A 103,651-nucleotide genomic window follows, 5' to 3' on the forward strand; every position below is an offset into this window, starting at 1 on the left:
CAAGCTAGAATCCAGATTGCCAGAAGAAATACCAATAACCTCAGATATGCAGATGACACCACCCTTATGGCAGAAAGTGAAGAGGAGCTAAAAAGCCACTTGATGAAAGTGAAAGAGGAGAGTGAAAAAGTTGGCTTAAAGCTCAACATTCAGAAAATGAAGATCATGGCATCCAGTCCCATCACTTCATGGGAAATAGATGGGGAAACAGTGGAAACAGTGTCAGACTTTATTTTTGGGGGCTCCAAAATCACTGCAGATGGTGACTGCAGCCATGAAATTAAAAGACGCTTACTCCTTGGAAGCAAAGTTATGACCAATCTAGATAGCATATTCACAAGCAGAGACATTACTTTACCAACAAAGGTCCATCTAGTCAAGGCTATGGTTTTTCATGTGGTCATGTATTGATGTGAGAGTTGGACTGTGAAGAAAGCTGAGTGCCGAAGAATTGATGCTTTTGAACTGTGGTGTTGGAGAAGATTCTTGAGAGTCCCTTGGACTGCAAGGAGATCCAACCAGTCCATTCTGAAGGAGATCAGCCCTGGGATTTCTTTGGAAGGAATGATGCTGAAGCTGAAACTCCAGTACTTTGGCCACTTCATGCAAAGAGTTGACTCATTGGAAAAGACTCTGATGCTGGGAGGGATTGGGGGCAGAAGGAGAAGGGGATGACTAAGGATGAGATGGCTGGATGGCATCACAGACTCAATGGACGTGAGTCTGAGTGAACTCCGGGAGTTGGTGATATACAGGGAGGCCCGGCATGCTGCGATTCAGTGTGTTGCAAAGAGTTGGACACGACTGAGCAACTAACTGAACTGAACTGATGGAGGGTGATACCTTGAGGTGTTTCACTGTGAATTTATGAATTTTATTAATTTTCTTACAACACTTTTATGCATCACAATGTTTTCTCCATTTAGGAATTAAAGACATATTTATCTATATTTCTCTTGTTCAAAGTAATTTTATTCTAAATATGCAACTCTTAGATACACATAGTATTACTTTAGTGAGTTATATAGGTACAAATATTTCTCTCCATCCAAATAGTTAAATAATTAGACTATTAGATGATCAATCTACCTTTGAAACTTAACTCCTTAGTATAAACTTTGTGAATTGGTAAATCATTAAATAGATGAATCTGCTTCTCAGATGCATGTGATTTCTTTATTTACTCATTAGTCACATTGATTCAAAGCCAAATTATCAAATTTCAATTCAAAAATTATAGATAAATAATGAGTGCCTGCTATGGAAAACACTCTCAAACTATTCATGTTGCATGCTTTCTTTCTTTCACTTTATCATATAGGCTAACACTGCAGATTATCCAAATCATTATAATTGGTGAAATGTCAAAGTTTCATTAAAGGCATGGAATTGAATCTAAGCACAGTTTACTGATTTTGTCAATTAATAAAGTTTTATAATTAACATTTGTATGAGAAGCACAAATTAATGTATATATTAAAATATGCTTTCCAGTTGTTAGATTTTTACAGTATTATTATATTTTCCACTGATTCTACTCCTCATCTATTTCCCAGATGAACTTCAAGGGAAACTCTTTCATCTTCCTTTGGAATACTCTGTCAAATCGCTCATTTTGCTCCACGGTCAAGTGATGTTTCCAGTCTCCAACGGTACCTGGTGGAATAAACACACAGATAGCCCTGGGTGAGGAGGTAGCACTGTTGGGCAAAAGCTTCCTTCCAACCACTTTGTTATCTACTTAAGCAGATGACTATCTATTTGTTTTCCATGGAATTTGATGCCTCACTTTCTCTTATACATGGCTGAGCTAAAAACACACTTAGGACGTGATAACACAGAAAACAGAGTGATAATCCACTTCCTTATCTTTAATTTTCATTATCCACTACCATTAATATAGAACTTTCTTAAGAAGGAAAAATAAAGCTAAATATTCAAAGAGATTAGAATATTTAAATATATCTTACAAAGTTCCATACACCATACTTGGCAAACCACATCTATTATTTCACATAATATAGTTCTTAATGATATCCTTCAAAGTAAGTATTTTATTCATCTTTAAAATTGCAAAAAAAAAAAAAAAAGAGAGAGAGAGAGAGAGAATGACCCAAAGATTTTTAAGAGGAAGTGAGATCAAGATGGTGAGCAAAAGGAGTTGAACTTCAACTCTCCCCAAGAACATATCAAAAATACACCTTCGTGTGGAAGAATTCTCATTGAAACTTTGCTTCTAACTGATTCTTTCTCACTGAAAGAATTCTATCTAGAAACAGGCAGTGAGACTCCTGGAAAACCAGGACTATCAGAAAGATACAAGATAGCACACGTATGAAGGGAAAAAGGGCGATCGCGCCAGGACGTCTGACCCTTGGGAGAGACTCAGAGGAAAAGGGAGATCATGTGAGACAACACTGGGGAATGAACAGACTGCCAGATGCCATGAGCTGGGCATATCAGACTTTGGCTGATTGGAAAACCACTGGGACAGTTAGAAAAGCTGGAGAACCCTGGGCTCCAGGATTCCAATATAAAGTATATGAACAACAAGGATACATTGTATAGCACAGGGAATTATAACAATTACCTTGCAATAATCTATAATGGAGTATAATATGCAAAAATAGTGAATCACTATGCTGTACATGCATGATGGAGTAGCCATCATAGTAAAAAAAAAAGTCTGAAATGCAGTACTTGGATGCAATATCAAATATGGCAGAAAGATCTGTTTATTGCCAAGGCAAACCATTCAATATCACGGTAATCCAAGACTATGCCTTGACCAGTAATTCTGAAGAACCTGAAGTTGAACACTTCTATGAAGACCTACAAGACCTTCTAGAACTAACACCCCCCCCAAAAAAACGTCCTTTGCATTATAGGGGACTGGAATGCAAGAGTAGGAAATCAAGAAATAGCTGGAGTAAAAGGCAAATTTGGCCTTGGAGTACAGAATGAAGCAGAGCAAAGACTAATAGAGTTTTGCCAAGAGAATGCACTGGTCATAGCAAACACCCTCTTCCAACAGCACAAGAGAAGACTCTACACATGGACATCACCAGATGGTCAATACCGAATCAGACTGATTATATTCTTTGCAGCCAAAGATGGAGGAGCTCTATATGGTCAGCAAAATCAAGACCAGGAGCTGACTGTGGATCAGATCATGAACTCCTTATTGCCATATTCAAATTTAAATTGAATAAAGTAGGGAAAACCACAAGACCATTCAGGTATGACTTAAATCAAATCCCTTATGATTATACAGTGGAAGGGACAAATAGATTCAGGGGATTAGATCTGATAGACAGAGTGCCTGAAGTATGGATGGAGATTCTTGACATTGTACAGGAGGCAGTGATCAAGACCATCTCCAAGAAAAAGAAATGCAAAAAGGCAAAATGGCTGTCTGAGGAGGCCTTAAAAATAGCCATGAAAAGAGACGTAAAAGGCAAAGGAGAAAAGGGCAGATATACCCATTTGAATGCAGAGTTTCAAAGAATAGCAAGGAGATATAAGAAAGCCTTCTCCCTCAGTGATCAATACAGAGAAATAGAGGAAAACAATAGAATGGGAAAGACTAAAGATCTCTGCAAGAAAATTAGAGATATCAAGGGAATATTTCATGCAAAGATGGGCACAATAAAGGACAGAAATGGTATGGACCTAACAGAAGTGGAAGATATTAAGAAGAGGTGGCAAGAATACACAGAAGAACTATAAAAAAAAATCTTCATAACCCAGATAATCATGATGGTGTGATCACTCATCTAGAGCCAGACATTCTGGAATGTGAAGTCAAGTGGGCCTTAGGAAACGTCACTACGAACAAAGTTAGTGGAGGTGATGGGATTCCAGTTGAGCTACTTCAAATCCTAAAAGATGATGCTGTGAAAGTGCTGCATTCAGTATGCCAGCAAATGTGGAAAACGCAACAGTGGCCACAGGACTGGAAAATGTCAGTTGTCATTCCAATCCCAAAGAAAGGCAATGCCAAAGAATGCTCAAACCACTGCACAATTGCACTCATCTCACATGCTAGTAAAGCAATGCTCAAAATTCTCCAAGCTACACTTCAACAGTATGTGAACTATGAACTTCCAAATGTTCAAGCTGAATTAAGAAAAGGCAGAGGAACCAGAGATCAAATTGCCAACATCTGTTGGATCATCGAAAAAGCAAGAGAATTGCAGAAAAACACCTACTTCTATTTTATTGACTATGCCAAAGCCTTTGACTGTGTGGATCACAACAAACTGGAAAATCTTAGAGATGGGAATACCAGACCAACTGACCTGCCTCTTGAGAAATCTGTATGCAGGTCAGGAAGCAACAGTTAGAACTGGACATGGAACAACAGACTGGTTCCAAATTGGGAAAGGAGTATGCCAAGGCTGTATATTGTCATTCTGCTTATTTAACTTCTATGCAGAGTACATCATGCAAAATGCTGGGCTGGAGGAAGCACAAGCTGGAATCAAGATTGCCAGGAGAAATATCAATAACCTCAGATATGCAGATGATACCATCCTTACGGCAGAAAGTGAAGAAGAACTAAAGAGCCTCTTGATGAAAGTGAAAGAGGAGAGTGAAAAAATTGGCTTAAAACTCAACATTCAGACAACTAAGATCATGGCACCTGGTGCCATCACTTCATGGCAAATAGATGGGGAAACAGTGGAAAGTGACAGACTTTATTTTGGGGGGCTCCAAAATCACTGCAGGTTGTGAGTGCAGCCATGAAATTAAAAGATGCTTACTCCTTGGAAGAAAAGTTATGACCAGCCTAGACAGCATGTTAAAAAGCAGAGACATTGCTTTGCCAAAAGATCCATCTAGTTGGACTATAAAGAAAGCTGAGAGCCAAAGCATTGACGCTTTGTTGTTGTTTTTTTTTTAATCTTTTTTTTTTTAGTTTTTTATTTTTTTAATTTTAAAATCTTTAATTCTTACATGCGTTCCCAAACATGAACCCCCCTCCCACCTCCCTCCCCATAACATCTCTCTGGGTCATCCCCATGCACCAGCCCCAAGCATGACTGTGGTGTTGGAGAAGACCCTTAAGAGTCCCTTGGATGGCACAGAGGTCTATCCAGTCCATGCACCAGAATTCAGTCCTTAATATTCATTGGAAGGACTGATGTTGAATCTGAAACTCCAATACTTTGGCCACCTGATGTGAAGAACTGACTCATTAGAAAAGACCCAGATGCTGGGAAAGATGAAGGTGGGAGGAGAAGGGGATGGCAGAGGATGAGATGGTTGGATGGCATTGCTGACTCAATGAACATGGGGTCTCAGTAAACTCCGGGACTTGGTGATGGACAGGGAGGTCTGGCATGCTGCAGTCCATGGGGTCACAAAGAGTCAGATACAACTGAGCAACTGAACTGAACTGAACTATGCTGTACAACTAAAACTAATATGATATTGTAAATAAACTGTATCCCGCCTGCCAGTTTAGGAGACACAAGAGACTTGGGTTTGATCTGGGTCAGGAAGATCCCCTGGAGGAGGGCATGGCAAGTTACTCTAGTATTCTTGCCTGGAGCATCCCATGGAAAGAGGAACCATTACTAATAGATTTTCATGTAATAAATTCAAGGAACAGAGGGTGCCAAGGGCTGCCATTAATACAAAAGTTTCACTTGATGGAAGTTTGAAACCAACATTAATTCAATTATGTAATAAAGATGAATAAATTGGCATCTTTGGCTATCAGAATTTATTTTGTTTATATTACGGTCATTTGGCAGTAAGTTACATGGGCATGAGAAATGCTTTATATCTGATTAGTTGAGCAATGAGAAGTGAAAACTGATAATAAATGGGACAAAGAGGAAGCAATGACTTTTTAAAATATTGGTATCCACAGTAATTTTAATAAGATCTTTATATAATTAAAATTTAATCAGTGTCTATTGTCATAGTGCTGTTATGAATATATTAGGATGAAATATGAGTCTAGTGATATAGATAAGTGCAAATTATGTTTTAGAATAATGTATATTAAAAAGATTAAATGAAAAAATTGAAATTAAGGAGTATCAGGAGAAAATATATTTATTCTTAGCAACCCCTGGCAACTTAATGGAGCATAATAAAAATTTATTCATGTTATTGGATGATTGAACTCATAGCACATTGGGTTAATGAGGTAGCAATCGACTTTTTACAATGAAGAAATATCAACTTGAAAGGAAAGAAATGATATAAAAATCCTTCTCAAAACAAAATACATATTAACCTTCCATCTAGAATATTCTGAAGAGCAATAAGGTAAACCAAGAATTGGAGCTCTCTTGGACACGTATCTTTTGCCTTTTGGTAAGACTTTTTAAGAAATTTTAAAGTAGGGTCACATGGTTAAGAAAGAAGGAATCTAATATTTATTAGTCAGATACTGAAGTTCTGTTCTGTTTCCTGGGATAATTTTCAGGTTCATTTTAGTTAGGATCATTGATTCTCTGTTTAAACAGTGATTCTTGGAGAGACATGTTGCAGGCCACATTTAACTTAATCTAGCAGCCAAGGAGGAGAAGGCAATGGCACCCCACTCCAGCACTCTTGCCTGGAGAATCCCAGGGACGGGGGAGCCTGCAGGCTGCAGTCCATGGGGTCGCCAAGAATTGGACACGACTGAGAGACTTCACTTTCACTTTTCACTTTTATGCACTGGAGAAGGAAATGGCACCCCACTCCAGTGTTCTTGCCTGGAAAATCCCATGGACGGAGGAGCCTGGTAGACTGCAGTCCATGGGGTCGCTCAGAGTCAGACACGACTGAGCGACTTCATTTTCACTTTTCACTTTCACGCATTGGAGAAGGAAATGGCAACCCACTCCAGCGTTCTTGCCTGGAGAATCCCAGGGACGGGGGAGCCTGGTGGGCTGCCATCTATGGGGTCGCACAGAGTCAGACAGGACTGAAGCGACTTAGCAGCAGCAGCAGCAGCAGCAGCAGCCAAGGACTCAAGACAAGTCTCAACACATTTGCTTCTATTACCCACTTAACATCACCTTTGCGCAGGAATTGTCCGTTGTTTGTTCTCATCCCGATTTCATTTTTCAGAATGGCATCATAATTAGCTTGAGGATCAACTTTCATATTCTGAAATGCAGCCTGATTCACAATAGCATCCAGATCCTCTTCACTCAGTTCTTTCTCAAGAAAACTGCTGATTTTAAGCACAGAACTTCTGAGATCCTGAAAGAATTGTATGAGAAAATGTTCATTCTATAAGGAACACCTGAGTTATAGCCCAACATCTTTACCACATTTTAGAAAACGGACCATGCTTTGGCTTTTTCTAAGTCCAAAGTTTGGCTGAGATCTGTAACATTCATTCTGTTAAACTGAGTGATGTTGTCAGCTTTGTTAGAGTTTCCTATCATTTGATTTTACAAGGAGAGCTCAACTTCAGTCACCCATTCAAGCAACACTTTTAGACTTATTATATACATTTCAGAGGGTTTCCCAGGTGACACTAGTGGTAAAGAACCTGCCTGCCAGTGCAGGAGACATGTGAGACATGGGTTCGATCCCTGTGTCGGGAAGATCCCCTGGAAGAGGGCATGGCAACCCACTCAGGCATTCTTGTCTGGAGAATCCCATAGACAGAGGAGCCTGGTGGGCTGTAGTCCACAGGGTTGCAAAGAGTCCGACATGACTGAAGTGACAGCATGCACACTGGCATACCTTTCAGAAACTACTAAGTTCTGCAGTATGTTGACTGGTCGATAATACTCTCTCTGTGTTTGTTGTGTGTGTGCTCAGCCTCTCAGTCATGTCCAGCTTGTTGCAGCCCCGTGGATTGTAACCCACCAGGTTCCTCTGTTCACGGGATTTTCCAGACAAGAATACCAGAGTGGGTTGCCATTTGCTACTCTTGGGATCTTCCTGATGCGGGGATCAAAATCACATATCTTGCATCTCTTGCATTGCCAGGCAGATTCTTTATTGCTGTCACCATCTGGGAAGCCCCCAGAGACCATAATTCATAAGAGAATGAATAAAGCAACTAACTGAATACAAAGACAAACCCAAGTCTTGATGGCTTTCCTGGTGATTTCTACCAAACATTTAAATAAGTAATAACACCGATTCTCTTCATGTTCTTCAAAAAACTTGAAGAGTATGAAAGATTTCCAAAATCATTCAGTTAAGTAAGAATTACTTTGGTATCAATGCCAGAAAAATGGTGTAAGGAAAAGCTAAAGACCGATATCACTTATGAAACATAAGGTGCAAAATTCCTCTACAAATTAATAGTAAATTCAACAACATATTGAAAAGATTATAAACCATAATAAAGTTGGATTTACTTCTGGCATGCAAGATGGTGCAAACTATGAAAATTAATTAGTGTAATATCACAGAAACAGAATGAAGAGAAAGACCACATGATCACATTATTTAATGCAGAAAAAGCATTTGACAATATCCAACATGTTTTCATGATTCAAGAACAATCAACAAATGAAGAATTAAAGGAAACTATCTCAACATTAAAAAAGCTATATATAAAGTACCTGCTGCTAACATCACACTTAATGGTGAAAGACTCAAAAGATTTTCTACTAAAATCAGGAACAAGTTAAAGATGCTTGTTCTGTCCACTTCAACACTTCTCCCCACTTTTCAACATAGTACTGGAAGTCCTAGCCAGAACAGTTAGGAAAAATAAACAAGTATTAATAAAAGGCATCTAAATCAGAAAGGAAAAGTGTTCACAGGCAACATGATTTCAGACATAGAAAAATCCTAAAGATTCTACACACACACACAATCTTGTAAGAACTAATAGACAATTGAGCAAAGTTGCATGATACAAAGCCGACATGCAAAACTCATATTTCTATTCACTAACAATGAACAATTCAAAGGCTAAAAGTGAAAGTGAAAGTGAAGTCGCTCAGTCGCCCGACTCTTTGGAACCCCATGGACTGTAGCCTACCAGGCTCCACCGTCCATGAGATTTTCCAGGCAATAATACTGGAGTGGGTTGCCATTTCCTTCTCCGAAAGGCTAACTTATAGCAAAATAATTCCAATTTCAATTGTTTCAAAACTGATGAAATACTTAGGAATAAACTTAATCAATGTGGTAAAATATTGTGTTCTGGAAAACATTTTAGAAAGTTGACTAGAACAACATCCATGGTCGTGAACTGGAAAATTTAATATTGCCAAGATGTTAATACCACCCAAAGTAATTCAAAGATTCAGTGCAATCCCTATCAATATCCCAATGATATTTTTACACTTTGAAAAATTCATTGTAAAATTCAAAAGGAATCTCAAGGGGGCATTAGACATCCAAAAGAGTTTTGAATGAGAATATCACATATAGACGCATTAGACCTCTTCTTTCAAAGTTTACTACTCTTTCAAAGTCCTCAAAAAATTAAAGTTCATATCCAACAAGTCCACTTGTGGGCATACATGCAAAACAAATGAAGATGAGGATCAGATATGTGTACACTCATGGTAATAGCAGCATTATTTACAATTGCCACGAAGTGGAAGTCATTCATGTGTCCATCAGTGGATGAATGCATAAACAAAATATATAGATGCAATGAAATGTCATTCACCCTTCAAAAGAAAGGCAATTCTGATATATTTTACAATCTGAATAAATTAGTAGAGCAGACTTACAAGAAATCCCAATTCATGAATAGAAATGAAGACCTTGGTGAATAAGTTTACTCACATATTAGAGTCAGAAGAATAGAGTGACAATGATATGGGAGTAGGGGAAGAAAAGAAGTAGTTATATAAATAAGGATAGCATTTACTGCCCCCAAATAACCACTATCCTTGTTTATATACCTACTTCTTTGATTTTACTTATAGTTTTATCATTTATTATCAATCTCCAAACAACATAGCTACTTCTGCCTTCATTTAAACTACATACTTCGATACACTTGACACAAGTAGCTAGAAAATGCTTCAACATAGACACTATATAATTAAGAATATCACCTTCAGCTCTGTGCTGTTGCTGCTGCTAAGTCACTTCAGTCCTGTCCGACTCTGTGCGACCCCATAGACGGCAGCCCACTAGGCTCCTCTGTCTCTGGGGTTCTCAGCTCTGAGAAATCATCAAAGTGCTTTGTAATAATCTATATGGGCTTGTTAATTCCAATTAAAGAATAGACATAAATTGTATTACCTCAAATTATCAAGAAATATTCAAGGGAAGTAGTAGACAAAGAAGACCTTAAAATCTGCATCAGTATTGATGGTACGTAATTGCTTGACCTAAATAGGGATCCCAGTTTAGAAAGGGCTTTAAAGCAGAAACTTGAGTTGACCAAATTCTTTTTTCTTGGAGAGAGAAAGTTAATAGCTTTTCCCCAAGATATGGTGAAAAAAATATCTGTTTGAAAAACTGATGAAAAACCTAAAACAAAAAAAAATCAACAATGGGCAACTTGGTGGAAGGTAAGTTAAAATTGATACCTGCTGATAGTATACTGATGACAGAACAGACAAATACTCCAGGACTTTGCATAGTTTACTCAGTGCCTTCTATATCCACATTTCCAGCAAAATCTGCTGTTTATGAATATATTTTTGTGCTCACATTCTTATGGAACAGCTCAAATATAAAAATAAGGAAGGGAACACATTTGCATTTTAAGATGATAACACGGGTTGAAGAATAGAGAATAAATGGAGATGGACTGAGATTAGCAAGTAGGCAAATCAGTTAGATAAGTTGCTTTAGAAACTAAGCATAAGATAATGATGATCTGGACCATGGAAGGGGCAATATAGATTGGTATGTCTGCAACTTCCACAATGGAATCAGAGACAGAATTCAGACTTTTACTAACTAGTGAAATTAAGAGACAAGGGTGAAGGAGATATCAAGCATGAAGGCTAGTTTCTGACTTAGATCATGAGATATAGTACATTTTATGGGAGAACAGGCAGCTTTTGTTGGGAGATGATAATTCTACTGGGGCCAGGATTTTTTTGAAGTCCAAATATTAGCTATAAAAATAGGGATAGAGAAGACAGTTGCAATATATTAATCCATGTGTCTGTGCCAGTGTTATATATCTAGGATTCATCAATTTCACCCCAACCCCTCCAATCCAGTTTACTCTACTGCACACTATACTTCATGTAATTAGATTTGATGGATATTTTAAACTTTCATTTTTACTTCTCAACACTGAGAGGTTAAAAAGTCTTAAAAAGGTTTCTTGACACACCTGCCTAGCTTCTGTCAGCACACGCTTTTTTTCTCCCTACCTCTCGGATAGTTCCTTTTCAGTGTTCTTCTTGGGCTCACCCTCTCTACCCAAACATTATATTTTAAATTCTCTCAGTATTCCTCCTCTTTTTCTGTCCTTTTCCTCCTCACTCTCAATTTTAAGCATAACCATGGTTTCAACTATAGTCTATACAGTGATAATGTCCAAATTAATATCATTGATAATTTTAGAGCAAATCTCTTTGAAATGTAGGCCTGTATGTTCCCCCAATTTTCAAATACCTTCATTTGAATACTTCTAAATCATCTTAAACTCCATATGTCAAAACCAATCTCATAATCTCTCTTTTCTCATAATCTCTCTCTGCTAACAATCTGTCTTTGCAGCTTTACCCTGCTTCAGTGTTCCCTAAGCACTAAATGAATGACATCATTATCAACACAGGTATATGAGCCAGAATATAGAAAACATTTTAATATTTCTCCCTTTTTCATTTTTCCTGTATATAATCCCTTTCCTTTTGACCTTAAACATATGTGGTAAAGCTCTGCAGTTTCTCCAGTCTCAGAGTGACCATTTTAACCCAAAGCATCGTTGGTGTTCAGTGGGTTATCACACTAGCATCTAACGAATTTGCCTTTATTCACTAACATCATTTTCAATCCACAAAAAGAAATGATATTCTAAAAATATTAATTGTATTACAATTAATACCTCTCCTTCTTGTGATTCTTAAAAGACTTTTTACTGCCTTCAAGGTGAAAGAAATCAGCATCATTTATTACAGTCTTTGAGCAGCTTGACTCTTATTGACCACTCAACCTTTTAATACTTTCACTTTGCCTGTTCTTCTTCCTTCATTTTTCATCCACTTTAATGTATCAGGAAATTTGCATGTTCTCTTTCCCTGGCTTCCTTTTTTCCCCATCTCTTTTTTGTTAATATGTATTTATTAGCTTGGCTGACAGAATGTGGTCCACTGGAGAAGGGAATGGCAAAGCCACTTCAGTATTCTTGCCTTGAGAACCCCATGAACAGTATGAAAGGCAAAATGATAGGATACTGAAAGAGGAACTCCCCAGGTCAGTAGGTGCCCAATATGCTACTGGAGATCAGTGGAGAAATAATTCCATAAAGAAGGAAGGGATGGAGCCAAAGCAAAAACAATACCCAGCTATGGATGTGACTGGTGATAGAAGCAAGGTCCAATGCTGTAAAGAGCAGTATTGCATAGGAACCTGGAATGTCAGGTCCATGAATCAAGGCAAATTGGAAGTGGCCAAACAGGAGATGGCAAGAGTGAACGTCAACGTTCTAGGAATCAGTGAAATGGACTGGAATAGGTGAATTTAACTCAGATGACCATTATATCTACTACTGTGGTCAGGAAGCCCTCAGAAGAAATGGAGTAGCCATCATAGTCAACAAAAGAGTCCAAAATGCAGTACTTGGATGCAACCTCCAAAACGACAGAATGATCTTTGTTCGTTTCCAAGGCAAACCATTCAATATCATGGTAATACAAGCCTATGCCCCAACCAGTAACGCTGAAGAAGCTGAAGTTGAATGGTTCTATGAAGACTTACAAGACCTTTAAGGACTAACACCCAAAAAAGATGTCCTTCTCATTCTAGGGGACTGGAATGCAAAAGTACGAAGTCAAGAAACACCTGGGGTAACAGGCAAATTTGGCCTTGGAATACAGAATGAAGCAGGGCAAAGGCTAACAGAATTCTGCCAAGAGAACGCACTGGTCATAGCAAACACCCTCTTCCAACAACAAAAGAGAAGACTCTACACATGGACATCACCAGATGGTCAACACTGAATCAGACTGATTATATTCTTTGCAGCTAAAAATGGAGAAGCTCTATACAGTCAACAAAAACAAGACCAGGAAATGACTGTGGCTCAGATCATGAACTCCTTATTGCCAGATTCAGACTTAAAATGAAGAAAGTAGGGAAAACCACTAGCCTATTCAGGTATGACCTAAATCAAATCCCTTATGATTATACAGTGGAAGTGAGAAATAGATTTAAGGGACTAGATCTGATAGAGTGACTGATGAACTATAGACAGACGTTTGTGACATTGTACAGGAGACAGGGATCAAGACCATCCCCATGGAAAAGAAATGCAAAAAACCAAAATGGCTGTCTGGGGAGACCTTACAAATAGCTGTGAAAAAAAGAGAAGCGAAAAGCAAAGGAGAAAAGGAAAGATATAAGCATCTGAATGCAGAGTTCCAGAGAACAGCAAGGAGAGACAAGAAAGCCTTCCTCAGTGATCAATGCAAAGAAATAGAGGAAAACAACAAAATGGGAATGACTCGAGATCTCTTCAAGAAAATTAGAGACACCAAGGGAACATTTCATGCAAAGATGGGCTCAATACAGGACAGAAATGGTATGGACCCAACAGAAGCATAAAATATTAAGAAGAGGTGGCAAGAATATACAGAAGAACTGTGCAAAAAAGATCTTCATGACCCAGATAATTACAATGGTGTGATCACTCACCTAGAGCCAGACATCCTGGAATGTGAAGTCAAGTGGGCCTTAGAAAGTATCACTACGAACAAAGCTAGTGGAGGTGATGGAATTCCAGTTGAGCTATTTCAAATCCTGAAAGATGATGCTGTGAAAGTGCTGCACTCAATATGCCAGCAAATTTGGAAAACTCAGCAGTGGCCACAGGACTGGACAAGGTCAGTTTTCATTCCAATCCCAAAGAAAGGCAATGCCAAAGAATGCTCAAACTACCGCACAATCTCATTCATCTCACATGTTAGTAAAGTAATGTTCAAAAATCTCTAAGCCAGGCCTCAGCAATATGTGAACCATGAACTTCCTGATGTTCAGGCTGGTTTAGAAAAGGCAGAGGAACCAGAGATCCAATTGCCAACATCCGCTGGATCATTGAAAAAGCAAGAGAGTTCCAAAAAACATCTATTTCTGCTTTATTGACTATGCCAAAGCCTTTGACTGTGTGGATCACAAGAGTCTGTGGAAAATTCTGAAAGAGATGGGAATACCAGACCACCTGACCTGCCTCTTGAGAAACCTGTATCCAGGTGAGGAAGCAACAGTTAGAACTGAACATGGAACAACAGACTGGTCTCAAATAGGAAAAGGAGTATGTCAAGGCTGCATGTTGTCACTCTGCTTATTTAACTTATATGCAAACTACATCATGAGAAACGCTGGGCTGGAAGAAGCACAAGCTGGAATCAAGATTGCCGGGAGAAATATCAATATCCTCAGATATGCAGATGACACCACCCTTATGGCAGAAAGTGAAGAGGAACTAAAGAGCCTCTTGATGAAAGTGAAAGAGGAGAGTGAAAAATTTGGCCTAAAGCTCAACATTCAGAAAACTAAGATCATGGCATCTGGTCCCTTCACTTCATGTCAAATAGGTGGGGAAACAGTGGAAACAGTGTCAGACTTTGTTTTGGGGGGCTCCAAAATCACTGCAGATGGTGATTGCAGCCATAAAATTAAAAGACACTTACTTCTTGGAAGGAAAGTTATGACCAACCTAGATAGCATATTAAAAAGCAGAGACATAACTTTGTCAACAGAGGTCCGTCTAGTCAAGTCTGTGGTTTTTCATGTGGTCATGTATGGATGTGAGAGTTGGACTGTGCAGTAAGCTGAGTGCCAAAGGATTGACTCTTTTGAACTGTGGTGTTGGAGAAGACTCTTGAGAGTCCCTTGGACTGCAAAGAGATCCAACCAGTCCATTCTAAAGGGGATCAGCCTGGGATTTCTTTGGAAGGAATGATGCTAAAGCTGAAACTCCAATACTTTGGCCACCTCATGGGAAGTGTTGACTCATTTGAAAAGACTCTGATGCTGGGAGGAATTGAGGGCAGGAGGAGAAGAGGAAGACAGAGGATGAGATGGCTGGATGGCATCACTGACTCAAAGGACATGAGTTTAAGTGAACTCTGGAAGTTGGTGTTGGATAGGGAGGCCTGGCTTGCTGCCATTCATGCAAAGAGTCAGACATGACTGAGTGACTGAACTGAACTGATTTATTAGCTTGCAGTTTTCAGGTTACTCTTTTTCAGAAAACACTGCCTATCACCTTTGATGATACCAGATCCTCTTTTTCTATATACTTATATGAAATCTGCAGGGTTTTTAAATATTACTTATCGTAGTTTTAAATTATTTATACTTGTTTGGGAATACTTGTCTTTCCTGTTAGATGATAAGCTGTGTGAATAAAAGGTTCACTTCTCTTTTTCTCATAATTTACTGTCTGTCACATATTAGGCATTCAATAATTTCTGATGAAATGAGTGAAAAAAATGATATCTTATGAATGAACATATCAATCACAGGTTACAAAATAGTGAACTGAAACGTGTTCTCTTGGGTTTATCAATATTTTAAGACAGCTTTAATTGAATGACAAAGAATAAACATTATGAGATTATGCAGGAAAGCTGGTTTCAACAGTTGCTTCAAAAAAAAACAAAAAACAAAAAACAAGAGCTCCATCACAGAGCACACAGTCACCTCAATTAATTAGCCATATTTTAGTAGCTCTTCACCTCAGTGGTGCCTAGTGCTCTTTCTCTATTTTGAAATGAGTGCTCTACACAGTTGAATATGTCTTTATTGTGACAAATGGTTATATGAAGAGAAATCAAAAATGATGAGTGGGTACAGTGAGAAGAGAGCATTGAAGACCAGTAATGAGCTACAGAAAATTAAACCCCTCCCCTCGAAGAAAAAAATAACCCTGAAAAGTAGTTAGATACTGTCAACTACAAATTGGCACTTGCCGTCTACTTCTACACGATTAAATCATGTGCTGCTGCAGCTGCCAACCTTCAACACCCCCTGAAAGAAGTTCAGCTGGAAAGCAGAAATGAGGCACTCTGCGCTCAGGGAAAAACTGGCAGGATAGGTCTTCAGAGAGTGAGATATGGTCAGGAGCTGATTTTATGAGCCCAGTTCTTGTATCTCCTCATGTCTAGAAAAGCACTAAAATCCTGCATGACAACAACTGTTCCCGTGGATAGAGAAACTCCACAAGACTAGAAGAAACCTTCTGGGAAAACATGTGCTCGATTGCATGTATCCTCCTTCACCAAAATCGCATATATACTGACTTCAGCCCTGCATCTTTGGAGCAGTTTCTCAGAACTATCTGAGGTGCTGTCTCCTGGGCTGCAGTGCTCATTTTGCCCCAAATAAAACATAACTCACAGCTTTTCAGTTCAGTTCGGTCGCTCAGTCATGTCCGACTCTTTGCAACCTCATAAACTATAGCGCACCAGGCCCCCCTGTCCATCACCGACTCTCAGTCCACAAAAACCCATGTCCATTGAGTCAGTGATGCCATCCAACCATCTCATCCTCTGTCATCCCCTTCTCCTCCTGCCTTCAATCTTTCCCTGCATCAGGGTCTTTTAAATGAGTCAGCTGTTCGCATCAGGTGGCAAAAGTATTGGAGTTTCAGCTTCAGCATCAGTCCTTCCAATGAACATTCAGGACTGATCTCCTTTAGGATTTACTGGTTGGATCTCCTTGCAGTCCAAGGGACTCTCAAGAGTCTTCAACACCACAGTACAAAAGCATCAATTCTTCGGTGCTCAGCTTCCTTTAGAGTCCAACTCTCACATCCATATATGACTACTGGAAAAACCATAGCCTTGACTAGATGGACCTTTGTTGACAAAGTAATGTCTCTGCTTTTTAATATGCTATCTAGGTTGGTCATAACTTTCCTTCCAAGGAGTAAGTGTCTTTTAATTTCATGGCTGCAATCACCATCTGTAGTGATTTGGGAGCCCTCCCAAATAAAGTCTGACACTGTTTCCGCAGTTTCCCCATCTATTTGTCATGAAGTGAAGGGACCAGATGCCATGATCTTAGTTTTCTGAATGTTGAGCTTTAGGCCAACCTTTTCACTCTCTTCTTTCAGTTTCATCAAGAGGCTCTTTAGTTCTTTGCTTTCTGCCATAAGGGTGGTGTCTTCTGCATATCTGAGGTTATTGATATTTCTCCCGGCAATCTTGATTCCAGCCTGTGCTTCTTTCAGCCCAGCGATTCTCATGATGTACTCTGCATATAAGTTAAATAAGCAGAGTGACAATATACAGCCTTGATGTACCCCTTTCCTGATTTGAGACCAGTCTGTTGTTCCATATCCAGTTCTAACTGTTGTTTCCTCACCTGCATACAGATTTCTCAAGAGGCAGGTCAGTGGTCTGGTATGCCCATCTCTTTCAGAATTTTCCACAGTTTCTTGTGATCCACACAGTCAAAGGCTTTGGCATAGTCAATAAAGCAGAAATAGATGTGTTTCTGGAACTCTCTTGCTTTTTCCATGATCCAGCGGGTATTGGCAATTTGATATCTGGTTCCTCTGCCTTTTCTAAAACCAGCTTGAACATCTGGAAGTTCACAGTTCATGTATTGCTGAAGCCTGGCTTGGAGAATATTAAGCATCACTTTACTAGTGTGTGAGATGAGTGCAATTGTGCGGTAGTTTGAGCATTCTTTGGCATTGCCTTTCTTTGGGATTGGAATGAAAACTGACCTTGTCCAGTCTTGTGGCCACTGCTGAGTTTTCCAAATTTGCTGGCATATTGAGTGCAGCACTTTCACAGCATCATCTTTTAGGATTTGAAGTAGCTCAACTGGAATTCCATCACTTCCACCTGCTTTGTTTGTAGTGATGCTTCATAAGGGCCACTTGACCTCACATTCCAGGACGTCTGGCTCTAGTGATCACACCATCATGATTATCTGGGTCATGAAGATCTTTTTTGTACAGTTCTTCTGTGTATTCTTGCCACCTCTTCTTAATATCTTCTGCTTCTGTCAGGTCCATACCATTTCTGTCCCTTGTTGAGCCCATCTTTGCATGAAACGTCTCCTTGGTATCTGTAATTTTCTTGAAGAGATCTTTAGTCTTTCTCATTGTATTGTTTTCCTCTATTTCTTTGCATTGATCACTGAGGAAAGCTTTCTTATCTCTTTGTTTTTCTTTGGAACTCTGCATTCAGATGCTTTTATTTTTCCTTTTCTCCTTTGTTTTTCTTTTCCCTTCTTTTCACAGCCATTTGTAAGGCTTCCTCAGACAGCCATTTAGCTTTTTTGCATTTCTTTTTCTTGTGGATGGTCTTGATTCCTGTCTCCTGTATAGTGTCACAAACTTCCGTCCATAGTTCATCAGGCACTCTGTCTATCAGGTCTAGTCCCTTAAGTCTATTTCTCACTTCCACTGTATAGTCATAAGGGATTTGATTTAGGTCATACCTGAATGGTCTAGTGGTTTTCTCCACTTTCTTCAATTTCAGTCTGAATCTGGCAATAAGGAGTTCATTATCTGAGCCAGAGTCAGCTCCCAATCTTGATTTTGCTGACTGTATAGAGCTTCCATCTTTGGCTGCAAAGAATATAATCAATCTGATTTTGGTGTTGACCATCTGGTGATGTTCATGTGTAGAGTCTTCTCTTGTGTTGTTGGAAGAGGGTGTTTGCTATGACCAGTGTGTTCTCTTGGCAGAACTCTATTAGCATTTGCCCTGGTTCATTCTGTACTCTAAGGCCATATTTGCCTGTTACTCTAGGTGTTTCTTGACTTCCTACTTTTGCATTCCAGTCCTCTATAATGCAAAGGACATTTTTTGGGGGGTGTTAGTTCTAGAAGGTCTTGTAGGTCTTCATAGAACTGTTCAACTTCAGCTTTTTCAGTGTTTCTGGTCAGGGCATAGACTTGGATTACTGTGATATTGAATGGTTTGCCTTGGAAACGAACACAGATCATTCTGTCATTTTTGAGGTTACATCCAAATTCTGCATTTCAGACTCTCTTATTGACCGTGATGCTGCTCCATTTCTTCTAAGGGATTCCTGCCCACAGTAGTAAATATAGTGGTCATCTGAGTTAAATTCACCCATTCCAGTCCATCTTAGTTTGTTGATCCCTAGAATGTCGAGGTTCAGTCTAGTCATCATGGCTTTTACATAGTGCATTTTTAAAGTCAAGCATACAAAGATAAGTAAGCGAATGTGGTTCACTGAAATCGTAAGAATTCCCAATAAAGAATTTAAAAATAACTTTCTTCTCTTACCTTCTTCATCTCCTCATACATCATGAACAGGATATTGAAGTCATGTCTATGCTCATACCAGCCTCTGATGTGATCAAACCAAAGGCTTCCTGTCACTGTGGGAAAATTAATGAGTTAGCAGGTAAAGATGTCACACTTATTATATAACAAGCTATAGTCTGTCTTTTCTGTTCAAGAATCCTCAAAAGGCACACCAAGCTCCAAACCATTGGACATCTATGCTATCTTTTAAAAAGTGGAGTTGTGGGAAACAATTGCACCATTTTAATAGAAAACTTCGTTTATAAGTTATTCTATTTTGTAGGAAAGCAGCAATGCAGAGAAAAGAATCCTGAAGAACTAAATTCTTAGGTAAGAGCTAACATTAGTTAAGAACTAAGATTTTGCTAAGATCACTCCCTTTCTTCTTCTGCTTCCTTCACCTGAAAACATACATCTTTATTTCTCCTATTATTGTCTATTTAACGATCATGTATAACAACTTTATTTACTGACAAACCAGCACATGAATATAAACTTCTAAGTGATAAAGCTCAGATCCCACATTCCAGAAATCGCTTGCATCAGTCTATCTTTCTCATTGCTGGAATGAGAATCCCACAGCTGCCATATAAGGTCTACCGCAGGACCACGACAGAGCATAAAAAGACACCTACATTAGCTACTCTGGATGAGCTTTGGATCTAGACATTTTCTGGTTCTATTATTCCCTGGATAAAGTTTCTCTTATACACTGTGCAGGCTTGACAATTCTCAGAATAGGTGGTCCTAGTTTAAAAAAAAAAAGAGCTATAGGAAGGAGAGTAGATAGCCAATACCAACCACTTGTGTATATTGAACATATTATAATTAGCCTTCTCTTCTCTCTAAATATGTTCCCTTGATTTGAGAATTTGGCTAAATGACAACGTGTCCTCATAAACATGTTGCTTGATAAATAAATTCATAGTTACCTTTTCCATCTAGAAATCTTTCCATGAAATCTCCTATGTTATTTGAAGCTTCTAATGTAATCAACAAATTAGAAAAATGAAAATATGAGGTCAAAACATCCTTGGGGTTTCTGTAGACGTAAATTACCTGCAGAGGGAATAATGAACAATTTGAACAATTCTGTTTTATCTTTACAGATTTTTTAATACCTACTTATTATTTCAGAGCTTGGTGGGCTACAGTCCATGGGTCACAAAGAGTCAGACACGACTGAGCGACTTCACTAGTATTTCATTATATGAATGCAAAGTAATTTATTTTATCCAGGCTACTACTGACAGAAACTAACTTGTTCCCAGGGTTTTTTCTATTAAAAGAATCATTGCAATAAAATCTTTATTCTTATTAATTTTCACTTGTGTGAGCATAAAGGGCTAATTTCTAAAACTGAAATTATTTATTGTAAGGTTGATTAAGTTTGCAAATTACCTTCCATAAAAGATGTTCCATTTACCCTCTGTGAGCATTAATGATATTTGATATACAGACAAGGTAGCATTGGAGATCAGTGAGAAAAGGAAAATCTACTTAACAGATGATGTTGGGTAAATAATAATCCATGTTTAAAAAATGGATTTCTACTTCACACAATGTATAGAAACATATTTACAAAAGGATAAAGGATTTAACTTTGAAGGCAAATTTTTAGAATCTAAAAAGATTTTTTTAAAAGTATTACTGACCTTGTATAAAGAAACTATTTTTCAAACAGGAAAATATTTCCCATATAGAAATACATAAAAATGGATCAATCAGACTCCATTAAAATAAGAATGCTGTTCATCAAAATGTACCAAAGCTTTACAAAAAGCAAGAAAATATAAGTGCAGCAGTGCTGCTGCTGCTAAGTCACTTCAGTCGTGTCCAACTGTGCAACCCCATAGATGGCAGCCCACCAGGCTCCCCTGTCCCTGGGATTCTCCAGGTAAGAACACTGGAGTGGGTTGCCATTTCCTTCTCCAATGCATGAAAGTGAAGTCGCTCAGTCATGTCCAACTCTTCGCGACCCCATGGACTATAGCCTACCAGGCTCCTCCATCCATGGGATTTTCCAGGAAAGAGTACTGGAGTGGGTTGCCATTTCCTTCTCCAAGTGCAGCACAGATACCAATAATACATTAGTATCTAGAATTATGTTCAAACTACCATACAATTGCATTCATTTCACATGCTACCAAGGTAATGCTCAAAATCATGCAATTAGGCTTCAGCAGTATGTGAACCAAGAACTTCCAGATGTACAAGCTGGATTTAGAAAAGGCAGAGAACCAAACATGGAACAATGGATTCTTCAAAATTGAAAAGGAGTACATCAAGGCTGTGTGTTGTCACCCTGCTTATTTAACTTATATGCAGAGTGCTTGTGTGCTAAGTTGCTTCAGTCATGTCTGTCTCACTGCAACCCATGGACTGTAGCCCACCAGCCTCCTGTTCATGGGATTCTCCAGGCAAGACTATTGGAGTGGGTTGTGAGCCCTCCTCCAGGGGATCTTCCTGACTTGGAGATCGAATCCACGTCTCTTACATCTCCTGCATTGGCATGCATGTGCTTTACCCACCTGGGAAGCCCTCTATGCAGAGTTCATCATACAAAATGCTAGGCTGGATGAATCACAATCTGGAATCAAGATTGCTGGGAGAAATATCAACAACATCAAATATGCAGATGATACCACTGTAATGGCAGAAAGCAAAGAGGAACTAAAGAGCCTTCTTGATGAGGGTGAAAGAGGAGAGTGAAAATGCTAGCTTAAAACCCAACATTCAAAAATGAAAATCATGACATCTTGTCCCATCACTTCACAGCAAATAGAGGGGAAAAAGTGGAAACAGTGTTAGGTTTTATTTTCTTGGGCTCCAGAATCACTGCAGATGGCAACTGCAGTCATGAAATTAAAAGATGCTTACTCCTTGGAAGGAAAGCTATGACAAACCTAGACACTGTAGAAAGCAGAGAGTTCACTTTGCTGACAAAGGTCCATATAGTCAAAGCTGTGTTTTTCCCAGTAGTCATGTACGGATGTGAGAGTTGAACCATAAAGAAGGCTGAGCACCAAAGAATTGATGCTTTCCAGTTGTGGTGCTGGAGAAGAGCCTTGAGCATCCATTGGACTGTAAGGAGATCAAGCCAATCAATTCTAAAGGAAATCAACTCTGAATTCATCAGAAGGACTGATGCTGAAGCTCCAATACGTTGGCCACTTGATGCCAAGATCCTACTCATTGTAAAAGACCCCAATACTGAGAAAGATTGAAGGCAAAAGGAGAAGGGGGTGACAGAGGATGAGATGATTGGACAGCATCACCAACTCAATGGATATGAGTTTGAGTAACCTCCAGGAGATAGTGCAGGACAGAGAAGCCTGGCATGCTGTAGTCCATGGGGTCCCACAGAGTCGGACATGACTTAGAGATTCAACAACAACAAAATAAAACAGAAGATACATATACAAATCTCTATGAAATAGGTAACATTAAAAAACTGACAAAAGTTATTATAATTTAACTGAATAAGAAATAACTGTGGGCAATAAGGTTTTCAAAATCTGCTTAATTTCGTTATTGATTAAATAAATGGAAATTAAGATCAATTTTAGATAGCATCTTATAATCACCAAATTGATAAAATTAGGCAATCTGATAGAAAAAAAATACTATAAGAAAAATAAAACTCATATTTTATAGTTTTCACTGTTTATGCTGCAACAACTTTGTTTGAAAAAAAAATAGCGCCATTTTATGAAGTTGAATATTTTTGTACTCTGTGGCTTTGCAGTTCTATTCTATTCTTAGGGAAGCTCATGTGATGTTCACCACGGGACATGCTCAAGAATGTAATGTAACAGGGCATGTTCTAATAACAAAATAATGGAAGAAGCTAAGTATTCAATGAAGGAAAAGTGTGGGTCTCATAGAAGTACTTACATAACGTATAAAATTATACAACAGTCAAAAATAACATTGAAAATAAAGAACAAGACAAGCCACATGTCAAAACCTCAGGGAAAGGGAAAACAGCTGATAATATATAGCTAAGTAGAATTGAAAGCCAAATATTTTAATAGGACAATTAAAAAAATTGGTTCTAATGACCAACAGAATAGGAATCTGTATACTGCATTAACAGAAAAATGTGAATAGCACAATGTCTAGAAACTCTGGAAAGATTTCAATTTAGTTACAATCATGAAAATTTACACACTTATCTTCAGACATAAGCATAAAAGGATTAACATAATAAATTTATAATGTTATTTAGCAAAATTTATTTTATATGTTTGTGTTAGTGTCCCAAGGTGGCTCAGATGGTAAAGAATCTGCCTGCAAGTCAAGAGATCTGGGTTTGATCCCTAGGCCAGGAAGATCCCCTAGACAAGGAATGGCTACCCGTTCTAGTATTCGTGCCTAGAGAATTCCACGAACAGAGGAAACTGGCAAGCTACAGTCCATGAGGCCACAAAGAGTTGGACACAACTGAATGACTAACACTTTCAATTTCTGGTGCCCCAAGCAGAGAATACACATTATTTTCTCATGTAGTCATGGAATGTATTGAAAAATTGATCTACATGTAAATGGCCATAAAACTTCTTAATGTATTTCAAAACTTAGAATTCTTATTATACCATTATCTGATTCCATAATTATTACTCCTTAATATTAATTATCAACACTGAAAAACAATTTTAGTTTTATAAATATTTATAAACATTTTATTTGAAAATAAAAATTCTTCAGAATAATTTGGACCAATGAGAAAATTAAAAATAAAAAGATAGGTTACTTTGATGCTAACAATGTTATACCCATGGCAATGCTGAAATGGATATTCATTTTAAAATATCAATATTTAACAAATAAATATTGGATACCACATGACAAATATATATTCAAACAAAATATGAGAAAAAGTTAAAATCAAAGCAGAAATCAATGAAGTGGAAAATATTAAATTATGTTTAAAAATTTTAGTTCTTTGTAGCAAAAAAAAAAACCAATATAATAAGAAAACGCCCATAGTCTGAAAAATGTACAAAGAAAAGAACAAAGAATGTACAAAGAAAAAATTTTCAGTTAGTAATGAATGATAAGATGTAATCATAGAATTAGATAAATATTCATTAGTTCATGAAAGTATATGTTGCAGTTTTTTTTAAGTTTTGAAATATAGATGAAAGGGTGATAATTTACTTTGAAAATTAAATTATACTAATGATTTAGGGAAAGGTAGCTAAATAAAATAAACTGAAAAAGGGAAAATGTTTTAGAACTATAGAGCTATCAGTATGAGACATATTGTAGTGGAATTTAATTATATCTTCAAAATATTCTTCTTATTTGCAATTTTAAAATACTTGAAAAACTTACCAAATTTTAAAAGCTTCAAAATTTGTCTTACAAAAGTGACTTACAATGATATTAAAATCAAATATCTTTCAATATCATAGAAAATTGTCTATTTCAAAAATAATTACAGATAAAATTTCCTGAAAAAAAATAAAACTTTTCCAGCAGAATGTTAATAAAATACAATAATATAAAAATGTAAGATTTATCTCAGAAATAAAGCCTTAGTAAATATCTAATCAATTTCTTTTTGCTTTGAAGGTGAGAAGGAGGGAACACTGTACCTATAGGGTGCCAAAAAAGGACTTTTAAGTGATTAGAACTTTTCTGAAGAACAAAATTCAAATTTCAAGAAAAGTGAGAAAGGGCAAAAAAGTATTTCTCAGAATTGTATACCTCAAAATCATTGCAACATAAAACAAAATCAAGGAAAGTATACTAAAAAATGTCAGTCAAGAACATAATATTTCTCATCACCTCAATATTCTATTTCTTTTCTACAGATTTTTAAGTCCTAAAACAGAAAAGAAGGAAGTGCAAATATTGAAAAGCACAGAAATATAGAATATATTATTATTTTAAAATAAAATATATTTCAGAGAACATAGGGAAAATTAATAAAACAAATGAAGAGATTTGTGGAGCCAAATATAATAGTGTAACAAGATCAGTATCATTTACTTTATAATGATAATAGCTAAATAGAGAAGGCAATAATGAAAACCAATTAATTACATGTGTAAAATTTAAACCAAAAATTGGCAATCCAGGGGAAAAAAAAATGTAGGAAGCATACAAAGGGCATCACAATGCTCGTGGTGTACACAAATGTTCTTTTTGTTTAGTTGCTGAACCATGTCCGCCACTTTTGTGACCCGAGTGACTGCAGCCCGCCAGGCTTCTCTGTCCATGGGGATTCTACAGACAAGTATACTGGAGAGGTTTCTCATTTCCTTCTCCAGGGGCTCTTCCCAACCCAGGTTTATAATCCTCATCTGCTGCTTCAGAGGCAGATTCTCTACCACTGAGCCACCTGGGAAGCCCAGACATGAATGTATATCTGATAAAAAAAAAAAGAGCAATAGAATATTGCTGGATGAAATGTTGGAAAAGAGCTATGATACTGATTTTCTCAGACTTAATCTTATTTTATTAATGCTAATCATCATTTAATATTATTGGGAAATTAACATATTAAAGAATAAACTTCCTCGGATTTTCCTTATCCGTTATAACATTCAAAACAGTGAAGAATGGGCACATATTAAATATATCTATTAATTTTGGGAATGAAGAATGAATAATCAGAGGAAGGAAATAATGGAAACAGTATATCAAAATGTAGACTTGCAAACAGTAGGGAAAGACTAAATGCTGAAATCATATTGGATCAATTGGCCAATCCCACTGGCAATTATTATGCAATAGTCATATTTCATATCACCTGTGATATCTGATATAATTTATAATTAAATGTAAAAAATAAAAGCAGAGAGGAAAACTGGAAAGTATTTGCACAATCTTTCTGGCTGAGAAGTGTTTATTAACAAAATTCGACAGCAAGATACTATGAAGGAAAGATTGTTAAGTTGGTTACGTGAAATTAAATGCATTCAACAAGTTTTAAAGGTAAACTGTTAAGTAGAACAATTTTTACCCCATATAAATGCTTCAAGCAAACAATAAATAAAGGCAAATTTTAAGAAAGATAGGCAAAGGATATGAAGGATATTTCAAGGCCTGGAAATACACAGAAAGGGGCTCAAGTTTATTAAAACTAAAAGGACTACACTTACTCATGAATAAGATAGTTCTTACCTAACGCATTAGCAAAGATTTATAATTTCATTCTTTGGTGAGTGCGTAAGGAAAAACACATTCTTATATGCTATTTGATGAAGTGTCAGTGATAGGTTTTATAAAGCAAGTAGATAATACCTACCAACATTTAAAAATTTGGACATCTAAAGCTGAAATTTTCACTTTTAGGGAAACACTTCACCAGAACAAAATAAGTGTGAAGATCTATAAGACTGCTTGTTGCAATATGGTACAGACATTTTCTAAAACTTAACCTGTTCATCAATTCACAATCATATATATTGTATATATAGTCATAGAATAAAATCCTACTAAATTGTTAAAGGCTTCCTTGGTGGCTCAGAGGGTAAAGCGTCTGCCTACAATGCAGGAGACCTGGGTTCAATCCCTGGGTCAGGAAGATCCCCTGGAGAAGGGAATGGACCCACTCCGGTACTCTTGCCTGAAAAATCCCATGGACTGAGAAACCTGGTAGGCTATAGTCCATGGGGTCGCAAAGAGTCAGACATGTCTGAGCTACTTCACTTTCACTTTCAAATTGTTAAAGAAAATAGAATTTTATGTGATGGAAAATAATTTTTGCTATATGTTTTATAATTACATGGAAAACAATGTTTTTGAGATCCCAATCCATGTATATAGTTACAATTGCATATACAGGTTTAATGTGTAAGGTAATATTTTTAGTTGGTGGGGTATAGCAGGTACCAGGCTTCCCTCGTAGCTCAGGTGGTAAAGAATCCACCTGCAGTGCAGGAGACCCTGGTTTGATTCCTGGGTCAGAAAGGTCCCCTGGAGAAGGGATAGGATTCTCCAGCATTCATGGGCTTCCCTGTTGGTTTAGACTCTAAAGAATCCACCTGCAACATGGGAGACCCGAGTTCAATCTCTGGGTTGAGAAGATCCCCTGGAGGAGAGCATGGCAACCCACTCACTCCAGTATTCTTGCCTGGAGAATCCCCATGGACAGAAGAGCCTGATGGGCTACAGTCCATGGGGTTGTGAAGAGTCGGACAGGACTGAGAGACTAAGAACAATCAGAAAGATTATAATAATCATGTTAGAAGGAATGTGAATGAGTGGGTTTGGGAGGACATTATCTAAAGAAACTATTTTTGTTTGTTCAAAAGGTTCATGAGCTATTTGTGTGACATACTTTAGCTTTTTTGTTCTTGAGACCTTTTGGTGCTAAATAGTATGGGATGTGGGAAGCAAAGAGGCGAGGGGATGGTCTCTTCTCATAGTCTATTTTGCGCAGATTGTATTCCAGGAAGGGGCTTCTGTCAACTGTTTCCACAAGTTCAGTTCTGTTACGATGTCCCTCATAGTAAATCAAGCTTACTATCTGCTGAGTCCAGATGGTACCTGTAAAAATACATATTTTGTTTTCAACCTTGAATTAATTTTTAACAATAAATGTCAATAATAACGCCATCCATCTCAAAATTATTTGAAGCAGTTTCTTTCTTTTAACCACCCTAAAGACATCAGTGAATTCGTCCAAGTTTTCTGTTGGTTTGTGTTTTACATTAAAATTATTAGAGATGATACCAAGGGCTTCTACTTCCTTTTTCACTCTGAAGACCTGTGGGGTTTCTGATTCCATAATAGTAGTGAATCAGATCCATGCTTCAGCTCTTTCTGTTTCCTCTACTTCAAGTAAAGTCTGTTTCCAAAATTTTCTCTAACTCTGTTTCCCTTTCCTTAGTCTCCTTTCTTTTTTAAAAAAATTAATATATTTATTTTAATTGGAGGCTAATTACTTTACAGTATTATAGTGGGTTTTGCCATACATTGGCATGAGTCAGCCATGGGTGTACACGTGTCCCCCATCCTGAGCCCCCTCTCCCACCTCCCTCCCCATCCCATCCCTCAGGGTTGTCCCAGTGCAACCAATTTGAGTGTGCTGTTTCATGCATTGAACTTGGACTGGTAATCTATATCACATATGATAATATACATGTTTCAATGCTATTTTCTCAAATCGTCCCACACTTGCCTTCTCCCACAGAGTCAGAGTCTGTTCTTTTTATCTGTGTCTCTTTTGCTGTCTTGCATATAGAAGCTTTGTCGTTTAAAAGAATAGACAAATTAAGAGCTCAAGACCTCTTTCACTTTTTTTTCTTACTTATTATTTCTTGATAAAATACTTGGGCAAAATTAAGGATAAAGGAAAAACTAGATATGGACTTCAGTGTTAGAACTAAAACTAGGCACATTGAGATGCCACTGACAACTAAGGGGGGAAAAATAATCACCAAATCAGAGGTGTTAATAAGTTGTGCAGAGTGGGAGAATCCAGGGGTAAAGGGATGTATTACTATTTCAGGGAAGTAAACAAGGTCATGAATTTCAAAGTAGATGGTAAAGGGAAGAGTTGGAGTATTTTCGTAAAAATCAGGAATGTTTTTATTTCCATTGACTTAGATTCCAGTATGTCTTTGAGAACATTATTCACTTCATACAACATTGCTTCAGTGGCCCCAGTCATCTTATGTTCTAAACAGTGTAATATAAAAAATTGTCTGATATGAAAAATTGTGTCTGACTCTTTAGGACCCCATGGACTGTAGCCCTCTAGGCTCCTCTGTCTATGGAATTCTCCAGGCAAGAATACTGGAGTGGGTAGTTGCTCCTTTCTCCAGAGGATCTTGCCACCCCAGGAATCAAACCCGGGTCTCCTACACTGCAGGCAGATTCATTACCATCTAAGCCATTAGGGAAGCCCAATTTTACAAAAAAAACAAGTTGTAAAAATTTCATGTTGAGGACAATTTGTCCTAGAGAAATTTATTTTCTTATTATTTGGAAAGTGTTAGTTGCTCAACTGTGTCCAACTCTTTGTGACCCTCTGAACTGTAGCCTGCCTGGCTCCTCTGTTGATGGAATTCTCCAAGCAAGAATACTGGAGTAGGTTGCCGTTTCCTTCTCCAAGGAATCTTCCCAACCCAGGGACTGAACCCAGGTATCCTGCATTGCAAGCAGATGCTTTACTGTCTGAGCTGCTGGGGTTTCTTATTATATGGAAATACAAAGCAATTAGAGAACTTTGAAATCATGAATTAGTTCTGGCTGAGATATGCTCCTAACAAAAATCCTGCTTTTTTTTTTTTTTTTAATGTCTTTTCTTCATTCTCAGACCAAGGGCAGCATTTAATAAGTACCTCCTCTTGGCTTCCTATTTGGTTTCTTCATAGGTGCTAACAGAGATGACAATATAAGCATTTCAAATGACCTTGTAAGATAGACTCATGAGAATTTGTTTAACTCTTCTTCTGATCCTGAATAGTTACCTAATTGTTGGCTGGGCTACTGTCAAAGTCTGGATAAGAGTACATCTGTCCACATGTATTACCAAACCAAAGTAAAGAATGAAACAGGTGGCCACTCCTCAGACTTACCAGATTTGGGGTATGTAATGATGAAGACATCATCATCTCTAATTTCAAAGTTATCTAGATTTTCTAGAAAGTCAATATCAACCAAAGAACGTTCAAAATTATACCCTTTAAATTTCAATAAATATTTGTCTTCATCACCCATAATTATCACCTACAAGTAAAAACAGATAAAATACAATTCAAGTTCTTAGCATTTACAATAACAACTAAGACTTCCTGAATTTTCAATATGGATCAACTTGTTTACCAGAGAAACCAGCTTACATATAGTATGTCATTTAATCTTCACAGGAACCCTTTTTTGCTAGAGATATTGTTATTACCACTGTGTTAAAGATGAGGAAAGGAAGATATTAAGTTAAAGTGCTTGCCTTGAAGGCAATATTTTCATGATTTCAAACATACAGGTGAGTAAATCAGCAAACTGCTCAAGGTGGCCCAGTTACCAAAGCTGCAAGATTTTGAGAGGAGGACAGGCAGAAAGGCCAGGGTATTGAAATGGAAGAAACAGGCTGCAAGTGTCAGACATTTTTTATCTCTCTCTTAAGCAGCAGGAGGAAACAAACTGCAAGTGTTAGATATTTCCCCTTCTCTATAGAAATTTTAAAAGGGGTTTCTTTTAAAAAGAGATTTCTTTTGAAATTCTGTGTTGACATAAGGAGGACACCTGCTTCCACCAGAACTTAACTTTTCTCAAACCTTGAGCTAACCAATGCATTTTTCTTATGGAAGTGTTTATCTTAAGCTATGTTAATGAACTATGTATTTATCCTAGACTCTGTCTTCAAGTCAGTTCTTGCCTAAGACTCAGAACTGACTTTGACAAACCAGTATGTTTTACTCAAGTAAATGTTCTCTTAAGCTATGTTAATGAGACTGTATTTGCTTGGATACCTGCCTTTCTTCAAGATTCATGTCAGTCTTTTTATGGTCCAGGACAACTCACACTGTGCCAATGTTATCTCAAAATGCATGTTGTGGGTGAGGGGCCTGGTGCCATTCATGAGTTTTGAGACATATCCTTTTTTTAATTAGCTGACTGCTAGTAGCTATATAACATCCTGCTAAAGACTAGCAGGGGGCACTCTTTCTGCCCCCTTCTGATGGCTGTGTTAGAAGCTTTCTCTATCTCTTTTATACTTTAATAAAACATTATTACACAAAAGCTCCGAGCAATCAAACTTTGTCGCTGGCCCGGATTGAATTCTTCTCCTCTGGAGGCCAAGAATCCCAGTGTCTTTCATGGCTCAGCAACAACCTTTCAGTTGATGCCAGACAATTTGGCAACAGAGTCCATGCTCTTAAACATTTTACCATACAGTTTCCTATGATCTTATATGTTTACACATTACATGCTCTTCATTGTTTTAGAAGTAGACATTTCTTTAATGAATGTACTTTTAACTTCTCTTCTTCTTCTGGAACATGAAGAATCTGCTATGTCTGAAAGAAGCTTTTGAGGTTCTTGGATCTGATATGCTCTATCAGATGAATTGCGGTATATGTTCTGTGGGAGAAACACCAATTGGATTTACATCGGAAATATTCTTTCATATAGTTGTAAGATCCTATTTGGTAATTATTATATTTTCCAATAGAAGTTTTGTGTTTTTTAAAATCAGAATTCTGAAATAAGTCTAAAAAAGAAAATGAAAGCAAAAATTGAAAGCAGTCTAAAGATACATCTTCAAAAATCATGCCTGCCAAACATTTCTTCATTAGCTCTGGCAGAGAAATCTATTCTATTTTTAAATATATATCTAAGACTTTACTATTAATATTCTTTTTTGTCAGGAAGTAAGATTTGCTGATGGGTCTGAGTGAGGAAAGGACAGGGCCCTTGTCCAGGGGCCCTTTATTAGAGAGAAATCTATTTCTAATTGTTAAATAGATGAGGGAATCCAAGAAGTTCTAATGATATTATATTTAGAGCCAGCATATATTTTAGTTATGTACTTTTAAAAAATTTCTGTGCACACTAGAAAATGAATTTGTTAAGAATTTTGCAAATATAGCTTAATCAACAAAGCTATATTTAATACAAAACAACATTTAATCCTTTCAGACAATCTAACTCATTTGATCACTGCTGTTGTTGTTTAGTCACTAAGTGGTATCTGATTCTTTTGTGACCCAATGGGCTATAGCCTGCCAGGCTTCTCTGTCTATCCTTTCAGGCAAGGATACTGGAGTGTGTAGCCGTTTTCTTCTTCAAGGGATTGAACCCGCATCTCCTGCATTGCATGCAGATTCTTTACACTGAACCCCCTGGGAAAGACCACCTTATCATTAAAGGGAGATAAAAGTTGGGCTTAGTTTGCTAAGGAAGAGAAAAAAAATCACCTGTATTAGAATCACCTGGGAGTCTGGACAAGCTTTCCTATTGTAGGCCCTATTTCAGACTGGCAGAATCAGAATTTCTGGGGAGTGTAACTTGGAAATCTGCATTTTAACAACCTAGCCTTTCCAAAGATGAGAATCAAAATAATATTAATTCACTATTTTTTGTTTCAATTGATGTTTTATCTCAACTTTCAGAGAAGCCTTTGGGGCATGCTGCTTTGCAATACAGGAGATGTGGGTTCAATCCCTGGGTGGAAAAGATCACCTGGAGAAGAAATGGCAACCCACTCCAGAATTCTTGCCTGGGAAATCCCACAGATAGAGAAGCCTAATGCGTTATAGTCCATGGGGTCACAAAAGAGTGGGACAAGACTTGGTGAATAAACAACAACAATTTGCCTCTAAATTGAAGATTCAGTTAGAGTTTTACCAACCACCTAGTAGTATCTCACTCAAGTTGCAGTCCACAGAACCTCAACTATTGAGGACTGAGAACAGACTAGACTGATAACCTGCAAAGAATGGTTTTAACATCTGTAGAGCTATTTTGACATTGGCATCACAAAGATGCCATGAAAAACCATGACAAATTCATATTGTGAAGTGTGTTGTGGCAGCATTTTTACTGTTTAACATAGACAAATGCAGTTCATAAATAGAAAATATAGTTGAAGTGCAAGCAAAGATGAAAATGAGCCAGTGTCACAAACCACTTGACACCTCACAATGCCCCAAACAACCGCCTAGAAAACACAAATTCCAGACACTGAATGTTAAGAAAAGTTGAAAGTGTATCAGGCAGTCCACACAAACATTCTGAACACCACTTCTTTGCTATTAATAGTTCAGTCTGTCTTGCACAGCTTTAAGAGAAAATCATGAGTTGTTTGTCACAGATGCAAGAGAAGAGTTGGTTATGGGGTGGATTCATACAGGATCTCAGCATCGGCAAGACTTGTATATATCTTCATGATGAATATAGGAGAAAGTGACAGTAGAGAGAAAGGACATCTTGTTTCTCCTTATTCTTGCACTGAAGTCTAAAATAAAAGGAGAAGGGGGAAAAAACCCCCAGGAAACCGAGGAGAAAAAATTAAATGTGTTTGTGTGCTGAAGAGAGGGTAAGACTTGAAAGAGGCTAAGTCTACCCTGTTACTACTCACTGTTAGAGGTGAACTGATGAAGCAGGATTCACTCTGATACAACCTTAGGGATGTTAGGGATTGACGTGTTGCTGAGGAAGAAATACTCTTTGCAGAGTTTGATTTAACCAATGAGTAGTGTTCTAGAATGTCAGCTGGTAGCCCAGTGTGGATAAACAAATTGAATAAGATTCTGTTGACATTAGGGAAAGGATATCAGGTTGCTCAGAAAAGTAGTCAAAACGGTCAGAGATACTAATGAGAAATGTAGGTAGCCAGTAAGTCATAGTTACTTAACTTTGAGAACTGTACAACACACAAAAGGATGTATAATATTCGAAAGCTATAGAAACAACTTTGTTGGGCCTGAAGGGAGGTTAGTAAAATCTTTTAGATATATCTCAGAGGGCAAGTGTGCATTCTTCACTTCTTTATATCACCCCATGTAAAACTGCCTATGGAAATATCCCAAAGCCTTATTAACTCACTGACTATTTAAATCAGTTTTTCAAAACACCCAGACTTGTCCATCACTTAAATGATGCCTTTCATTGCTCTTTATTCATTAGATGTTACAGAAGATTCAGCCCATCTTTTTTATATTCTACATAATTAACATTTGTCTCAGATCTGTGCAAACATCTCTTTGGAGTTTTCACTCATTATTCTGTTGGCTAACCTGCATAAGCTGCTCTTCAATAATGATTCTCAGGTTTCCACGAAACCCAGTATTTGATCCTACAGGAAATTTTTAATCCTTTCAATGTACAAATCTTCACTGGTATGAGCTAGTGTTTAATCTGAGGGTGAGTTAAGCTTCTAAATGTTCCATCTGTCTGGTTTCTTACAATGTTTGCAAATTAAACATTAATCCTTTTTGTGAGAATAGCATAGCCTTAAAGATAAAAACCAAGGATAAAAGAATTGTTATTAAAATTAATATCTCAGACAAGAATTTCTGAATGTACCACATGAATTTTCATTAAACTAAATACTTGAGGGGTCTTTTGAGATGCTCTGAGCTCTTTCCCCCATTATTTCTAGATTAGTCTGCAGTAACACAAGTTTAAAAAAAAAATAGTGCTGCATCAGTGATCAAAAGCATTGTTTTATTTGTCTCATTTATATACTGAACAATGATATGGTTCATGTAGCAAGTAAGAATATTAGTAATCTTTTTTTCCATGGAACTTTCCAAGGCTTACTGAAACCTTAGCTTTCTAAGGTTTTGGATGACACTGTAATTGTCTGTTCAAAATATTAACTAAAGGTAAAATGGAAGAAAGAATTTAGAAAGTCCTATATAGTTGTGATGTAGTAAGTGGTTTCTCTTCCTCACTTCAAATAATCACTTCATCTTTTTTCTATGTCCTTTGAGGTAAGTGGGAGCACATTATTTCATATCATCTCAGACTGTACCCTTTTATATTTCCTATGTCTGTCTGCTAGGGGACATAAAAGCTATGAAAAATCAGAGCAGGGAGTACAAATAAAACCAAGGTCTTGGTTTCTCAATACCAATCTCTATTTTCAGAAATCAGGAGAAATGACTAATTACAGAGATGAGGCAAAGAAAATGCAAATGAGTTTGGATCATCTTATTATACCAGAAAGAAAAGAGGTATACAAACAATCTTGGAGACATGTCAAAAGGACACAAGAACCAGCCTTGAAACTGGTCAGATGTTCCAGAATCTGACCAATTCTGGAACAATTTGAATCTTAAACCCTTTCTTCCATTTTGCCTTTAGTTAACATTTTGAACAGACACATAAGTCACAATGGTAAGAGATAATACCTTATTTCTAAAACTGGAAATAAGTTTATAGACTTAGTTATAATTATAGAATTACCAACTTTTGTATCTTATACTAAAATAATAAATGACAGCCTAATATTGCATATTACTATTTTTATCCCAACTTCTTGGCATGCCCCCAGACTCCTGTGTTCTTTCTCATTGATATGAATTCAGGGTGCAGGTGAGAGGTCCAGTTTCTCACTTGGGAGTGTGGACTGTAATGTATGAGGTGTAATACTTGGACAATAGTCCTGATTATTGATAATGTTACTGGTCCTCTGAGTACACAAGCTTGTTATTTTCCATTGGTCAGACTGCACGTATCTGACTAGTTTCCCACTTTTCATTTAAGTACTTCTTTTTGTGTGTTCTTTATTGCAAAGAAATCCTTCACTGAGTCCATGTTAAAGAATCCCTAAAGGGGACTCCTCTGGCCATCCAGTGGTTAAGACTGTGCTTCTGCTTCAAGGGGCACAGATCTGATCCCTGGTTGGGGAACTAAGATACAACATGCATGCCATGTAGCCTGGACAGAAAAGAAAGTCACTAAGGTCCATCTTAAAGGAGGACATGCCATTTTTAGTTGCAAGGTTCCCCCTTTCTGGAAATTGTCCTTATGGTGGTCCTACTTTTTCCATACAGCATTTACTGCCTTCATAGATGCCATTACTCCAAGGTTTTTAAAAGGAGAAAAAGACAGTTTGCTTAAGAAGGGGATTGCCTCCATTTCCTTCTCTAACCATCCCATTAAAAGGCAGAGGGCAAGTGAACAAAGGGGTAGCTTAGTATTTCTACCATCCTCATAGAAAGTGATGAGCTCTTGCTATGGGGCTTAAGTCAAATCAACATTCTAGGATAGGCAGAGGTACGAATCTTCTCCCAAGAAGTTCCCCCATTCTACACAACCATGCATGTGTTTGCCTTCCAAGGCAAAAAAGGACTTTGCAGATATAATTAAGGTTACTAATTCAGTTCAGTTCAGTTCAGTTGCTCAGTCATGTCTGACTCTTTGTGACCCCATGAATCGCAGCATGCCAAGCCTCCCTGTCCATCACCATCTCCCAGAGTTCACTCAAACATCCATCGAGTTGGTGATACCATCCAGCCATCTCATCCTCTGTCGTCCCCTTCTCCTCCTGCCCCTAATCCCTCCCAGAGCCTTTTCCAATGAGTCAACTCTTCGCCATGAGGTGGTCAAAGTACTGGATTCAGCTTTAGCATCATTCCTTCCAAAGAAATCCCAGGACTGATCTCCTTCAGAATGGACTGGTTGGATCTCCTTGCAGTCCAAGGGACTCTCAAGAGTCTTCTCCAACACCACAGTTCAAAAGCATCAATTCTTCGGTGCTCAGCTTTCTTCACAGTCCAACTCTCACATCCATACATGACCACAGGAAAAGCCATAGCCTTGACTAGACTGTCATAACTTTTCTTCCAAGGAGTAAGCGTCTTTTAAATTCATGGCTGCAGTCCCATCTGCAGTGATTTGCTGACGTTAATTAAAGTTGGGAAACTATCCTGGCTTATCCATTTGGGCTCAATGTGATCCAGTGAACCTGTGGGGAGAACAGGAAGGCGAAAGGAAAGTCAGCAAGATTTGAAGCACAGGAGGGATTCAAGAGGCCATGGCTTGTTAGAAGATGAAGGGGCCACCTGTCAAGTAAACAGTTTTGCAACCACAACTAACTAAGTTCTTCTAACAACCTGAATGCACTTAGTAGTGAGTTCCCCCCTGCCCGCAGAGTATTCAAAAAGAAATAAAATTTGGCCAACTCTTTGATTTTAGCCTTGGTGATTTTAAGCAAAGAACCTAGCCATCATGCTGGAGCTTTTGTCCACAGAACTCTGAGATAATAAATGGGTGATATTTTAAACCATAGGCTTGTTATGTAGTAATATAAAACTAAAGCTCACTATATTTATTATTCAACACACTTCAGTGATTTAGTTATTGTCAATGTCAGCATTAAAAGTGGAGTGTCCAGAAACTAACTATCAGTCAGACAACCGATACAAGGCTGAGCTGTGAATGTTTAGGACCTGGGATTATGTAGAATTAATAGATAAGAACTACTTAGGCTTCATTTGAAAAGGAGCCCTGGTGTCTAATTGCATTTCTAAGAATTACTAATTGTATGTCAAGTTATTTAATCTAAGTTTCAGTTTCCACAGTTGTAAAACATTGGGAATTAAAATATAGTGTAAGGCCAGATACAGCATTCTAGGATTTCCCTGGTGTCTCAGATGGTAAAGCATCCTCCTGCAGTGTAGGAGACCTGGGTTCGATCCCTGGGTTGGGAAGATCCCCTGGAGGAGGAAATGGCAACTCACTCCAGTAGATTTGCCTGGGTAATCCCATGGACAGAGGAGACTGGAAGGCTCCTGTTCACGGGGTTGCAAAGAGTTGGATACAGTTGAAGCACTTTCACTTTCACACTATTCTAAAGCAAGCATACTTGGGAATCAATTCTAAGCACAACTGCAAAATTGTGTGTCCAAATTTTATTACCCCCCAAAATTGGGATGTCATAATTTGATACCTTGTTTATCACTTAACTTTCCCATTTGTTCACATTCTTTCATTTATCTATAGTCATTTTAATGACTGCATAATACTTTTAGGTGTAAAGGCTTCAATTTCCTTGAAGACAGAGACCAGTTTTTTGTTTCCATGTGACCTCAGGGTCTAGAGCAGAGTGAGCAGCCAGTAAATACTTATTCAATGGAAATAAATAGTTCAATTGTTCTTATCATATCCTAATAAGATCACAGGATTGCCAATGTATAAAACAATTACCCACAAAGATTCTATATCACTGTACTTAAAAAGTTTTTTATTAGCATATAGTTGATTTACAATGCTATATATTTGTTTCACATATACAGCAAAGTGAAATACATATTCATTGGATTAGGTTAAGTCACTCAGTCGTGTCCAACTCTTTGTGACCCTAGGGACTGTAACTTACCAGTCTCCTCTGTCTATGGGATTTTCCAGGCAAGAGTACTGGAGTGGGTTGCCATTTCCTTCTCCAGGGGATCTTCTTGACCCAGGGATCGAACCCGGGTGTCCAGCATTGCAGGCAGACGCTCTACCATCTGAGCCACCAGGGAAGCCTTACATATACATGTAACCACTCTTTTTTGTAGGATTCTGTTCTCATGTAGGTAATTAGAGAATATTGAGTAGAGTTCCCTGTGCTATATAAGATCACTGCGCTTTTCCTGAAAATGATTACAGTTACTGTAATTCACCACATATTATTCTCTCTTGCTGGCATGTTCTGTATTGCTGACCAGTATGAATGTTATTCTTAAAGAGATAGGAAAACCAGACCACCTTACCTGCCTCCTGAGAAATCTGTATGCAGGTCAAGAAGCAACAGTTAGAACTAGACATGGAACAACAGACTGGTTCCAAATTAGGAAAGGAGTACATCAAGTGTGTATATTGTCACCCTGCCTATTTAACTTATATGCAGAGTACATCATGCGAAATGCTGGGGTGGATAAAGCACAAGTTGGAATCAAGATTGCCAGGAGAAATATCAGTAATCTCAGATATGCAGATGACACCACCCTTATGGCAGAAAGCAAAGAACTAAAGAGGCTCTTAATGAAAATGAAAGAGGAGAGTGGAAAAGTTTGCTTAAAACTCAATATTCAGAACACTAAGATCATGGCATCTGGTTTCATCTAGAAATTTACATGCCCTGGAGAATTCCATGGACTATATAGTCCATGGGGTCACAAAGAATCAGACATGACTGAATGCCTTTCACTTTACTTCACTTCATAAGGGCTTCCTAGGTGGCACTAAGTGGTAATGAACCTGCCTGCCAGTGCCGGAGGCATGCGACTCAGGTTCGATCCCTGGGTTGGAAAGATCCCCTGAGGAGGAAATGGCAAACCATCCCCAGTATTCTTGCCTGGAGAATCCCCATGGACAGAGGAGCCTGGTGGGCCAAGGTCCATAGGGTCACAAGGAGTCAAACGGGACTGAAGTGACATAATACCCAGTTGTCAGTCCAGCTTGCTGAGTTTCATTCATCTTTAGAGAGGAGCTTACAGAGTCTCCAGGATTCACTATAAATTTTATCAAATCAATCATCTATAGAAATCAGTAGAGTAGTGACACTCCAAGACTGTTAACATCTCATATCCTTTTAGATTACTGATGCTATTTTGGTGAAAATAGATGCAAAAGTCCTAAAACCATTGTAAGCAAAACCAGTGCAGCAATGTTAAAAAAAAAAATACACTATGACGAAGGTGGGCTTATTTCAATAGTCAAGGTTGGTTTGAAAAGTTTCATTCATATTGCTGGAGTATAAGAGAAAGCCTGTATTATCAATTCCAGAGTTGCAGAACAAGCATTCAGTAAAATTCAGCAGCCATTCATGCAGGAAACTGTTAGCAAACTAGGGAGGAAAGGGAACCCTTCTAACCTGAAAAAGAGAATCTACAAAAACTGCCACAAACATCATACACCACAGTGAAACATCTTATGGAAAATGTTTTCAAAAACGTTTTTTGTTCAAGAAAAATCCAGAACAGGACAAGAATGCCTGCTGTCCTTAGTTTTATTCCACACTGTATAAGACATGCTGCCGCGGCTGCTCTGCTGCTAAGTCTCTTCAGTCGTGTCCGACTCTGTGCTACAAGATAATAAAAGAGAAAAAGAAGTGAAAGCTCTTTTTAGTCTTGAGCTCTTAATTAGTCTATACTTTAAAAGATAAAGCTGTAAGAGAGGAGACTAAGGAAGCAGAAACAGGGAGCCTCAGAAAATTGTATAAAGGGAGTTTACTTGAAGTACAGGAGACAGCAAAGCTGAAGGATTAATCTGAATCACTAATATCTTGGAATCAGAATCACCCCAGCTCTTCAGGTTGAAAAGGAAGTAAGAGGCCATGATTCCACCTTTATTAATGTTGATGTAAAAATACAAATAAAACAAAAAGCTTGGGCAAATTCATTGGCACATTTAGAGTGGCTAACAGAAATTAAAAGCTCCAAATGATTTTGAAATGGATGGCTTTGACTATTGATATTTACTATGAAAAATTTATTCAAGGTTGAAAACAATATTATTTATTTTTACAGGCACCACCAGATATCTGATGGCCTCAGATATCTGGTCTTAATATCTGGTCTCAGCAGATATTAAGCTTGATTTATTTTGAGGGACATCGTAACAGAACCGAAATTGTGGAAACAGTTGGTAATCGAGTCCCCTTCCTGGAATACAAACTACACACAAGAGACCATCACAAGAGACCATCCCCTCTCATCTTCTCTTCCCACATGTCATATTATTTGGCACCGAAATATCTCAAAAACAAAAAAGCTAAAGTATGACATAGAAATAACATATTTTTGCATAAACAAAAATATTTTCTTCAAATATTATTCTCCATCCCTACTCATCCACATTCTTTCAAATGTGATTATTATAATTGTTCTGATCTTGTTTCATACATTAAACCAATATATATGTAAATTAGATCATCACAAACATTGCTTGCAGTGTTATTATATATGTTGTGCTTAGTCACTCAGTCATGTTCAACTCTTTGAGACCCTATGGACTGCTGCCCCCCAGGCTTTTCTGTCCATGGAATTCTCCAGGCAAGACTACTGGAGTGGGTTTCCATGCCCTCCTCCAGGGGATCTTCCCAACCCAGGGATCGAACCCACGTCTCCTGCAGAGCAGATGGATTCTTTACTGTCTGAGCCACCAAGGAAGCCCAATATCACATACAGCAAAAACTCTTTTATGTCAGCACACAAAATTCTATTCTTTCATAATTTCAGGATGGCAGTAGAATATATAGCATGTACTGGTGGACAGGTAGGTGGCAACAAATAACACACCAAATTGCAAATTGCACTAAACGTTCTTATAGATCCTTGTACTTTTTTGGTCTCTGGTGAAATGTTTCCCTGAAAGTGGAGTTTTCAGATTAAAGGGTCCAAATATTTTATATGTTGGTAGGTATGATCTATTTGCATTCTAAAATCTATCAATTTGCATTTCATAAAGTACTTTTTTTCTCATCTTGCCAAAGACTGACATTATCAGTCTGTGCTAATGTGCTAGATAAATACAATGCTAATCTTGAGGAAATCTGAAGCCCTTTTTTCTTGTTAAAGTTTGAGCATCTTTTTTTACTTTTCTAGGCCTTCATATGTCCTTTATATCCTTTATTCATTTTTCTTTAGCCCGTCCTTTATTTTCTTTTTTATTGAAGTATTTATATAGGGGCAAATATTGTTCTAGTTAACAGTTTACCTTTAAAAATTGTTCACTGCTTTTAATTTTATAGAACCACTCTATTAATCTCTCCTTCATAACTTCTGGCTCTTGAGACACCCAAAAAAACACCTCCTCCACAAATATGCAAATTCTCTCCAGATTTTCTAATGAACTTTTATATTTAATTATGTTATATCTGTACTACATGTGATTTGAACTATGACTGTTGCATGATATTTGCCAAACTGGCTGGCCAATGGACCCAATATAGTTTAAGCATTTGCTTTTTACATATTATTTTGAGCTTTACATTTTGATATACTAATGTTCCTTAGTTCCTTCCTCTGAGTTTGCATTTTTATTCCTAAAATTGGTAAATCTGTTTGATAGGTGACAGTTCTTCACTGTTTTAAATATTATACCTGTTAAGGCAAATTTCCATTGATTTAGATTCTGATTAGATTTGATTAAAGATACATATTAATTCTGGGACATTCATTGCATTGCAATATTCCACCATTCCTTCCAGCATCATTGTCTCACTCTTTGGCAAGTCTATTTTCATGCCCATTGTATGTGATGTGTTTTATATGCTTCTACATGTTTTTTCCTGAATCTTCAGTTGATAGTTTTTTTATTGATAGGAGAAACTGGAAAATTTTCACTGCGATATTTCTATTTCGTTATTACTGTTTTAAAATAGCAGCATTGGTTTTGTTACACTATTTTAGTTGGCTCCATTAATCTCTTTTATAGTTTTATTAATTTAAACATATTTCATTTAAGAAAATACAATTTTTGCTTTCCTTTCCAATCTTTGCCCTTCTTTTCCTTCTCTTTCAGTGGGTAAAATCTGCAGAAAAAATACGATAACAGAGATTACGACAAATGTCCTTGCCTCTGGTACTCTTAGTATCTTTCTTGGTTTTCTTTGTTTTATGTTGTTTTGCAACTGGTTTTTGAGAGACAAAATGCTGAGAAATACATTTTTGTTATCTTAGTTTACTTAGAGTTTTACTTGTAGTTTGGTTTTACTGTTCAGTAGAGGTCTAATTACATAAAATGCCTTTTTAGGCAACTCAGTGTACCATGTCTTTCCTGCCATGCTTTAATCTAGAGTGAAATGAAATCCACTAATAATTTACTAATGTTCTATTCCTTGGGTAAATCCTACTTGTTTATAGTAGAGTTCTTATGTTAACAAACAGCTGGAATAGTTTTGCTAATTTTAACTCAGGAATTGTTACTGCTATTTAAAAAACACACTTTAACATTCCATAATTGTTCTATTATTTGACCATAGAATCACTAGAAATCTAATGCTGCAGATTTTTTGAAGCTTTGTGTATTATTTCTAAGTCATCAAGTGATTTTCAAATATAAGACAACATAATTTTTTGAAGATTTGAGTATAGTCCATTATAAATATGTCTGATCCTGTTAAATTTATAATCTACAACATCTGTCTTGTTCTCCTGAGTTTAACTTACCTGCCTTTCCTAATTCAACAATATAATTTTATTTTCAGAGTAAATTATCCTCATTTCATCTAGATTGCAAAACACTGAAAAAAATCACAATGAATTCTGTTATGACTTGATCATTTTGTCTTGTTTGCACATCTTTTTCATACATTTGTAATTTTGAAAATTTTTACATTTTTTGAACACTTTTTAGGATATCAGCACTTTTCTATTACATGGTCTTCTTTCAAAAATCTGGCTTCTTTTTTAAAGATAACTTAAGGTTTTCTATTTCATCAACTTCTGCTTTTATTTTAATAAATTATTTCCTAATTGTTTGCATTTTTCCTGCAAATATTTTTCTGTGTCCAATTAAATACTAATTTTATCTTTTTCCAAAATTGACATTTTAAGATGATAAAATTCTTCTTAGTATAGGTATGGATATAATTTTGTTAGTTTATAAATAATCTATCATTTCAGTTTTGATTTTGTAATAAAATAATATATAATATATAATTTAATATATTAGATAATTATAATATACATTATAGAGAACTATAAAGATGGCGGAGGAATAGGACGGGAAGACCACTTTCTCCCTCACAAATTCCTCAAAAGAACATTTCAACGCTGAGCAAATTCCACAAAACAACTTCTGTAGGCTGGCAGAGGACATCAGGCAACCAGAAGAGCAGACCATTGTCTTCAAAAACAGGTAGGAAAAAATATAAAAGATGAAAAAGGAGACAAAGGAGGTGGAGAGGGAGCTCCGTCCTGGGAAGGGAATTTTAAGAAGAGAGGTTTCCAAACACCAGGAAACACTCTCCCTGCCGACTCTGTGGCGAGCCTTGGAAACACAGAGGGCAACATAACAGGAAGGGAAAAATAAATAAATAATTAAAACCAAGAGATTACAAGCCCAGCAGTAACTCCCCCAGCGGAAAAGGAGCACAGACGCCTGCATCCGCCATTGGGAAGTGGGGGCAGGGCAGGGACGCGTGGGAGGCGCGGGCTGCAGAGCTTTGTAAGAATCGGGCAGGAATGCCCCACGTGCAACAAGAACGATCTAACTTGGGCTAGCAAACCAGACTGTGGGATAGCTACCACGCGAAAAGCTCGAACATAAGACACCGCCAGGACCGAGCACAAAACAAAGGACGGAGCGGAAAAAGCCGGCTGCAGACCATCCCCCGCTGGGGACTGGCAGCCAGAGCCATAAGGACTGGAAAGGGGCAATTGCAGACCCGGAGAGACTTCACTAACCAAACTGCAAATAGGCTTCTTTGCTAAGACTTCTGGGGGTGCTGGACAGTCACCATCTGCCTCACAGGAGGCGCCAGCGGTCCACCCAGAAAGCTGAGCAGCAGCGGCAGAAAAGGTGACAAGTCTCGGCGATTGCGCTCGCCAAACTCCTGAGCTACTTGGACCCAGGAAGGGCACAAAGCGCAGTCCCAGCCGAATCTGTGCCTCTGAGGGCTGCCTGAGTGCCGAACCTGAGCGGCTTAGACCGGGGAAATGCACGCAGCCTAGGGCCGGCCCCAGACGGTTCCCGGCTGAGCATCGTAGAGCCGGAGCAGTTTGTGCGCTGCGAGAAGGGACAGGTCAAGCGGGGCTGAGACACTGTGTGCACATGACAGTGCTATTTGTTTGCAGCATCCCCCTTCCCCACAGCGCAACTGAACTAGTGAGCCTAAAAAACCAGCAAACAGAAGAAGTTAAACAGAGGGAACCACCTTGGAAGTGATCCCACACTGCCCACAACATCAGAGAAGGGCTAGATATATTGTTACTATTTTTAAAATCATTCCTTTTTTTTTCTTTTATTCCTATTTTTTTCTAACTTTTTAAATTGTTAAGTCTTCTATTTCTCCTCTAATTTTTATTTCTATAACCTACTATTCCTATTTTTTAAAAAAAATACTTTTTTTTTTTTTAAGGCGAACACCATAGTTAGTCTTTGGATGGTTGTTGGTGGTTTTTTTTTTTTAATAATTCTTGTGTGTTTTTTCTTCTTTTTTTCTTTTTCCTTCTGCTTCTTTTCTTTAATATTGTATTTTTGAAAATCCAACCTCTACTCTAGATTTTTAATCTTTGCTCTTTGGTTTTTGTTGTCAATTTTGTACATTTAAAAACCCAAACTTCACTATCCAAGTTTACCTGAGAGCGAGATTACTGGCTTGACCACTCTCTCCTCCTTTGGACTCTCCTTTTTCTCCACCAGGTGGCCTCTGTCTCTTTTCTCCCCCATCTCTTCTCTATCCAACTCTGTGAATCTCTGTGTATTCCAGACGGTGGAGAACACCTAAGGAACTGGTTACTGGCAGGATTTGTCTCTCTCCTTCTCATTCCTCTCTCTTATCCTCCTGGCCACCTCTGTCTACTTCCTCCCTCTCCTCTTCCCTGTATAACTCTGTAAATACCTCTGAGCAGTCCAGACTATAGAGTGCACATAAGGAAGTGACTACTGGCTAGCTTGCTCTCTCCTCTTTTGATCTCACTGCATCTCATTCCAGTCACCTCTAACTACCCCCTCCCTCTTCTCTTCTCCTTGTAACTCAGTGAACCTCTCTGAGTGTCCCTCAATGTGGAGAAACTTTTCATCTTTAACCTAGATGTTTTATCATCGGTGCTGTATAGATGGAGAAGTCTAGAGGCTACTGTAAAAATAAAACTGAAAACCAGAAGCAGGAGGCTTAAATCCAAAGCCTGAAAACATTAGAAACTCTTGAATTCAGGGCACATTAAGCAATAGGAGCTCATCAAATGCCTCCATACCTACACCGAAACCAAGCTCCACCCAAGGACCAACAAGTTAAAAACAAGACATACCATGCAAATCCTCCACCAACACAGGAACACACCCCTGAGCTTCAATATACAGGCAGCTCAAAATTATTCCGAAACATTTGATGTCTCATAACCCATTACTGGTTACTCCACTGCACTCCAGAGAGAAGAAACCCAGCTCCACCCACCAGAACTCCAACACAAGCCTCCCTAACCAGGAAACCTAGACAACCCACTGATACAACCCCACCCACAGTGAGGAAGCTCCATAATAAAGAGAACTCCACAAATTACTAGAATATAAAAAGGCCACCCCAAACGCAGCAATATAACCAAGATGAAGAGACAGAGGAATACTCAGCAGGTAAAGGAACAGGAGAGTTGCCCACCAAACCAAACCAAAGAGGAAGAAGTAGGGAATCTACCTGAGAAAGAATTCCGAATATTGATAGTGAAAATGATCCAAAATCTTGAAATCAAAATGGAATCACAGATAAATAGCCTAGAGACAAGGATTGAGAAGATGCAAGAAAGGTTTAACAAGGACCTAGAAGAAATAAAAAAGAGTCAAAATATAAAGAATAACGCAATAAATGAGATCAGAAACACTCTGGAGGGAACAAATAGTAGAATAACGGAGGCAGAAGATAGGATTAGTGAAATAGAAGATAGAATGGTAGAAATAAATGAATCAGAGAGAAAACAAGAAAAACGAATTAAAAGGAACGAGGACAATCTCAGAGACCTCCAGGACAATATGAAACGCTCCAACATTCGAATTATAGGAGTCCCAGAAGAAGAAGACAGAAAGAAAGATCATGAGAAAATCCTTGAGGAGATAATAGTTGAAAACTTCCCTAAAATGGGGAAGGAAATAATCACCCAAGTCCAAGAAACACAGTGAGTTCCAAATAGGATAAACCCAAGGCGAAACACCCCAAGACACATATTAATCAAATTAACAAAGATCAGACACAAAGAACAAATATTAAAAGCAGCAAGGGAAAAACAACAAATAACACACAAGGGGATTCCCATAAGGATAACAGCTGATCTGTCAATAGAAACTCTTCAGGCCAGGAGGGAATGGCAAGACATACTCAAAGTGATGAAAGAGAATAACCTACAGCCCAGATTACTGTACCCAGCAAGGATCTCATTCAAATATGAAGGAGAAATCAAAAGCTTTACAGACAAGCAAAAGCTGAGAGAATTCAGCACCACCAAACCAGCCCTCCAACAAATTCTAAAGGATATTCTCTAGACAGGTAACACAAAAAGGGTGTATAAACCCGAACCCAAAACAATAAAGTAAATGGTAACGGGAGCATACTTATCAATAATTACCTTAAACGTAAATGGGTTGAATGCCCCAACCAAAAGGCAAAGACTGGCCGAATGGATACAAAAATAAGACCCCTATATATGCTGCTTACAAGAGACCCACCTCAAAACAAGGGACACATACAGACTGAAAGTGAAGGGCTGGAAAAAGATATACCACGCAAATAGAGACCAAAAGAAAGCAGGAGTGGCAATACTCATATCCGATAAAATAGACTTTAAAACAAAGGCTGTGAAAAGAGACAAAGAAGGCCACTACATAATGATCAAAGGATCAATCCAAGAAGAAGATATAACAATTATAAATATATATGCACCCAATATAGGAGCACCACAATATGTAAGACAAATGCTAACAAGTATGAAAGGGGAAATCAACAATAACACAATAATAGTGGGAGACTTTAATACCCCACTCACACCTATGGACAGATCAACTAAACAGAAAATTAACAAGGAAACGCAAACTTTAAATGATACATTAAATCAGTTAGACCTAATTGATATCTATAGGACATTTCACCCCAAAACAATGAATTTCACCTTTTTTTCAAGTGCTCATGGAACATTCTCCAGGATAGATCACATCCTGGGCCATAAATCTAAACTTGATAAATTAAAAAAAATTGAAATCATTCCAAGCATCTTTTCTGACCATAATGCATTAAGATTAGATCTCAATTACAAGAGAAAAACTATTAAAAATTCCAACATATGGAGGTTAAACAACACACTTCTGAATAACCAACAAATCACAGAAGAAATAAAAATATGCATAGAAACTAATGAAAATGAAAACACAACAACCCCAAACCTGTGGGACACTATAAAAGCAGTGCTAAGAGGAAAGTTCATAGCAATACAGGCATACCTCAAGAAACAAGAAAAAAGTCAAATAAATAACCTAACTCTACACCTAAAGCAACTAGAAAAGGAAGAATTGGAGAACCCCAGAGTTAGTAGAAGGAAAGAAATCTTAAAAATTAGGGCAGAAATAAATGCAAAAGAAACAAAAGAGACCACAGGAAAAATCAACAAAGCCAAAAGCTGGTTCTTTGAAAGGATAAATAAAATTGACAAACCATTAGCCAGACTCATCAAGAAGCAAAGAGAGAAATATCAAATCAATAAAATTAGAAATGAAAACGGAGAGATCACAACAGTCAGCACAGAAATACAAAGGATCATAAGAGACTACTATCAGCAATTATATGCCAATAAAATGGACAACGTGGAAGAAATGGACAAATTCTTAGAAAAGTACAATTTTCCAAAACTGAACCACGAAGAAATAGAAAATCTTAACAGACCCATCACAAGCACGGAAATTGAAACTGTAATCAGAAATCTTCCAGCAAACAAAAGCCCAGGTCCAGATGGCTCCACAGCTGAATTCTACCAAAAATTTCGAGAAGAGCTAACACCTATCCTCCTCAAACTCTTCCAGAAAATTGCAGAGGAAGGTAAACTTCCTAACTCATTCTATGAGGCCACCATCACCCTAATACCAAAACCTGACAAAGATGCCACGAAAAAAGAAAACTACAGGCCAATATCACTGATGAACATAGATGCAAAAATCCTCAACAAAATTCTAGCAATGAGAATCCAACAACATATTAAAAAGATCATACACCATGACCAAGTGGGCATTATCCCAGGGATGCAAGGATTCCTCAATATCTGCAAATCAATCAATGTAATCCACCACATTAACAAATTGAAACATAAAAACCATATGATTATCTCAATAGATGCAGAGAAAGCCTTTGACAAAATTCAACATCCATTTATGATAAAAACTCTCCAGAAAGCAGGAATGGAAGGAACATACCTCAACATAATAAAAGCTATATATGACAAACCCGCAGCAAACATTATCCTCAATGGTGAAAAATTGAAAGCATTTCCCCTAAAGTCAGGAACAAGACAAGGCTGCCCACTTTCACTGCTACTATTCAACATAGTTCTGGACGTTTTGGCCACAGCAATCAGAGCAGAAAAAGAAATAAAAGGAATCCAAATTGGAAAAGAAGAAGTAAAACTTTCACTGTTTGCAGATGACATGATCCTCTACATAGAAAACCCTAAAGACTCCACCAGAAAATTACTAGAGCTAATCAATGAATATAGTAAAGTTGCAGAATATAAAATCAACACACGGAAATCCCTTGCATTCCTATACACTAATCATGAGAAAGTAGAAAGAGAAATTAAGGAAACAATTCCATTCACCATTGCAATGAAAAGAATAAAATACTTAGGAATATATCTACCTAAAGAAACTAAAGACCTATATATAGAAAACTATAAAACACTCATGAAAGAAATCAAAGAGGACACTAATAGATGGAGAAATATACCATGTTCATGGATCGGAAGAATCAATATAGTGAAAATGAGTATACTACCCAAAGCAATCTACAGATTCAATGCACTCCCTATCAAGCTACCAGCCACATTTTTCACAGAACTAGAACAAATAATTTCAAGATTTGTATGGAAATACAAAAAAAACCTCGAATAGCCAAAGCAATCTTGAGAAAGAAGAATGGAACTGGAGGAATAAACTGGCCTGACTTCAGGCTCTACTACAAAGCCACAGTCATCAAGACAGTATGGTACTGGCACAAAGACAGACATATAGATCAATGGAACAAAATAGAAAGCCCAGAGATAAATCCACACACATATGGACACCTTATCTTTGACAAAGGAGGCAAGAATATACAATGGAGTAAAGACAATCTCTTTAACAAATGGTGCTGGGAAAACTGGTCAACTACTTGTAAAAGAATGAAACTAGATCACTTTCTAACACCTCACACAAAAATAAACTCAAAGTGGATTAAAGATCTAAATGTAAGACCAGAAACTATAAAACTCCTAGAGGAGAACATATGCAAAACACTCGCAGACATAAATCACAGCAGGATCCTCTATGATCCACCTCCCAGAATTCTGGAAATAAAAGCAAAAATAAACAAATGGGATCTAATTAAAATTAAAAGCTTCTGCACAACAAAGGAAAATATAAGCAAGGTGAAAAGACAGCCTTCAGAATGGGAGAAAATAATAGCAAATGAAGCAACTGACAAACAACTAATCTCAAAAATATATAAGCAACTTATGCAGCTCAATTCCAGAAAAATAAATGACCCAATCAAAAAATGGGCCAAAGAACTAAATAGACATTTCTCCAAAGAAGACATACGGATGGCTAACAAACACATGAAAAGATGCTCAACATCACTCATTATTAGAGAAATGCAAATCAAAACCACAATGAGGTACCACTTCATACCAGTCAGAATGGCTGCGATCCAAAAATCTGCAAGCAATAAATGCTGGAGAGGGTGTGGAGAAAAGGGAGACCTCCTACACTGTTGGTGGGAATGCAAACTAGTACAGCCACTATGGAGAACGGTGTGGAGATTCCTTAAAAAATTGCAAATAGAACTACCTTATGACCCAGCAATCCCACCGCTGGGCATACACAGTGAGGAAACCAGAATTGAAAGAGACACATGTACCCCAATGTTCATCGCAGCACTGTTTATAATAGCCAGGACATGGAAACAACCCAGATGTCCATCAGCAGATGAATGGATAAGAAAGCTGTGGTACATATACACAATGGAGTATTACTCAGCTGTTAAAAAGAATTCATTTGAATCAGTTCTGATGAGATGGATGAAACTGGAGCCGATTATACAGAGTGAAGTAAGCCAGAAAGAAAAACACCAATACAGTATACTAACACATATATATGGAATTTAGAAGGATGGCAATGACGATCCTGTATGCAAGACAGCAAAAAAGACACAGATGTGTATAACGGACTTTTGGACTCAGAGGGAGAGGGAGAGGGTGGGATGATTTGGGAGAATGGCATTGTAACATGTATACCATCATGTAAGAATCGAATCGCCAGTCTATGTCTGACGCAGGATACAGCATGCTTGGGGCTGGTGCATGGGGATGACCCAGAGAGATGTTATGGGGAGGGAGGTGGGAGGGGGGTTCATGTTTGGGAACGCATGTAAGAATTAAAGATTTTAAAATTAAAAAAAAATAATATACATTATAAATTATAATTTTATAATAAAAATTATTTTGAAAGTTTTTTCCAAGGCTTTTTCTACAATTTTCTTTTTAAAATGTTTTCATCGCTGATTATAGTATTATGATACTGTCATGAGGTAATGGTACTAAAGAGTTCCAATTTTTAAGATTTAATAATAAGTTTTATGGCCAAATGCATGATCAATTTTTCAATATGATCTATGACTTCCTGAGAAAGTAGTGTATATTCCATGTATCAGGCATTATATAAACACATATATATAGTATATTTTGTTAAATGATATTGTGAATTTATTATGTTAATCTTTTTAACTCAAGTCTAAAGATAAATGTGCCTACAACTCCCACTATGATTGTTGCTAAGCCAAAATCTTCAGTGACTTACTAGAAACTGTACAATTTATACCTTGATGTTATTTATTACACAAAATTTCCTGTCTTTTGGCCATTGCAAACAAATTACATGTTGTTTTGTTAAGTTATTTGACTTTACATTTTACTAAACTTTATTTTGACACTGTTTCTTTTTCCACCCTGGGATTTTGCCATATGTCGTTTTTTGTTCTTGACTTATAATATTAGTTTTTCATTGTTTTATAATTTTAGAAGTTGTGTATATTATCCTATCTGAACTGTACTTTCCCTGACTAAATAATGAGATTCTTTGAAAATCTGTCATCATAACACATGCTGCTATAAACATTCTTGAGCACATACCCTGGTGTACATTTGAATGAGCTTCCCTAGAAGTAAACACCCTAGAATAGAAATGCAAAGGAAAAAAATGCAAAAACATTCAACCTTATAAGAAGATGCCGTTTTATTTTCAACAAAGCAGTTGTGCTAACTCAAGCTGAAATCAATATATGAGCTCTTATTTCTCATCTAGTAATTTTCCTATCAAACTTCTTAATTTTTTATAAATATATAATTACAAAATAGTATCTCAAACTATATATCAATTTGCATTCCTTAAACTTTGAAATTTAGTTCAGTTCATTTCAGTTGCTCAGTAGCGTCCGACTCTCGGAGACCCCATGAATCTCAGACCTCCAGGCCTCCCTGTCCATCAACAACTTCTGGAGTTTACCCAAACTCATATGCATCAAGTCGGTGATGCCATCCAGCCATCTCTCTGTCATCCCCTTCTCCTCCTGCCCTCAATCCCTCCCAGCATTAGAGTCTTTTCAAATGAGTCAACTCTTCACATGAGTTGGCCAAAGTAATTGGAGTTTCAGCTTTAGCATCAGTCCTTCCAATGAACACCCAGGGCTGATCTCCTTTAGAATGGACTGGTTGGATCTCCTTGCAGTCCAAGGGACTCTCAAGAGTCTTCTCCAACACCATAGTTCAAAATCATCAGTTCTTTGGTGCTCAGCTTTCTTCACAGTCCAACTTTCACATCCATACATGACCACAGGAAAAACCATAGCCTCGACTAGACGGACCTTAGTCGGCAAAGTAATGTCTGCTTTTGAATGTGCTATCTAGGTTGGTCATAACTTTCCTTCCTAGGAGTAAGCGTCCTTTAATTTCATGGCTGCAATCACCATCTTCAGTGATTTTGGAGCCCAAAAAATAAAGTCTGACACTGTTTCCACTGTTTCCCCATCTCTTTCCCATGAAGTGATGGGACCGGATGTCATGATCTTAGTTTTCTGAATGTTGAGTTTTAAGCCAACTTTTTCACTCTCCTGTTTCACTTTCATCAAGAGGCTTTTTAGTTCCTCTTCACTTTCTGCCATAAGGGTGGTGTCATCTGCATATCTGAGGTGATTGATATTTCTCCTGGCAATCTTGAGTCCAGCTTGTGCTTCTTCCAGCCCAGCATTTCTCATGATGTACGCTGCATATAAGTTAAATAAGCAAGGTGACAATACACAACCTTGTCATACTCCTTTTCCTATTTGGAACCAGTCCGTTGTTCCATGTCCAGTTCTAACTTTTGCTTCCTGACCTGCACACAGATTTCTCAAGAGGCAGGTCAGGTGGTCTGGTATTCCCATCTCTTTCAGAATTTTCCACAGTTTCTTGTGATCCACACAGTCAAAGGCTTTGGCATAGTCAATAAAGCAGAAATAGATGTTTTTCTCGAAATTAACCACATTTTAATACATTTATTGACCATAATTATTTCTTCTTCTGTGAAATTATTACAACTTTTGCTCAATATTTTATGATGTTACTTATCTTTTTCTTTTTGATTTGTTATTTGATATATAAACAAATATATACACTCTGAATACAGATCTATTATAGGTTATATACACTGATTCTCATATTTTCTTGCATTTTGTAACACTATGCTATATTTTGACAGCATTTTTAATTTTAATGCATGCCAATTGATCAATTTTTATTTTAAATATTTTTTCCTGTTTAGGAAATCCTTTACTTATCCAAGGCTAGAATACATTCTTAATTGTTTTAGATGTTGAGGTTTTGCTTCCATATTCAAATCCTTAATTCACTCATAAACGTGTTTGAATGTATGCTGTGAGGTTGAAATTTATTTTCTTTGGTCCTTTTTATTCTATATGGAAATTTATTTGCTCCACCGTTATCAGTTAAGCAGGTTTTCCGTGTTTCAGCAATGTCCAATGTTACCTTAATATCACTTAATATTCATGGAGAATAAATTGAAACAAATTCAGTGCAGGGTAATTTCCAGTTCTAATTAAACTTACAAATGAATAGAAATTAGTCCTGTATGCTTGCACAGTATGAAATATCATATGAGCAAAGTTATTTATTACAACGGTCTTTGAAATAGCAAAGAATTGGGAAAAATAAATTTCCATGTATAATATACTGTATGAAATATTAAGAATTTGTTATTCATTGATGTAACAATGTTATATAGGCTTTAAAAACTCTGTAAAGATAACCAAGAATTATTAAAATTATTTCAGTATTCCTCCTGCTGATTATTCACATCTATAGAAACCCCACCGATGTTCTGTCTCACTCTTTCACTTTTCAAATTCAGTGGCTACATTAGAAGCTCCAGACAACATAGGGGATTTCGTGAAGCAGTTTCTAGATGTAAAAGGTAACTGTAAATTTATTCATCAAGCAACATGTTTATGAGGCAATGTTGGCTTGTAGCCAAATTCTCAAACCTGGGAAACATATTTTAGGAAGATGGGGAGGTGGTAATCATAAGGAGAGAATGGACATAGAAGACAGAAGGTCACTCTAGTTAGAACTGGACGTGGAAAAATGGCCTGGTTCAAAACTTAGAAAGGTGTACGACAGGTCTGTATATTGTCACCCTGCTTATTTAATATTTATGCAGAGTATATCTGGGGAAATGCCAGGCTGCATGAATCACAGCTGGACTCAAGATTGCTTGGAGAAATATGAACAACCTCAGATATGCAGATGATACCACTCTAAAGGCAGAAAGGAAAGAGGAACTAAAGAACCTCTTGATGAAGGTGATAGATTAGAGTGGAAAAGCTGGCTTAAAGCTCAGCATTTAAAAAACTAAGATCATGGCATCTGATCCCACAACTTCATGGAAAATAGATGGGGAAAAAGTGGAAACAGTAACATATTTCATTTTCTTGGACTCCAAAATCACTGCGGGCAGTGACTGCAGCCATAAAATTAAAAGACGTTTGCTCCTTGAAAGAAAAGCTATGAGAAACCTAGACAATATATTAAAACCAGAGACATCACTTTGCCAACAAAGTCTATATAGTCAAACCAATGGTTTTTCCAGTAGTCATATATGGATGTGAGAGCTGGACCATAACGAAGGCAGAGCACCAAAGAATTGATACTTTTCAATTGTGGCGCTGGAGAAGACTATTGAGAGTCCCTTTATCTGCAAGGAGATCAAACCAGTCAATCTTAAAGGAAATCAACCCTGAATATTCACTTGAAGGACTGATGCTGAAGCTGAAGCTCCAATACTTTGGTCACTTGTTGCGAAAAGTCAACTCATTGGAAGAGTTCCTGATGCTGGGAAAGACTGAGGGCAGGAGGAGAAGAGGGTGACAGAGGGTGAGCTGGTTGGATGGTGTCACTGACTCAGTGGACATGAATCTGAGCAAACTCTGGGAGATAGTGAAGAATAGGGAAGCCTGACATACTGCAGTCCATTGGGTCGCAAAGAGTTGGACACAACTTAGAGACTGAACAACAATTTTCTGTCTACTAAATCTGCCATCCAGTGGCTTTTCTGTCCTCATCAGGAACACTCTGGAGATTGTCAAGGTTGCAGAAGCAATTGTACAGGAAATATTTTTACCAGAGTATAAGATATCACAAACAGTCTAACAACTCATACTAGCCAGATTCAAAGCTAGATCCTCCAAGTGTTCCAGAATAGTTAATGTTCAGGATGGGTGTAGGTTTTGGACTCTGTCATGGACTTAGGGTAGGTCTTATATGGCAGCTGTGGAATGTTCATTCCAGCACTGAGGAGAACAGATTGATGCAAGAGGCTTGTGCAATGTTGGGTCAGGGCTGTCACTCATTTAAAAGATTATATTCAGCTGCTGTCCTGTTGTAGATAGTTAAAATTGCTATCCACAGACCTTAAAATAGACAATAAGATGTATGTTTTCAGATGGAAGGAGTAGGAAAAGAAAGGGGCTTACCTTAACAAAGTTTTCAAAATTAGATCTTTGGGATTCTTTTGTCTACATTGCTGTTTTCCTGTAGACACAGACAGTAGGTTGCAAAGGCGGATTTGGTATTCAAATGATGTAATGGCTCCCCTGAACACAATTTTTAAAAGATAGTAAAGATGTCCAATGGTGGAATCTTGTCTATGTGAGAAATCCAGAACCAAAAGAAACTATACTTACTAGCCTTGACTAGACGGACCTTTGTGGGCAAAGTAATATCTATGCTTTTTAATATGCTATCTAGGTTGGTCATAATTTTCCTTCCGAGGAGTAAGCATCTTTTTATTCATGGCTGCAATCACAATCTGCAGTGATTTTGGAGTCCCCAAAAATAAAGTCTGACACTGTTTCCGCTGTTTCCCCATCTATTTCCCATGAAGTGATGGGACCAGATGCCATGATCTTCGTTTTCTGAATGTTGAACTTTAAGCCAACTTTTTCACTCTCCTCTTTCACTTTCATCAAGAGGCTTTTTAGTTCCTCTTCACTTTTTGCCATAAGGGTGGTGTCATCTGCATATCTGAGGTGATTGATATTTCTCCTGGCCATCTTGATTCCAGCTTGTGCTTCTTCCAGCCCAGCGTTTCTCATGATGTACTCTGCACAGAAGTTTGTCATACTCCTTTTCCTATTTGGAACCAGTCTGCTGTTCCATGTTCCGTTCTAACTTTTGCTTCCTGACCTGCATACAGGTTACTCAAGAGGCAGGTCAGGTGGTCTGGTATTCCCATCCCTTTCAGAATTTTCCACAATTTATTGTGATCCACGCAGTCAAAGGCTTTGGCATTGTCAATAAAGCAGAAATAGATGTCTTTCTGGAACTTTCTTGCTTTTTTGATAATCCAGCATATGTTGGCAATTTGAACTCTGGCTCCTCTGCCTTTTTTAAAACCAGCCTGAACATCTGGAAGTTCACAGTTCACGTACTGCTGAAGCCTTGCTTGGAGAATTTTAAGCATTACTTTACTAGCATGTGCAATAAAGGACAGAAATGGTATGGACCTAACAGAAGCAGAAGATATTAAGAAGAGGTGGCAAGAATACACAGACGAACTGTACAAAAAAGATTTTCACAACCCAGATAATCATGATAGTGTAATTACTCACCTAGAGCCAGACATCCCGGAATGTGAAGTCAAGTGGGTCTTAGAAAGCATCACTACGAACAAAGCTGGTGGAGGTAATGGAATTCCAGTTGAGCTATTTCAAATCCTGAAAGATGATGCTGTGAAAGTGCTGCACTCAATATGTCAGCAAATTTGGAAAACTCAGCTGTGGCCACAGGACTTGAAAAGGTCAATTTTCATTCCAATCCCAAAGAAAGGTAATGCCAAAGAATGCTCAAACTACCGCACAATTGCACTCATCTCACACATTAGTAAAGTGAAGTCGCTCAGTCGTGTCCAACTCTTCGCGACTCAATGGACTGCAGCCTACCAGGCTCCTCTGCCCATGGGGTTTTCCAGCAAGAGTAGTGGAGTGGGTTGCCATTGCCTTCTCCGACACACTAGTAAAGTAATGCTCAAAATTCTCCAAGCCAGGCTTCAGCAATACATGAACTCCTTATTGACAAATTCAGACTTGAATTGAAGAAAGTAGGGAAAAACACTAGACCATTCAGGTATGACCTAAATCAAATCTCTTATGATTATACGGGCTTCCCTGGTGGTGCAGAGGTTAAAGCGTCTGCCTGCAATGTGGGAGACCTGGGTCGATCCCTGGGTCAGGAAGATCCCCTGGAGAAGGGAATGACAACCTACTCCAGTATTCTTGCCTGTAGAATCCCATGGACAGAGGAGCTTGGTGGGCTACAGTCCACGGGTTGCAAAGAGTCAGACACGACTGAGCGACTTCACATCACCTCACCTCACCTTATGATTATACAGTGGAAGTAAGAAATAGATTTAAGGGACTAGATCTGATAGAGTACCTGATGAACTATGGATGGAAGTTTGTGACATTGTACAGGAGACAGGGTTCAAGTCCATCCCCATGGAAAAGAAATGCAAAAAAGCAAAATGGCTGTCTGAGGAGGCCTTACAAATAGCTGTGAAAGACAGAGAAGCAAAGAGCAGAGGAAAAATGGAAAGATATTCCCATTTGAATGCCGAGTTCCAAAGAATAGCAAGGAGAGATAAGAAAGTATTCCTCAGTGATCAATGCAAAGAAATAGTGGAAAACAACAGAATGGGAAAGACTAGAAATCTTTTCAAGAAAATTAGAGATACCAAGGGAACATTTCATGCAAAGATCAGTGGTCTCCAGGTGTTAAATTTGGGGAGTGGTTGTGAATACTGACAGATGACACAAAGTGTGTGACACAGGAAGTGTTTCTTCCTGTTGAGGAATCAGTTTGTACCCTGATTGTGCTCATGGTTACATGAAACTATACACACGTGCTTGTCCTACTAGGTATGGTTGGAAACTGGAAGCATCACTTGACAATGCAGCAAAATGAAAGATCTGACAGAGTATTCCAAAGGAAGATGAGATATTTTCCTTTAAGTTCATCAGGGATATAAATGAGGAGCACAATTTACCAAGAATCATATTAAAAATATGTTAACTAGAGAGCATATTTTAATATACATATTCATATGTATTTCTAATACAAATGTTAACTATAACATTAACAAAATCAGTAAACTGTGCTTGGATTAGCTGTCATGAATTTGATGAACACTTTGAAATTTCAAAAACTAAAATGATGGTCTGCATTGTTAGCCTGAAAGATAAAGGAAAGACAAAAAGCATACAACATAAATTGTAAATGTCTTGAGTTTTCTACAGTGTATACTTTTTATTTATCTCAATTAAATTTAGGATCAATCAAATGTTAAACAGTCTTTTCATCGTTCTAATTAAACTTTAATGCTTTGGCTTACAATTAATGTAAATATTGAAATTTAGAAATCACATGTAAATAGAGACATCTATTAATAATTTACCACATCACAGTTTTCACAAAAGATCAAAAGTTCAAGGTAAATTAATCATTTAACTATTTGGTTGAAAAACATAGTTATGTCCATAACACAAAACTAACAACTAACTCTGGCTATATTTAACATAAGTATTTAAGATAAAACCATTTTGAACAGCTAGAGAAGTATAGGTGAATCTGATCATAATTTTCAAATTGCAAAAAACTTGTGAACCATAAAAGCAGTGGAAGAAACTTTAAAAAATTAGTAAATTTACAGTCATAAACATTTTGAGGACTACTATCTGGTCAACAAATAGAAACAACCCAATACTCATGTACAGCAATACAAATAAAGAAATTGTGTGGCTTTATATAAGGAAACACTATAAGAATGCATGAATTACAACCACGTGGAAAACATATACGAATCTCAGGAATATAATATTCACTGGAAAAAATAGACACATCACACAATTCTTTATAAAAGATTAAAAAACAGTAAGATTAATCTATGGCTTGAAAAGGACAGTCCTTTTGAGGATCCTTTTGAGGATGGTATAGTAACTGATTAGGTAAATGAGAAAAGTCTTAGGGTCTTAGTAATATTTTTAATTGATTATAGTTGTACGATATTATATAAGTTATAGATGTATAATATTATGATTCACAATTTTTAAAGATTATACTCCATTTATAGTTATTATGGAATATTAGCCATATTCCCTATATTGTATAATATATCCATGTAACTTATTTTATACATAATAGTTAGTACCTTTTATTCCTCTACCACTATATTGCCCTTCCTCCCTTCCCTCTCCCCACTGGAAACCACTAGTTTGTCCTAGAAATAGTTTATTTCTTGATCTTAGTGCTAGTTCCATAGGTTTGGTCATTTTGCAAACATTATTATTCACAATAATTTTTTAATTTTCCTGTATTTGTGTCATATTTAATAAATATGTCAAATAAATAACAAATATGAAAACATTTTATATACTAAACACAAAGCTTGCCGTTTATAGAAAAGACAAAACATTAATTCATAAGTCGCTTCAGTCATGTTGAATGCTTTGCGACCTCATGGACTGTAGCCCACCAGGTTCCTCTGTCCATGGAATTCTTCAGGCAAGAATACTACAGTGGGTTGCCATGCCCTCCTCCAGGGAATCTTCCTGGCCCAGGGATTGAACCCACATCTCTTATGTTTCCTGCTTTGGCAGGCAGGTTCTTTACCATTAATGCCACCTGGGAAGCCCAACTCATAATTAGCAAAATTTTAAAAACTGAGTAATGCTCAATGTTTGAAAGAGTAGAGTGAAATAAACAGTCTCATACATTTTTGTGAATATGGTAATCAGTTCAAATGTTCTTTATAGAAATTATGACATAAAATTTAATTTTAAGAGACTATAGAGGAGCAGTTAATCAATACAGCATCGTAGTGACAGAAGAAGACACACAGACCAATGGAACGGAATAAATGTCCCACATATAAAATTACAGATGTACAGCTGAATTTTGACAAAACTGCAAAGGCCATCACATCAAGAAAAATAGATTTATCAGCAAATGGTGTTGTAATAACTGGACATTCATAAACAAAAACAATGACATTTGATTTAAATATTATATCTGATAGAAATTAACTCAAAGTTCATCGTGGATATAAATATAAAACATAAATCTATAACACTTTTAGAAGAAAACATAGGATAAAATATTCATGACTTCGGCACAAATTTCTTAGCTGTGAAATCAAGGCATCATCCATTAAACAGATATAATGAACTTGTTTAAGAAAAAAACTCACACTGCAAATTATTTTCTTAGAAGATGTAGAAAGCTTTTTAATTAATGTAGTATACTCTGAATATTCCTATTTTAATAAAGCTGTTTATTTTCAAAAAAGAAAGAAAAGCCATAGGCTGGAAGGAAGTATTTTCAAATCACATACAGTATCTCCTAAAGGACTTGTATCCAGGGAAAATGAATTCTCTAAACTCAACAGTCAGGAAACAATCGGTCCAGTCAGAAAATCAGCAAAAGACTTGAAAGACACTTTATCACAGAGGACAAAGGAATGGAGAGTAAACACTCCAAACTCTATGTGCCACCGTTAGACACCGGAGAAACAGAAGGTAAAGCAATAGTGAGATATCACTGCTTACTTATTTGAATCGATTTTATGAACTATTGGCAACACCAGATGCTGCCAATGATATGGAGCAAATAGATCTCTCTTACATTGCTGAGTAATACACAAAATGTCACAGCCACTTGGAAGACAGTTTGGAAATTTCTTATAAAATTAAACATATACTTAACGTACGATTGGGCTTTCCTGCTGGCTCAATGGTAAAGAATCTGCCTGCCAATACAAGAGATGTCAGTTAGATCCCTGGATCGGGAAGATCTCCTAAAGAAGAAAATGGCAACCCACTCAAGTATTCTTGCCTGGGAATCCCATGGACAAAGGAGTCTGGCAGGCTATAGTCCATGGGGGCTACAAACAAGTTGGACATGACTTAGGGACTAAACAACAACAACAACATGTAATTAAGCAATCCCACTGTTGTGGATTTATCCTAGAGAAGGGAAACTTTTGTTCACACACAGAGTGGTTCACGAATTTTTATTACATCTGTTTGTAATAACCTAAACTAGATGTTGGAGAAGGAAATGGCAACCCACTCCAGTACTCTTGCCTGGAGAATCCCATGGATGGAGGACCCTGGTAGCCTGCAGTCCATGGGGTCGTGAAGAGTCGGATGCTACTAAGCAACTTCACTTTCACTTTTCACTTTCACCCATTAGAGAAGGAAATGGCAACCCACTCCAGTGTTCTTGCCTGGAGAATCCCAGGGATGGGGAGCCTGGTAGGCTGCCGTCTATGGGGTCGCACAGAACCGGACACGACTGAAGCGACTTAGCAGCAGCAGCAGCAAACTGGATGTATCCCAAATGTCCCTTCAGTAGGTGAACAGATAAAGACACCACAGTATAGCCATACAATGGCATTTCACTCAGGAATAAAACGAAATGTACAAAACACAATAACTTCAACAGATTTCAAGGGCATTACCCTAACTGAAGAGAGATAAACTCAAAAGGTAACATAGTTATGATTTTATTTTCATGACATTCTCAACCTGACAAAACTATAGTGATGCAAAGCTGCTAAGAAAAATCCAGGGGCTAAAGTAGGTGAGTAGGTGTAACTACTAATGGGCAATGACAGAGGTGTCTTTGTGGTGATGGGGCACTTTGTATTTCCTGATTGTGCTGAAGTTTACATGACTCTACATGAGATCATGTTTCATAGGAGTATAATTACCTCAGCCCCCAAAAACAAGTGCATGTAAAAACTGGTGAGGTCTTAACAATGTCTGTTTTTGAGTTAATATTTTACTAAAATCAACTTCATGCTTTTGATAATGTATTATGGTTATGTAGGATATTATTACTGGAGGAAACATGGAGAAGGGAACTTCATGAGTTTCTGTATTAGTTTTACATGTTCTTATGGAGCAAACTCTTTACAAATAAAAATTATAAAATAGAACATCAGTTTAATCAGTTTAACAGAAGAACAAAGCTGGAGAATTCGTCCTAGACAGTGATCAAGATCTATTTTCAAACCTCTTTATTTTTAAATAAGTAGATCTACAAAAGTTTTCCAAAGATAGTGTATAGTCCCAATGTTCCCTCTTTCTCTTACACTGAGAAAGTGATCTCCACAATCCACTTGCTTATATATTCAACACTAGTACACATGTGAGTAGTATAACAATTGCTGAGTCATTCTTCTATGAGAAGAAATCTACCAACTGGATTACCGTGTTGGTATTCAGTTCTTTTTTTTATTTTCTAGCCTTACAGTGTATGCACAAAATTTGATCTACAGTTTATTTATTTTTATTTTATTTATTATTTATTTTAATTGGAATATAATTGATTTACAATATGCTTGCTCCTTGGATGAAAAGTTATGACCAAACTAGACAGTATATTAAAAAACAGAGACATTACTTTGCCAACAAAGGTTTGCAGTCAAAGCTATGGTTTTTCTAGTAATCATGTACAGATTTAAGAGTTGGACTATAAAGAAAGCTGAGTGCTGAAGAATTGATGCTTTTGAACTGTGTTGTTGGAGAAGACTCTTGAGAGTCCCTTGGAATGCAAGGAGATCAAACCAGTCCATCCTAAAGGAAATCAGTCCTGAATAGTCATTGGAAGGACTGATGCTGGGAAAGATTGAGGGCAGGAGGAGAAGGGGATGACAGAGGATGAGATGGGTGGATGGCATCACTGACTCAATGGACATGCTGCTGCTGCTGCTGCTAAGTCACCTTAGTCGTGTCCAACTCTGTGTGACCGCATACGCAGCAACCGACCAGGCTCCCCCGTCCCTGGATTCTCCAGGCAAGAACACTGGAGTGGGTTGCCATTCCTTCTCCAATTCATGAAAGTGAAAAGCAAATGTAAAGTTGCTCAGTTGTGTCCGACTATTAGCAACCCCATGGACTGCAGCCTACCAATCTTCTCCATCCATGGGATTTTCCAGGCAAGAGTACTGGAGAGGGCTGTCTTTGCCTTCTCTGTCAATGGACTTGAGTTTGAATAAACTCAGGGAATTGGTGATGGACAGGGAGGCCTGGCGTGCTGCAGTGCATGGGGTCACAAAGAGTTGGACACGACTGAGCTACTGAACTCAACTGATTTACAATGCTTGTTACATATATGTATGTACATGTGTGTGTGTGTATGTATATATATATATATGTATATATATATATATATATATATATATATATATGGCTTCCCTGGTGGCTCAGTGGTAAAGACCAGCCTGCCAATGCAGGAGATGCCGGTTCAATCCCTGGGTCCAGAAGATCCCGTGGAAAAGGAAATGGCAACCTACTCCAGTATTCTTGCCTGGACAGAGGAGCCTGGTGGGCTATAGACCACGGGGCCACAAAGAGTCAGACACAACTTAGTGACTAAGCGAGCACACATCCTTCACCTCAGTCCCTTTATAGCCTTAAAAATCCAGTGTGGCTCATCCAGGTCTAACTGCAGTCTCAGCCTACACTGCTGAGCATTTCGTTTGCTATTCTACAGCCACTTTGTCTGCTATCAGTGTCTACAGAGCCACAGTCTCTTTGAGCAATAGTCCTTTCACCCACATATATGTTCTCTGTAAGATTTCCCTTCTTTCTTAATGTGGTGTAGGTCACTCAATTAGTGTTATTGATTCATTTACTTTTTCATATTACATTTATTGTAGTCTACAGTTCTATATATGTGTATTTTATTTAATACTTCTCTCTCCATTCTTCTTCTTCCTTTTTTTTTTTTTAAATTTATTTTGACCACACTGCCTGCAGCATGTGGGATCTTAGCTTCCTGACCAGGGATTGAATCCAGGCCCCATGAAGTGAAAGTGCAGAGTCCTAACCCCTGGGTCAGGGAAGTCTCACTCCACTCTCCACTCTTATGCTGGGACTTAAAAAAAAAGTCACTAAGGTCCACCGTTAAAGGAGGACATGCCATTTTTAGTTGCAAGGTTCCCCCTTTCTGGAAGCGATCTTTATGGACTACTTTTTCCACACAGCATTAACTGCCTTCATAGATGCCTTTACTCCAAGGTTCAAAGTTTTTAAATGGAGAGAAAGACAGTTTGCTTAAGAAGGACATTGCCTCCATTTCCTTCTCTAACCATCCCTTTAAAAGGCAGAGGACAAGTGAACAAAAGGGTAGCTTAGTATTTCTACCATCCTCATAGAAACTGATGAGCTCTTGCTATGGGGCTTAGGTCAAATCAACATTCTGGGATAGGCAGAGTTACGAATCTTCTCCCAAGAAGTTCCTCCATTCTACACAACCATGCATGTGTTTGCCTTCCAAGGCGAAAAAGGACTTTGCAATGTAATTAAGGTTACTAATTAGCTGACTTTAATTAAAGTTGGGAGACTATCCTGGCTTATTCATCTGGGCTCAATGTGACCCAGTGAACCTGTGGGGCAGAAGAGGAAGGTGAAAGGAAAGTCGGCAAGATTTGTAGCACAGGAGGGATTCAAGAGGCCATGGCTTGTTAGAAGATGAAGGGGCCACCTGTCAAGTAAACAGGGTCCTCAGTTTTGCAACCACAGCTAAATTCTTCTAACAACCTGAATGCACTTGGTAGTGGGTCCCCCCCCCACCCCCGCCCACAGAGTATTCAAAAAGAAATAAAATTTGGCCAACTCTTTGATTTTAGCCTTGGTGATTTTAAGCAAAGAACCTAGCCATCATGTTGGAGCTTTTGTCTACAGAACTCTGAGATAATAAATGGGTGATATTTTAAACCATAAGCTTGTGATAATGTGTTATGTAGTAATACAAAACTAAAGCCCATTATATTTAATATTCAACACACTTCAGTGATTTAGTTATTGTCAATGTCACGATTAAAAGTGCAGTGTCCAGAAACTACCAGTCAGACAACTGATACGAGGCTGAGCTGTGAATGTTCAGGACCTGGGATTATGTAGAATTAATAGATGAGAACTACTTAGGCTTCATGTGAAGAGGAGCCCTGGTGTCTAATTGCATTTCTATGAATTACTAATTGTATGGCAGGTTATTTAATCTCTCTAAGTTTCAGTTTCCACAGTTGTAAAACATTGGGAATTAAAATATACTGTAAGGCCAGGTACAGCATTCTAGGATTTCCCTGGTGGTTCACATGGTACACCTACTCCAGTGGAAAATCCCATGGACAGAGGAGCCTGGTAGGCTACAGTCCATGGGGTCGCTAAGAGTCGGACACAACTGAGCAACTTCATTTTCACTTTTCACTTTCATGCATTCGAGAAGGAAATGGGAATCCACTCCAGTGTTCTTGCCTGGAGAATCCCAGGGACAGGGAAGCCTGGTGGGCCACCGTATATGGGGTCGCACAGAGTCGGACACGACTGAAGCGACTTAGCAGCAGCAGCAGTGTAGGAGACCTGGGTTCAATCCCTGGATTGGGAAGATCCCCTGGAGGAGGAAATGGCAACTCACTCCAGTAGATTTGCCTGGGAAATCCCATGGACAGAGGAACCTGGCAGGCTACAGTTCATGGGGTTGCAAAGAGTCTGATACAATTGACTGACTTTCACATTCACACTATTTGAAAGCAAGCATACTTGGGAATCAGTTCTAAGCACAACTGCAAAATTGTGTGTCCAAATTTTATAACCAAAAAAGTTTGGGATGTCATAATTTGATACCTTATTTATCACTTATTTATCAACTTGTTCACATTCTCTCATTTATCTCTAGTCATTTCAATGACTACATAATAAATTTAGGTGTAGGTTTCAATTTCCTTGAAGACAGGGACCAGTTTTTTGTTCCCATGTGACCTCAGGGTCTAGAGTGAGCAGCCAGTAAATACTTATTCAATGAAAATAAATAATTTGATTGTCTTTATCATATCCTCCTAATAAGATCACAGGATTGCAAATGTATGAAACCCACAAAGATTCTATATCACTGCCCTTTAAAAATTTTTATTAGCATATAGTTGATTTACAATGTTGTGTTAGTTTCACATGTACAGCAAAGTGAAATCAGTTATGCATATATATGTATCCACTCTTTTTTGTAGGATTCTTTTCCCATGTAGGTTATTATAGAATATTGAATAGAGTTCCCTGTGCTATAAATCACTGTGCTTTTCCTGAAAATGATTACAGTTAATGTAATTCACCACATATTATTCATCTCTTTTGCTGGCATGTTCCATATTGATGACCAGTGTGAACATTATTCTTAAAGAGATAGGAAAACCAGACCACCTTACCTGCCTCCTGAGAAATCTGTATGCAGGTCAAGAAGCAACAGTTAGAACCAAACTAGGAACAACAGACTGGTTCCAAATCAGGAAAGGAATACGTCAAGGCTGTATATTGTCACCCTGCTTACTTAACTTATATGCAGAGTTAAATGCTGCATGAGAAATGCTGGGCTGGAGGAAGCACAAGCTGGAATCACAATTGCTGGGAGAAATATCAATAACCTCAGATATGCAGATGACACCACCCATATGGCAGAAAGCGAAGAAGAATAAATAGCCTCTTGATGAAAATGAAAGAGGAGTGTGAAAAAATTGGCTTAAAACTCAATATTCAAAAAACTAAGATCACGGAATCCGGACCCATCACTTCATGGCAAACAGATGGGGAAACAATGGAAACAGTGACTGATTCTATTTTCTTGGGCTCCTAAATCACTGCAGATGGTGACTGCAGCCATGAAATTAAAAGATGCTTACTCCTTGGAAGAAAAGCTATGACCAACCGAGACAGCACATTATAAAGAGACATTATTTTACCAACAAAGGTCCATCTAGTCAAAGCTATGGTTTTTCCAGTGGTCATGTATGGATGTGAGAGTTGGACTATAAAGAAAGCTGAGTGCCGAATAATTGATGCCTTTGAACTGTGGTGTTGGAGAAGACTCTTGAGAATCCCTTGGACTGCAAGGAGATCCAACCAATCCATCCTAAAGGAAATCAGTCCTGAATATTCCTTGGAAGGACTGATGCTGAAGCTGAAACTCCAATACTCTGGCCACCTGATGCGACCAACTGACTCATTTGAAAAGACCCTGATGCTGGGAAAGATTGAAGGCAGGAGGAGAAGGGCACGACAGAGGATGAGCTGTTTGGATGACATCACTGACTCGATGAACATGGGTTTGAGCAAGTTCTAGAAGTTGGTGATAGACAGGGAAGCCTGCCATGCTGCAGTTCATGGGGTCACAAAGAGTCAGACACAACTGAGTGAATGAACTGAACTGAACTGATGAACGTTATGCACTAGGGTTGTTTTGAATTTCAATTCTGCAAGTCACTGTAGGTTAGTCCTCAATTGTGCAATTCTTAGCCTTTGATTTTCTTAATGAGAATAGTAAATAATATTTCTTTGATTGCAGTCATTATAGTACATATATTCTTTGCCCCCAAGAACTAGATGGCACACTCAAACAGATGAATGTTTAATAAACATTGACTCTTTATACTGATGTGGGCTGATAGCAGGGAATCCTCAAGGATACTCAGGGTGATTTTTCTTTTAGTTTTTAGGGCTGATTTGTTGATAAAAGCACACACTCCAAAAGCTCAGAGAAGGGAGGCAGAACTTCCAAATAGCAGAATGTGGAGCTTGGAAGATTCTCATCCTCAAAGAAATGGCAACTCTAGGCACAATTATCAAAAAAGCAACCATTTCATGCATCTGGAAATTGAGAAAAGGCTTAGGACAAATTGTGAAGTATTTCTTTAAGAAAAACTATTGAATCTCAGTAACAGTAAATGATTCAGTAGCATTTTAACATGGTGATGATCCATTCCATCTGGAAAATTTTGTAACTTGGAGGTTCTATGAAACTTACTGACTTGAGGGAGCTGACCCAATTTGGCATAAAGCTTGAAAAAGCACCAATGTCAGGGGCATTGTTGAAAACAGTCATAATCTCAGTGGTCACAACCATTCAGGGAAGGTCAGTATTGCAGCTGTGATACTGGCTGGTCAAGCAACAGAACAGCCGGAAACCTAACAGAAAAATCCGAAGAATGAGATAGCCATAGTGGAGTTTGGTAATCAACCATACATTCCTTGGAGTCTGGACACGTGGATATGGGCATATGTACAACATAGGAAAGATTGAGCAGTCTCTATCAACTTTTCCCTAGTGAATATGATGTCCTATGCTAGAAGAAGCTACCACATGGAATATTTGTAAACTGCCTTGACTTTTAATGTACACGCCAACCCACATATACCTCAGCAAAAAGGTAGAAACCTTACTAACTCAAGGTGTTCACATACAACTTATGACACTTACTGCCTTATCATTAAGCCAGGCTGACCCAGGGTTGACACTTAGGAAGCTAGACTTACAAATAAACATGAGAATTTAAAATAAGTAAATAAACACAAGAGACATCAATGATCATTTCAGGAAAAAAGATTCAAATTAGTCAAAGCATGTCACCAAACAAAAAAATAGCCAACAATAACAACAAGAAACAAATAAACCAGTGTAGGGGGCAGGTGGAGGTAAAAGAATCAAGACTTTAACACATAAACTTAATTAGCAATTAAGCAACTTTTTCCTCAAAGAAAAGCTTAGTCCAATATGGCATCCTTCGTGAATTCTATTAGACATCTAGAGAATAATTTCCACATTCTTTGAGGAAATAAAGAAGATGAAACTTTACCCAAATCATTCTCTGAGTGTGATATTACTCTGCTACCAAAGCTAAACAAAGACAGTATAAGAAATGAAATTATAAACCAACGTCCCTAGTAATTAAAGATACAAAATCCTTAAACAATTACTATCAAATGAATCCAGCAACAAACAAAAATGATTATAAATTAAAACCCACTGAAATTCATTCCAGAAATGAAATATTGGGTAACTGTGTGAAACTCAGCCAATATAATATCTTATGCTAATAGAATAAAGGAGAAATGCCACATGAATACCTCAATACAAAACCATGTGACAAAATCCAACAGCCATTCATGATTAACAAAAAGAAACAAAACTCTCACCAAATTTGGAATAGAAGGGAACTTCCTCAACCTGATAAAGAGCATCTATTAAAAAATCTACTGGTAAGGATAATGATGAAAAACTGAATGTTTCCAAGTGTAGGAACAAAGTGATGATGTCCACTCTCACAAGTTCTGTTCAATATGTTACTACACGTTCTCACCAGAAAAGAAAATCAGTACACAAATATTAACTGCATGCCTCCAGATGAGCAATAAACAGTCCAACAAAAATAATTCCATTCACAGTATCAGCAAAAGTACTAAAACACTTGGGTACAACTTTTAACAGAGAAATGCAAGACATACACTCAAAACTATAGCATTGTTGAAGAAAATTAAAGAAAATCTAAATAAAAGAAGCATTCCATATTCATGGGACTGAAAAAATTACCATTTTTTAACATTTATACCAAAATTTTTATGGAAATAAGCAGAACCTAGAATAGTTTTTTTTTTAAGTTCTGAAGAATAGCAGCAAAGTAGGAAGACATACTCTTCCTAATTGAATTCTGAATTCAAAATTTTGTGTAAAAGAACAGTAATAAAGAAAATACAGTACAAGTGTAAAGGCAGACATATATGTAAATGGAATAGAATTGAGACTTTGGAAATAAACTTCTGTACTTACACTGAATTTATTCCCTAGATAGCTGCCAAGATAATTCAATGAGAGAAAGGGAAGTCTTTTCAACAAATGGTGCTTTGAAACTTAGATATCCGCCTCAGAAAGATGAATTTTGACCTTTCCCACAAACACAGAAATTACTTCAGAATGAATAGATCCTAATTCAAGAGCTAAAATGATAAAACCATGATATAAACCTCGGAAGAATTTTCTTGACCTTGTGATAGGCAAGAGTTTCTTAAGACAGAAAAGGCAAGGTCCATAACATTAAAAATGGATAATTTGGACCTCTCCAAATTTCAAAAAATTTGCATTTCAAAAGCCTTGGTTAAGAAAATGGGAAGATGAGATACAGACTAAGAGACTATTTACAAAGCATGTATTGATTAAAAAAACACAAAGCCAGAAGATTATATTCAATAGTAATAACATAAGCAACCCAATTAACAAATGGGCAAAAGATTTAAATAAACATTTATGACAAAAATATACAAATGACTAATGAGTACATGCAACGCTTACTCAGTTATTAGAGAAATTCTATTATTCTCTTAGGAAAATGCATCTGCAAGGTTTTTGGGTTTTTTTTTTTTACTGCACAGTGGGCCATGTGAGATCTTAGTTCTCCAAGCAGGGATTAAACCTGCACCCCTCTGCAGTGGAAGGGGCAGAGTCTTAACCACTGGACCATGAGAAAAGTTCCCATAACTCTGTTATTAGGAAAATGATAAAACACTAGCAAAGCTGTGGATAAATGGGGATACTCACATATAGAAGGGCTGGAAATGGCACAGTCTCATTGGAAAAAAAGTTGGCATTCTCTCTTTTAGATATCTACCCAGAAGAAATTAAAATATAGATCCTTTCAAATATTTGTCCACGATTGTTCATAGCATCATTACTTACAACAGTCAGAAGTGGAACTAATTCAAATGTCTATCACCTGGTGAATAGACAAAATGTGGCTTATTCATACAATGATATATTCTTTGGGGATATAAATAAATAGAATATGAATACCTGCTACAACAGGCGTGAACTGCAAGGTCTGGAAGAGACAACTCAATAGATGCAGAAAGTAGCTTAGTCTGGAAATAAGCACAGATAAGCCTGGGTTTGGGGTATGGGGAAAGGGGGTTAACTATCACCAGCCTTAAGAAATTCTGGAGTTGACAAAATCGTTCTAAAACTGAATTCTGGGGGGGGGGGGGGGGGCGGTCCTAAGATGGCGGAGGAATAGGACGGGAAGACCACTTTCTCCCTCACAAATTCCTCAAAAGAACATTTCAACGCTGAGCAAACTCCACAAAACAACTTCTGTAGGCTGGCAGAGGAGATCAGGCAACCAGAAAAGCAGACCATTGTCTTCAAAAACAGGTAGGAAAAAATATAAAAGACGAAAAAGGAGACAAAGGAGGTGGGGAGGGAGCTCCGTCCCGGGAAGGGAAGCCCGTCCCAGGAAGGGAATTTTAAGAAGAGACGTTTCCAAACACCAGGAAACACTCTCCCTGCCGACTCTGTGGCGAGCCTTGGAAACACAGAGGGCAACATAACAGGAAGGAAAAATAGAGAAATAATTAAAACCAAGAGATTACAAGCCCACCAGTAACTCCCCCAGCGGAAAAGCAGCACAGACACCTGCATCCGCCACTGGGAAGTGGGGGCAGGGCAGGGACGCGCGGGAGGCGCAGGCTGCAGAGCTTTGCAAGAATCGGGCAGGAACGCCCCATGCGCAACCAGAACGATCTAACTTGGGCTAGCAAACCAGACTGTAGGATAGCTACCACGCGAAAAGCTCGAACATAAGACACCGCCAGGACCGAGCACAGAACAAAGGACGGAATGGAAAAAGCCGGCTGCAGACCATCCCCCACCGGGGACAGGCAGCCAGAGCCGTAAGGACTGGAAAGGGGCAATTGCAGACCCGGAGAGACTTCACTTACCAAACTGCAAGCAGGCTTCTTTGCTAAGACTTCTGGGGGTGCTGGACAGTCACCATCTGCCTCACGGGGGGCGCCAGCGGTCCACCCAGAAAACTGAGCAGCAGAGGCAGAAAAGGCGACAAGTCGCAGCGATCGCGCTCGCCAAACTCCTAAGCTACTCGGACCCGGGAAGGGCACAAAGCGCAGTCCCAATCGAATCTGTGCCTCTGAGGGCTACCTGAGCGCCGAACTTGAGCGGCTTAGACCGGGGAAGTGCACACAGCCTAGGGCTGGCCTCAGACAGTTCCCGGCTGAGCATCGTAGAACCGGAGTGGTTTGTGCGCCACGAGAAGGGACAGGTCCAGCGGGGCTGAGACACTGTGTGCACACGACAGCGCTATTTGTTTGCAGCATCCCTCCTCCCCACAGCGCGACTGAACTAGTGAGCCTAAAAACCCAGCAAACAGAAGAAGTTAAACAGAGGGAACCGCCTTGGAAGTGACCCCACACTGCCCACAACATCAGAGAAGGGCTAGATAAATTTTTACTATTTTTAAAATCATTCCTTTTTTTTTTTCTTTTTTTTCTAACTTTTTTTTTAATAGTTAAGTCTTCTATTTCTCCTCTAATTTTTATTTCTATAACCTATTATTACTATTCAAAAAAAAAAACGACTCTTTTTTTTTTTTAAGGCAAACACCATGTATAGTCTTTGGGTGGTTATTGGTGTTTTGTTTTTTTTTTTAATAATTCTTGTGGCTTTTTTTTTCTTTTCTTTTTTTCTTTTTCCTTCTGCTTCTTTTCTTTAATATTGTATTTTTGAAAATCCAACCTCTACTCTAGATTTTTAATCTTTGCTCTTTGGTTTTTGTTGTCAATTTTGTACATTTAAAAACCCAACCTTCACTACCCAATTTTACCTGAGAGCGAGATTACTGGCTTGACCACTCTCTCCTCCTTTGGACTCTCCTTTTTCTCCACCAGGTGGCCTCTGTCTCTTTTCTCCCCCATCTCTTCTCTATCCAACTCTGTGAATCTCTGTGTATTCCAGACGGTGGAGAACACCTAAGGAACTGGTTACTGGCAGGATTTGTCTCTCTCCTTCTCATTCCTCTCTCTTATCCTCCTGGCCACCTCTGTCTACTTCCTCCCTCTCCTCTTCCCTGTATAACTCCGTAAATACCTCTGAGCGGTCCAGACTATGGAACACACATAAGGAAGTGACTACTGGCTAGCCTGCTCTCTCCTCTTTTGATCTCACCGCATCTCATTCCAGTCACCTCTAACTACCCCCTCCCTCTTCTCTTCTCCTTGTAACTCAGTGAACCTCTCTGAGTGTCCCTTAATGTGGAGAAACTTTTCATCTTTAACCTAGATGTTTTATCATCAGTGCTGTATAGATGGAGAAGTCTAGAGGCTACTGTAAAAATAAAACTGAAAACCAGAAGCAGGAGGCTTAATTCCAAAGCCTGAAAACATTAGAGAACTCCTGAATTCAGGGAACATTAAGCAATAGGAGCTCATCAAATGCCTCCATACCTACACCGAAACCAAGCTCCACCCAAGGACCAACAAGTTCCAGAACAAGACATACCACGCAAATTCTCCAGCAACACAGGAACACACCCCTGAGCTTCAATATACAGGCAGCTCAAAGTTACTCCAAAACCTTTGACATCTCATAACCCATTACTGGTCACTCCACTGCACTCCAGAGAGAAGAAACCCAGCTCCACCCACCAGGACTCCAACACAAGCCTCCCTAACCAGGAAACCTAGACAACCCACTGATACAACCCCACCCACAGTGAGGAAGCTCCATAATAAAGAGAACTCCACAAATTACTAGAATATAAAAAGGCCACCCCAAACGCAGCAATATAACCAAGATGAAGAGACAGAGGAATACTCAGCAGGTAAAGGAACAGGAGAGCTGCCCACCAAACCAAACAAAAGAGGAAGAAGTAGGGAATCTACCTGAGAAAGAATTCTGAATATTGATAGTGAAAATGATCCAAAATCTTGAAATCAAAATGGAATCACAGATAAATAGCCTAGAGACAAGGATTGAGAAGATGCAAGAAAGGTTTAACAAGGACCTAGAAGAAATAAAAAAGAGTCAAAATATAATGAATAATGCAATAAATGAGATCAGAAACACTCTGGAGGCAACAAATAGCAGAATAACAGAGGCAGAAGATAGGATTAGTGAAATAAAAGAAAGAATGGTAGAAATAAACGAATCAGAGAGGAAACAAGAAAAATGAATTAAAAGAAATGAGGACAATCTCAGAGACCTCCAGGACGATACGAAATGCTCCAACATTCAAATTATAGGAGTCCCAGAAAAAGAAGACAAAAAGAAAGACCATGAGAAAATCCTTGAGGAGACAATAGTTGAAAACTTTCCTAAAATGGGGAAGGAAATAATCACCCAAGTCCAAGAAGCACAGAGAGTTCCAAATAGGATAAACCCAAAGCGAAACACCCCAAGATACATATTAATCAAATTAACAAACATCAAACACAAAGAACAAATATTAAAAGCAGCAAAGGAAAAACAACAAATAACACACAAGGGGATTCCCATAAGGATAACAGCTGATCTGTCAATAGAAACTCTTCAGGCCAGGAGGGAATGGCAAGACATACTTAAAGCGATGAAAGAAAATAACCTACAGCCCAGATTACTGTACCCAGCAAGGATCTCATTCAAATATGAAGGAGAAATTGAAAGCTTTACAGACAAGCAAAAGCTGAGAGAATTCAGCACCACCAAACCAGCTCTCCAACAAATTCTAAAGGATATTCTCTAGACAGGTAACACAAAAAGGGTGTATAAACCCGAACCCAAAACAATAAAGTAAATGGTAACGGGATCATACTTATCAATAATTACCTTAAACGTAAATGGGTTGAATGCCCCAACCAAAAGGCAAAGACTGGCCGAATGGATACAAAAATAAGACCCCTCTATATGCTGCTTACAAGAGACCCACCTCAAAACAAGGGACACATACAGACTGAAAGTGAAGGGCTGGAAAAAGATATACCACGCAAATAGAGACCAAAAGAAAGCAGGAGTGGCAATACTCATATCCGATAAAATAGACTTTAAAACAAAGGCTGTGAAAAGAGACAAAGAAGGCCACTACATAATGATCAAAGGATCAATCCAAGAAGAAGATATAACAATTATAAATATATATGCACCCAACATAGGAGCACTGCAATATGTAAGACAAATGCTAACAAGTATGAAAGGGGAAATCAACAATAACACAATAATAGTGGGAGACTTTAATACCCCACTCACACCTATGGACAGATCAACTAAACAGAAAATCAACAAAGAAACGCAAACTTTAAATGATACATTAAATCGGTTAGACCTAATTGATATCTATAGGACATTTCACCCCAAAACAATGAATTTCACCTTTTTTTCAAGTGCTCATGGAACATTCTCCAGGATAGATCACATCCTGGGCCCTAAATCTAAACTTGATAAATTCAAAAAAATCGAAATCATTCCAAGCATCTTTTCTGACCATAATGCATTAAGATTAGATCTCAATTACAGGAGAAAAACCATTAAAAATTCCAACATAAGGAGGTTGAACAACACACTTCTGAATAACCAACAAATCACAGAAGAAATAAAAAAAGAAATCAAAATATGCATAGAAACTAATGAAAATGAAAACACAACAACCCAAAACCTGTGGGACACTATAAAAGCAGTGCTAAGAGGAAAGCTCATAGCAATACAGGCATACCTCAAGAAACAAGAAAAAAGTCAAATAAATAACCTAACTCTACACCTAAAGCAACTAGAAAAGGAAGAATTGGAGAACCCCAGAGTTAGTAGAAGGAAAGAAATCTTAAAAATCAGGGCAGAAATAAATGCAAAAGAAACAAAAAGAGACCATAGGAAAAATCAACAAAGCCAAAAGCTGGTTCTTTGAAAGGATAAATAAAATTGACAAACCATTAGCCAAACTCATCAAGAAACAAAGGGAGAAAAATCAAATCAATAAAATTAGAAATGAAAACGGAGAGATCACAACAGACAACACAGAAATACAAAGGATCATAAGAGACTACTATCAGCAGTTATATACCAATAAAATGGACAACGTGGAAGAAATGGACAAATTCTTAGAAAAGTACAATTTTCCCAAACTGAACCACGAAGAAATAGAAAATCTTAATAGACCCATCACAAGCACAGAAATTGAAACTGTAATCAGAAATCTTCCAGCAAACAAAAGCCCAGGTCCAGACGGTTTCACAGATGAATTCTACCAAAAATTTCGAGAAGAGCTAACACCTATCCTCCTCAAACTCTTCCAGAAAATTGCAGAGGAAGGTAAACTTCCAAACTCATTCTATGAGCCCACCATCACCCTAATACCAAAACCTGACAAAGATACTACAAAAAAAGAAAACTACAGGCCAATATCACTGATGAACATAGATGCAAATATCCTCAACAAAAGTCTAGCAATCAGAATCCAACAACACATTAAAAAGATTATACACCATGACCAAGTGGGCTTTATCCCAGAGATGCAAGGATTCTTCAATATCCGCAAATCAATCAATGTAATCCACCACATTGACAAATTAAAAAATAAAACCATATGATTATCTCAATAGATGCAGAGAAGGCCTTTGACAAAATTCAACATCCATTTATGATAAAAACTCTCCAGAAAGCAGGAATAGAAGGAACATACCTCAACATAATAAAACCTATATATGACAAACCCACAGCAAACATTATCCTCAATGGTGAAAAATTGAAAGCATTTCCCCTAAAGTCAGGAACAAGACAAGGGTGCCCACTTTCACCGCTACTATTCAACATAGTTCTGGAAGTTTTGGCCACAGCAATCAGAGCAGAAAAAGAAATAAAAGGAACCCAAATTGGAAAAGAAGTAAAACTTTCACTGTTTGCAGATGACATGATCCTCTACATAGAAAACCCTAAAGACTCCACCAGAAAATTACTAGAGCTAATCAATGAATATAGTAAAGTTGCAGAATATAAAATCAACACACAGAAATCCCTTGCATTCCTATACACTAATCATGAGAAAGTAGAAAAAGAAATTAAGGAAACAATTCCATTCACCATTGCAATGAAAAGAATAAAATACTTAGGAATATATCTACCTAAAGAAACTAAAGACCTATATTTAGAAAACTATAAAACACTCATGAAAGAAATCAAAGAGGACACTAATAGATGGAGAAATATACCATGTTCATGGATCGGAAGAATCAATATAGTGAAAATGAGTATACTACCCAAAGCAATTTACAAATTCAATGCAATCCCTAACAAGCTACCAGCCATATTTTTCACAGAACTAGAACAAATAATTTCAAGATTTGTATGGAAATACAAAAAAAACCTCGAATAGCCAAAGCAATCTTGAGAAAGAAGAATGGAACTGGAGGAATAAACTGGCCTGACTTCAGGCTCTACTACAAAGCCACAGTCATCAAGACAGTATGGTACTGGCACAAAGACAGACATGTAGATCAATGGAACAAAATAGAAAGCCCAGAGATAAATCCACACACATATGGACACCTTATCTTTGACAAAGGAGGCAAGAATATACAATGGAGTAAAGACAATCTCTTTAACAAGTAGTGCTGGGAAAACTGGTCAACTACTTGTAAAAGAATGAAACTAGATCACTTTCTAACACCACACACAAAAATAAACTCAAAGTGGATTAAAGATCTAAATGTAAGACCAGAAACTATAAAACTCCTATAGGAGAATATAGGCAAAACACTCTCAGACATAAATCACAGCAGGATCCTCTATGATCCACCTCCCAGAATTCTGGAAATAAAAGCAAAAATAAACAAATGGGATCTAATTAAAATTAAAAGCTTCTGCACAACAAAGGAAAACATAAGCAAGGTGAAAAGACAGCCTTCGGAATGGGAGAAAATAATAGCAAATGAAGCAACTGACAAACAACTAATCTCAAAAATATATAAGCAACTTATGCAACTCAATTCCAGAAAAATAAACGACCCAATCAAAAAACGGGCCAAAGAACTAAATAGACATTTCTCCAAAGAAGACATACGGATGGCTAACAAACACATGAAAAGATGCTCAACATCACTCATTATTAGAGAAATGCAAATCAAAACCACAATGAGGTACCACTTCACACCAGTTAGAATGTCTGCGATCCAAAAATCTACAAGCAATAAATGCTGGAGAGGGTGTGGAGAAAAGGGAACCCTCCTACACTGTTGGTGGGAATGCAAACTAGTACAGCCACTTTGGAGAACAGTTTGGAGATTCCTTAAAAAATTGCAAATAGAACTGCCTTATGACCCAGCAATCCCACTGCTGGGCATACACACCAAGGAAACCAGAATTGAAAGAGACACATGTACCCCAATGTTCATCGCAGCACTGTTTATAATAGCCAGGACATGGAAGCAACCTAGATGTCCATCAGCAGACGAATGGATAAGAAAGCTGTGGTACATATACACAATGGAGTATTACTCAGCTGTTAAAAAGAATACATTTGAACCAGTTCTAATGAGGTGGATGAAACTGGAGCCGATTATACAGAGTGAAGTAAGCCAGAAAGAAAAACACCAATACAGTATACTAACACATATATGTGGAATTTAGAAAGATGGCAATGACGACCCTGTATGCAAGACAGCAAAAAAGACACAGATGTGTATAACGGACTTTTGGACTCGGAGGGAGAGGGAGAGGGTGGGATGATTTGGGAGAATGGCATTGTAACATGTATACTATCATGTAAGAATCGAATCGCCAGTCTATGTCGGACGCAGGATACAGCATGCTTGGGGCTGTTGCACGGTGATGACCCAGAGAGATGTTATGGGGAGGGAGGTGGGAGGGGGGTTCATGTTTGGGAACACATGTACACCCATGGTGGATTCATGTCAATGTATGGCAAAACCAATACAGTATTGTAAAGTAAAATAAAGTAAAAATAAACATTAAAAAAAAAAGATCACCCCCAAAAAATAAATAAATAAAACTGAATTATGGTGATGATTATACAACTCTATAAATTACTAAAAATCACTGAATCATAAACTAAAAATGCATTAATTTTTATGGTATGTAAATAATTTCCAAGTAAAACCATTAAAAGAACCCAGAGAAAGTTCATCTGATATATAACTCAAAATTTAACAACCATTTTCACTGTGAATATGGTTCCTAAATAAATTCCAAATTTTGAAGTAAATTTCCCCTTTCTTTGTCTTTTATCCCTAAGAGCAAGGTTAGTAGAATAATGGAAGAAACTTTTGTAGTTCAGTTCAGGATTGTCAGTAACTCTGAAAGGTAACATAATTGAATTCAGTTTTGTCGCAAATCTTTATTTTTCATAGACTTTCCTTTCCCTCTATCTTCCCTCTTATTTGCCTCAATAAAAGGGGAAAAATAGTAATTATAATTAATATAATGATGGAGACTAAGTAACAGTCTCACCAAAAATAGTTTTAATTATCTATATTTTCATGAACTCTTCAGAATTGGAAGGTGGCCACCATAATTGATCAATTGCAGCAGCTAATTGAGTAGTTGCGGTAAGAAACTCCAATAAAAAATATCATTAAAGACTAGGTTACAAGCATCTCTCTTGAGTAAAAAAGATATAGTAGGTGATGAGATATCAATGCTCCCATGGCAAAACACTTAAAAAGCAGGTGACATACAAAAGTCACATTTTTAAAAACCTTTAATCTCTGGAACAATAGGACTAGGCTAACTAAAATTCCAGAGCAAAAAAAATAGTCTTTTTTTTTTACTTGAATTATGTTTAATTTCCTTCCCTTAGTACATTTGCCAATTCTTGGTTTAGGCCAGATTTTAACACTTTAGGTCAGAGTATTAAAGCACTAAAATCAACACCTCAAAGAGAAAAACTAAATACTTCAATGTTCAAGGCCTAAAGAAAAGGAAATCTTCTGGGTTCTCAGTAGAATGAGGATTAACCAGAGATAGAAATTGAATTATATTAAATAACAACTTAGTCCCAAACCATCTCAATCCCTAATTGGAAACCAAAAGCTCAGTGAAAAGTATTAAAGAGTTTTCAGGTTTAGAGTCAGAACAGGATTGGAATTACTGAGCTAACAACCACCAAATATTGTACTTTAAAATTTATTTTACCTCTTTACACTTGTTGTTCTCTCACATGAAATGGTTCTTACCTCAAAAAGTTTTTGTTAATAAAAGAGATAATTCATATACAATTTAAAGCTGAATTCTAGTATGCATAAGGTGCCAATATTTACATTTTTAAAGTGCAAGATTTCTCTCCCACTAGTAACACAAGCCCTTGCTGGAGAAGAAAGGAGGAGAAAAGGAATGTTTCTCTCCAGACTGTCTGTCTCAAGCCACATGGAATTTATGAGCCCCTTAAAGCAAAGGAGTTTGGAAAGGCAGAGGTTGCTAACCAGGGGGGAGCATGGGAAATGAGAAATCCTCTCCAGATGCAAGAATTGAATCCACTATATTCTTGTGCAAAGGAACAAATTATGAAATAAATGATTCTGTTTCTTAGCAAAGATGAAGAGAGAGGTGAACAAATAAAAAATGAAAGCAAGTCAGGTAGCCAGCACCTTACATTGTGCATGAATCAAGAGAGAGGTACCAATGGATGCAGAATCAGATGGTTGAAGGTGGCAGCTTCTGCTCGGCTGTGGGCCTCAGACAAACTGCATTGCTTTTCACTCTACCGGGTTTATTACCAGAACCCAGATTGTGGGTGAGCATGAAAAACTTCCATGAGCAGCAACTAGCAGCTAGAAAAATGTAACTGTAATAATGTCCAACTTACAATAGCTACAAATACTATCTATACATGCTTAGGAATAAACTTCACATGAAACAAATAAGGCTTTTACAAAGGCCATATTCCTTACCAAATGACCTGGAAGAACACATAAATAAATAGTAAGAATGCCATATTTCTGAAGGGGAAGACTCAATTTTCAATGATGTCAGTCTTTAAATTACTTTTTAAGTGAGAAGCAATATTAACAAAATTCCAATATGATTTCTCATGTGATGAATTTATTTTAAATTAAAATGTCAATGTCTTGAATAAGAAAAGTATATTAGCAGGATAATATGTAATTATACTTGATCCAACTCATATACATATAATTATTTACAATATGATAACATAAAATAATGATGGATTATTCAATAATGATGTTTCAATATTCTATATATTTTTTAAAATAGTTTTCTTAATATAAGATAATGTCCAATAAAATAAAAGGTTGACTCATTTGTATATAGAAAAATTAAAATATTAAATATGATAAAAGAACATACATGGTTTTTATCAATTGACAAGACTTCCATTTCCAAACAGCAATCTGATCATTTACGATCTCCCTCTTTTGCTTGACAACTTAGGAATTTCTGAAAGTAAAATTAAAAAAAATTACTCCGTAGTGATAGACCTGAAAAGAAGGGGAATCCTCTTTTGATCAGAAACTGAGGAATCCCAAGAAATGGAAAACAGGCACAGATGGCAGATGGTGTAAAGATATTATATTAACATTTATCAATAACAGATCTTTCAATAATTATACAATCAAAGATTAAAGTGTACATATATATTTTTTTTCTTCTGAAAATATTTTCTTAGGATTTCTTACACTGGGTTTAGTATTCTATTCTCCATTTATATGCTGAATGAACATCCAACATGTACAACCTTTCATCTTTTGGAAAATATTGTGAAACTTCTTATGCTGTTCCACAATCATGTGTTTTTCCCAATCTCCAATGGTATTTGGGAGGAAGACCAAAGAAATTGCTTCAGTGAAGTTTTGGGAGTGGGGAAGGGCATGGAAACTTAATGTTGGAATAAACAATATTTTTCTCATTTTTATATTTCTCTCCATTAAGGTAACTCCACCCTATAGCCATGACTCTTCACTCCACCAGCTATGACAATTATTAAGCAAACTTCTTGCAAATATACAATAATTAGATATAACTAGCCCCATTTTCTCAACTCAGTCATCTGAAAAAAGAAAATTACTAGAAATTAGATCACTATTTTGTTCTAGGCTAATATTATTTTATTTTACAGAAGCACTCAAATTTTTTAAAATAAAATCAGATATCAGCGAGCCAGCAAGGAACACAGACAAAAACTTAGTGCAGGGGTGGAAAAGTCAGTGCGAATGACTTATCAAAGAGACAAGTTTTTGTATATGTACAAAATCAAAATATAGGAAGATGCTTTACTTCCATAAGAAAATTTTCTCACTTACTATTTTTTTTATTATCTATTTCAGTCTCTCAAGTTCATGTTTTGTTAAAGGCATATGAACACAGAAAATGTTCTTTTTTCAAAAAAATAAACAGAACGCAAGTGCAACAGTAGTGGCTGTTGACAACAGCCTTAGTATCAGAACACAATAGGATGTGCTGGGGCTAAGAGTGAGAGATATGTACCCTCTTCACGTTAACTTTGTGTTACCAGTGCTCCTTATTTTTCAAGTGAAGTGGAAGTCGCTCAGTCGTGTCCAACACTTTGCAACTCCATGGACTATACAGTCCATGGAATTCTCCTGGCCAGAATACTGGAGTGGGTAGCCTTTCCCTTCTCCAAGGGATCTTCCCAACCCAGGGATCGAACCCAGGTCTCCCACATTGCAGGCAGATTCTTTACCAACTGAACTATCAGGGAAGCCTAGAATTAGAGTTTTCTGCCAAGAGGAGGTGATCGGTCTCCCATCCTCAGCTCACGCTTAGGCCCTTCTACCAGATTCCTGTGTCCAGGACTGGGGGACTAGAAAAAAAGGGAAGGATAGGAAGGGTTAAGGAGAGGAAAGAGAGAAGGAAGGGTAGAGAGGTTAATAAAGTCTTACCCGGTCAGGGCAGACTGGCCAGCTGTCCTCATCAGGAGGAGACCAGGGACAAAAGGGTCCCAGTTGTGGCTGCTGGGTCTGGTCCATCAGCCGGCAAGCTGATCCTTGAGTACCCCAAGTGGTCAGGATGTCAGTTGCAGCAAAGAAAAGTCCACACCAGAGTCACCATTTGTTGCAGGAAGAGGGACACCTTCCAGGGCCTGAAACTGGGCTCTTGTCTAACACTCAGAAATGTCCAAATTCATTTGAATTCATTCAAAAAGGAATTGCACTGACAAAGCAAGAGATTTTATTGGGAAAGGGCACCCAGGTGTGAAGAATTTGTTTATTCCAAAATCTCAATCACTAGATGCCAGATATATGGGATGTTACTCCAAATTTTTATAATGTGGCATTCTGGTTTAATAAAAGCTATGTAATAGTCCCTCCCAATAACAAAAGAAGAGTGAATTTTGGGGAACACATCATTCAGTCCATTAGAAATACTGAAGTGGAGGTTACATGACTTCATCTATCATTTCATACCAAAAAAAAAAAAAAACAAAACGGCTTTTACTTGGGTAAATTTAAATATTCCCAAATGTAAATTTTAAAAGCTACCATGTTGCCAGAGGAATGCAGAATGAATTTCAACTTGTAAAAAATGAATCTAACTGTATTTCAGATGTATAATATAGCCTTAATGAATTGGATGGAGGAAAAATATCTGATCTAAAGAACTTTAGGTACCAACATTTTGTCTAGGTACTCTTAGGCTAAAGACAAAACTGAATACCAACTCTGTATCCAGTTGGGAGAAATATCAATAACCTCAGATATGCACATGCCACCACCCTCATGGCAGAAAGTGAAGAGGAGCTAAAAAACCTCTTGATGAAAGTGAAAGAGGAGAGTGAAAAAGTTGGCTTAAAGCTCAACATTCAGAAAACGAAGTTCATGGCATCCAGTCCCATCACTTCATGGGAAATAGATAGGGAAACAGTGGAAACAGTGTCAGACTTTATTTTTTGGGGCTCCAAAATCACTGCAGATGGTGACTGCAGCCATGAAATTAAAAGACGCTTACTCCTTGGAAGAAAAGTTATGACCAACCTAGACAGCATATTCAAAAGCAGAGACATTACTTTGCCGACTAAGGTCCGTCTAGTCAAGCCTATGGTTTTTCCAGCGGTCATGTATGGATGTGAGAGTTGGACTGTGAAGAAGGCTGAGACCCAAAGAATTGATGCTTTTGAACTGTGGTGTTGGAGAAGACTCTTGAGAGTCCCTTGGACTGCAAGGAGATCCAACCAGTCCATTCTGAAGGAGATCAACCCTGGGAATTCTTTGGAGGGAATGATGCTAAAGCTGAAACTCCAGTACTTTGGCCACCTCATGCGAAGAGTGGACTCATTGGAAAAGACTCTGATGCTGGGAGGGATTGGGGGCAGGAGGAGAAAGGGACGACAGAGGATGAGATGGCTGGATGGCATCACGGACTCGATGGACATGAGTCTGTGTGAACTCCGGGAGATGGTGATGGACAGGGAGGCCTGGCGTGCTGCGATTCATGGGATAGCAAAGAGTCGGACACGACTGAGCGACTGAACTGAACTGATGATTTAGTAATTCTTAAGTTACTTTACCGGAGAAGGCAATGGCAACCCACTCCAGTACTCTTGCCTGGAAAATCCCATGGACAGAGGAGCCTGGTAGGCTGCAGTCCATGGGGTCACTAAGAGTCAGACACGACTGAGCGACTTCACTTTCACTTTTCACTTTCTTGCATTGGAGAAGGAAATGGCAACCCACTCCAGTGTTCTTGCCTGGAGAATCCCAGGGACAGGGGAGCCTGGTGGGCTGCCATCTATGGGGTCGCATAGAGTTGGACACGACTGAAGCAATTTAGCAGCAGAAGCAGCAAGTTACTTTACATGTATTCTTGGGCTCAGACAGTAAAGAATTAGCTTGCAATGCAGTAGACCCAGGTTTGATCCCTGAGTCAAGAAGATTCCCTGGAGGAGGGAATGGCAACCCACCCCAGTATTTTTGCGTGGAGAATTCCACGGACAGAGGAGCCTGGTGGGCTTCAGTCTGTGGGGTCACAAAGAGTTGAACACGAATGACCAAGTGACTAACACTTTCACTTTCACACTTGGGCTGAACAAATAAGCAAGTTTATTTTAGGTACTAGTTTCTTACTGTAAGAGATAGAAGGAATGTTGAAAGTCTTTGTACTACCTTTGGAAGTCTTCTGTAATCTCTTATTTAATAATAAACATTATTAAAATACATTTTGATGACTCTCTAGGATGAATTCCCCAGCTTTGTTCTTCAAGATTACATTGAATACTCTATTTTATGATATTTGTTTGAAAATAGTTTAAGAGCCACAAGAAATGCAAAATAATACAGAAGCCTGATGTTCCCATTACCCTGATGATGATATTTAATATGCATCTTACATAACCAGAATACTTCATCAAAAGCAGGAAGTTGACATTGCACAATACTATTAACCCAGACACAGACATTTCAGTTCACTAGTTTTTACACACGTGCATTTTGAAGGCATGAGTTGATTATACTTCACTGAAACTTTGCCACATACAGAGTTATGTAACCATCAGGACAACTGGGACACAAAACCGTCCCAGCACTGCAAGGAAACTTCTTGTGTTTCATCTTAGTCATCACTGCAACCCTCAACTTTAACACTTAGCTACCATGAATCTGATCTTCATCACTACAAGGTCACATTGAGAATTTCATAAAAATAGGATCACAAACACTGTGATATTTTGTGTTTGGTTTTCCTCACTTAGTTTAATGCCATTGCAATTAATTCCTGGGTGGAATTCCACCATATTGATATCCTATAGTTTTGTTTCATTTTTTATTCACTTGAGATGCATATTTGGGGATGGTACAAGAGATACTTTGAAATTTTATGTTCAAGTTTCTGTGTGAATATAAGTTTTCATTCTCTAGGATAAATCCCACCAGAGGGATTACTGAATCCTATGTTAAATACATGTTTAATTTTTTAAGAAGTTGACAAACTGCCTTCCAAACTAGCTGTACCATTTTATATGGTCACCAGCAATGTAGGAGAGACCCACTTGCCTCACATCTTTGTCAGACATCATGTTACTAATAGTTGGTCATCTATTGTAATAAATATCCAGAGGTATCTCACAGCACTTTTAATTTCCATATCTGTGATGATTAATGGCAGTGCACATTTTTTCAAGTGCTTATTTGCCATTCCTTTAATCGTCTTTGGTAAAGTGTCTTTTTTTTCTTTTTTCTAATTAGACTACTGCTTTACGTACTATTGAGTTTAGCGAACTCTGGATATAATTTCTTTATCAAATATAGGATTTGCAAATATTACCCCCCATTTTGTAGATTTCCTTTTTAATCTCCAAACAAGGACTATGAGGTTATGTTTTTAAACATTTTGACTGTTTTTACATTTTGATAAATTTTTTTACTGTTGATAAAGTTTAATTTGTGGTATCTTCTTTAATGCCTTTTGCATTACATCTAGGAGTTCCTTGTCAACACCAGGGTCATGAATATTTTCTCCTATGTTTTCTTCTAAATGTATTACAGACTGCTGTTTCATATTTAGAACCAAAAAGTATTTTGAGTTCCTTTGTAAAGGCATGATATTTAGGTCAACTGTCAACGTTTTTGAATAGTAATGTCCAATTATTTCAACATGTTTTGCTGTAATTTCTCCTTCTCCGTGGGACTGCTTCTGAACCATTATCAAAATTTAGCCGGTGTACTGTGTAGCTCTATGTGTGAAACCTCTATTCTGGTTTTCTGCAACACCATGCTGTCTTCGTTAGCTGCTGATCTTTAGTAAGTTGTAAAATTGATAATTAGCTTTTCTATAGCTACAAAGAATCATATTTGGATATTGATAGTAACTTAACTAAACCTGTAAGGTAAGGGAGTTAGAGAAGGCGAGGTTCTAGGAAAAAAAAAAAAACACGAGACCAGCACTTTACAGGAACAGATCACCTTTAATGAGGCGAGAAGGGGCAGCAGTCAGATTAGCGAGCTGCTGCGCTAAATCAAGAAGAGAATAGCTATATATAGAAAACATATATATGCAGGGATACATCGTTTTGAGGGGGTTTGTTTTTCCTCATGATTATTTTTGAATAGTTAGCTTTCAACAACTGCGGCAAGGAATTCCTGGGACCAGCCAGAGACTGGGATCAGCTGGGAGCTGAACATAATCAATCTTAATGTCCATTCCTTTCTTTGGGGGAGAAAGTTCCTTATAGAACTTTTTATAGAATGATGGGGGAGGACCTGGAGGGAAGTTTTAACTCCAGGCTATTTTGAGCCCTGTAGCTTTCCTTCAAAACCCAAAGTTTAAAATGGGTAAAACTAGCATCTTTAGTATGATAAATCTTATAATCACTGAGCATCATACATTGTCTCATTTAGTTTTTCTTGATTTTTGTCATTAACATTCTTTTTGTTGTTCATCAGCATGCAGACCCTGTATATATTTTTTAGACGTGCACCTAAATATTTTATTCTTTTAGAGCAATTGTAAGTGGTATTTTTAATTTTTTCCAGTTGTTCATTGCTAGCGTACAGAGATACAACTGACTTTTTTGTGTCGCTAACTTATATTTTACAACTTTGCAAACTCACTAGTTTTAGTAATTTTTGTTTTGCTTATCCCTTGAAATAGTCTGTATAGCTATATCAAGTTGTTTGCAAACAGGAATGGTTTTTTCTCTTGTTTCTAAACTATATGGCTTTTATTTCCTCTTGACATATTGTCCCAGGTGACCTTTCTTCAGTACTATGCTTGATGAGAGAGATGAGAACAGAGCTAAATCTTCAGTTACTATTACAGTTTTGCTGTCTGTTTGTTTTTGTTTTGTTTTTTTTTTATGTCATGCAGGCAGAGCTAATCAGCATTATGCTTCTTTACTGACCTCTTTGGTTTGGCTCCAGAACCTGCCTTAATGGTTGTGATTTAGAATAGCAATTCTTCAATTGAGTTGGAGAGTACTGTATTCAATTCCTGTGGTTGCTGTAATAAAATACTGATATACAGGCTGCTTAAAGCAATAGAAACTTATTGTCTCACCATTTGGAGGCTAGAATTTCAAAATCAAGATGTCAGGAGGGCCATACTGATTCTGAAACCTGTAGGAGAGAGCCCTTACTTGCGTATTATAGGGTCTGGTGTTTTCCAACTGTTGTAGCCACACGTTCTAGGAAAACAAACTTACTTAAAAGGACCATGCAGATAGTGGAGTGCAGTTTATTACATCAGAGGGCCCAAGGCAGAGTCTCCTCTCAGCCAAGGACCCCAACCAATTTTTGTGAAAACCTTATATACCCTAAGTGTTTGTGCCCAAACCCACCTCCCCAAATTCCCTGAAACTAATCTGAACAAAGGAAAAGAAACATACAGTCAAAGTTAACCTGTGATTCATATGCCTTAATCCTAGGTAGTTAACAGTGGACAATTATCAATAGGCCTGTGGTCATACCCCAACAAGCATAATAGAATGTATGATTCTATTCAGTTGCACAGATAATTAGGGTATTCTTTTAGGTGATGGAGCGTCTAGGTACGAGCCCTGGGGCTCTTCCTACTGGGGACCAGGTTATATACTGGGCATATAGCTCAAAGTTCACAGTCCTGCCCAAGATGGAGTCCTGCTTTCAAGATGGAGCCTGTTCTGTCTGTGTCCTCCTTCACAACTATCTTTGGTTTTCTTCGGCTTATCAATGCGTCACTCCAAACTCAGACTCTATTGTCACATGGCCACTTTCTTTCTGTACGTCTTTCCTCTTTTTCAAGGACACCAATTTTATTGGATTAAGGACCCATGCTAGTCCAGTACCTGAATCTAACTAATTACATCTGCACTGACTCTATTTCCAAACACTGTCCCATTTTGAGGTAATGAGAATTACAGTTCAACATATCCTTTGGGATTAATTGAAGCAAAACCAAGAATAATAGATTTCTTTTCACTGCTTATCCCATTATTTCAAGGATGCTCCAGGTTCTGGTAATATGTTTGTACTCCATGACTCTTTTGCCTTGACAATAGGTAGATTGCTCCAGGAAGCAAAGTGACCTAACCCACACCATTAAGGTTTTGTTTTCACAGTTTAAATTTGAATTCCACAACACCAGCCTCTCTCTGTTTGTTGTATGAAGTGAGGTCACTTGGACATAGTGTATGACTGCTGCTGCTGCTGCTAAGTCGCTTCAGTCATGTCCAACTCTGTGCAACCCCATAGACGGCAGCCCAGCAGGCTCCCCCGTTCCTGGGATTCTCCAGGCAAGAACACTGGAGTGGGTTGCCATTTCCTTCTCCAATGCATGAAAATGAAAAGTGAAAGTGAGGTCGCTCAGTCATGTCCAACTCTTCGCAACCCCATGGACTGTAGCCTACCAGGCTTTTTCAACCATGGGATTTTCCAGGCAAGAGTACTGGAGTGGGATGCCATCGCCTTCTGCAAGTGTATGACTGGCATAGTGTTAAAGCAAATACAGTTTTCAGAGACTAAGGAAGGAAAAATGAATCCTGCACTTGAAGCTCACAGAGGTGAGAGACATAAAACGTTAAGATGAGGAAAGAAGGGGAGGAAAAAAAGATGAAAACATATACATATCCCTGATGGTCTCATACTTCTTGGTTCTAGTTCTTCAGGAAGTTTATGACAATTCATTTTTTCTGGTGTTGTTCTTTGAATCATTTTGATGAAACACCTTATTTTGCATAAGTTAGTTACAAGTAAGTTACTCTTTAAAAAAAAAATTGCTTGACCCAAATGCCCTCAGAAAAATTCTAAAATGAGACAGATCTGTAGCTTTATGTTCTCCACAAAATGTAAAAAGATGTTTCATTTGTGCAATACAAGTAAGGCAATTTCATGGAAGCATGTTAGTTAACAAGTAAAGGTAATGAAGATAACATTTAAATTGTGTAAAATTAATTTATTTGAATAGGAATTTAGAAGTTTCCTAGAAATCATAGAATATGATTATTTTGATTCTGTTTCAAAGAGTTTTAAAGAAGATTTGAACCGATCTCAATTTCCACAAAAATATTAGCTTGGTGCAAACATAATTGTGGTTTCGGACTGTGACATTTAAATCACTATAGTAGGCTCAAACACATCTTTAGTAATCAAAACTGGAACCATTACAATCAACAGATTTTTGCCAATGAGAAATACGTTGGTTTATTCCTGTAGCATAAAAATCTGTGCTTCGGGATTTGGCGAATTCTTGGAAAGCATTTTCTGCTTCCTGCTGGTTGTGGAAGTGTATTCCCTGTCAAAAGTTGTCAAAATGCAAAGATGTGGTAATCAGTTGTAAAGAGGTCAGCTAAATATGGCAGATGAGGCAAAATTTTGTAGTCCAATTCATTCAATTTTTGAAGCGTCGGTTGTGCGATGTGCAGCCAGGCATTGTCGTGGGGAAGAACTGGGCCCTTTCTGTTGACTAATGAGGGCTGCAGGCATTGCAGTTTTGGGGTATCTCATTGATCTGCTCAGCATAATTCTCAGATGCAACGGTTTTGCCAGGATTCAGAAAGCATGATGCCTCTCTCATGTGAATTCTCTAGTTTGACATTCACATTGGTTAGAACTGAAGTATAAAGTACACTCAGAAAGTTGAAAGGATTTTTAATCTTTGATCCAAAATCTAATTGTAGATAAAGTACACAGAACTCTCTTGAGGCACTTACAATTAATGTTGCATAATTTGTTTTTCCCTTTATCGCACAGGTTACCAAAGCAGGTTATCTCCCAAATCATTTTAATGTTTCAAATTTCAAAATGTTCATCAAACTCTTGGGAATGAATGTAAGCACTCTTCACTAATTTTATTTAATAGTATAGTTTTATCATCAATATTAGCTTGAGAAATACATATTAAAATGTTTATTAAAATATGCCCACTAATTTAGTAGACTGTTATGATTATTTTGCATTGATTCTATTCCTCATTTATGTCCCAGATGAAATTCAAGGGAAAAATCTTTCATGGTCCTTTGGAATACCCTGTCAAATGTTTCATTTTTGCTCTGTGGTCAAGTGATGTTTCCAGTTTCCAACGCTACCTAGTGGGACAAGAGCATCAACATCTGGGTAAAAAGGTGGCACTATGACAGTGAAAACTCCCTCCACCCCACTTCAATCTGTTCTCTGCCTTATTCCAACCTGTTCTCAAGTCAGTTACATATATGTCAGTTCTCCGCGGGGTATGCCCTTTCACATTTCTTTTACAGTTATCAGCTAAGAAACAAATTTAAGGTGTAGTAAGACTGAAAGTAGGATTTAGTCCACTACATTATCAGTTAGACTTCTAACAACCATTACCATTAAATTATAACATTTCTTTGGGGTGAAAAAAAAAACTAAAATACATGAAGAGATTTGAAAACCTAAATATATTTTACTAAATGACAAGTACCATTCTTGGAAAACTACATCTGTTGTATAATATTAATTCTTAAAACAATCCTTAAAAGGTAAGTATTTATTATTCATAAAACTGAAATGAATTAGATTGGGAAATTTTCAAGTCATAAAGTCAGGATGACAGAGGGTTCCCAGAGCTGCCGTTGCTGCAGGGTACTTGATAGGAGCTGGAAACCACCATTAAGACAATTTTTTGATAAATAATTTACCATCTCAAGCTATCGGATTTTCTACTGCAGATATTATGATTAGCATTTGGAAAAGTTAGCAAGCTACTATTGGAATGGAGAATGCTTCATATATGATCTACTTGAGCAATGAAATTGAAAGTTGTTAATAAATAAAAAATAGAATAATAATGGTAATAAAATTAGTATCTAGAGTATGTTTACACAATTAAGTAGTTAATGTTCTACTATCTATTATCATAATGCTTAACTATTAGCATGTTAGAGAATAAAATATGAAGAAAATAAAACAGCAAAAATTATGTTTTAGAACAATGTGCTTTAAAAAGTTTAAATTAAAAATTTTTGAACTTAAAGATAATCAGGAGGAAAATTTATTCTTAACAATTCCTGGCATGTTATAGGAGCACAGTAAAATTCATTGCATATTGGTGAGTAATTGCATTTATAGAAGATTAGGTTAATGAGGTAATCTGTTGCAGGCTTTTCTTAACTAGTCTAGGGGCCAAGGACTCTTACCATTTTTATAAATCCCTGAGCATCACCTTTGTGCAGGAAATACGCCTCATTCCCTCTTGGCCCAAATTCATATTTTAGAATTGCATCACAATTGCCTTGCAATTGAACTTCATCTTTTGAAAGGAAGCCTGGTTGACACTAACGTTCACATTCTCCTCGTTCAGTTCTTTCTCAAGAAAACTGCTGGTTTTCAGCTGGAATTTTTGAGATTCTGAAAGAATTGTGAGTATGAGAGAGTACTTAACCAATAAGGAATCTATGAGTTGCAACTCAACATCTTCATTGTATTTTGAAAAACTGAAGGTCTTGGGCTTATTCCACATCCAGAGTTTGACTTTCTAATTCCTTCTATGAAAATCAGTACTCTGGTTGTTACCTCTGTGAGAGTATCCTACTGTTTAATTTTATAAGGATAGATCACCTTCCTATATTCATATAACACTTTTAGGATCTTATACGTTTCAGGCTGTACTGGGTCCCGGAGGTTAAGACAACAACAGTCTGATAGCTTTCTTGTTAAGAGTTCACAATTTCAAGAGGAAAAGAGTATAATTAAATACAGTGGGCATGAAAAAGAAAAGCACAGGAATAGAGAGATTCACTGGTGAACTGGATACAAGATGAAGGACCTTCTAAGCCTGATGAGCACCTTAGTACCTTTATATTTTAGATAGATTGTATTTCCCTTTTAGTCAACGGCAGAGGTTGAGTGTGATGGAGTGACTAAAATACTAGGACCTTAGTTATCAATAAATAATATTTGTATAAGATAACTAATATAAAATCAAGATACGCAAGAATAGGAATAGATAAGAATATGTAGCCAAAAACAGCAGAAACTAACAGAAATAGAATGACAATATTACACATATTGCAATATCTGAAATAATTAAATGACTATGGCATTTAAGATATCAAAGATAAAATTTAAATTAAAATTTGACAGAAAACTGGAGACTATAAAAATAATACAGAAAATGTACAAGAGATCCCGACACATGAATAGAATGAAGAATTTGGTGAGATTTAGATTCTAGTCAAAAATATTGGGTTGGCTATCTTCCAAAATAATGTAGTTTCTTGTGAGACAAGAAGCAGAAATCATGGAAATACAACTAATGAGAGAAGAGGGCAAACCAGACTCCATTTTGGGGAGCTCTGGAAGAAAACGCAAAGGCTACACAGTGATGTACTTGCACCACATTCCAAGACAGCCGTGAGATGCTAAACTTCACCTCTTTCTCGTTGGGGCCAAAGTTGGGTGTTTCCATGCTATCATAATTTGCTACTAGTTCATAATTCATATTCTCAAAATGTGGCCTGCCTAACTCATCCACGGCCTGGCCTCCTGACTGCAGCAGTTGTTTGCTGTTGCCTATGATTCAGCTGTCTCTTCTCTCTCAGCCAAAGGTCCTGGACTGTGTTCTGACAACAGTGCCCAGGCTCATTCCAGAAATGACCTTGACTGGCCAAAGCTCCCCATTTGAAAGCCTTTCTCCTTTTCCAAGAGATTGCTCCAGGGCTGTCACATGACCCATTTTGGCACTGAAACACAGAGAAGCCTCCAGTCAGTTTTCCCAACACAATTTATGGAAGAGATAAGGCTTCCCTCTTTTATATTATCGGTTCCTTTGCTGTAAGTTAATTAACCTTATATCTGTGGGTTGTTTTTGAGCTGTATATTCTGTTCCATTGTTCTGTGTCTGTTTTTATGCTGATACACTGTTTTGTTCCTATAGCTTTCTAATATGGTTGGAATATAAGAAGTGTGATTTCTTCAGCTATGTTCTTCTTAAGATTTCTTAGGCTACCCAGTGTCTTTTGTGGTTCCATACAAATTTTAGAAGGATTATCTGTTCTATTTCTGTGAAAAAATTGCCATTGGAACTTTAATAGGGATGCATGGAATCTGAAGATAGCTTGGAGTATAAGATATTTTTGACTATTAACTCTTTCAGTTGACGAGCATGGATTATCTTTCTACTTCTTTGTGTCTTCTTTAATTTATCAGTATCATTGTTTTCAATGTATACAATCTTTCAACTCTGGTTCAATTCATTCTGAGACGTTTTATTCATTTTGCTGCCGCTGCTGCTAAGTCGCTTCAGTCGTGTCCGACTCTGTGCGACCCCATAGACGGCAGCCCACCAGGCTCCCCCGACCCTGGGATTCTCCAGGCAAGAACACTGGAGTGGGTTGCCATTTCCTTCTCCAATGTGTGAAAGTGAAAAGTGAAAGGGAAGTCGCTCAGTTGTGTCCGACTCTTAGCGACCCCATGGACTGCAGCCTACCAGGCTCCTCCATCTATGGAGGCAATTGCAAATGGGATTGTTTTCTTAGTTTCTCTTTCTGATAGGTTGTTATTAGTGTTAACAGTAGTGCTATTAGTTGTAATTAGAAAAGCAGCACATTTTTTTATCTAGATTTTGTATCTGACTTTACTAAATCACTGACTAAACCATTGACCAAACTACCTCTGAGGGAACATTAGAAACCAGTTAAGAAAGTGCAGTCACCAAACAAACTCTAAACTGAGAAAAAAAAAAAAAGCTTAGTCGTGATGGTAGGAAAATATGTAATAATTCTGTTCAGTTTGCCTCAACTTTCCCTAGAATAAGACTAACTAATGGGCAGAAGCTGCCAGATTCCCATTTCCTTACTTAGAATGGAAGGAGGAGAAAGGAAAATTGTTCAATAGTCTGAACAATTCACAAAAACTTGCTTTCCTCTTACATAATTGATACAAAAGAGTTGGAGTTTGATGAAAGCTGTGGCAGGTGCCAAAGTTTGAGGGAGCCACAGCTGGATTATAACCCCATGGGTATTGGGACCAGATATTTAGAGGCAACTGAATACAGTAAAACACGTATAGTGCTGAGAAGAAGTAGGCAAGACACTCTGGGAAATTAAGAAATGTAACATTTAAAATGTATACATGGGAACTGGGGAAAATGAACATGCCCAGGTCTGGGAAGACACATGTTCAAAAAGCACCCAAACCTTCTAATCACACTGGGCTGATTAGTGAATGTCTTCCTCTGGATGGAAGTGAAGTGGAAGTCACTCAGTTGTGTCCTGACTCTTGGCGACCCCATGGACTATACAGTCCATGGAATTCTCCAAGCCAGAATATTGGAATGGGAAGCCGTTCCCTTCTCCAGGGTATCTTCTCAACCCAGGGATCAAACCAAGGTCTCCCACATTGCAGGCAGATTCTTTACCAGTTGAACCACAGGGGAAGCCCTGGAGCCAGTTTACAAAGACTGAGAGATGTATTTCTTTTTTCAAATACCCAATTTTTAACAAAAATTCAAGAGTTATACAAAGAAACAGGAAAATTAGCCATAATACAAGGAACAAATTAATCTCCAGAAACCAACCCTGAAAAAATATTAAAAATAAATTTATTTGACTAAAATATCAAAACAAGCAAATAATTATCTGAAATAAATCAACAAGATAAAGGAGAACAGAGATAGGAATAAATGGTATTAGGAAAATGGTTAACAAAATGAGAATATCAACAAAGAGACAAAGCATTCATTTTTTAAAAAAAGAACCAAACAAATTATGTGCTTGAACTGATAAATTCATTAGACGGGTTCAACAGAAGACTTGAATAGTCAGAGAAAGAATCTGAAAATTTGAAGACCAGTCATTTGAAATTACGGAATGTGAGGAGTCAGAAGAAATAGAATGACAAAAAGTAAACACAACCTAAATCGACTTTGGGAATATTATCAAAGAGAATTAATATGCATAAATCTATTGCATGAATTTCAAAAATAGGAGAGAAAGAGAAAGGGGTAGAGAATGTATTTGAAGAAATAATGACTGAAATATCTCTAAATTTGAGGAAGGACAGGTCTACCTAAAGAAGAAGCTCAACAAACAAGTAGGAGAAACCCACAGAGACCACAGTACTACATATTATACTCAAATTGTTGAATGTCAAAGAATCTTGAGTAGCAAAACAATGTAACTTAAAGTATAATTGCTTTGCAGGTCAGGAAGTGGGATGATGCATGAAAAATGCTGAAAGAGAAAAACTATCAACCAAGAATTCTGTGTGCACAAAAACTCTCCTTTTGAAATATTGAGAGAAATTAAGACAATCTGAGATAAGCAAAATTTTAAGATATCCATTACCAACAAGATGCCCTTACAAGAAATGTTAAAGGGAGTCCTTTAAGTTGGAACAAAAAACCACAGCACAGTAGCTCAAATCCTTACAAAAATACAATAAACTCCAGTAAAGGTAAACACATGGACAAATATAAAAAACCTGTATTTCTATCATTTTGACTCATAGTTCCACTTTATTCTTCTATGTGCTTTGCATAAGAAAAGCATAAGCGTTATTACTAAAAGCGTCATAGAATTTAAGTCATAGATAAATGCCTGATTCCATGAAATGTAATAGCATACTTCTTGGCGAAAGAACCCATAATTTGTATAGTATTTTTATTAATATATTTTCCCTTATATACTTAAGAATAATTCTAATCAATTTCTCTATTTTTTAATAAAATGCAATATATTGAATTTCATGACTGAAGTCTTTCAATAAAATTTCATTTTAAATTGAAAAATAAATTAACTCACTTTAACAATTCAAGCAGTAAAACTGTATTAGCGAATCAACATATGAATCAGAGATCACAAAATAGTTACATTCAAATGCTTTTTGTTTGGTTTATGCAATGTTTTAAAACAGCATTGAATGGAAATCAAATGTAAGCATTATTGGTATCACAAGAAAGCCACATTTCAAGATTCTCATTTAAAAAAAAAGAGAACAACTTATAGATCAGGCCCACATTCTTTTCTTGCTAATTAGCCATATCTTAGTGGTTTCTAACTTCAGTGCGTCCCTGTGCCCTTTCTTTCTTTTAAAACTGTGGGTGCTCCACACACTTGAGTTTGCCTTTGTTACTGCAGATGCTTACATGAAAAGGAATTGTAATTGATGTTCATGGACAGGGAGAAAAGAGAACTCAGGAACACCTGTAATGAAGGGAGGAGCACCAAATGAGGCTTTTGAGGAGCAATTAGGTACAGAGATAACTAGGAGAATGTGGTTCATGGAAACAAGGGTAAGGAAAGGTTTCCAAGAAATAATTTTAATAAAGAAAAAAAGAAAAGGCTTCCTCTCTTACCTTGTTCATCTCCTCTTGTATCACCGTGTTGAAATATTGAAGTCATGCCCATGTTCATACCAGCCTCTGTGGGGATCAAACCGGAGGCTTCCTAACAGAGGAGAAATTAATAAGTAACAAAGTAAAGATGTTGCACCTATTAAAGAGTAGTTGACAGCCTTTCTTTTCTGTTCTGGACTCTTCAGAATTACAAAGTTGCTACTACCACTAGTGTGTTCCCTTTGAAAAACAGTTCTCTGCGAAACAATGACATGATTTTAATAGAAATTTGCCTTCCCAAGGTACTCTGTCTGTAGGAAAGTGGGACTGTAGAAGGATCCCTAATATCTAAGGTAAACCTCTTCGTTTTCCTACTTGCTCTACCTGAAACCTGGAGGAGGACAAGGCAATCCACTCTAGTCAGTATTCTTGCCTGGAGAATCCCACTGACATATGAGCCTGGCAGGCTACAGTCCATAGCGTCGCAAAGTCAGACACAACTCAAATGACTTAGCATACACTATCTGAAGATAAATTTTCATTTTTCTGTCTTGTTGTCTACTTTAAGATCCTTGGGTAGCAGCTACCTACAACGGGTCAGGAACAGAATGGAATCTTCCAAATGACCGAGAGCCCCAATTTCAACTTACAAAACTCTCTCGCCTCATTCTATCCTCCTCAGAGTTGTAATGAACATTCTACAGGTGCCTTATAAAGCCTACTCCAAACATTGGCTATTTTAGAACACATGCTTGGGGTCTAGTTAGATGAACTGATATATTACTCTTGATTCTCTTATGATCTAGTCAAAATGGTTTCTTGAACAAAGTGCCTTCACAACCTTGACAATCCCCAAGTGGTCCTGCTGAAATTAGAAAAGTCACTGGGTGATAGATTAAGTGAACGGACAATAGTGACCACTTAGGGGCATTCTACTTTCTATGCATTTCCTCGTGGTTCAGACAGTAAAGAACCTGCCTGCAATGGAGAAGACCTGGGTTCGATCCCTCGGTCGTGAAGATGCTCTGAGAAGGGAATAGCAACCCATTCCAGTATTCTTGCCTAGAGAATTCCAGGGACAGAGGAGCCTGGCGGGCTGCAGTCTACGAGACTGCAAAGAGTAGAACACAGCTGAGCAACTAACACTCACTCATGATTACCATTCGCCTTCTCCCTAAATCTATTCCTTATATTTGAGAATTTGACTAAATAGCAACATAACATGTTTCTTGATAAATTTAGAGTTACCTTTTCTTTTCAGAAGTAATGCTCAAAATTCTCCAAGCCAGGCTTCAGTAATACGTGAACCATGAACTTCCAGATGTTCAAGCTGGTTTTAGAAAAGGCAGAGGAACCAGAGATCAAATTGCCAACATCCGCTGAATCATTGAAAAAGCAAGAGAGTTCCAGAAAAACATCTATTTCTGCTTTATTGACTATGCCAAAGCCTTTGACTGTGTGGATCCCAATAAACTGTGGAAAATTCTGAGAGAGATGGGAATACCAGACCACCTGACCTGCCTCTTGAGAAACCTGTATGCAGGTCAGGAAGCAACAGATAAAACTGGACATAGAACAACAGACTGGTTCCAAATAGGAAAAGGAGAACGTCAGTGCTGTATATTGTCACCCTGCTTATTTAACTTATATGCAGAGTACATCATGAGAAACGCTGGGCTGGAAGAAGCACAAGCTGGAATCAAGATTACTGGGAGAAATATCAATAACCTCAGATATGCAGATGACACCACCCTTATGGCAGAAAGTGAAGAGGAACTAAAAAGCCTCTTGATGAAAGTGAAAGAGGAGAGTGAAATAGTTGGCTTAAAGCTCAACATTCAGAAAACGAAGATCATGACATCTGGTCCCATCACTTCATGGGAAATAGATGGGGAAACAGTGGAAACAGTGTCGGACTTTATTTTTTTGGGCTCCAAAATCACTGCAGATAATAACTGCAGCCATGAAATTAAAAGATGCTTACTCCCTGGAAGAAAAGTGATGACCAACCTAGATAGCAGGTTGAAAAGCAGAGATATTACTTTGCCAACAAAGGTCCATCTAGTCAAGGCTATGGTTTTTCCTGTGGTCATGTATGGATGTGAGTCGGACTGTGAAGAAAGCTGAGTGCCAAAGAATTGATGCTTTTGAACTGCGGTGTTGGAGAGTCCCTGGACTGCAAGGAAATCCAACCAGTCCATTCTAAAGATCAGCCCTGAGATTTCTTTAGAAGGAATAATGCTAAAGCTGAAACTCCAGTACTTTGGCCACCTCATGCGAAGAGTTGACTCACTGGAAAAGACTCTGATGCTGGGAGGGATTGGGGGCAGGAGGAGAAGGGGACGACAGAGGATGAGATGGCTGGACGGCATCACTGACTCGATGGACATGAGTTTGGGTGAACTCTAGGAGTTGGTGATGGACAGGGAGGCCTGGCGTGCTGCAATTCATGGGGTCGCAAAGAGTCGGACACGACTGAGTGACTGAACTGAACTTTCTTTTCAGAAACCTTTTCATCCAATGTTCTTTGTTATCTGAAGATTCAAATGTAGCTATCAAATTTGAAAAATGAAAAAGTGAGATCAAAACATCCTTAGGGTTTCTGTAGATATAAATAACCTGCAGAGGAAATAATGAAACAATTCTAACAATTCTTGGTTAGCCTTACAGGTTTGGATTTTAACACACTAAGTATTAGTCGCTCAGTCGTGTCCAACTTTTTGTAACCCCATGGACTGTAGCCTACCAAGCTCCTCTGTCCATGGGATTTTCTAGGCAAGAATATTGGAGTGGGTTGCTATTTTCTCCTCCAAGGGACTTTACCAACCATTCATAAAGGAGATTTCATTACTGTGCATTAGAGGATATCCCAGGTTAACCTGTCATAGAAAACTGTCTTGAGCCTTTAAATTCTATACCAATTCTACATAGTATTTAATTATAGGAATGCAGAATAATTCATTTCATCAGCTTGCTGCTCATGGACATGTAGGTTGTTCCCAGTATCTGCTATTTCAAAGACTGATGGAATAAATAACTTCATTTCCAAGACATTTTACATGTGCTAATCACATAGGATTAATTTCTTAAAGTGAAGTTATTTATTTGTACATATGATTAACATCACAAATTACCTTGCAGAGATATTCAGTTTACTTTTGGTGAGTATTAAGTGATACTTGATACACAGTTAACACTGGACATGAGTGAAAAACGGGAAAACTACTTAATAGATGATTTTGGAATAAGTATCCATGTAGAAAAAGAGAAAGGAAATGCATTTCTATCTCATTCCTTACACTAAAATGCGTTTACAGTTGGATTAATGATTTAAGTATGAAAGCAAAACTTTGACACCTAAGAAAATAAAGGATATATTTCTGAAAAAGTATGGGATAAAGATTTTTGATGTTTTGAAATCTAGATGTTATGGGCACAATTAGCTTTGTAAATATATATAATACCAGTTTAGGAAAAGACAGCTGATTAAACTGATGATAAAACAAAAATGTGGTAGGATTATAAATAAATCTGATAGGATTATAAATACCTGACAGGATCGTATACATATTTATAATATACTTTAATCAAATATTTTATTTTTCAGTTTATTTCTATTTTTAATCTACCTGATAACATAGCTAGACCACAAACTACAAAGAGGCTTGAAATTTATTTGACAAGACTAAACTTATTGTGATAAAATCAAATAATGATAAAATAATCATAGAAAATTAGAGTCTATTTTCTAAATAATTACACATAATTCCTGCACTCAAAAGCACTATGTTAAAACAAGTATTATAAGCAAGTAAAATTTATTCCAGGAATAAAATATCATTATTACTCAATTTTATTTCATTGCGGATTAAAGGGCAAGAAAAAGCATGACATCTTCAGAATTGCCCAAAAAGGCCTTTTATGTCATTAGATCTTTTCTGAAGAGAGCGAAAACAAAAGAGAATGTAAAACTCCAATAAACCAAGAATAGAAAAAAATCTTCAACATCATGTTCCACAGAAAACAATTTCAAAACATACCAAAACACAAAGACAAGAAAAGGTACTAAAAATACTAGTATCAAGGACAAGAGAAGAACATTACAAATATACACGGGGGAAATGGGGAACATATTTCTGGGATGGGTGAATGATTTTTCACTTCAGTCAGGCAGGTAAAATTATCAGCAGGGTTGTTGATCCGTCCGCAAATATAACCAGAAATAGGCACAAATGTAAACATAAAAGGGTGAAACTTGAACCAAATCCCAACTTGTTCACTTACTAGTTGAGGCCATGTACCTAGACTATTTTAAGTTTTAATTTCCTCATCTCGAAACTTGAGATAAGGACACTTATTTCACAAGGTTCTAGTAGCTAAGTATTTCTTGAAAGGCCTACAACATTATGTCAGCACTTTGCAAAGCTGTGTCAGCCTAGTGAGATTTTTCTCTTGCATTGGTTTGGTTTTTCCACCTCAAGAGGCTGCCTTACAAATACTGTGAACCAAGGGAAACAATCAATATGTTTGCTTACCTTCTGTTAACTCCCAAGATTTCGACGAAAGGGTTGCAGAAAACCATAATAAGGTTGGAAAACATGACATGGAAACACTACATTCCCAGATAGTGAAAAACAGACCGAAGGAAAAAGGAGAAACACTCCACCAAGAGAGCAGAGAAAAGCGTGGTTCTTCCCCGATGAGTTCAGAGCAAACTGCAGGGAGAAGCAACCAGATTAAGGATCAGGTGTGGACATCGAGCCCTGGGGCAGGGTAACTACTAACAACCTCAATTCCAGACAGCTGGTTGCGTGGGTGCTGCCTCTCCCGATTTCTAGGTTCTATAGAGAAAAGCTTTAACTTGAATAAATCTTGAGAACCACTCTTTCAGAGAGTGGTTTGTCTAGGTAACCAGTGGGTTGTAAAACCCAAGGGAGAGAGAAGAGCTCAAGGAAACTCTGGACTTTGTTATCAGATGCTGGGGGAAAAAATACACATATAACAAAAATATCAAAGGCAACTACCCGGGAAAAAAAGGCAAGTGTTCTCCCTGGAGATAAGGAGCCTTTATTTTGGCATTTGAGGGGATTTGAAGCCTGGCTCCCTCTCTGTTCCAGGCTCACTCAAGCCTACCTCACAAAACTACCCCATTGGTCTTTCCAGTAAAAGAAAAGAATTTTTAGGAAAAAACTGCTACAAAGGTGGAGGAAAGGAAAAGCCCTCAAGCCAGCTATAATGATCAACCTAATTCTTCATGGTAACAAATTATAAGGGGTGATCACTGAGTTTGTGAGGCAAATTAATAGAAAGTATTAAATATAAGACAACAGGCCCAAAATAGAGATTATGCTAAGCCACAAATAGCCAAAGCAAAACAAGCAGTTACAGTCTGACTCTCTAGGAAATGAAATCTTAAACCAGTCCGTCAGTCAGGAGTCACCTAATGAACACTAGCTAGGTAACCTGCCTGAGACACCCCAGTGGATCCCGTAATGGAAAGTAAATTTGTAATAACCAACCTGCCCTTTTTGCAAGGTACAACTTCCTTGTTCTCTCTCCTCTCTGCCTGTAAAAAATCTCATTTTGTACATCTTTGGAGACTTTCTATCTGCTAGATTGGGTGCTGCCTGACTCAAACGGAATTTTGCTCAAACAAACTATTAAAAAAAATTTTAATGTAAACATAAAAGGAGCTACTCATTGTGGGGAAATAAACAACATGGTGCTCTCAGGCCCCATGTTCTGTAAACAAGGATTTTGCGTGGTTATGTAACAGTTGAGATCTGCGCACTGCAGATGCGTGTCCACCTTTGTTCTGCAAGAGTATATAAGCCCTACCTGAGCAGCCCCCTTTTGCTGTTGCCTGAGGAGAGTAAACGTGTCTGCAGCCCCAATGGCTCCTAGAGTTTTCTTCCAGCTTCCCTGCTCACACCTTGTCTTCCCTGGGTTCAACGAACAATGTGAGAAGCATGACACTCAAAATTTGGATAACTCTTCCATTGGTCTGTAAGTCACCCTATCGTTCTGACTTTTCTGCAGATTTTAACTACTAAAGTTTTTAAGTGTAAATATTGTACAGGAAAATAAAATGTGTTTTTAATTTAAGATGAAATGTACTCCAGAGAATAAAAGGAAAATTAATAAAAATAATAGTCGAGAGTAAGGCAGCCAAATGTGGTAGAGAAAGAAATCATGGCCTTTTCCTTTATAGCAGCAAAATCCTGATAGAATAGACATTGCCAAATATTTCTAGTTCATACTAGCCTCAGGAAATTTTTTGAAGTGGAAACTGAGGGGGAAATCTGTAAAATGCATAGAACGACATAGTGGGCTTCCTACAAGCCCCAGTGATAAAGAATCTGCCTGCAAAGCAGGAGACACAGGAGACACGGGTTCAGTCCTTGGGTTGGGAGGATGCCCTGGAGGAGGAAATGGCAGCTTACTCCAACATTCTTGCCTAGGAAATCCCATGGACAGAGGAGCCTGGCTCGCCACAGTCCATAAAGATTGCAAAGCTGAACATGACTGAACACCTGAGCATGTACACACACAGAACAG

General features: G+C 37.7%; 1 protein-coding gene and 2 long non-coding RNA genes across 4 annotated transcripts; 1 reads left to right on the top strand and 2 right to left on the bottom strand.

The window, feature by feature from the left end:
* Positions 1-216: 216 nt before the first annotated feature.
* Positions 217-33,530, bottom strand: LOC138445291 (amine sulfotransferase-like). 2 transcript variants are annotated; one of them, XM_070292502.1, is made up of 7 exons: positions 33,412-33,517; positions 29,906-30,056; positions 27,661-27,869; positions 20,297-20,423; positions 19,344-19,438; positions 7,016-7,212; positions 217-1,656 (listed from the first exon to the last, which is right to left on the bottom strand). In XM_070292502.1, exons 2-7 carry the CDS (start codon positions 30,045-30,047, stop codon positions 1,611-1,613), a joined length of 816 nt encoding a protein of 271 aa, XP_070148603.1. In that variant the 5' UTR covers positions 30,048-30,056; positions 33,412-33,517; the 3' UTR covers positions 217-1,610. The 2 variants fall into 2 exon arrangements, with proteins under 2 accessions (XP_070148603.1, XP_069455289.1); XM_069599188.1 differs by having other exon boundaries at positions 838-1,656; positions 7,026-7,212; positions 33,412-33,530.
* A 950-nt stretch (positions 33,531-34,480) lies between these two features.
* On the bottom strand, positions 34,481-97,200 carry LOC138445292 (uncharacterized). The gene is made up of 3 exons (XR_011258790.1): positions 97,115-97,200; positions 35,160-36,747; positions 34,481-34,654 (listed from the first exon to the last, which is right to left on the bottom strand). It is a non-coding gene; the product is annotated as an uncharacterized lncRNA (long non-coding RNA).
* On the top strand, positions 93,497-100,481 carry LOC138445294 (uncharacterized). Its single transcript, XR_011258791.1, has 2 exons — positions 93,497-93,591; positions 98,355-100,481. It is a non-coding gene; the product is annotated as an uncharacterized lncRNA (long non-coding RNA).
* Positions 100,482-103,651: the final 3,170 nt, after the last annotated feature.

Source organism: Ovis canadensis, chromosome 8, assembly GCF_042477335.2.
Source record: "Ovis canadensis isolate MfBH-ARS-UI-01 breed Bighorn chromosome 8, ARS-UI_OviCan_v2, whole genome shotgun sequence".
NCBI lineage: Eukaryota > Metazoa > Chordata > Mammalia > Artiodactyla > Bovidae > Ovis > Ovis canadensis.

What these genes read in the sequence shown, in the direction of transcription:
- LOC138445291 (XM_069599188.1), bottom strand. Translation starts at nt 30,047, where the DNA reads ATGGGTGATGAAGACAAATATTTATTGAAATTTAAAGGGTATAATTTT. An exon ending in TCAAGAACAAAAAAGCTAAA is followed by an intron (nt 20,424 to 27,660) that starts GTATGTCACACA and finishes TTCCCTCTGCAG; the next exon opens with GTAATTTACGTCTACAGAAA. An exon ending in AAGATTTCTAGATGGAAAAG is followed by an intron (nt 19,439 to 20,296) that starts GTAACTATGAAT and finishes ATTTTCCCACAG; the next exon opens with TGACAGGAAGCCTTTGGTTT.